The sequence below is a fragment of the Oncorhynchus tshawytscha genome, linkage group LG08 (genome assembly GCF_018296145.1).
Source record: "Oncorhynchus tshawytscha isolate Ot180627B linkage group LG08, Otsh_v2.0, whole genome shotgun sequence".
Taxonomy (NCBI): Eukaryota; Metazoa; Chordata; class Actinopteri; order Salmoniformes; family Salmonidae; genus Oncorhynchus; species Oncorhynchus tshawytscha.
The window spans coordinates 29,156,352-29,300,530 of record NC_056436.1 but is presented as its reverse complement, the minus strand read 5'-3'; the positions used below and the strand labels follow the sequence as shown (position 1 = coordinate 29,300,530).

The 144,179-nt window shown below is 44.5% G+C and overlaps 1 protein-coding gene across 2 annotated transcripts; it reads right to left on the bottom strand.

Annotated features, from left to right (window-relative positions):
• Nucleotides 1-27,608: 27,608 nt before the first annotated feature.
• Nucleotides 27,609-88,440, bottom strand: LOC112256693 (steroid hormone receptor ERR2). Of its 2 annotated transcripts, XM_024430117.1 has the most exons (8): nucleotides 88,157-88,440; nucleotides 83,705-83,773; nucleotides 71,675-72,084; nucleotides 63,636-63,752; nucleotides 54,051-54,161; nucleotides 52,399-52,560; nucleotides 37,493-37,762; nucleotides 27,609-28,781 (listed from the first exon to the last, which is right to left on the bottom strand). In XM_024430117.1, exons 1-8 carry the CDS (start codon nucleotides 88,204-88,206, stop codon nucleotides 28,537-28,539), a joined length of 1,434 nt encoding a protein of 477 aa, XP_024285885.1. In that variant the 5' UTR covers nucleotides 88,207-88,440; the 3' UTR covers nucleotides 27,609-28,536. The 2 variants fall into 2 exon arrangements, with proteins under 2 accessions (XP_024285885.1, XP_024285886.1); XM_024430118.1 differs by lacking the exon at nucleotides 83,705-83,773.
• Nucleotides 88,441-144,179: the final 55,739 nt, after the last annotated feature.

Below are 144,179 nucleotides of genomic sequence, written 5' to 3'. Positions count from 1 at the left end.
TACACTAAATACATTTTTTAGAGTCTGAATTAAAAAAACACTATCGGTTGAAGAGGGATTATGTCTTAATTGTTTATTTTTCTGGACTGTCATCAGTTGTGTCAGTAGCCCACACACAGTCATGTTGCCAGGGGTGCTTCCTGCTCTCAGATGCCATAGTGATCAACACAAACAGAGTGTATACCTTCCAGCATCAGGCTCCAAATATGATAGAACACCTGGACAGACTGGATGCACAACAAACACGTTTATTTTCACAGCTTTCAAATGCTAAACCAACACACTCTGAAAGTAGGGCCAATTTCCACTGCTAGCCCAGTACAGGGCCAGGCAATCTAAACAGCCCAGGGTCCCTAGCACTCATACACGGGCCTGCCTGACAATGCTCCTAGCCAGCCTGTTTACCAGAGCATATGACAGACAACCTGATCCGGACAAACAAGGCATGGAGCTCACTGGCCAGTGACACACCTTGGAGGCCATCCATACTCCAGTAATGTTTCACAGTCTCATTTCAGAGAGTTGTGAAATGATCATGTACTTGCAATGTGGTGGAGAGTGGTACTGAATGGACAGCTCCTTTCCTCCTTCTCCAGCCTGGGCAAACAGAGGCTGATGAGTTGCGGATGGGTAGAAATCTCTCCTGTGGCTATTCCTCGCTGTTATCTCTTTGGCTTGGCTCTCTCAATTAACTTACCCAAAGGCCCTATGGATATTTTCCTTCAAGCCATAATACCTAAAGACATTTTATTGTATCATATTAATCTGAGTTAATATAATACTTTATTGTATTGTAAGATGACATACATGTATTTGTTCTACTTTACTTTACAGAATGAAACACCTTGAAAATGCATTTCGAACAAACCTGAACTAAAGTCCAATGAACTCTAAAAGTGTCAGGTGAAACAATCAACAAGTCAGTTCCATTTAGCAGCTGTCTTAATTGACTGGATGATGGGCTGGGCCTTCTCTGGAGAGGACTGTGTGCTTTGGCAAGTGTCTCATCTGGTTAAAAGGAAAAGATTGCATTTGAAAGGGAGGGAGAGCCACCAGCCAAAGGCACCACTTCTGTGAAACTCTCAAGGCAGACCAAATTCCCTGCTCTCTTTATTCTTGTCTGCCAGGTTGTAATGGAGTTAATTGTACAATAAAAGCTATTCTCTAAATCATTTCCTCTCTGTCCATACAAGATTGATCACGGAAACAATCCTTTCTACTGCTGTAATTTTCATATTTAATGAGCGTGACTCCAAAACTATTACACTAATTAGTCAAATCTCACATATCGTTAATGATGCTCGCAGTAATTAATATTGTATTTAATTAAAAAATGACCCATTTTAGTGGCTTGCAGGCAGGCGTCGCTGGCTGCTTTGCCTGGGGGTAGGAGGGAATGTTTGAGAGGAGGGGGATAAGGAGAGAGGATGGGGTTTGGGCAGTTGGACAACATGGTTGAGATGGATAGAAAGGGGGAGGATGTGGACAGAGGGGTGGGTAGGGTGTGTGTGAGACAGGTGTAGGTGCTGTGAGTGGCCCTTCTCTCACTGTGCCTGTGCAGATTCTGCTTTGTACAGCATATGTTTGTGTGGCTAGCATGTGCTCAGAACCCCCTCCCAGTGGAGGCAGCACACGACAGAGCGGCGGAGCTGGGTGATTTATGGAGTAGCCCCTGTTCCACAGTGCATATACTGGAAAATCTCCAGTTTACACAAGAATTGCCTGAAAAATGAGATCTGTGACTACATTCTTTTCATTAGCAGTTTATGCTAGTGTGGAGGCAGGGATGGAGGCGCTGAGCTCCTAATGACGCGAGCAGAGCGGAACGCGGGCCCACAGCCGCGGCAGGCAGCTGCTCTCCTCTTAGACTCCCTCATTACCACCAATATTCATGTCACAAACACTCATTTAATTTCGACAATAATAAAGGCGGAAAGCAAAGTTGGTTAACTTGTCCTGCTTGATGGGGGTTGGGTTTTGTGTAACACACAGTGGGTATGTAGACCTACACACACATGCATGTGCACCCCACAAATAAAATGATTGAAATAAAATCACATTACTAGGTGAATCCTTTCATTTGGTCTACATTTCTCAAATCTAACTCTGATTAATAAATACAATGATAGATATGCTTTGCATGTGATCGGAATAGCTCCCTCTCTCTCTCTCCCTCTCTCTCTCTCTCTCTCCCTCTCTCTCTCTCTCTCTCTCTCTCTCTCTCTCTCTCTCTCCCTCTCTCTCTCTCTCTCTCTCTCTCTCTCCCTCTCTCTCTCTCTCTCCCTCTCTCTCTCTCTCTCACACACACACACACACACACACACACACACACACACACACACACACACACACAAGCAGACACAGGTAATTCAATCACATATGTTAAATAAAGCAAATGAACTCCAGTCACTGCCCCCAGAACCACCCTGCCATCTGTAACAAACACTGATGCTTGAGTCCCGGCTGGGCAGCAGTTCAGTTTTCTTATCTAAATAAGATTTAGACTTAATTTAAACCGGGCCTCCATCAGTTTGGAGAGATGGCAGAGGAATAGTCAGCAGGATGAGAGTCTTAGGGCACCTCATTTTATCTTTATTTATGTCTCTCCCTCACTCTTCCCAGCAGCAGGACTGGGTGTGCACGTGCTGCTGCCGAGACGCACTCAACAATGTAATTGGGGTGATGAAAAATTATCGTGATTGGGGCATTGATTCTCTCCCCTCCGCCCCCAGTCACACTCCTCCCACCCCCCCAGACCTGTAATAACATCTCCAGGCCCATCTGTCACCATCTAATGTGACAAAGTTTTTATCGCATGTATTAAGGCGGCCAGATTAAAAAGTAAATACAGCAATCTCACCAGGCCCCCGCGCTGGCAGGTTATGGCGCATTTCACGGTGGCCTGAGCACCTCATCAGTGTTCCGCCGCCTGTGCCCCTGGCAGGGAAACAAACAGGCCCCCGGGGAGAAGCGCCTAGGCGGGTGGGGTGGATGGCAGCGGGGTGGAGAGGGGTAGGGCTACGGGCTAGGGGGATTGGGGTTAAGCAGATGTTAAAGGATACCATTAATGTCTTCTTTCCCCAGAGGTAGACGGCCTGCAGCCGAACCTGTTTCTCTCCCTCCCTATCACCCCTTTGTTCTCTCCCTTTCCTCCCCCTGGTTAGTGAGGGTGGGATAGAGCTAGGAGATAACAGTGGTAGCGGGAGAGAAGAGCATGAGAGGGGCCAGGAGGTTTACCGGTGTATCTCTGTGGTGGACGTGTTACCCCCATCTGCTTACAATACCAACAATAGAGGTTGGGCAGCCAAATGAATCAATTCAATAATGTTAGGGTTAGTGTTGGGCGACTCTGTTAAAAGCTTGACCTTACCTGACCTTTCTCCAGTTGGTGTTGGCTGCTCTCTTCTTGTATCATCTCACTGCCTCTCCACAGTCCTCTTCCCTCTCCATTCAATCTATCTATGGTCAGTGGATGAGTCCCTGTAGGGCAGTGCTGTGTTCAGGAGAAACCTAGCAAGCGCCACCTAGAGACAGGGCTGGCAGATGGGGTGCTGAATGGATTGTGCCTCTCAGATTCTGGCTCATTTGGGCTCCTATGAGGAGATATTAGCACGTGTTCCGTACGTCTGTGTTCAGGTCTATTACAATACCAGGAGAATCCTTCATATACATACAGTCTGTAGGGTCTTAATTTGATCATCCATGCAGGACATTATCAATTTGTAGCGTATTTGAGGCTTAAAAAGGCTTCTGAAATTTTACCACTGACATTTTGACTTGATTTCCCTAACGAAAAATGTATCAAACCCTACAAAAATATCCATGAATTATAATCCACATAATAATTCACATTTCCTGTTTCTGCAGGATTATTTTCCTGCTGTAGCAAACTGCCTTAAATTAAGATCCTACATCTGTACTCCACTGAGGTGCAAGAATACTGAATAGGTCACACATCATTGAGCCCATGTGCTTTCAGTTCACAATGATTATTTATCATCTGTAACCCACAAGGTTCCATGATTCCTTAATATGTGTATAGGCTGTGGGCTCCTCCGACCCAGCTTACTCAGTAGCCACACAATAGTCACTTCCTGGTTTGAGTGAAATAGGTAGTGGGTGTGTCAGGAAGTGCAGAAGCCATCTTTATGTTGTGGTCAGAAGTGTTTGGTAACTAGGAAACTGCTTTAAAAGCATAGCTTTCTCACTCCAAACAAGTAAGAACTTTTTCAATTGTGTTGATCACCAACAGAAGTTACCATTGTGTGGACTATTGACTTCCAAGAACCAAAGTGTGAAAGGTTATTTCTAAGGCCTATAATACATGTGGAAGTTGTTTCTGTGGACTATTCAACTTTGGATTAGTATACAGACTAACAACTGAACTGGTCAAATCAATCCTTAGTTCACGTCTTGTGGCTGGGGGGAGATTGCTGGATTTCCTGAATCTATACATGTGAGTTGATTTTGGCAGAATTTTGGTATGGTTCTTGATTAGACTCTACCAGCTGATTCAATTGTGAATACACATTATTCTTTACATGAAAGTTCATGCCCTCCCTTATTTTTCAATTTTCCAACTAGGGTTTAGTTTTAACAACGACAGTCATGAAGTATGTAGCCTATGTTGTTTATCTGTGTCCCATGTCTCTTTGGTGTGTTGATAATGAACTGGCCACAGTGAGGCATTACAATGAAGTGTTAATGAATCCTTGCAGAAGGCTTGGCAGAGCAGGAGACAGCAAAGCAGGGTGGAGGTAATGGGAGGGAGAGAGGGATTGACACTGGTGCACCTGGGATAGGGCCCACTTGCTGGGCCTGGGCTGTGTTGTTGTCTGACAGGCTGTCTGCTGACAGGTTTGTCACAGTGTCTGCCTGGCCTGCTATCTGTGGTCTCATCCAGAGGGAGAGGGGAGAACATGTGTAGCTGTCTCTCTGCCTGTCATTAGGGGCTGCTTACCGAGAGGGGCCTGGCCAGCGCAGTCTAATTCGAAATGAACTGTGCAGGATGCTGGGTGTGACAGACAGTTGAGAGTGCAGGGTGGTGTTGGACCAATGGTGAAGACAGGGCCGCTGAGCTGCTCCCGGCTGCAGCAGATGCCAGTTCAGATGCCCAGGACCCGGGTGGCACTGACCAGCCCTCTCTCTCACCATGCTCCAGAAATGAGAGAATTTTTAAAAGATAGAAAGTAAATTACATTTAATTCCACAGAGTCAATCATTTTACAAATCACTGTGACAAATTGTCACAGGAATATACAGTATTTGTACAGACTTTATACACATGGTATAAGATCTTAAACATATTACAGTCAAAAGCAATGTTTCATGCAGTGTTTCTGTGAATTTCTGTATCTCCGTGTTGTGAGTAAAGCTACAGTGTATGTACTGTATCATGTGGATCTCTAGTCCAGCAGTGCTGTGTCTATGTGAGATGTGCTGACAGGCTGCTGATGTCTGCCAGGCAGGCCACACTGCAGATGGAGGACAGCATGGTGCTGAAAAGGCCAGGGCCAAACACTTAGGAGTCAATTCCACAGAAAGGATCCCGCAAAGAAAGGTCAAGTGGACACATCACGGCATTCAGGGAAGAAGACATCGGCTTTATAGGGCGGAAGAAATCAATTCATAAATTCCTAACTGAAGGTTTTTCTTTTCGTGTGTACTGGTGTGTGTATGCTGTGCCTCTCTATCGACTGTGTGTGTGTGTGTGTGTGTGTGTGTGTGTGTGTGTGTGTGTGTGTGTGTGTGTGTGTGTGTGTGTGTGTGTGTGTGTGTGTGTGTGTGTGTGTGTGTGTGTGTGTGTGTGTGTGTGTGATGAAAGTATTACTGAATGACCTATCACGTGTTTATAGAATTTACGTTACACACACAGGCACACTATCTCAGTCATTGGGTTCACCTTACCTCTCCAACTCAGTCAGCCCTGACTGCTAAGTATTGTACATGGAATCCAAATGGTATAGATTCGCACTCATGCTATGTTCATATAAAATATAACTTTCTGCACACTATTATACAGTAAGCAGACGATGTCAATCCAGTTTTTTTTAGCACCCTCGTAGTATTTCTGCTAATTGTTCATCCATTATTGATTAATGTAACCACTATGACCAGGTATGTAAATTACCTCTCATTAAGTCAAATGCAGAAGATGAATCAAGACCAAGGGGGTTCTTCAGGAGCACAGTGTGAGAGGTAGAGACATAAATACTGTAGAATGACTTGAGATGAGGAGGAGAGGGATGGAATGGCTTCTCTTCCTGAGGTAGTGGAGAATATGTATGATTTCAACCATACCAGATGAGGACACAAACCTATTGACATGGGGAGAAAACAACATCAGTTATTACCCTGGCCTATGTGAGAAAATCTCTTTGAACGAAGACTGACCAGTCTTAATCATCCACTATTTTCCTCTGCCTGTTCCTTGTATTCTGCATCCTGCCTATCCTGTCTGTATTATCCTGTCTGCTCCTGTCTGGACTACTGCTGTCTGGGCTCCCTGCTTGTGCCATCAAACCCCTGCAACTTATCCAGAATGCTGCAGCCCGCCTGGTGTTCAACCTTCCCAGGTTCTCCCACTAAATGGCAACTGGAAAATGTACACTTAGAACCATTCTGTCTGACTGCTGACTGGTCCATATTTTTCTCCTTCCTGTATCCTGTATTCCTCTGGTTTTGTGTAGACCGTCACCTGAGATCCCTCTCATTCAGCACTGCGGGGCTATTAACGAGTGAGACAAGGTCAAGAGCCACTGGCCCTCCCACCTATCCTGCCTCTCCTGCATGGCAATTAACGCCGAAGCAGTGGGAGGGAGAGAGCTGATTCCAGTAGCCAGTCAAAGGGCCAATCAGCTGTGATTTGTGGTTTGAGTCCCCCTGGTCTGGATGCTAGGGTGGAGGCTGGGTGAAGGGTAGCTGGTCTGTACACTGTGATGAGGTTAAAGGGAGACGAGGGTGACTGGGTGGTTCGAGTGGTTCTTATGTACACAGAACTCCTTGCACTTGTGTTGTTCACATTTTTGTTTAGCAAAATAGTATTTCTGATTGAATTAACATGTCAATGAACCATTATCTGCTAATAAGTGAAGAAAGCCAGTTGTAAGCAGCCAAACATTTGAAGGAGTTTTTATCATTATGGCAATGAGAGCAATCTTGTTACACAAATGATAATTAAGGTGTCATTAGCAGCACATACACACTGGGTTAATTAGAGAGCAGACACACAAACACTTTAGGAGGACTGATCAAAGTTCAGGTCTACCATCATTAAGGGTAATCCAATCTAACACAAACACATTGCTGTAATCAGTCCAATCAGCTACTGTACAGTAAATGTTACCAAAACATAATCTATTTATGAATACACAGAGAATCATCCATTATGGAATGTGTTTTATCAGGCTATCAGGTTTCTTCTTATCGTCTCAGATATTTCCCCCCGGCCCTCTTTATAAATGAAATATTCCTGTGGTAATCTGTAGCTGCTCAGAGTATCCCTGGCTGCTCCATCCAGACGGCGGACTCACACCTGAACTTTGATACTTTTTAGAATAATTGCATATCAGCACACAGCATCACCGCGGCTCACACCAAACAAGCTCTTATGCACATGGCAAAAACCTCACTGTTTGCATAAGCCTATTTATTATGAGTGATAGCGCTGCCTTCCCTGACATTTCCTAAACTGGAAGCGCCTAATCTTGTTTAGGCTTGATACTTATTAAAATACGAGAATAGTGAGGGAACAGATGCCCAAAGCAGCACTGCCCACATCCTGATAGGCGTTGTGTTTTTGGTTTAAAGTAAATATATTTGTCTTGTGGCTGGCAGCGTTGCCGTCCGCCCGCCATTGTGTCTGAGATGAGATGGGCTCAGTGGCTGCATGCCTGCCTCAGTCTCATGATTTATGATCCCAGTTGTACTGACTCTGGCTCTGAGACGTGGCTGGATATGAAAGAGTTCCTGAGGCAGGGCAGGGTGCTATTGTCTGGCTACCCAAACTCCTTGCACTGGCCAAACTCTACGCCACGCCCTCAGACCTTTCTTCTCCGCAATGAGTCTGGATCTGAGTACCTCCCCGACAAGTTCTAGAAAGGAAATTCTAGACCGTCTGATTGGTGCCAGAAACTGATGGGCTGGGCCAAAGCCATAACACACGTGGGTATAGCAACGGTTAGAACATTTGTCATTGGCTTTGATACTCTAATTAGTTAGAGAAGATCCAATCGCTGGTGACTTTGTTTTGTACAACACCCCTCATTTTGACATCACCACACAAACGACTCCAACGGTGACAGTCTGACTGAGGTATGTAGCGAACGTGGAGCAGCAGGAAGAATTCTGTTTCAGTCGTCAGGCAAAAGGTGCTGGTCAGAGAGCAGAGAGAAGGCTGTCCACTGTCCACACAAGCACAGCAGTCTGACTGTTCTGGACCTGAGATGCTGTCAATATCACGTGAGGATGATTACATGTGGGAGGCAGAGGATAAAGACCAGTGGAGGAGTGGAGGGGGGCTGGAGACAGGTGGGGGTAGTGTTGGCAAAATAATTGAATTCTACAATGGCTGGCAGATATCTGAATGTGACTTTGTGAGCTCCAATCCTTTATCCCTTCCTGGTCCGAGTATTGACAGCTAAAAACAACAGCCATTATCTGTTAATTACATTAACATTTTATCAGTGCTGGGTTGCTGGGGTGCGTGTCCCGCAGCTGGAAGATAACTGTCAGTCAGCAGCAGTGAGGTAGGGAGAGGGGTGGGAGAAGCAGACCCCGGAGGCCCAGCGCTCCAGGACCAAGGGTCTTCTCAGTGAGCTGGCCCTGCCTCGCAGGCCTGGCCCCTGCCCCCTCAGGGGCTAACAGGGACAGGGGACAGGCCTGACAGGAGGGTGCATTCCTCCACTTCAGCTGTTCTGTTCAAAGAGTAAAGGCTAAGATAAGTAATGACACCTGCCAAACTCTAGCACCCTGGGGTCAAGAACCATACTGAATCACAAAGCCGCGCCTGGACAACGGACTTGAGGACCCTGCACCTGTCTGTGGCTGTCCCTGCAGCTCTCTGGCTGTGTTGGCCCTGCAGTGGATCCTGCACCTGTCTGTGGCTGTCCCTGCAGCTCTCTGGCTGCGTTGGCCCTGCAGTGGACCCTGCACCTGTCTGTGGCTGTCCCTGCAGCTCTCTGGCTGTGTTGGCCCTGCAGTGGACCCTGCACCTGTCTGTGGCTGTCCCTGCAGCTCTCTGGCTGTGTTGGCCTGGCAGTGGACCCTGCACCTGTCTGTGGCTGTCCCTGCAGCTCTCTGGCTGTGTTGGCCTGGCAGCTTTGTCCTCATTACGGCTCTCATATGTTTTATTTATGCTGTCTGTAGAGTATCCAGCTCTGCCAGCAATAGGCTGGGCCTGGGCATGGCTGGCAATGCCAGGGAGAGGACAATAGGAGCAGGTGCCAGCATACTACAGAGAATTGGCCATGGACAGAGCGTTATGGTTCCAGTCAGTGAAGGGGGGCTCTGCCTGCAGGTCTTTGGGGTGATCCACAGTCCTCAATCGCATTACACCGGGCCACTGGAGCTGTTGCTGTGGGACCTGGCCTTGCCGCTCCCGGTCCATGCCCTGTTTATTGATTGGAAGCTGCCTTATAACTTAATATTTCACCTGCTTATTTCCCCTGCCGAAGCTGCTTCCTGTCAGAGGGCCGATGGGGGGATCAATGGGAACCTTGTCTGGGCAGGGAAAGGTCCTGACAGGGGTCGCTCAGTGACTGACAGGACCCCAGCCGCCAGCTGGCAGCAGGACAGGACAGCCCACGGTCAATGAGGGAAGCCATGTTGCTTAATTCTCATGTTGGACCGCTTCACAATTAACAGAATTACTGCTTTTAAAAATGTCATGCGGGGAAAAGCTAATTAAACACACAGCAGCTTCCAGACAGAGAAGGGTTGAGAACCAGCCCTGAGCTGCGCACAGAGCTCCTGAAACACGTTGCCTCAATACACAAAAAAATGCAAAGGACCACTGCTGACAAAGAAAGAGTAAGAAAGAAAGAGATATCAAGTGTAGTAATCAAAATGAAAAATGGGTCTCTGGCTGCTTTAAACAAGAGCTAATTTATCACCAGAAAGTACGGATAAGTAGCCGAGTTGTTGCCGTTCAGTAAGTACCCGTTCTGCACCAAATTATTCCACCCCTGCCTGCGTACAACCATAAATCATACACTTCCACACATCTTTTCCTATTAGCTGCTGTGCTAGGCATGGGAGCGTGCTCAGCTACCAAACACAGACTAATAGGCTACAACTTTTAATTTTGAGAATGTCCCCCTCCCCCAATCCTTAATTTTCTACCCTCAACACAATATTCACATATCACATAGGAGCATTACTCAATTATGTTTATCACAAACCAGCATCCATTCAGGTCTGTGAAGAAGTGTTATTCCTACCCTGTTGTTCTCTGCTATGGTATGGCTAGGGGGCTACACCCCACAGAGGGGATCTCACCCTCTATACTGATAGAGCTGATCTCTTACCTTGGGACATTGAGGGGTCAGTCAGCTATCACAAAGCTCCCCCAGATGGATTGTCCACAAGTCAATTAAAATCATTGGATGCACTGTATGTCACACATGTTCTTACAGCTCTTACTAAAGTTAAAAATGCAATAAAATAACATTCTTGTATTTGGAAACATTTTATGTAATAAAACAATTGATTCAAGATAGTTATCCCATTTTTTTGTCCCCACAATGAAATCGGGGAGGGGACTGTGGATTTGTCTCCATCAGTTAGTACATTAGTCACATGATATCTCAGACATCCCTGGCCCGATTTTGACTAAACTTGGGTGAATGATGAGTCTTGCCAAAAATATCTGGCATTTACAGAATGACACTGATTGGCCCAAGGCGGGAGCTATATTAATTAACTGAAAGTTGTTAGTCACATGAGATATATCTATTGGCCCAAGGGGGACGACGTTTACTGTTGCCTTGTTTCTTTGAGAACTTCTGGATGAATGAGGAATAAATTGGCCAGAGCTAGTCTGAATATGAGGCAAGCAAAGCAGCCGTGTTCTGCATGATTTGTCTGAATTAGGGAAACAGATATGATCTCAGTACTGGAAGAGGGACTCTGATGAGAGCAGCTTAAACCATCAAAACGATCTATCCAGATGTGTTTTGTTTCAGACCACAGCCAGCTATACACATACAGTACATTACACCCAGCACTCCTCTCCCCCCTGCCTGCCTTCAACCTCAATGGAATAACAACAACTGCGAAACAATGGCCACACAAATGAATTAATCACAGAGGCTCTGGAGCTCTGGGAAATCCCAGGAAAGCCAGACAGACAGTGTGGTGAGGAGTGGAGAGGCGAGTCCAAGAAGTCAGATGTTGAGGACATGCAGTGTGATGGATGGAGTCTTTGACTTCCAGTAGAAGTGGCATGATGGCCTGGCATCTTTCTGAAGTGCTCCGCTCGCATTGTGACCAAATCCTGTTATGTTCCTGTTTCATTGTGGTGACAGCATGAGGAATGCTTGGTTTTGTTCTCCCCACTGTTGCTATCCATCATCAGAGGAGAGCACAGTCGTGCTCTCTTCACTCCCCTCCTCCCTCCCTCACTTTCCCTCTCATTCCCCTCTCTCTCCCTCTCTCTCCCTTTCTCTCTCTCTCTCTCTCTCTCTCTCTCTCTCCCTCTCTCAGCACTAAACCTTGTGTTTGCCACTGTAGGCCCTCCTGCTCGTCTGTAGCACGTGTGCTGTTAAATGAGCTGCACTGTTTTTCACATACCCCACACTCCATTCCAGAGGATCTGTCTTTATGGGGCATGTGAGAGGACAGAGGGGAGCAATGTGTGGTGCTTTATTCAGAAACACTTAGGTCATAAAGACAGGCTTTTCTTTCAGATCAATCTTGTACTTAGAAGCGGATGTAATTTGATCCCAGTCAATGTCCTCAACGTTGAAAGCATCCTGTCTGGGTTTTCCTAACCGGGAAGAAAAATAACGAATATGTCCAGTCATCTCATTAATGTCCAAGTCTCACTTGATCATATTCTGGGCGGTCAATGAGTGGGGATTAATAGTTTAATTATCACCCCTAAAGTGGTCAAAGCTAATATTTAATTAGAGAATAAACAAAAAACGGAGGCCCTCGTATCCAATCATGATCAATGAAGCAGAAAGAGGGGCTACAGCATTATGAGGGGGGAAACTCCCAGCATATAATATCGCCACGTAAAAGAATTATAATTAGTCAAACGTAATTAGCGGAACATTACAGAATTACTGGGCTGTTTTGGAATGCCTTTCATGCTTCTATAAGGAGAAAGCAATTCATCAATCTCAAGAGGCACATTCATTCTATAATGCTTATAGTGTAGTGTTTAAAATTGATGCATTCACATTTGCCAGGCAAGATTTCTACATATAGTATTTATGTCGTTTCAGACAATAAAATAAAAAATAATAATAAGAAAATGTATCTTGAAAATGGCATTGGTACGATAAAAAAAAAGTAGTGTCAAAGTATTTGTACGTTATCATTCAATTCCTCCTCCTTAGCGGAGGATATAGACTCTGCCACTCTATTGCCTAATAAGCATCTCAGTGCCTTTCAGCTGTTGCTGGGGTGGTGAGTGTCACTGTGTATGACGTTTGCTCAAGCATCGCGGTCTTATCTCATGAAGAGGCTTATAAATGTACAACTATCTCATGTCACATAAAGACGCGGAATGATTTCTTCATATTGATCAGCTGCCGGGGGCCGTGACAGCCTTGTAGCGAGAATCAACACCCAGCCTCTCACAGTCACACAGGAGATGGAGTCTGAATGCGTTGAGACTTATGAACAGGTGACGCCTGGAGAATTATACAGATTAAATAGAACATGATGCATGATGCATGACGCTTCGCTTGTAGGCAGCTCAGTGTTGAATGGGACTGCTTTTAACTGCTATAGACTGCTATAGACTGCTATAGACTGCAATAGACTGCTATAGACTGCTATAGACTGCTATAGACTGCTATAGACTGCAATAGGAGTTCAGCACACATAGACCTAACTAAAGATTCTCTCTACCTGAAAAGACCCAGCGTCTCTTACTTTGTTCAGTCTTCACAACAATCATTTGAAAGTTTATTCAAGGTTTTTTTTGTTGACATCATAGATGTCCAGCTCTGGACAGTCAGTGACCCTCAACCTGTTTCAGTATGGTGCCCCAGTGGTGTCATAAAACCTGGGCAGGGAGCTTTACCTGGGATGACAGAGTGCCAGGCGCTCTCCCACCAGGGCCTAATTTCCCCCTGTGAAAATGGATAGCACGTCCATGGCGTAGCTTAGTTTAAAATGCAAAATGTGGACATTATCTGGCACGGAGATTCAGCGGCATCCATCACGCTATGCTAATGCAGCCCAGTGGTTAAGATATTCTAATGTAAGCCACCCAGGAGATGTAGAGGAATTAACACAAACAGAGCAGGGCGGCGGGAACACAGAAGGGTCAGGAGATAGGAGGGGACAGGGGAGCCACTCAGGAGACAGGAGCTGCCAAACACACACACACACACACACACACACACACACACACACACACACACACACGCGCGCGCGTACCCATGCACGCACATACTGTACGGCACACACATGCGCTCGCACAGACACACATATATGCACATACGGGTGTACACACACACTCCCATAGGACTGATAGCAATTAAGTCCCTAAAGATTGTATGCCTTGCATACAATCACTACTCCAGAACTTCACCTTCAGTGTATATGATGTATTTCACTAGCCGTACAACGCACAGAGAGGACATACAGTGTGATCACCCAAAACTCTAAAATACATTACTTTATGTACTCTGAATGCAATCATTCAGCCATTCAACCAGCCATCTATGAATTCAGCACCAACATACCAGCAATAAAACACAGGTAAACCCCCCCAAAACGGGCCCCATTTTCAGCTTTAAGGCGGATTGGTTTGGCCTCCTTGAACCCATAGTGAGAGCTGTTTTGGGGCCAACAGTCTGGTGGGATGGGTCATCTCTCCTCTGTTTAGCAGGGCAGCAGACTCAGTGGAAGCCCAGTCCCAGGCCCCCTGCTCACCAGTGCTGCAAGGGAAGGCATTATTATCATTATATTAATGTGACATTAATTGCTTTTACTTTTTCACTCCATTAAGTGTTCTCTATCTCTTTGGGAGCCTGGCCAGATGGTTTATCACTCCCATGCTGTTGGTAGCACCATTAATGGGCAAAGACACTGGGCTATAAAATAATTGTGCCGCAGTGTTGGAAATGTTCATCGTGCTAATTGAAAAGTAATTGCAGAGGTATAGTGCAACTGTCACGCCATGAAAGGCCTGACATTGGAGACGAGGAGGAGTCTACTGTTAGACTGTATTGTTGGCAGGTTAACACCGTTTGAAGAACCTGGTTAGACAAAGGGAGAATCCGTCCTTCAGCAGAATGCTAACAGAACCAATGAGCCGTTGAGAAGATGCTTGTGTTTTTCTACTGTCTCAGTCTTTTGTGTACTGAATATACTATGGTTCTCCTGTATCAAATACTGGACACATTTCCTCAATTATCATTCATGCACCCAGAGTGTGAATCTTCCAATGAAATCATAGCTACTCCTATTTAGTAACAGCAGAAACAATGCCGTTTCTGTCCCCTAACACTAGAGGAAGCATGCAGCACTGGTGACTGTATGGTACTGTATCAAGAATGTTTGGCCGAGAGGGCAGCAATAGTCGTCTGCATGGTTTCAGCATGCACTGTGGGTCTCTTGTGGCCACATTGAAATACATCGAGATATGATTGGTTGGTTATGGGGACAAGGGATTGAGCAGACCAGACAAGCAGCAGAGTGAATCAATGCTTGTGGAGAGCAAAACATTTATTTGGATTTCAGTTTGTACTGTGCCGTCTCTAGTGTACAGTATAGTCTGTGTGTGTGTGTGTGTGTGTGTGTGTGTGTGTGTGTGTGTGTGTGTGTGCGTGTGTGCATGTGTGTGTGTGTGTGTGTGTGTGTGTGTGTGTGTGCGTGTGTGCGTGTGTGTGTGTGTGTGTGTGTGTGTGTGTGTGTGTGTGTGTGTGTGTGTGTGTGTGTGTGTGTGTGTGTGTGTGTGTGTGTGTGTGTGTGTGCGTGTGTGTGTCTGAGTGTGTGTGTTTGTGTGCATGACTGTGTGTCCAAAATAAAGTCAAAGCACCACTATTTTTTCCAAACTTACTGTCTTATTGAGTAGATCATACTTACAACAAATGTAATGACTGCTGCACCGTCAGCAGTAAGATATGATTCATTTCTAATGAACTTTGGATATTGCAGTGCAGAACCAAGAGTATTAAATCGTGTTAATGTAACATTATAAAATATCATTAACCTAGCAATTAATCAGCGTGAAAAAAAATAAAATAAACTATTTTACAGCCCCAAATTCTATACATTTTTACCCTCTTCATTCCACTGAGTGTTGCAGGATAAATCCCTGCAGATTCTTCTGTAGTACTACTCCCACTTGGGATTTCCGCTCAGCACCATTTTTAACAGAATCCTACAAACATTCCTTTGAGGATGCCTCATATCCCATAACCATCATAAACTACAGAATAATTTTTAAAAAAAACTGAAAGCCATGCAGTATCTTATCCATCACCTCCATTGTATAGTCTTTAGAGTTGAAAAACGCATTATTTTCCCAATACAGTTTGCTCTGTGGACATGCAGAATGCCTGATCGAACACAGGGATCAGGGTTTGTGTCGAGCAGCCCTTTGTTGATGCTCCGTTATGTTTGAGGTGTTGCTGCAGGTTAAAGGAAAGGGCAGGGGCATTCGTTTAAGCCGTCATTACTAAAACAAAGCAGCCTCTTGCTTATCAGCACCTCATCGACTCCCATTCCAGCCTCTGTCGCTGAGCCAATCCACAATATTGACACCCATTGACTGGGGCCTGAGAGAGAACAGGATGGTGAACTTGTCTAACATAGATTGGGGTCATGGCGAGGGACATTGGGAAGGGGTGAGCGTAAGACCCCCATATTCTGGGCCATGGACTCCTGAAATTGGAGTGATTGATTCCAGCAGTTATGATGCCATGTTCATTGACGCTTTTTGATTTGTGTGACTTGCCTTTCGATTTCTCCTCTGACTTCCTGTGTGTGAGCAACATGTGTGAGATGTCCGTGTGTAGGCTCAGACTGGCCACATGCAGGCATGTTGTACTGTATGAGGGGGTGGCTTCTCTGTAGGTCAACTAACCTGTGCATATTCTCTACCTAGAGAGCCACCTCTACCCCAGCCCTCACCCAACCCCCACTCCAATACTCGCCCCTTTCCAAGGTCAATATCTTCAACAATGAGTCTGAGGAGGAGGAAGGGAATTTTAAGCATGGTCGCACCCTCTCCAAATGCCCCCTCAAGGGCTTCGGGGGGCAGCGACAGTGTCAGAGCAAAATGAAAAGTGTACCCATTCCCTCTTTATGTCTCCATTTGCCACCTTCATTAGGACCATTCAGGAACACTTACCCTGCACCTCCCCACATCAACCTCTTCCAGGCCGCTCTCTCCTGAAAGCACCTTCCCCAATCAAATAACTACCATTACAAAGCATGCAGGAGACAGAGAGCGATGGAGAGCAGGGAGAGAGAGGGGGAGGGCAGAGAGGGAGATAGATAGTAGAATACATATAGCCCGATTTCACTAATGTACTGTAATATTGATCACTCCCAGACAGTCACCATGGCACCAGGACAATAGCTCGGGCCCCTGGCCACTGGTCAGTCCTCTCTTCTCCTATCCTCTGGTAGCCTGTAGGGAGGCTCTCTGCTCTCCATGGAGCTTCTCCCTCGCTCCCTCCCCCACTAGCCTGTCGCTAAAGGATCCATACATCTGTAGACAAAAAAATGGCTGGGAATGATCACGACTGCTTCATCTTAAAAAGTAGCCACGCTCTCTTCTCTCTGTGTAGCTCTGGGAGAGCACTGCACTGGGAGTCAAATTCACAGGACAAAATCTAAATGTATTCACAAACCCCTCCCCAAAGTGGCAGATTCACACTTGTACATCTCCCGCTCATCCTCTCTCCCCCCTTCTCTCTCTCGCTACTGGCTTGTCTGGCCTCAGAGGTATAAGAAAGGAAAACAAACACGGAGAAAGCGGACTAGAGGAAGATGAGTGTAAAAATCCAGAGCGGTGAAGTGAGTGTTGATCTCATTCTCAGAGCAAGGTCCCCTGTGTGTTACAGTCCAGAGCAGTGCAGTGCAGTAGAATCACAAGGAAAACTCAAGACAAATAAAAACAGGGATAGAAAAACAGTATCAGTTCCTGATTCTTTTCTCCCCACAAAGCTCCAACGTTACAGTAGTCTACACATAACAGCTCCTCTCCTCCGCCTGTTCTGAGCCGACCGCGGCCAACACAAAGGGCACACGGCCACAGTGGAGACGTGAGGTCATGAATTCCTTATGGCTGAGGCAGGCACCAGTTTCTTCAGTCATTTGTAGCCGACCACAGCTGTCCCTTCTTCCCTCTATCTTCCTGTGAGGGCATTTGCTGCCTCTAATTCGAGGGGTTAAGAGGAACAAAGTTAAAGGAGAGACTTAGTTTGACAAATGAGGTGGAGATATTTCTGTAGGCTGCAATTAACTCCACCAAAGCAGTAACATGTTGGAACAGGAAGACACAGTATACTTCCCTTGGTTAAATGGACAGCTCTCTGCTCTGCTTACACCAGCACTACACCACTGGATTTGGGAAAACACAATAAAGAATGATATGTTTGTATGAATAGCAGCCCTGTTCACAGAATGACTAATTTCCTTCCTAAACAAAAGGGATGCCAGAAGACACTTCCACCACCACTTTTGTGGAGATAGGGAGAGAAGTCAGTGATTTGCATAGAAAAGTTCATAAGCTTGGGACATAAGAATATGGCCATAAAAAAGAGCAATAAAATGTTTAACTATGACAGAATATTAAGAGGCAGTACATTTAAGGTAGGCTGCAGGAATGACCCCTGTAGAGTGCCGTGTAGTGTGTTGTTCCGCGGTTCGGACTGCTAATCTCACCGTGTGATGGGTTAGCTTACTGTCCACAGAGTAGAAACATCTTCTGCCCAACCTTGACAGATATGGCTGTCTCTCACACAACGACTTTCACGTTGATCCGTTTTCCCTGCCGACATTGAATCCCGCATTACTGGGGCTGCTGCCTGTCAGACACTGGCAGTGAAAGAGTTGAATGTCTCGCACATACTCATTTCCCGATGTCAGGAAGAAATTGTTCGTAACATCGGCTCCTCACACTTGTCTCAATTCATTTATTTCAGCCAAGGTCTTCGGATATAAATAAAAGGAAATGTTACTTGAGCATTTTAACTGGGTGCCAGCCTTGAGGCCCGGCCTTGAGGCCCAGCCCGGCCTTGAGGCCCGGCCTTGAGGCCCAGTGATGTAACCACATATCATCTAAAGTGCTGAATCTCCCTTCGTCACCTGGCGTGACATGCAATTCCTCCAAATTTATTCATGTTTGTTCTGATTCACAGAAATAAATAATAATAACAGCTACTGTCTGACCTCCAACATACTTCAAGCCGACTATAATTTATACTCAGAGAAACTGGACAATAGGAATACTGTACTGTACAAGCATTTTATTTGAGATATTGTTCAATTTAATTCCAAGCTGTAGAAACAGGACATGATCGAGCTCCTTTCAAGCTGCTCTGTTATTAAACGCAGTTCAACAGGTGGTCCATAGATGGAGCTCTTCTCATTAGAATACATTACGTTAGGTTAAAAGCCTGTCCTCATATTACTGTGTCCTTGTCCTTCATCTCGCATGGAGTGTCGGTCAGAGCCAAAAAGAGGAGAAAGCTACCTTTACCTGTCCCTGAGCAGCACAAACTGGTTAAAAACATATGATCCACCCCTAACTGGGGGGCCTAAAATGATTTCTTCCTTAAATGGATATTGTTGTATTCCTTTTTCTTACTTAACAGACTGGACCCCTTGTGAGTGTCAAACCACAAACCACTGTGTTCCCTGGAGCAGTATGACTTCATTTAGCTATCATGGGAAATATAATTACTGTAATGATCAGAGGATTTTGTAATACTTCCTCTGTTTTACCTTAACCCCCTCCCCCTCACACACACACACACACACACGCACACGCACGCACGCACTCGCACTCGCACACGCACGCACGCACGCACACACACACACACACACACACACACACACACGGAAGGGAAACAGTAACAAAAATAGAGCGTTTCATTGGAGGGTTTTAATCATGGTTTATGGGCCAGTAAAGTTTTTAAAAGCAGTCAGTTTGTCTCCATGTCTGGGGCCAAATGTCGGCATAACCATCTCTACCATCTTAGAGCATGGAGCTAGCTGAAGGAGAAATAATTATATTACTGGAATGACTTTGTGTTGTTGTTTTTTCCTTCATTTTACACTGGGGCAATCCTCATTCACTAGCTCTCCAGTATGATGATGCATGTATCATGTAGCGCAGCTGTGCCGTCCTCCTAGCCATATCACCACAGAACAGTTACTGAGTCAATCAGGGCTATCCAAACATGACCATGCACATTACACATCGCCGCTGCAGACAGAGACTAAGGACAAGGTACATACACCTAGTAAATCCATTATTGGGATTTCCTCAATAATCTATTCTCTGACCATTCTCATTAGCTGTGTAGTGACAGTGTTAATTCCAATGAAAAGTGTCCCAAAATACCTGCCGATATATGAGCTTTAACTACACAAAGACAATAGTCCGGCCCTGCAGCTTTAGCTTGATGGTATTGATGGATGTCAGGAACTGACATAGGCATCTTTTGTGTATCACATGGTATATTCTAGATTGACAATGGAAAAGACACATTGTACAATGTCTTGTTATAAATATATATATATATATATATATATATATATATATATATATATATATATATCTGAAGAGGACTGTGACATATTTTTCCCTTTAACACTAAGAAAACATTGAGGCAAAGAGAACGTGGTTTCTTATTCCTGAATTAATGAATTTAGAACTCATACTTTTTTTAAAGGATATTTTACATACAAACATACTGCATTGAACCCTTTCTTTAGAGTACTAATTAAATATTAGTCATAGGCAAATACTGTACACTTTTTGATCGGAAGAGACTCATCATTGTGTAGGATTTGTCTACATGTAATTCCACTTTAAATAGTCTTGAAAAGGCTTCCTAAATGGCTTAAGTTCCATAACACATCAATGGGAGCATCTGTGCATGTGTGTGTGTGTGTATGTATGTGTATGTGTGTATGTGTGTGCAGTGTTTGTGTGTGCATCTGTGCGTGCATGTGTGCATGTCTGTGTGTGTTTATTAGGTCTCTGTGTGATTGAGAGCAAGGTCAAAGAGACATAAGGGGGGTTGGGGTGGGGTGGGGGGTGGGGGAGCTAAGGGGGGGTTGCTACCATACCGTACCATGCTCAAGACCATACCCACACATACGGACACCATATTGAAATGATCAAATGGACTGCATAGTGTTGCTTGCTGCCCCATTTGCGGTCCCCTTCTCTCTTTGTGATATACAGACATGCACTGTGAAGGAGGGCGGGGGACGTCTAACCTCCCCCTGTTCTAAAATGAAATGAATCGACTCTTATTTATTTACTGCATGTTTTGCACTCATTCCATAACACTGTAAATTACCTGCATGGTCAAGGCTCCTTTCTCAGGCAAGGAGAGAAGGGAGGAAAGGACATCAAATATGTCATCTATATGGTATTTCATTCAGGAATCACATATGATCTGTCAATTTCCATATATCATGGTTTATAAGTCATATTTTAAATACAAAATCCTGTTTATGAATATAAATGTTTGAATTAGGAGCGGACATATGTGCTCTAAGAGGTACAATATGCCTGTAGGCTCCAGACAATGTACCATGCCAATATTTATACGATTTCTATGTCTCGTAAGAGGATAAGGAACGGGTGATTTCCATCCTATATTTTAGGCAGTTGATCACGATCATCTATTTCATCTTAGTTCAAATGTATTCTTATCCTCTCCTTACATGTTTGACACTTAAACCTCCTCAAATACAAATGGAGAAATGTAAGTAAATATATTCTAAGATACTATACTTTTTGACTTTGACATGCAATATTTTCACCCTCCTTTTTGTACACAAAGGAAATCTGAGCAGCAGCACACAGTACTTTTATTTAGCTAAAAACGCCTTCAAATGTTTTGTTTGATATCAGAAACAAAAAGGCATTGGGAAGAGGGGAGGGGGACCAGAGAGAATGAGACTGAGCGGGTTAAGGGAAAGGGAGGATAGAGAGTATGTATGTGTGTTTGCAGAAAGAATTCCACAGCAGCCAGGGCTATTCTCCTGGGATTGAACCTGGTCTCTCCCTGTTCGCCAGAATAAGCAGGGGCCTCCTCCATTATGGCATACAAGTGCCTTTCCTTTAAGGCCAGGGGAGATTTCTAACCTTTGGTTGACATGCAGAGAAGGTCACGTTCATCCTGGCTTCTCCCCGTAATTTACTCCTAACCATTTTACTCTCTGGCTGGGGCTCTGAGGGAGGCTGAACTCTGCCTGCAAGTCCCACTGAAACTGAAGACACTAAAACCCCCACAACTGCCACTGAGAGAGTCATATGGTCACAACAAACACATGCATGAGCAGGTGATATTCTGTATATCTCAAAAATAAATATATGAGAACAATGCAAAGATCTTGCTGAGTAATGTTTGGTTCTAATTTGCTTAATTAAAATGTGTTTATATATAGGGTCTATACACAAAGCATGTAATTGAGTACGATATTTCATTTAAACAAACCCCAAAATATGAAGACATGTTTAATTTGGGTTTTGGGTAATGGTGAAAATATTATAATTCATTTTCATCTGAAAATACAATGGAAGAGATAAAAAATATTGTTAAAAATATTGTATTACAAGGAAAACACGAATGACAATACTATACTACAATTAGCATGTAATATGCTCAAGTGTGCTTGCACACATTCATCAAACTAATGTCTTTATCTAGCTGTAAGTGTACACATTTACAGTAGTGGTCTTTAATGCCAGGGTGATTGTGTTCAATTCCTGTGAAGTGAGCACACACTCTGTGTAACTGAGTTTTTCTCCATTTGATGGACTGATTCATGTTTATCTGATCTCCTTATCTACCATCATTATTTCCAAACCAGTGGCTAAATTGGAAAAGCCCATAAGAACGTGTGAATACATGGCAGAGGCAATAAAATAGAACAGAAGGAGGAGAAGGCCCACCACACAGGAGAGCTTTGCTTTGGCAGTAGCAGATAGACTACACAGATAGCAGGGATATTTCTACTCCCCCACAGCACCATTGAACCACACAAATAAAGATGCAGCCAGCCATATAAATCTCAAAGGAAAGATCAACACTTCAGGTGGGGTTATCTGGTGTGTGTTTGTGTGTGTGTGCGTGTGTGTATGTGTGTTTGCGCCTCAATTGTTATTGTTTTAGATAATAAATAATAAAAGGTGCATTTTTATGCAGTGATTTTGTGCTGTGCACTTCCGTTTTAGTGGGCCAGTGGAGTCCCTGTTATATGGACATGTGTGGTAGCCTACTTCTCTCTTCTGAGGCCTGTTTCCCCCTCTGTCTGCTCCCCGAGGACCATTGCTCAGGGGATTTTTAGGGATCACTTCATTTCTGTGGTATTGATCAGCTCAAATGACAGGGCCATTCAGGCAGCTCTCTCCAATTGGTGTGAATGACCTCAGTGAACGCTCTATCCAGAAACCATATCAGCTCACAGGATGCACTCGACTGGTGTGGCACTTTTGAAATACAGGCTCCAGAATGGGCTATGTTTTCAATTGAGTGTAGTCACACGCACACCGTCTGCGTGTGTGTGTGTGTGTGTGTGTATGCAGCTGTGTGTGTATGTGTGTGTGTTTGTCTGTGACACCTGAGTGGATATTCAGGAACACAGTCCTGGATGCTGGTTCATTGAGGGACATGAGGTATGCACAACAGCTTGACCCCCCTGCTTCCCGTGCATTAAATGGAGAGCAGAGTAGATGTGTAACCTGATAAATGCACTTAAAACAGTGAAGATGGACAGAGAGTGGAGGAAATCTCAGACGGGCTGTAGCCCAGTCTGCCTGCTAGGCAGTTAGAGGCTATTGATTAGCCACACAGAGTCCAAAGGAGGGCCAGAGGTGTTGGCTTCGTGGATCGTCTTATGCTTGAGTAACAGGTATAGCGATTCACCAAAATGAACGATTCAACCAAAATGAGCGATTCACCAAAATGAACGATTCACCAAAATCTTGATTTTGTATCTCTTGTATCTTTTTTAGGTTAGATATTATTTGATGTATTCCACTGCAGTATATGAGATGAATCAGATACAAGGTACACCTGAGGGGCTCTGTATAGCATGTGTACAGCATATTGGGCTACAAATGGGTGATGGTGGAGCAAGTGTTTATTCAGGCACAGTGGATGGAGCCATGCCAGACCAAAAGGGCAGGGGGATCTAGTGGACCAGGACTGGTCAATCTTGATGGTGAGCTTTTTCCCTGAAAAGAGGATGCTATATTTAACACAATACTACAGTAGTTGACCCTACTTTACGAGGTACATTTTGCAGTGACGTAACAGTTCTCTGTACATTGTGCTGTCGGAGACACTAATACCCTCAGGTTGTGAAATATGTCCCACTCCTGTTATCACAAATGGAGCAATAAATAAACACACAAAAACCAGTCTGACAGTAAGATCAACCGTATCCTACAGAGCAGCTGAGGACTCATATGAAGAGTAAGAGGAAGCGAGAGGAATAAAGAACATTAGACAGGGTGAGGGGAGACTGAGAGAGTGAAAGAAAGAGGGAGAGGGAGGAGGGGAGAGGAAGAGAGGGAGAGAGAGAGAGCGAGAGATGGTGGCCCATGCTCTATATCTGTGCCACAAGTTCTCCTGGGTATTTGCGTGCTCCGTTTTCATCCTAAGTGTAATTTGAGCCTTTGGTTGATGCAAAGTGTGTGCAGCAGGTCTGTTCAAATCCAATCACTCACACTGACGTGTAATCCTTTCCCTCCCCATCATCAGTATTGTAATGAATAATGAAACACACTTAAGCAATATACAGCCGTCATACACCTGCGATGGAGATTGCATTCTGATGAGATGCGTGGTAGACCTAATGAAAGGTGTTTTTACTTGTCAATGGCTGGCTGGATGTAAAGCTGACTGTTATCAGTTGAGAGGGAACCGTACAGCTTGGGATATCTGGAGAGCCTGGAGGATCCTCATGTAGCATGAAAATACCATTACTCTTAATGTACCCATTACATCTCAGATATGTACACAGTATGTGTAGGAGCTACCAGACCCCATGGCAACAGAGAGAATACACCCCCTTCTTTTCTTTCCATTCTTCCTTCAGTCAACCTAAAGCCACCATCACAACCGGCACTGTCTGGTGTCTTCTAACACTGTAGTTTCAACATGGAGGATTATTACAATTAATTGGTTAGCGAGACATTATTTCAAAAAAGGAAATTGCCTCTTATAATTATATAGAGCAGGGAATACTCAAGTCCCAGGAATCTCAGCTTCCTGAAATGATGGATCCATCTCCCACCCCGCCTCCCATTCCAGCCCCCCCCAGTGGTGCTAGCGTGTCTGCCAGTTTTCTGTGACGGATGCATTCTCTATGGTTCACATCCACAGCTCCTGGTCTGGCTCAGTGGAGGCTGGGGCTGTTAGCTCATCTGCCCGTCGCCGGTGGCCTGTCCGGTGTCTGCTGGGACTGCTGCTCTCTGCTCTCACGCTCTTCAACTCACAGCATTAAGTCAATCACAATCCGAGTGTCTGTAAACCCTGTGGACGAGCAGCATGCTAGTGTCTCTGCAGATGGGGTAAATACACTGAGGGGAGGATGGAGTTAGGGTTAAGGTTACAAACTGAATGAGTAAGTAGCCTAGACGTGACAGAGTAAAACATGGATGAAGACCAAATGTCATACAGCACATGGTTGATACATAGAAATAAATTTATTCTGTCTGATCCTCTTTCTGAGTCTAATGATATTATTAATAAAGATGAGCCCTCATCTTCACAAATGTGACTTTATAAATGCACTATTTCTCAATACTACTATGTGATTATTATGATATATATATTTTTACCTTTATTTAACTAGGCAAGTCAGTTAAGAACAAATTCTTATTTCAACGACGGCCTGCCCCGGCCAAACCCGGGCGACACTTGGCCAATTTTGCGCCGCCCTATGGGACTCCAAATTACAGCCGGATGAGATACAGCCTGGATTCAATCCCGGGGCTGTAGTGACACCTCTTGCACTGAGATGCAGTGCCTTAGACAGCTGCGCCACTCTGGAGGTTTGCTTGGGATCTTTTAACATCACAACATAATCACCAGTGTAGTGGGATAAGAAATGAATCACAGACTTCTGGGAGTTATTTAATTATTTGTTCCTTTTAGGAAATCAAAACATAAAAGTTACACAGATATTGATGATTTAACAATCTGAGATAACAATGTACACTGTTGCCAAATGATATAATTCACACCATAAATATTTATATGTAGGAGCAGGAAATAATTTAAAGTACCTGTTCCTTACTGCAATTTTATCATCAAGGGACCAATTCTGACACACTTATGTTAATAAAAACATGTACCCGCTTCATAACCAAAATGGGTGTCACACCCATTAATGGCCAACTCATGTGGTCAACTTTAAGCATGCTGTACCTTTACAAACAGATATATAGATGGTAAGAGACAACTGGTGACTACAATTACAAATATCTTGGCAGGAGCATTTCTAGACAATAAATCTTTGATAGAAACATGGACGGCTCAGGTATGTTTCAATACAGTCTTGATGATGATGATGAAGAGTAAGTCGTGAAATCAAAAGTATCGACAATAGTGGTGAGGTAGTAGTCAGCAGGACGCTGCATACCGTACTTTATTTTGAACTGTTGTAACTCGGCAACCTACTGTATAGGCTACTGTCCAGTAACTATTGACATTCAGATATATACACATTATATAGAACCAGGGTTTGAATGTAAGACGTGAAGCATTGAGAGGAAGTGCCTGGAGTTTACGTTGCATCGTGTTGGGTGTGAATTTTGCATCGTTACAAAAAGTTTTTAGGCTAAACTGTTTGATGTGTGTAATCTGTACTTGTCCATTAAAACACTTGTATTTTACAGCCGAGCAAAGAAAATATAGTTGTGATATTTATTTTTGATTAGAGGTATTTTGAGTAATATTGAAAAGATAATCAAATTGTCCCAAATCTTAGTAAAAGCATGCTTTCAGCATGTTTTCAGCATGCTTTCAGCATGGTTTCAGTCAGAATTGGTCCTTGTATTGCACAACAGTAAAATAACTCACGTTACATTGTCCCCCACTAAAGTGGAGCCTGTTAAGTAGACAGCGGCTAGTTCAAGTTGGATGATTAGGTGCTGGGGTGTGTAGTCAACCTCCATTAAGTGGCCAATCAGGCTGCAGTAAAAGAGGGTGCTGCTGGATTAACACTGGCCAATGATATTACAAGCAGAGTGGCGACCATCCCGTCTGCAATGTGAGGGATTCATTTGATCACAGTATCATATTGTGACGGTACCACAATTTATCACTTCACATAAATCACATCAGTACTATAATCATCCACCTCCCACCACATTCTCTCCCTTTTACAAAGAGCAGCATGAGTCTACAGTACTGAACTACAGGTCCCAGCATACACCATGGAGGACAACCTGCCTACACACAGAGAGAATGGAGCCCCTCTACTCACTTTCCCACCAGAGATCACACCTTGTATAGACACACTGTGGGACTGGTGCTACCCTTTGAAACGTGCTGACACTTTGTAGTCTGCATGGCTTCTCACAAGAGGAGCACCTTGGGGGAGGGGGGAGGGTGAATTGCTGTCTTTAAGAATGCCTGTCTGTCTCCTGGCCTATTGGGAGGTGTTAGACCACAGCTACTGTGTGAACATGGAGTCAAGCAGCGCTCCACGTGTCTACTGTACTCCTGGAGGGAGGCAGAGCAGCACAGCAGAGAGCAGGCAGACAGCTACAGCAATAACCTCCTTCTGGGTTAAAAATACCCCCAGTCAGTGTGAAGCTCTAGCTACCAACACATCACTGCATTGCACCTGCCATTCACCTCTGTTTGGATGGAGAGCCACAAAGGCAGCCCCAGCTATAAAAAGACCGGCAGCTTCTAAAATGGTGATAGCAGATGCTGGGTACCTTGCGCCCTGTGTGTGGGAGGATTCTGCCATGGGCTTAAAGGACCCTAAATAGAGCGTTTGACATATGGGCCTCTGATTGTTTGAACATGGAATCTCCTGGACTTCTGCCACTCAGCATAAATCCTTTGATACCTCCGCCCCAAACCCACTCATCATCTTTCACCCTGCCCAAATCAGGTCATTCGCTCAGTTGCCAAGAGGCAATTTCCATCGGCTTGAACAATGACCAAATGTGGGGTTTGAGATAGAGGACCATTGACAACAACATCTGCAGAGGAGAAACATCTACATTGCCGGGACACACACTCACACACATATGGGTCTTATAGTGACAGACAGACAGATAGACAGCAGCATTGTGAAGGAGAGGGTAGTGGAGGTTTAACATGGCTTGGCCACGGCACGGCTCCCTTTATTGCTGAGTTACTACAGAATAAGACGACTGACTACCTGCCTACGCTAGTTTGGTTAAACATGTCATGTGACCAGTTTGTCTTCTTCCTGTCTGAGACAGACCCATATCACACGGCTCACTGCTCTGAAGAGGTATATTCAAGGGCATTTAGATCAATAGAGCTCACATTTAGGTAACAGTTTTTATTCTTTCTTTCTTTTTTTTCCCCAAGAAAAAGAATGAGAGAAAATGGCCGTCGGGTTCACCAGAATTAACTGTACACTCAGTTTTCCATTATTAATAAATATATATACATGTCCTGGTCAAGTCCAGGAGGTGAAATAACTGTCTGACAAGTGAGGCTGTTCATAGTGGTTGCCATGTGTGTTGTCATCAGAACACATTTGGAGATGTCTTGAGGTTCTGACTAGAAACCATGTTAATTAAGAGCCTGCAATTACTCCTTCTGAAGATATAGAGAGAGGGGGAGATCCTTCACATACAGTATGACCACAGACCATAAACAAAACAAAATGATTACTGTACATAGTATTTCTTATATATTTTAAATGAATCTGCATCATTTTATATTTATACTTTTAACCAAGTTTAGCATTTGTTCTTCTTTATTTGTATTTGTTTTAATGTCTGGGGCCCGAGGGGGCGGAGAACAAGAGAGGTCAGTCTGTCTCCTGTCTCAGTCAGCAGGGTGTCCCTCTCCTGTCCTGAGTCCCTCCTGTCCATGTCTCTCTGTCTGCATTGCCCTGTCCCCATCGCCTTCACAGGGGGCACCTGCTCCTCCATCAGACCTTGGCCTCCAGCATCTCCAGGAAGAGTTTGTGCATGGGCACCTTGCCCTGCACTTTGATGCTGTAAAAGTGCTGCACGGCCTTGGTGGCGGTCTGGCGCAGCAGGGGCAGGGTCATGAGCAGCTTGCCTGCCCGCCGGGGGTCCTCCTGGTGTTGGCTGCTTTCGTAGTCCTGAAGAGCCTCGTGGAGCGCATCCTGGAGCTTCTGCACTGCCTCCACGTCCTCTATATGCATGGAGTCTGGAGAGGAGAGGGAGGGACAGGGTCAGTGAGAGAGGGCTCTTCAACATGAGTCTTATGTTTATATCTTCAGAGATATAATGACAACACAAACCATTGCTCGATATATTGAAATGTAAAATAGTTCTGTAAACAGTAACACATCATCTCAATTGTATTTTTACTAAAGTAAAACATGGCTGGGCTGGGACTACTGATCTTTCAGTGGAGTCAGCTATGGGACACGTAATCAGCATAATTAACACTGTGACAAGATAAACAACAGAATGTAAAGAAAAACACAAAGCTTAATGTCTTTTTTTTGCCTGGCGCCCTGGGTTTGATTTTCATATGGCCTTTGACCAATGAGACTGAAAATCAATGTAATCCTGCTGATTCCTGGAGCACGCAATGGAATGAATAGCAGCCAAACCCCAGTGAATGATCACACATTAAACACCTCCCTGTTCCAAAGGACAGCTCCGGAATAGACTGTTTTCTTATAAACACTCTGGGAATTGGACGGTGTAAACTAGCTTCAGTAAAGAAATGATACTTCCTTCACATTTTGATTAATGTCCTCCCTCCTCTCTCACAGAAACATCTAGATCAAATAATGAGTGGAATGAAAGTATATACTATTGTACATTTGATTACATTATCATAGGACTGTCAGTGCTTAAGCTAGCTAGAAACCATATTTTGACTGATTGATTACCATACAAAATGTATTCTATCAATTCTGATCCAACCTGTGTAACTAAATGTATGTATGTAGGCCTACTGTAACAGTGAAACTGAATCAACAACAACCACCATGTGTCTCATATGGACTCTGTAGCGCACATCCTCCCTGACCTTCTTTCAGTCTCAGAGGCGGGTTCTCTCCCTGACCTTCTTTCAGTCTCAGAGGTGGGTTCTTTCCCTGACCTTCTTTCAGTCTCAAAGGCGGGTTCTCTCCATGACCTTCTTTCAGTCTCAGAGGCGGGTTCTCTCCCTGACCTTCTTTCAGTCTCAGAGGCGTGTTCTCTCCCTGACCTTCTTTCAGTCTCAGAGGCGGGTTCTCTCCCTGAACTTCTTTCAGTCTCAGAGACAGGTTCTCTCCCTGACCTTCTTTCAGTCTCAGAGGCGGGTTCTCTCTCTGACTCATTGCAGTCACTCTCTCTCTCTCTCTGGTGTGCCGTGGTGTACTGCATTGTTCACGACTACTTTTACTGCATGTGTAGAATGTTTCAACACTTTTAATTTCTCTCTCTCTCCCTCTCTGCCTCCCACTCTCTCTTTGCCTCACCCCTCTCTCTCTCCCTCTCTGCCTCCCACTCTCTCTTTGCCTCACCCCTCTCCCTCTCTCTCTCTGCCTCCCACTCTCTCTTTGCCTCACCCCTCTCCCTCTCTCTCTGCCTCCCACTCTCTCTTTGCCTCACCCCTCTCTCTCTCTCTCTCTTTGCCTCACCCCTCTCTCTCTCTCTCTCTGCCTCCCACTCTCTCTTTGCCTCACCCCTCTCTCTCTCTCTCTCTCTGCCTCCCACTCTCTCTTTGCCTCACCCCTCTCTCTCTCTCTGCCTCCCACTCTCTCTTTGCCTCACCCCTCTCTCTCTGTCTCTCTCTCTCTCTCTCTCTCAGGGATAGACTGGGGTTGTGGTTATCTCAGTGGTTAACCAGTGTCTGGTACTCGTGAGACAGCGTGTCATTGGTCGCCTGACTCATCTCACCTTGGTGGTGCATATTTCACCACACGGGACAATAAAAGGCAAACAGATTTCAGACTTCATCCTAAATTCATTGACTGGAACAACTGTAAGCCCAAGACCTTGAGACATTTCTCACCCTGACGCTTTCCAATCCACAGCGGTAAAAGGAAGTAGGTCGTGAATGGGGGGGGGGGCAGAATAGATGAACAAAAGGGAAAATCACCAGGAACTCAGAGAGCTAACTGACTACTGTATCTCCTGTTTGTGTCAAACAGGATCAGTCAGTGATAAACAGGATATTAGGAAATATAGACAAGTCAATGCACTGACAAATTATTAGCAATTAAATGCATTTTAATTACAGTGATAAATCATAGAACTAATACATGTATTAGAGACATTAGTGTGTGTGTGTGTGTGTTTGATATTTGAGCCATTACAGTGATCTGATCCCAAGAGTGAGTGAGCATAGGGGACACAGGTCAGAGTGAGTGAGCATAGGGGATACAGGTCAGAGTGAGTGAGCATAGGGGACACAGGTCAGAGTGAGTGAGTATAGGGGACACAGGTCAGAGTGAGTGAGCATAGGGGACACAGGTCAGAGTGAGTGAGCATAGGGGACACAGATCAGAGTGAGTGAGCATAGGGGACACAGGTCAGAGTGAGTGAGCATAGGGGACACAGGTCAGAGTGAGTGAGCATAGGGGACAAAGGTCTCAGGGTGAAGTGCAGGCAAGAAGGGAAGCAAAAGAGAACAATAGAGAGAGAGAGGGGTAGATAGAGAGTGAGAGAGATATAGAGAGAGGGATATATATATATATATATATATAGAGAGAGAGATTGATAGAGATAGAGAGGGATAGAGTGAGATAGATATTGAGAGAGAGAGAGAGAGAGAGGGGTAGATAGAGAGTGAGAGAGAGATAGAGAGAGGGATATATATATATATATATATATAGAGAGAGAGATTGATAGAGAGAGGAAGAGAGGGAGAGAGGGAGAGAGAGAGAAGGGGAGAGGGAGAGAGAGAGAGATAGAGAGGGATTGAGATAGAGAGATAGAGAGGGATTGAGATAGAGAGAGAGAGAGAGAGAGAGAGAGAGCAAGCATGTAGGCTTTGGAGGAAGGGATGGTTTTAAAAAAACAACTTTGAAGAAACAATTTCCTTGCAATCCATCAGAGAGCCCACGTCGATCCCATTGATAAACTGCTAATTACAAAATCAATCGCTATGAATTTTCACAGCTGTCAGACAGAGGGGCTCCCGGGAGAGGAATCTCACAGAGACCTTGCTCAAACGTTCCGGACGCCCCCTCCTCACCCTGACACAAGGCCTCACTCCCTCCCCCGCCTTCCACACCTCACCTGCCCCACCCCCCAACAAAGCTCTGCCGTGTGAAAGCAAAGCCCACCATCAGCATTTTCATTTGTCAGCCTGACAAAAAAAAGAGAGAGCACGCCCGTGGCCCAGCCAGGCATTGATCAGAGAGGGACAAGCCCTGCCTTCTCAAAAGCAGCCTGTCGATATGAGTGTACCGTCTTTGCATTGGAACAAACGAGACCCATCACTCCCTGATACTCATTCCGTTCGACTTAACACATTTTATTGACAGGCCTTGTGCTCTTAATGAAATGCTAAATGTATCTCCCATGGCTGGCGTGCCCTGCAGCTACTGTTATGGAGATAGAGAGGGACGGATGGAGAAATATCACAACATGGAAGGATTTCAATGAAAAGCTCAGTCCTTCCCTCCTCCCTCCTTCCCTATCTCTCTCACTCCAAACTAAAGGGTAAAGTCAACAACTACTTTAAACACTGACATGACATGTTGGTCATAGATATAGAAATGTAAACTTAACATATTAAATTCATATATATTAATGTACTGGAGAATATTAACAAATACAAATGATGAACAATTGTTATCATGAGTAAGATAATATTCCAATATGAAATTTTAAGCAGTTTTCTGGATTTGTGCAATGTAAATAGAATTTTAGTTTTTAAATTTAAAAGAACCCCATAAAGAACACTAAAATCATTTTTGATGTGTACAATAAAAAGTTTTTTTAAAGTCCCAATTATTATTACTGAGTACATGTGTATATTGCTTGTGATTACCCATTTTACAATATCCTATTTTCCATAAAATACTGAAAATTCATACTGTGATTTTCAAAACATATCTTTTGTTTGTTGCAAAAATACAATATCACCTTAAATTAGGAATTTTATATTTATATTTTTAATGATTTTGTTATTTTTGTACCTTTTATAACTACATTAGGCAAGTCAGTTAAGAACAAATTCTTATTTACAATGATGGCCTACCAAAATCAAAAGGCCTCCTGCGGGGTCAGGGGCTGGGATTTAAAAAATATAGGAAAAAACAAACATCCTGACAAATGAGACACCATAACACCACATAAAGTGAGACCTAAGACAACAACATAGAATGCAGAAACACATAACAACACAGCATGGTAGCAACACAACATGACAACAACATGGTAGCAACACAACATGGCAGCAGCACAGCATGGTAGCAGCACAAAACATGGCACAAACATTATTGGGCACAGACAACAGCACAAAGGGCAAGAAGGTAGAGACAACAATACATCACGCAACGAAGTCACAACTGTCAGGAATAGTGCAATGATTTAGTCTTTGAATGAAGAGACGGAGATAAGAGCTGTCCAGTTTGAGTGTTTTTTGCAGCTCGTTCCAGTCACTAGCTGCAGCGAACTGAAAAGAGGAGCGACCCAGGGATGTGTGCACTTTGGGGACCTTTAACAGAATGTGACTGGCAGAATGGGTGTTGTATGTGGAAGATGAGGGCTGCAGTAGGTTGCATACCAGAGAGAATACTTTAGACATCAAGACATCAAGAATGCCACTCAGTAGATTATTGACAAGTTTTTCCAACACTTTTGATAACAGGGCAAAATAGAAACTGGCCTATAATAGTTAGGATCAGCTTCATCTTGACCCTTTAAATAACGGACACTTCGTGACTGCCATCCAAGCAATGGGAACCTCCCCAGAGAGGAGGGACAGGTTAAAAAGGTTAGAGATAGGCTTGGAGATGATAGGGGCAGCAACCTTAAAGAAGAAAGGGTCTAAACCATCTGACCCAGATGTTTTTTTTTTGTTAAGTTTAAGGAGCTCCTTCAGCACATCGGAATCAGTAAAGAGGAAAAAGAGGGAGGAGCAAAGGGGCTTGTCGCATTAGAAGGCGTGGGAGATGGGGAAATGGCTGAGTTGAATAGGAATCATGACTTAATGAAGTGGTGATTAAAGAGCTCCTTGTCAGTAACAACTAGAAATGCGCAATATATCAGTGAACATATCAGAATTTCTATTAGCTAAAAAAGCCAACATCGGTATCGGCAGATATCTAGTTTAACGCCAAAGTTAAAAACCGATGTCAAAGTTACCATGCATAACTATATAACGTAGGTACATGACGTAATAACTACACATAAAATGTTGCGCTACACGTGCAACACAGCATTCCTAACCTAGCCCACACAATGTCTGCTGTGTGGATCAAGCAGTCATTTGAAAGAGTAAGACAATTTCAACGAGACAACTCAAAGGCGAAATCCATTAAAGCCAAGGTAATGGAATTCATTACACTTGACAATCAACCGTTCTCTATCGTGGGGGGGATGTTGGTTTTCGACGACTGGTCGAGCACCGGTACACACTACCAAGTGCTCTATTTTTCAGATGTTGCCCTACCGGAGTTACACAATAATAGCGTCACGGCTATTAGCTTCTCTACATACATGCTATGGAACGCCGTTTGTGTGTTTGCGTGTCAAAAAAGTATGCAGTAGCACTGTCAAAGCTGTACAAAAAAGTCTGCAAACAAGAAAACACCGGCCACAGACGATGTGTTTACAATACCGCATTGGTAGCTAGTTTTAGCTTGGCACCTAGCTAGCACCAATACAACCAACCTGAAAACAATGATCAGTATAAACTGCAGTCATTTTCATTATTCTTACAAATTATTTATGAATTCTTGTGAGTAAGTATTAGCTAGGTTCCCACTTGTTGTTCTCCTACTGAAATTGAACTTCAGTTCATGAAAATAAATAGCTAGCCAGCTACTTAACCCAGTTGCCCAAAGCTAACGTTATAAGCAGCCAGCTAGCGTCATTTAGCTAGTGATGCTCGACCAGACCGGGGTATGTGTTGTGAAGCTAGCCACAATAAGGATTAGGCACAATAGTGGAATATGTGGCTTGCCTTCAAAATAAAAGTATGTCATTGACAGTGATGCAAATTAATACAAATAGTAGAATTATGCCATACTTTTATTTTGAAGGCTAACCGCAAAGTCCACCGTTGTGGCTAATCCTTATTGTGGCTAGCTTCACATAGATGGGTCCGAGCACCATTAATCAAATAAGAACTGTTTTATAAATTAGGATTATTTTAGATGATGACGCCTAGCTATATACAGTTGAAGTCAGAGGTTTACATACACCTTAGCCAAATACATTTAAACTCAGTTTTTCACAATTCCTGATATTTAATCCTCATAACAAATTCCCTGTCTTAGGTCAGTTAGGATCACCACCTTATTTTAAGAATGTGAAATGTCAGAATAGTAGTAGAGAGAATGATTTATTTTAGCTTTAATTTCTTTCATCACATTCCCAGTGGGTCAGAAGTTTACATACACTCAATTAGTATTTGGTAGCATTTCCTTCACATTGTTTAACTTGGGTCAAATGTTTCGAGTAGCCTTCCACAAGCTTCCCACAATAAGTTGGGTGAATTTTGTCCCATTCCTCCTGACAGAGCTGGTGTAACTGAGTCAGGTTTGTAGGCCTCCTTGCTCGCACACACGTTTCAGTTCTGCCCACAAATTTTCTATAGGATTGAGGTCAGGGAATTGTGTTGGCCACTCCAATACCTTGACTTTGTTGTCCTTAAGCCATTTTGCCACAACTTTGGAAGTATGCTTGGGGTCATTGTCCATTCGGAAGACCCATTTGCGACCAAGCTTTAACTTCCTGACTGATGTCTTGAGATGTTAAGCCATTTTGCCACAACTTTGGAAGTATGCTTGGGGTCATTGTCCATTCGGAAGACCCATTTGCGACCAAGCTTTAACTTCCTGACTGATGTCTTGAGATGTTGCTTCAATATATCCACATCATTTTCCTACCTCATGATGCCATCTATTTTGTGAAGTGCACCAGTTCCTCCTGCAGCAAAGCACCTACACAACATGATGCTGCCACCACTGTGCTTCACGGTTGGGATGGTGTTCTTCGGCTTGCAAGCCTCCCCCTTTTTCCTCCAAACATTACGATGGTCATTATGGCCAAACAGTTCAATTTTTGCTTCATCAGACCAGAGGACATTTCTCCAAAAAGTATGATCTTTGTTCACATGTGCAGTTGCAAACCGTAGTCTGGCATATTTATGGCGGTTTTTGAGCAGTGGCTCCTTCCTTGCTGAGCGGACTTTCAGGTTATGTTGATATAGGACTCGTTTTACTGTGGATATAGATACGTTTGTACCTGTTTCCTCCAGCATCTTCACAAGGTCCTTTGCTGTTGTTCTGGGATTGATTTGCACTTTTCGCTCCAAAGTACGTTCATCTCTAGGAGACAGAATGCGTTTCCTTCCTGAACGGTATGACAGCTGCCTGGTCCCATGGTGTTTATACTTGCGTACTATTGTTGTACAGATCAATGTGATACCTTCAGGCATTTGAAAATTGCTCCCAAGGATGAACCAGACTTGTGAAGGTCTACAATTTTTTTCTGAGGTCTTGGCTGATTTCTTTTGATTTTCCCATGATGTCAAGAGGCACTGAGGCACTGAGTTTGAAGGTAGGCCTTGAAATACATCCACAGGTACACCTCCAATTGACTCAAATTATGTTAATTAGCCTATCAGAAGCTTCTAAAGCCATGACATTATTTTCTGGAATTTTCCAAGCTGTTTAAAGGCACAGTCAACTTAGTGTATGTAAACTTCTGACCCACTGGAATTGTGATACAGTGAATTATAAGTGAAATAATGTGCCTGTAAACAATTGTGGTAAAAAATTGTTTGTGTCAAGCACAAAGTAGATGCGACTTGCCAAAACTATAGTTTGTTAACAAGAAATTTGTGGAGTGGTTGAAAAACATTAATGACTCCAACCTATGTAAACTTCCGACTTCAACTGTACATCATCAACATTAAGGGACATGGGCAGCTGTGGGAAGGAGGGTTTATTCTCCAGGTCTTTTCCAGAAGTTCCTGGGGTTAGATCCACAGAGAGAGAACTGCTCCTTAAAGTAACTAACTTTGGCCTTCCGGATAGCCTGAGTGCACTTGAGTATGCATGTGCCGAGCCTTTCGGCAAATGCAATTCTTGAGGTGGAGTAACTCTGCCAGATCAGGGGCTGAACCTGTTTTTAATTTAAAATGTTTTATGGGGGCGTGTTTGTTAACAATACCACTGAAAATTAAAAAAAATAAGGTCCAAGTGTCTTCGATAGAGGTGATCAAGCTGATTCTATATAAATTTACAGAGGCCAGGTCATGAAGGAAGGCTTGCTCATGAAATATTTTTTAGCAAGCGTCTATGACAAATCAGTACAGGTTGTTTCACTGAGCAGCCATTACGAACACAGGCTGTAAAACAGTGATCACTAAGGTCATTACAGAAAACCCCAAATGGATAACTATCAGGATTATTTGTGAGGATGACATCAAGGAGAGCAGCCGTTTCTGGGTGTTTGGAGTCATACCTTGTGGGATTGGTAATAATCTGAGAAATATTTAGGGAGTCCCATTGCTTTAGGACTTGGTCAGGTGGTTTAAGCATGTCCCAGTTTAGGTCACCTAGCAGGACAAATTCAGACTTAGTGTAAGGGGCATTCATTGTTTACATGAATTGTTCTTTCAATATTGCATCAATTACAAATCCTTGTACAGAATATAATATCCAGATATTCACCTATCATCCCTGTTTGCCACTTTATTTACGCTCTATACTGAGGTGGTGTATATTGTCCTACCTGAGTTGGCGAGAGCGATGGCCTTGAGGGTAACAAACTCCTCCTTCTCCACCTTCAGCTTCTTGTACTTGCGAACGAGCTGCAGGATAGACACGTAGAGGTCGAGCAGGCCCGTGAGCCGCGAGTGCTCCTCGTCCATGATGTAGTCCTCTGCATACACCAGCTCGTCCTCGTAGGGCAGCGAGCGGAACACGATGCTCAGGATCAGGATCTCCATCCAGGCGCTCTGCAGTAGGCTCATCTGGTCTGCCAGGGACAGTGTGGAGAAGCCTGAGGAGACAGAAGAGAATAGTTACCTGCACTACAATGCACTGGCACTCATATCATTTTGTGTTTGTATGTGTGTGTGTTTTATTGTGTTTTTGTATGTGTGTGTGTGCATGCGTGCGTGCATGTGTGTGTGAAAGAGTGGGTGTTTCCAGCTCCTGCTTTGCCCTTAAGATGAAATAGAAAACAGCGAAAAAGAATAGAACGGGCTCTTTATATTCACACTTTGTCAATAGATCAACGCAATTATCTCAAATAAAGGGTGACCTATTAAAAGAACATCAACAAGTTAACAACGCCACTCTGATTATTTTAATCAAAACACTGTGAAGCCGAAGATGTACTGTCCACTTTCAAGGTCTTTTCTCATGGACAGATCTGATCAGTAACCAAAACATGAGTTGTTGGTTTCACCCCGGCTGACTACACTACATGCCACGGCACATGTTAGCAGGAGAGGTGTTTAATTTTAAATGCACTCTGGAAGGTCCTCTCTGAAATGGGTGTCACAGCACTCCAGTGGGCTTTACTGTAAGTGAAGACAGTAAATCGGTGCAAAGGTCTTCGAGACACAAAGCCGTCTGGTCAGCCCTTGTTTCCTGTCACACTGCTATTGGTGGGATTAGCACTGAGACAGATCCTCATTGGAAGGGTCGAGGACGTGACACACACTCAGTGCCGCGCTGGGTAATGAAAACATACACACAACACACACATGCACACACGCACACACACACACACACACACACATAGCGAGGGGTCATGGGAGCCACCCTGCCCTAAAGGCCTGCTTTAAAAAAAATAAGAAAATACTGATGTTTTATTGTCACATACACCGGATAGGTGAAGAAATCCTGTCCCCGTTCCTGACAGCAGCTAGATTAAATGAAATGGTCTGGATTACTGCAATTTCCTATTCTAACATAGCAGCACCCCTTGAAAAATCTCAAAAACAAATATATATATATTGATATAGATATTATATAAAAATAACAAAAATTCGCAAAAGTAGTGCACTGGGCCTTTAATAGCCTTGTATTAGCAGACTGATATAGCCGATATACCCACCTACTCCCCCCCCAAATATATATATATACTGATATACAACCGCAAAACAAATCGCAGCACCCCCACTTCAAACACACATGATGCTACCTCTACATATGGACAAAGAAACAATCATCCACACAGATTCTCTGAAGATGAGGTGAGAGAATTCAGACAAATTAAAAGGAGAAAGAGGACCTGAACAGAAGAGAGGAACAGATAGCCATCTCATCTCTTTTTCCCCTTACTACCCTTCAGTGGTCAATAAACTGGGCACATCCCCTCCTCCCCCACAATCCCTCCTGTCCTGGTCTAGCGGGCCCACGGCGCCCCATTCTGAATACATTTTAGCCCTCTCCGACGTCGCCTGATTAAAATGATTGCTTTTACAAGTTTACTGTTGCAATACTATCTTCTCCCAGGTGATTAAGAGGTGATAGATTACAGTATTGACCAGGCCGCTCACCACACCTCCTCCAGATGTTTTCTCTTAAATATAAATGATCTCATTGGGACAGAGTCACAGGGTGATGTTTATCTCCCCAGCCCTGACACTGTGGTGGACACACACACACATATGGGTGAGAAAGAGAGAGAGAGGGAGAGAGAGATAGAAACAGAAGGGGGAGAAACAGATAGAATAAAGTAGAGAGAGAGAGAGAGAGAGAGGGAGGAAAGGGGCTACCTGAGAGTTCAATTTCCCTTATCGTGGTGATGACCACAGCAGGGGAGAGCTGGAGGATACATTCATTAACAGATTGCGATCGTAATGTGAGGGCCTTCACAATGTGAAGGGGAATCAATAGTCAGTAGAATGGAGGCTGATCAAACAGAGACAGAGACAGGTGCAGGGCCCAGGGCAGGGCAGGGCAGGGCAGGGCAGGGCAGGGCAGGGCAGGGCAGGGCAGGGCAGGGCAGGGCAGGGCAGGGCAGGGCAACCCGGGAACCATGAGAACCACAGACAGGACCAGCAAAATATAGACACTTTACCAAATCTGCTAGGAGCACATATTCATATCATTGTAGGAGGAAGCCACAAGTCCAGGTTAGTGCAGGTTCCTGTGCAACCACACCTCAAAATGCATTATAAATCCCTGTCTGCACTGGAGTAGGCGTACCTTGCCATTAGTGAGACAGAATCTGGACTGACCGCAAGGAAATTGTCACGCAAGTGTAGACAAGGTGCAGCCTGATTGCTGCGTCAGGTTGGCATTGCAATCATAGCCCAAGCTTTGTGCACACTTTTAATGCCAAGGAGGACTCAAGCGGAACAAACACCTTGCCCTCAATGTGACAGCACAGGGAAAGAACTTGTTCTAGATTTGTACGAGAGAATGCAGAATCCCTCTGTTATACCAGACACCTCTCAGCAATATGCACACACTGAACACAGCAGCCTGCAATTACGTTTGACGCTAAAAGTCCTTGAATTGAATCTGGTGTTGTGAGATGGAGAAAAGGTGTTTTCCCCCTGCTCTGTCTCTCTTCAGGGCCTAAATTATGGCTCCAAATGGAATCTCGTGTCGTTGCCTTGCCGTTTTCCACTCAATTTAATGGAGTAATGAAGTGACTTGTCGACTCCGCAGGTCACATGGCACTCTGGCCGCCACGCTCCAAAGGCGGCCCGGTTAAGTGCCGTCGGAGTGGGTGATTTCCTCTAATGAAATATCAATATTTACATCTTCATTTCCACACCAGTGCCTTGGTGGGATTTGACCAAACATGATGCAATATTGACCAAATCTGAAAGACCTGTCTGTGTGGTTGAAGGCCCTTTTCCACTCGGCTGCTGAGTCCACTGGGTGAGTAAGCTAGCAGAGGGCAAGAAAGGCATTTCTGAGATCTTTATTTTTTAAATTGATTTTGATTTAAGGAAGCTTTCATATAGGGAATTGTGAAGTTATGAGAGAATCGTGCTTTAACATTATAACGTTTTAATTACATTTATAATGTAGTATTTATTTTATCCACTAAACATAAGGGAACTTCAACATACAGTTGGTTTTAGTGAATCATCTATGCTGTATCACAATTTAACCACAATGTACCTTCTCCTTACATGTGGACAAGAGGTCCCCAGGATAAATGTCTCTCCCTGGGATTACAGATGGTGACAGACAGACATGTGGTGGCTGTGAACAGGGAACATGTTCTCTTCTCGCCTCTTGTCCAGACACTGAAGACCATGACTGATTTCAACAGTAGACTAATTCACTTCATGCCGCAGCTGCGTTCTTATAAGGAGCCCTGTCCTTGGCTTGGCACAGTATAAAATCACACCAGTTTGTTGCTTGTGTTTATGGAGCTCAATAAACACGGCCACTTGAAATGGTTTCAACAACATTGACAAGCTTGGCCGGTCTCTCTAGCTGATAAAGGCAAATCTAGAATAGGGTTTCACTGCCATATTTTGTATAAATCACATATGAGAGTCATAAGACAGGAATAAATCTGTTTTCTTTGACAGATCATTTCCCTCAGCTTGTCCTGATCTGCTCCCTCACATTTGGCCTGACTTATCTATACTGAATTTACATACTCAAACAATATCCCTGTCAAAACAGTCCTGTTACAGTCTCATTCCTCTGTCCTCTAAGCTCTCATCTGTTAATCCTATAGAGACGAACACATGTCGAAATATGTTTTGGTTTATCTTATGATTCTTAGCTTGTTATTGTGGATACAACTGTAAAGAGCCAGTTGGGGGGAGACAAAATCCACAACCGACATATCTCTACATTATCTCTGACATATCTCTGACATATCTCCGACATATCTCTAACATATCTCCGACATATCTCTGACATATCTCCGACATATCTCTGACATATCTCTAACATATCTCTGACATATCTCCGACATATCTCTGACATATCTCCGATATATCTCCGACATATCTCTGACATATCTCTGACATATCTCTGACATATCTCTAACATATCTCTGACATATCTCTGACATATCTCCGGCAGACCAGGCAGGCCACCCCGCGCCGGCTGCCTCTGGGTCCACCACTCGTCAGATTAATCAGGGTGGCATTTCATCTGCCAGAGCAGAGGACGGCCCAAAATTAAATGCTGAAGATTTCTGTTGAGCGGGAGTTCATATTCTATTAATTTATTATTGTTTCCCTCTCCCAGAGGGCCATTAGTACGGGTCATAAAAAGAGATGTAATTACGAGGCATGGTGGCCCCCTCCAGCTGCAGCCCCCTCGTATTTCACCCTCAATCAAACTACTGAACAGACCGACAGAGAGAGAGAGACAGAGAGAGAGAGGCATGGAGAGAGATGGAGATTGAGGGAGAAGGGATGAAAGGAAAGAGATGGAGGGAGGGATGGGGAACGAGAGAGAGAGAGAGAGAGGAATAGAGAGATGGAGAGGAATAGAGAGAGAGAGAGGGATGGAGGGAAAGGAAGAGAGAGAAAGATAGAAAGAGGAAGAGAGAGATGGAGAGGAATAGAGAGAGAGAGAGAGAGGGATGGAGGGAAAGGAAGAGAGAGAAAGATAGAGAGAGGAAGAGAGAGATGGAGAGGAATAGAGAGAGAGAGAGGGATGGAGGGAAAGGAAGAGAGAGAAAGACAGAGAGAGGAAGAGAGAGGTATAGAGAGAGCGAGGGATGGAGGGAAAGGAAGAGAGAGAAAGATAGAGAGAGATGGAGAGGAATAGAGAGAGAGAGAGAGGGATGGAGGGAAAGGAAGAGAGAGGAAGAGAGAGATGGAGAGGAATAGAGAGAGAGAGGGATGGAGGGAAAGGAAGAGAGAGAAAGATAGAGAGAGGAAGAGAGAGATGGAGAGGAATAGAGAGAGAGAGGGATGGAGGGAAAGGAAGAGAGAGAAAGATAGAGAGAGGAAGAGAGAGATGGAGAGGAATAGAGAGAGAGAGGGATGGAGGGAAAGGAAGAAAGAGAAAGATAGAGAGAGGAAGAGAGAGATGGAGAGGAATAGAGAGAGAGAGAGTAATTCTCGCTGGACAGGGGCTGATCTATCATGGCTAGCTATCAGAAGGACAAGCCAGCCCTGAAGACTTTTGCCCAACAGCAATCTCACCTCAGCCCAGTCTAGTGCTCTCCAGGCTCCAGTTCAATACTAGCCCTAAAAAATCACAGAGGTCCAGCTAGCTCATCAAAGCTTTTATTTCAGAAACAGTCTTTTAAAACATCCCCAAATCTACTACTTTTATTTCAGAGACAGATACATTCTTATTTAAATCATCTCAACAATGTTATTACAAGAAGCTGTGCTGTTAATGATATGTCCTGATATGTCCTGATACATTGGTCTTAAGGTTGATAAAACTACATTTATTTGATACCAAACAGACTGGAGCAGAAGCAAAGCCATGTGGTCATTTTGATTCTAATGTGTGTGCAAGCCTGTGTATGTGTGTATCTATGTGAGTATTTGCGTCTGTGTGTGTGGCCATGTTAGTGGCCTTGTGTGTTTGTGCATGTTTGTGCGCAAGTGTGTATTGGCGTGCTTGTGTGTGTGTGTGTGTGTGTGTGTGTGTGTAAGCTGCAGCTGACGGCAATGATTCTTCCTGAATTTACATGACAGCGCCAGGGGGACCCAATCAATAGCTGCTTGGTAATAAATTGCTGTGCTTGACATAAATAATTTACCCTGAGCCTCGGCCACACGTTCAACACACAGCTCAAGTCAGCCTGCTGCAAGCCTTCACTGGATACACAGTGCCCCACACATCACACAAACTACCCTGTCATATATGATGTTACAAATACAATTCAGTACATCTTGAATTTCAGCAGTGGAAATCGGTTTGAAAAGTCACATATAGCTGGATGATAGACAATTAATTAATTCAATTCTGTTTTGCAGGTTAAAACTATGACTAAACGGTTCAGTGCTCTCACTTTTCTGAAGAGCCAGCTATCTCTACTTTTAAGATGATAACCAGACCATTATCCCATTGTAAGTAGCTGGGAATGGGTGATTTGACCAGCGGCCTGTGAACGTTATGAGGTTGTATAACGTTAAATACAGTAATCCCCTTGTCTTAATCTGCACCCCCTGACCCCGTGACCCCGGCTCGGGAGTATTTAGCCGTCCCAAGGGTCCCACAGCCCTCGTTTGGCGTTATATATCTCTGTTTAGCCCAAAGACCAGGAGGAATCTGACTTTAATCATTCACATAATTACACATCATTTATCTCTGCTGCCAACCAGCAACACGCCTTAATGAGGGACGGACAGCTAGCTGACAATGTCTAAAGGCACATCATCAGCTCTCTGAAGGACTTCCTCACTGCAAATTACTAATACTATTTATACCCTGCTGACGTTAATGATGTATATCAAAATATAAAATGCGTTTGATGCTCTGTTTGCTGGTAACTACTCATACAAACGGGTGACATTTTGTAGCATGGCAACAAAACAAAGGAATCCCCCTTCTCTGTTCCTGGTAGATGTCCCTTTCCTACCTTTAAACACCCCTGCCTGCCTCCCTGCCTCTCTCCCTGCCAGCCTCCCTGCCTCTCTCCCTGCTTCTCTCCCTGCCTGCCTCCGTGCCTCTCTCCCTGCCTATCTCGCTGCCTGCCTCTCTCTCTCTTTCCCTGCCTGTCTCTCTCTCTCCCTCTCTGCCTGCCTCCCTGCCTCTCTCTCTGCTTCTCTCCCAGCCTGCCTCCCTGCCTCTCTCCCTGCCTCTCTCCCTGTCTCTCTCCCTGCCTCTCTCCCTGCCTCACTCCCTGCCTCCCCCTGCCTCCCCAGCCTGCCTCCCAGCCTGCCTCTCTCCCTGCCTCACTCCCTGCTTCTCTCCCAGCCTGCCTCCCTGCCTCTCTCCCTGCCCCTCTCCCTGTCTCTCCCTCCTCCCCTGCCTCTCTCCCTGCCTCTCTCCCTGCCTCTCCCAGCCTCCTCCCTGCCTCTCTCCCTGCTTCTCTCCCAGCCTGCCTCCTCCCTGCCTTCTCCCTGCCTCTCTCCCTGTCTCTCCTCCTCCCTGCCTGCCTCCCTGCCTCTCCCTCCTCTCCCTGCCTGCCTCCCTGCCTCTCTCCCTGCCTGCCTCCCTGCTTCTCTCCCTCCCAGCCTGCCTCCCTGCTTCTCTCCCTGCCTGCCTCCCTGCCTCTCTCCCTGCCTGCCTCCCTGCCTCTCCCTCCTGCCTCCCTGCTCTCTCCCTGCCTGCCTCCCTGCCTCTCTCCCTGCTTCCTCCCAGCCTGCCTCCATGCCTCTCTCCCTGCCTGCCTCCCTGCTTCTCTCCCTGCCTGCCTCCCTGCCTGCCTCCCTGCTTCTCTCTCTCCCTGCCTGCCTCCCTGCCTCCCCCTGCCTCTCTCCCTGCCTGCCTCCCTGCTTCTCTCCCTGCCTCTTTTCTTCCTCTCTCATTCCTCTCTCCCTTTCTCCCTCCCTGCCTCTCTACTTCTTCTCTCCTTCCTCTCTCCCTGTCTCCTTCCCTGCCTGGACTTATCTGATACACCCCCATCTCAATCTCCCAGCCCCCTCAGCATGGTGCTCCCTCGCCTGCCTGTCTGCCTGGGTTCAGGCCTCAGCATCCACCTGATTGCTCAATCTATCTTTATCTGGTGTGTTGAAGCCTACGTCAGAGGGTAAATTGAATATACTAAGAGCTGTCTGTTGGTGTCTATATTTAATAAAGTACACTGATGAGGTGCTGATGTATTGCCCGGCAGTATTCACACTCTATTACAAGAAGATTACGCAGCTTGAGTAGGATCAGCCTGGCAACACAGTAAGTAGATTTCACAATTTAATGGCAAAGCAACACAAAAAAAACCCAGAGGGGGCCGTGGGGGAGGAGGGGTGTGGGGGAGGAGGGGGCTGTGGGGGAGGGGGGGTGGGGGAGGGGGGTGGGGGAGGGGGGGTGGGAGTGTGTAGGGAGCTCACATATACCAGAGGCGTGATATCTCCTAAACATCACTGCCTTGTTCCCCGCTAACAACTAAACATAAGCTACATGACCAATGGAGTCTGTATACTGAGCTAACAGGCTGGAATTGAATCAAGTAGATTTTATTGATAATCCCCAAAGACCATTAATAAATAAGAACAAGAACCAGGCCAATTCATTAGGCTGTTTGGGTGTAACTGCAAAGCAAAAATCTACAACTGCATTTGATAAAAGACAATTGACATTCTGGGTGTTGTCTTAAACTGAACAATTTTGAAAAATATCGGTATTACATGAAATGTCTTACAAAATGTAAAATACTAGGATATGGAGTGTGTTCTACATTCCTATTGAAACATGCAAAAAGACAATGAACCCAACCAGGTGTAGGTCTGTAGACTAGACACAAACCGCAAGAGGAGACCAGCCAGCACTCAGTGAACCCACAGAATCACGCCACAGAATTCCCATCAGAAAACACTCCAACCCTGGAAACAGCAGGTGACAAACGTCTGCCTCTAACAATGAAACTCTCCTGCACAAGTGGCATGCATGGTTCCACATAGATCACACTGTTCCTGGATTAGGGGCTGGGGGTAGTTTTGGAGGGGTTGGGGGGGGGGGGTTCAGCAGTGCCCCCCCCTGCGACCATCACCACTCTAAAGGAGGGAAATATGTTAAGGAGACACAGAGGTCATAGCCATGTGGAGACCAGGCAGCCCAATTCTGATCTTATTGTCACTGATCAGAACAGCTCTGAAAAAAAGGTGAAAAGGTGAAAAGATCTGATGTGATTGGTCAAAAAAAACTATTAGTGAAAAAAAAAGAGAATTGGGCTGCCTAAGTTCCTCCTAAACCACTTGGACACAGAGAAATGCAGCTTGGGGGAGGGGGGGCAAGTCATCACTCATTGTCCCCAAACACTGGCCTTAATGACCGTGATCCAGCCACAGTCCCCGTCAGCCCACCGTCATATTTGCCTCCTCCCTCCCTCTGCTGCTGCTGGCTCTATCTGGAGCAGAGACGCTGGCATCCACAGCCTCATAATGATCACTAATTCATCAGTAACAGATTTAAAGTAAAGGCTGTCATTAGAGGACCGGGTCCTCAGAGCTGATAACAGCAAACTGGGCCAGGCATCTGCAACACCAACTTGCTTCCTGATAGGTCAACTCAGTCTACTGACAGTACACTGACTACAGTGTGAGGACTTATTGACTAACAATTATTAAGTCTAACTATGCATTGTGTTAGTCAAATCCTGTGGTTGAGATCCTCAGTGTGGCTACACCAAACTGTACAATTCTACTGTAGTATGTTAATTGAAGTGTATTTCTAGACCATACATTAGAGAGATAACACACCAAATTGATTTGGGATCTTGTGAGAGAATGATACCGTTCATGGAAGCTAATAGTACCACTTTGCTGTTCCTCAATCACCCTCCAATTAGACGAGGTTAGCTCTACTCCACGGCCAATTACAGCACTTTTAAAACACTTTTTCAAATGTTAGCCGAGAAAAGGGGCAATGAAAAATCAATTGGGAGAACTTAAGTGCCAATCTTCTTGACTTGTAAATGGTTACCTTTGGACTTTGGTCATTGCCCATCTGTCAATGTCCTAATCAATGTGGCCCACTTCATAATGAACTGTTAATCTTTTTAATTCCATTGCCAAAGGCCAGAGAATCTATCAAAATGCAATCAGCAGTTTTCTCCCTCTCTTTTCCTCCCAGAGAGAGTGGATGGGGAGAAAAACATGGTTCTCTGTGCCCTGTGTCTGTGCTAGACTGCCCTGTGTCAGTGCTAGACTGCCCTGTGTCTGTGCTAGACTGCCCTGTGTCTGTGCTAGACTGCCCTGTGTCTGTGCTAGACTGCCCTGTGTCTGTGCTAGACTGCCCTGGGGTGCCATTGGTGCATAGAGTATTAGTACATGGAGTCTGGGTCAGCCAGTGAACCATCTCTGATCAGGTTCAGCCATGTACAACTCAATTATGCAGCCATTTCATGGCTGGTGTAGAGGGAATGACCTAATACAGAGCTCACCACAGGGAGAACAGGGGAGCTTTGGAGTTACAGTTTCAGTCTCCCTTTTCATTCTAATTTGACGACTTTATGGCACATTTTGGGGTAGTCGAACAATCATAAAGGTTGTAAATTACATCATAGTACTGACACTGTGTTTTATTCATGATTTAAAAACAAAATGGATTTAGACTCTTTAATTGAAATGTATAAACTCCTGAATGCAATACGTTGATGTTGTTGTTGACTCCAGTAGTCAGGTAAATATAAACAATCGGTAAGAGATAAAAGTGGGTGTGAGTGCATGTGTGTGCATGCGTGTGTGTGCATGCATGTGTGTGCATGCATGTGTGTGCATGCGTGTGTGTGCATGCATGTGTGTGCATGCGTGTGTGTGCATGCATGTGTGTGCATGCGTGTGTGTGCATGCGTGTGTGTGTGCATGCATGTGTGTGCATGCGTGTGTGTGCATGCGTGTGTGTGCATGCATGTGTGTGCATGCGTGTGTACACAGGCAGATCAGAATAATCTACTTAGGTTTAATCATCTCGCTGCAGCTTGTGCAGTACTCCAGCAGTACTATGCAAAGCCAAGCATTTCCACACATTTAGAAATGTCACAGTCTGCCTTCCAGTTGGGTTTTGGGTTAAACAATCATTATGGAGTCATTCAGAATGATGGGCTTGTTGTCAGACAAGACATGGCAAATCCAATTAAGATTAGTCAACTATCCACTGTACAATGCAGGTTACGATAATTGTTTTAACGCAGCACTTAAAAGCTTTGGCATACAAAGCACTGTAGTTAGCGCACCATATTTACTGTCCTGTATGTCAACACAGGGAGGCAAGGGCTCTGACAACCTTACAGTTGGCAATAGAGTGTAGCCTACCTTACAGTTGACAATAGAGTGTAGCCTACCTTACAGTTGGCAATAGAGTGTAGCCTACCTTACAGTTGACAATAGAGTGTAGCCTACCTTACAGTTGGCAATAGAGTGTAGCCTACCTTACAGTTGGCAATAGAGTGTAGCCTACCTTACAGTTGGCAATAGAGTGTAGCCTACCTTACAGTTGACAATAGAGTGTAGCCTACCTTACAGTTGACAATAGAGTGTAGCCTACCTTACAGTTGACAATAGAGTGTAGCCTACCTTACAGTTGACAATAGAGTGTAGTCTACCTTACAGTTGACAATAGAGTGTAGCCTACCTTACAGTTGGCAATAGAGTGTAGCCTACCTTACAGTTGGCAATAGAGTGTATCCTACCTTACAGTTGGCAATAGAGTGTAGCCTACCTTACAGTTGACAATAGAGTGTAGCCTACCTTACAGTTGGCAATAGAGTGTAGCCTACCTTACAGTTGGCAATAGAGTGTAGCCTACCTTACAGTTGACAATAGAGTGTAGCCTACCTTACAGTTGACAATAGAGTGTAGCCTACCTTACAGTTGGCAATAGAGTGTAGCCTACCTTACAGTTGGCAATAGAGTGTAGCCTACCTTACAGTTGACAATAGAGTGTAGCCTACCTTACAGTTGACAATAGAGTGTAGCCTACCTTACAGTTGACAATAGAGTGTAGCCTACCTTACAGTTGACAATAGAGTGTAGCCTACCTTACAGTTGACAATAGAGTGTAGCCTACCTTACAGTTGGCAATAGAGTGTAGCCTACCTTACAGTTGGCAATAGAGTGTATCCTACCTTACAGTTGGCAATAGAGTGTAGCCTACCTTACAGTTGACAATAGAGTGTAGCCTACCTTACAGTTGGCAATAGAGTGTAGCCTACCTTACAGTTGGCAATAGAGTGTAGCCTACCTTACAGTTGACAATAGAGTGTAGCCTACCTTACAGTTGACAATAGAGTGTAGCCTACCTTACAGTTGACAATAGAGTGTAGCCTACCTTACAGTTGACAATAGAGTGTAGCCTACCTTACAGTTGGCAATAGAGTGTAGCCTACCTTACAGTTGGCAATAGAGTGTAGCCTACCTTACAGTTGACAATAGAGTGTAGCCTACCTTACAGTTGACAATAGAGTGTAGCCTACCTTACAGTTGGCAATAGAGTGTAGCCTTCCTTATAGTTGACAATACAGTGTAGCCTACCTTACAGTTGGCAATAGAGTGTAGCCTACCTTACAGTTGGCAATAGAGTGTAGCCTACCTTACAGTTGACAATAGAGTGTAGCCTACCTTACAGTTGGCAATAGAGTGTAGCCTACCTTACAGTTGACAATAGAGTGTAGCCTACCTTACAGTTGACAATAGAGTGTAGCCTACCTTACAGTTGACAATAGAGTGTAGCCTACCTTACAGTTGACAATAGAGTGTAGCCTACCTTACAGTTGGCAATAGAGTGTAGCCTACCTTACAGTTGACAATAGAGTGTAGCCTACCTTACAGTTGACAATAGAGTGTAGCCTACCTTACAGTTGGCAATAGAGTGTAGCCTACCTTACAGTTGACAATAGAGTGTAGCCTACCTTACAGTTGGCAATAGAGTGTAGCCTACCTTACAGTTGACAATAGAGTGTAGCCTACCTTACAGTTGACAATAGAGTGTAGCCTACCTTACAGTTGACAATAGAGTGTAGCCTACCTTACAGTTGACAATAGAGTGTAGCCTACCTTACAGTTGACAATAGAGTGTAGCCTACCTTACAGTTGACAATAGAGTGTAGCCTACCTTACAGTTGGCAATAGAGTGTAGCCTACCTTACAGTTGGCAATAGAGTGTAGCCTACCTTACAGTTGACAATAGAGTGTAGCCTACCTTACAGTTGACAATAGAGTGTAGCCTACCGGTAATCAAATGGATTCAACTCATCCTCATGTACTTTTATAGTTATTCAATAATTTGAACAGAATTCTATAATATCATCTGTAATAATACAGATCGTGTATGTATGGGGTAATAATACTACACCCCTGCAGATTGCCAGAGGTGAACAGTGGTGTTTTCTCTGTATATTCTAGCCAGAGGTAGTGTACCTGGCTGGCTGGTTTGGGCCAGGTAGATGGAAGGGACTGTGTTATTGGGTCAGTGTGATCCAGTCCTGGGTAAGCTCCTTGGCTAAACTCTCCCCCTGCTGACAATGCACTGCTGACAATGGGCAGTACCGAACAGTTTGGATGAGAAAGGGCTAATCTCCTTAATAGATCTGTAGCTGACTACTACACCTCTTCTCTTCTGATAAATAATGGAACACCTGTCTGTCCAGGTACAGAACAGTTGTCACACCTACATGTCCTGCACGCAAGGTGAGAACCAGGAGAGGCCCAGCTTAAACTACAGCAGGGGCTCTGCTGCTGCTGTCAGCTCAGACACACGTCTGGTATGCTCTGTTATACAGAGGCTACATAACAGAGGCTGCATAACAGAGGCTACACTGAGGGACACAGTCATTTAGTGTGTTACCTCTCAATATCTAGCATGCCATAAAGTTCTAGAGTTATGAGGGTCAACCTCAAGATCAGCCTGAATCTGCTCTGGTTGCAAAAAGAGTCACTAAGCAATGTGTTGACTGTCAGAATCAGGAGAAAACTCTAGAAGGGAGCAGAATCTCTGCTGACATAGAATGTGGCATCCTTAATACAACAGCATCTCATAACCTAACACCTTGTCTATCACACTTCCTATGGAGTAGAGAAACATGATTATGCTTATCAATAATTAAATTGAAGTGTGTGTGTGTGTGTGTGTGTGTGTATGAGTGATCAGTCTTGTTTCAGAGGGAGGGTCCTGTGGTTATGGTATATATTGACACTGGGGCTACAGTAGGGATTTTAGCTGGAGTCTATATATTTGATTATTTTAAAACGCTCTCCATTTTAGCCCTATCTCCATGCTAGCTTCTGACATTAATTATCTGCATTTGTATGCGTATTTGTGAGACTGTGCATGCATACGTGTGTGTGTGTGTGTGTGTGTGTGTGTGTGTGTGTGTGTGTGTGTGTGTGTACCCACTGGGAGCAAAGGGAGGGATGTGGATTATAAAGGACAGAGGATCATGAGGGTACCTAAGTGTTTTACTACTCTAAATGGAACTGACCAGGACCAATCGCGACGTCAGATTGCACCGGTCAAAATGAATGGCTGGTCCTGTATCTAAACTGCTATCATGTGTTGGTTTTAAAACTACACAGTATGTTATATGTGATCATGAGGTAATGGTGTTATGCATTGAATGTACGCCTGCTCTTTCCATGACCCAGTCTGACCAGGTGATCCCAGGTCAAAGCTATCATCCCTTATTATGTCACCTGTTAAATCCTCTTCAATCAGTGTAGATGAAAGGGAGGAGACAACTGAGACATGGATTGTGTATGTGTGCCATTCAGGGTGAATGGGCAAGACAAAAGATTGAAGTGCCTTTGAACGGGGTATGGTAGTGTCAAGAACTGCAATGCTGCTGGGTTTTTCACGCTCAACAATTTCCCGTGTGTATCAAGAATAGTCCACCACCCAAAGGACACCCAGCCAACTTGGCACAACTGTAGGAAGCATTGGAGTCAACATGGGCCAGCATCCCTGTGGAATGCTTTCAACAGCTTGTAGAGTCCATGCCCCGACGAAATGACGTTGTTCTGAATGCAAAAGGGGAAAAACTCAATAATAGGGAGGTGTCCTTAATGTTTTGTACACACGGTGTATATCGTTCTATGGTGTTCAGTTAGTGCAGGGGCTGTAGATGGGTGGGCATACCTGGGATATGCTTGGCCCAGCCAATGATGACCACCAGCTCCCGGTCAGCCAGGTCACACAGCGTGGTCAGGGCCTTGATGTCACTCTCAGGCATGGTGGGGTCAGGCATGGCATAGATCTTCTCTGGCTCGGCCACCAGAAGGTGGGACACTATCTTTGTGACTGAGGAGGAAGCAGAGGTGGTCAAAACAATAGTCAAAGGTCACAATACTGTGATGCACAAACAGGTACTGTACTCTTAGATACACACAGTACTTACATGGAAGAACACACAAGTACAATTATGACGTATTCTACATTCAACATTATGTGAGATGGTGTTACTGGGACTGCTATCTTGAAGAACTCAGTCACTGTTTAATATCGGTCATCCGCTCTGAGACCTGTCATAACTCAGCTGTGTCCAGAACAATGCCTGTCTGGCCTATATTCTCTAGTACTTCTCTCCCATGGAAATACACCTATACAGACAACAGAGAGTCTGGTCTGAATAAAATGAATGCTTTAACTGAATGTGGACTGGGAGAAGGCTTTGGGGAGGGGTTGGGCTGTGGGGAGGGGTTGGGCTGTGGGGAGGGGTTGGGCAGTGGGGAGGGGTTGGGCTTTGGGGAGGGGGGGCAGTGGGGAGGGGTTGGGCTGTGGGGAGGGGTTGGGCTGTGGGGAGGGGTTGGGCAGTGGGGAGGGTTGGGCTTTGGGGAGGGGTTGGGCAGTGGGGAGGGGTTGGGCTGTGGGGAGGGGTTGGGCTGTGGGGAGGGGGGTGGGCTGTGGGGAGGGGGTTGGGCAGTGGGCAGGGGTTGGGCTGTGGGGAGGGGTTGGGCAGTGGGGAGGGGTTGGGCAGTGGGGAGGGGTTGGGCTGTGGGGAGGGGTTGGGCTGTGGGGAGGGGTTGGGCAGTGGGGAGGGGTTGGGCTGTGGGGAGGGATTGGGCTGTGGGGAGGGGTTGAGCTGTGGGGAGGGGTTGGGCTGTGGGGAGGGGTTGGGCTGTGGGGAGGGGTTGAGCTGTGGGGAGGGGTTGAGCTGTGGGGAGGGGTTGGGCAGTGGGGAGAGGTTGGGCAGTGGGGAGGGATTGGGCTGTGGGGAGGGGTTGGGCAGTGGGGAGGGGTTGGGCTGTGGGGAGGGATTGGGCTGTGGGGAGGGGTTGAGCTGTGGGGAGGGGTTGGGCTGTGGGGAGGGGTTGGGCTGTGGGGAGGGGATGGGCTGTGGGGAGGGGATGGGTTGTGGGGAGGGGATGGACTGTGGGGAGGGGATGGGCTGTGGGGAGGGGTTGGGCTGTGGGGAGGGGTTGGGCTGTGGGGAGGGTTGGGCTGTGGGGAGGGGTTGGGCTGTGGGGAGGGATTGGGCTGTGGGGAGGGGATGGGCTGTGGGGAGGGGTTGGGCTGTGGGGAGGGGTTGGGTTGTGGGGAGAGGTTGGGCAGTGGGGAGGGGTTGGGCTGTGGGGAGGGGTTGGGCTGTGGGGAGGGGTTGGGCTGTGGGGAGGGGATGGGCTTTGGGGAGAGGTTGGGCTGTGGGGAGGGGTTGGGCTGTGGGGAGGGGTTGGGCTGTGGGGAGGGGTTGGGCTGTGGGGAGGGAATGGGCTGTGGGGAGGGAATGGGCTGTGGGGAGGGGATGGGTTGTGGGGAGAGGTTGGGCAGTGAGTTGACAAGGCTGTACTCACGGGGTTTTTTGGCAGGAGGGGGGAGGGTGAGGCCCAGGTATGCTGTGCTCTCTGCATCCATCCTCCTCTTGTACTTCTGTCTTCCCCCTCGCACGCGGTCCAGACGCACACCTGACACATGACAAGAAGCAAGGAGACCTTTGAGTAGGAAATACAATTTCACCAATCTGACAAATAAAATGAATCAATCAATTCTACAACATAGAATGTTTATAATGAAAACACAACAATTATGAAACCATTTAACGCAGGGTAAAGTAGTCCCACAATTAGTACATTGTTATTGGTAGAGAGTAACACTATAATAACAAACAAACATTCGAGTCTAATTCCCCCTCACACGCTCAGATACCCTCTTCTCAGATTGTTTTACATGATCAGTATCAAAAGTATTCCTCTTGTTATATGAAGAAGCATGAAAACTAGAAACTTGACCAAGCTACGGTGTGAGTGTCTGTCCAGAGGAATCGCTCTGTTCTGTCGTCTGCATGGTCAGAGTACAGTACAGGGAGTGTCAGAGAGACTGCTGGCTGGCGCTGCGTTCCCATATGTGGTCCATGCCTGGCTGGTCTACTGTGACACTGCCGAGCCTGAAGGAGCTCTAAACATATGAATATTTAACGCAGGGTCAATGATCTCACAGACTGGCCCTCTAATTATTTGGCTTTTTGTGTGAGGCAGACGGAATACTAATGAGCAACCAGGCTGGTACCTGTGAGCTCAGCTGTCAACAGGCCTCTGCATCTAGCCATGTAGCTACTGTAGGAGGAGTGAATCCAAGGTGTGGAGTCGAGTCACATGACTTGATGTGGTGACTTGAGACAACACTTGATAGAAAATAAAATAAATTGAGACTTGATTTGGACTTGGTGCCTCAAGACTCGGGACTTGACTTTGACTTGAGATGTGTGACTTAAATATCCGGCCAGGTTTTGTAAAGCTTTGTTACTCATTTTGTGGCACAGTGTCTTCATTGACACAAAATGATCCAGAGACAGTATTGCATTTGCAAACAAACGCACACTCAGCCTTCTGATTGGACCAGCAAACTGTCAGTCATCACAGGTTGGGTGAGCTAGTCCAGTGAGAAGACTATGGGGGATTACGAGTGTACGAGTGAGTCTGAATGAGATATAAAATGTTATACATGTTCTAATTGGCTACATATAGCCTATCGTTTGCATGTTATTCTTTTTTTTATAAAATATATATATATATATATTTCACCTTTATTTAACCAGTTAGGCTAGTTGAGAACAATTTCTCATTTATAACTGTGATCTGGCCAAGATAAAGCAAAGCAGTGTGACACAAACAACAACACAGAGTTACACATGGAATAAACAAGCGTACAGTCAATAACACAATAGAAAAAAAGAAAGTCTATATACAGTGTGTACAAATGGCGTGAGGAGGTAAGGCAATAAATAGGCCGTAGTAGCGAAGTAATTACAGTTTAGCAAATTAACACCGGAGTGATAGATGAGCAGATGATGATGTGCAAGTAGAAATACTGGTGTGCAAAAGAGCAGAAAAGTAAGTAGAGGTAGGTAGATTGGGTGGGCTATATTTCTACCTTTGCTTATTCGATCTGGTCACTAACATAGGCCTATGGCAGAGCACCCCATTTTTGTTCATAAAACATCTAATCTGTGTTTAAGAAGCCAAAGGTTTTAGTCTTGACTGTTGACCAATGACCAGTCATCAGCATTGGCACGCAGCGGCGGGTGCACATATCCAGATCAGTGACCTGAAAGCTCCTCTTTAATGTTCTCCGCTTTTGCCTGGCAAAACCACAGTACCTATGTTATTATGATCTTTTTCAGAACAATAGGCTACCTTGGGATTTCATTGATCATTTCCATAGTTCAGATAGGCCTAGATTGGGTGGGTATAATTACGTACCTCAGCGGTGCTGCACATGTCTAAAGACGTAACATCGCACGACCTTCACCATTTATGGGATGAAATTGCATGTGCGTCCGGGGGGAGGGGTCGAAAGCTTTGAACCACGCCTTTTTGGAGGTTGCGGCGCAAAATGTTTGAAAATCACAGCGCAAATGTGAAATTGCTGGGAGAGAGGATTGCCATAAATTAATTTGCAGCTCCAAAAATTGTTTGGTGTTCTAGAATCTGAACTGTCTACTTTGCAAGCTCACCAGCAACGAGGCATCAAGCAACAATTTGTGACTGGACTCGACTTAACTTGCTCATAGAATGCACGATTTTCCATCCATTCTACTGTATTTGCTGCTCGACTTGAGACTTGGACCTTGTGACTTGAGACTTGCTTGTGACTTGGTCCCACCTCTGGAGTGAATCCACAACCACATACATACACTGTCTGGCTGTGTACAGGAACAGTGCTATAGACACCCTGTGTTATTACACAGACAGATAGATAGAGGGTAGCTTTCCAATAAAACCTCCTTATTTCACCCCTCTTTCACGGGACAGGAGTGAGGCCTTATCACTCTCTGCCACTCATAGGGGACCAGGTCCTGCACTGATACTGTAAATGTCACCAACCTCATCATAACATCAGTTATTATCTCATTATTTGATAAGAATGTTTCCATTTGCATTGTCCTTTCTATTCTATTACTTTTCCACATAGTTAAAATATTTCATCTGTAGTGTTCCATTTATTTGATACAGCACGGCGTATGATGATTTTACTTAATAGTGTGCCAAACATTTATGTATATTGTGCAATACCCTATGTGGCCCCACAGGAACATTGTCCTTCACACAGCTGAATGTGCCTGATGTATCTTAACCCTGTATAGCAAATACCTATCCATTTATTCATTATGTATAACCTCAACCCTCTAAACAAATGGATGCTAAACTAGATTTGAGAGCACCTCCGATCAGAGGTATTATCCAGTATGTATATGGCCTAGCTGGTGGAGGAGAAGGAGGAGGAGAGGCAGGGGGAGGGGTTCATTTGTCAGCGCACCAAGTCCCCTCTGCTAAAATCACTTGCAGGGAGAGCACTTGCTTGATGATTTCATCACTTTATAACTGTAAAGATGGTGTCAGAGCTGGGCATTGTGTGGCCACTGCAAATGAGGCTAATACAATTTCCCCTCAGTCTGTACTCTTGTGGAGGATGGGTTTGGATGTCCCTATGTTCGCTGATTAGAGGTCGATACAGGGAACAGACAGTGGGGGTGTTTGGGGAGAAAAAAAGGAGATGACGTAGTATGTAAAGAATAGCCTTCATTCCATAGAAAGGGCTGAAACAATGGATTATGAAAACAGTAATTTTCAATTTCACCCCATCCACTGACAGAGCTGTACCCCCTTCTCCCCAAGCTAGACTGTACGCATGGGTGGCTACAGCAAACAGTATTATCTTGTAGGAGTAGAATAAGGAGATTTTATTCTACTTATATAAATTATTTGATTCCCTAGAAACACAAATCTGATTAGGATTGTCTTTCAATTTCCTGACTGACAACCCACTAACCTAATTACCCACAATTCCCAGCAGAGACCCATCATTCGCAGCAAATCACTACTTCCTCATTTCGCAATTTACATCCTTCACATGTAGCATGTAAAGAAAGTGTCAAGAAATATTTGACCAGTAAATCTATTCAGGGACGAGGCCTTGAGTATGAACTCATGACAAAACGGACTCCGATATCACCAAGTCAGTGCTTGCTAGGTTTAAGTGCTTAGGAGCGTTCCGATTCAGTTTCTGCTGGTGGTACTATAGGAGTGGAAAATTCCTAACGCTGATAACTGTGATGTCACCACATGCTACGGTTTCTCTGGGCCCTCTTGAGGAGCTCAGATACAGCCAGGTGGTATGGATGAACCCCATGAGCTGTCCCGTGGTGTTGGGCTGGGCTGGCTGGCTGGGCTGGGCTGGCTGGGCTGGCTGGGCTGGGCTCGGCTGGCTGGCTGGGCTGGGCTGGCTGGGCTGGCTGGGCTGGCTGGGCTGGGCTGGGCTGGGCTGGCTGGGCTGGCTGGGCTGGGCTGGCTGGGCTGGCTGGCTGTGCTGGGCTGGCTGGGCTGGGCTGGGCTGGCTGGCTGGGCTGGGCTGGGCTGGGCAGGCTGGGCTGGGCTGGGATGGGCTGGCTGGCTGGCTGGCTGGCTGGCTGGCTGGCTGGGCTGGGATGGGCTGGCTAGGCTGGGATGGGCTGGCTGGGCTGGGCTGGGCTGGCTGGGCTGGGCTGGCTAGGCTGGCTGGGATGGGCTGGGCTGGCTGGCTGGCTGGCTGGCTGGGCTGGCTGGGCAGGGCTGGCTGGGCTGGGCTGGCTGGGCTGGGATGGGATGGCTGGCTAGGCTGGCTGGGCTGGGATGGGCTGGCTGGGCTGCTGGGCTGGGATGGGCTGGCTGGGCTGGGATGGCTGGGCTGGCTGGGCTGGGCTGGCTAGGCTGGCTGGGATGGGCTGGCTGGGCTGGGATGGGATGGCTGGCTGGGCTGGCTGGGCTGTTAGTCATGTGGCTGTGTATGTCAGCCAGCATAAAGCCACGGTGACGAGGAGTCCGAGGTACATGGGTGCCTCTTTTAATTAGAACAGTCCCGGCCATAATTAACAGATGCTGACAGGAATTAAAGCTTGGCACTAACCTGTCTCATTTTACAGTCAAACAGGGCCATACAGGGAGGAAGGGAGGACGGGTGGAGACAGTGAGACAAAGAGCAAGAAGTAGAGCAGTTCATTCCATGTGTCTGACTCCTCTTGGAGAAACTCCCATATACCATTGCCAAGCCCACTTTGGTGAGCCATGGACCAAGCTTTGGATTGTTTGTTTGTGGCCAGTGTGTCTGTATTGTATGAGTATGTGTGAATGTGAATGTGTCTGTGTGAATGCGTCTGTGTGAATGTGTCTGTGTGAATGTGAATGTGTCTGTGTGAATGTGTCTGTGTGATTGTGAATGTGTGTGTGTGAATGTGCCTGTGTGATTGTGTCTGTGTGACTGTGAATGTGTGTGTGTGAATGTGTGTCAGTGAATGTGAAGGTGTCTGTGTGAATATGTCTGTGTGTCTGTGAATGTGTCTGTGTGAATGTGTCTGTGTGACTGGGAATGTGAATGTGTGTGTGTGTGTGTGTGTGAATGTGAATGTGTGTGTAAAAAGGGGTGAGTCCTGCCTCATCACCAGACACCACTGTGTTTTACGGCCGGCACCATCACCCGGTGGGTGGGTAAAGGGAGGGCGGTAGTGTGCGGTGAGCTCGGATGTCAGCTCTTCAAAGCAGGATGCAGGGTAGAGGGCTTCTGGCCAAGGCGGTTGGCATTTGCACACGGATTAGCGGCGGGCTAGGGGCGGGGGCTAGGGCCAGCTGACCCAAGGCTCCTCTTTCTCTCCAAAAACAATAATAATCCCCCTCAGAGCACACTCCTACAAAAGGGCCTGTCTTCACTCACTTTGTGTGGCCGGCCGAGGCAGGGGCCCTTATTTTGAGCCCCTCACCTGTTCTGGGTGTCTCTCCCTGGGGAAAGTGTCAGGATGTCTGGGATGGTTGGCAGTGCCAAGGGGGGCTTAAGCGGACCCTATTTTAGCTGGGAAAATCAGACGTCCACATGGCAAGGCATGGTGAACTGAACTCTGCCTTTCAAGGCAGCCGCCCCGCTAAACTACCGTCAGCACTATTTTAAAGGGCCCCTGTTGCCAGCTTTGCATGCTTGTAACGTGTTGCAGCATTTTTTACCGCGAGTGGTGATGAGCGAGGGCAGCGGAAAAATGGTCACACATTGTCCCCCCATCCCTATCTGCTGATTGGCCCCACAGTCTGCTGACCCCGAGGCCTACGTACGCTCTCACCACATGCTCCATCCACCTGCCCGTAGCGTGGTGGAGCCACCATACCACCTTGCAGTAGCATCATGCCGGCTTCACTCCCCACTCAAGATGCAGGCTCCATTTGAAGGCCAAATTACACGACGTGGAAAAACATTGGTCTGTTTGAAACCTCATTGCATGTTCATTCTTTGACTAGGGTTCTAATGGAACCAAACAATTGATTCCCCATCTCCACACAGTGGCTGTCAGTGTCTTACTAATGTGTTTGGCTTGAATCCACGTGTGGCTCGATATGTCTGGTATTGTGATGTTTATATGTGAGTGTAGTGTGGCGTGTGTGTACAGAATGTTCGTGTGAGGATAACAGGAGTGCTATAACGGGATGTGGTTGTTCTACCGTGTGTCTGTCGTATAATAAGAGTGATATACAGGGAGGTACACCGAGTATCAACCACTCCCCCCTCCTTTAAAACACATGTTCACGTCTGTTGTAATGCTCTCACCTGTCAGCCCACGGAACATAACAGGATCGTAGCCTATTACAGAGAGGTGACAGATTGCATACTGTAGTGTGTGTGGTAGGGCAGAGGACATCTGCCACTGACTGATGTCAATGTAATCTCTCAATAGTATCTGTTCCTCTTTCTCTCTCTCTCAGCTCTGATCCCCCTCCATTGATCAGAGGAGAAACCTGTAGCCTCTGACATTTGATTCTTCTATTGATCACTTCCTCTTTTATACAGTCGGGGGAAAGTAGAGCGATTCAACTCAAGTCTCTGGCAGATCCCCTTTAAGCGGACTGCTGATCTTTGGAGATCACTTCCCTTACACTTCCCTTAAGACGTCTACAGAGATAAACTGGAGCCTTTTCCAATGGACCAAATACATGCACTAATTCTTTACCTTGTACTCGCTTAATCAGTAGGGGAGGTAAAACCTTGAAATGCTTTGCGTTTCAAAGATATCAAGTAATAACTTTAACATGGGCACTTGAGGCCCAATACATCACTGGGGCCAAGCTTCCTGCCATCCAGGACCTACAGTATGTACTAGGCAGTGCCAGAGGAAGGCTGCAAAAAATGTCAAAGCCTCCAGTCACCCAAGTTATAGACTTCTCTCTGTTACCACACGGCAAGCGGTACCAGAGCGCCAAGTCTATGGCCAAAAGGCTCCTTAAAACAGCTTCTACACCCAAACCATAAGACTGCTGATCAGCTAATCAAATGGCCACCCGGACTATTTACATTGACCCCCCCCCCCTTTGTTTTTACACTGCTGCTACTCGCTGCTTATTATCTATGCATAGTCACTTTACCCCTACTTACGTGTACAAATGACCTCGACTAACCTGTACCCCTGCACTTTGACTCGGTACCGATACCCCCTTCATATAGCCTGGTTATTGTTATGTAATTTTATTGTGTTACTTTTTATTCTATTTTTTACTTTAGTTTATTTAGTAAATATATCCTTAACTCTATTTCTAGAACTGTGTTGCTGGTTAGGGGCTTGTAAGTAAGCATTTCACAGTAAAACACTTGTTGTGTTCGGCGCACGTTACAAAGAAAATTTGATTGGATTTTTAGGGAAAATTCCATTGCATTTCCAAGATCTCCCTGAATGTCTAGAAATTCAGACGTATCATAGAGAGGTTAGGAGTGTTGTGGTCCATTCAAACGTACTGTAGTTTCGTAGAGCGCCTGACGGTAGGAAACTGCATTGCACCTTTGCTGGAGCTGAGCAGTAAAGTTATAATTAGGTGTTTTTTCCATTGACTGGATGACCTTTCTGCAGCTTCAGTCACATGAGCGCAGACCATCTCCAGCCTCTGAACATGGCGTTGAGCCGATGTCTTCGTGGAGCTTGGACTCGAGTCTTCTCCTGTCCCCATAACCAGACTCATCGGTGTCACACACGCTTAGATGAATTTCAGATGTTTCTGTTCATTTGGGAAATGTATTTACTTGTTTTGATTGTGTTTTTTTTTTAAACACTGCTGGAGGTGGGAGAGAGGAGGGTGATCGGGGGACTGGGTTCCCGCAGGACTTCATATAGCCAGACGTAATCTCTACCTCTATTGTAAAAGGTGGCGAGACCCACTCCGTAAAAACGAGGGTCGTTTTCAATCTGTGGATATGCTGAATATACAGTATGCATTAGAATGCTGGGACAAGTCTCTCTCTGCATATTTGAGCTATACACTCTCTTTATACAATCTCTTACTTCCGCCTGAAACTGGCCATGCATTTATGGCCATCACTACCTATTTTGTGGTCTCTTATTCCTCCAGATCATATATTGGCAAACATTTTTCATCAGATAGTAATGCGACTCTGGCCCAGTCTCTTTATCTCACTGCATGCAGTGAGGAGATTCTGTTACGAAGCAGAGATCTATATAGGCTACTCTGTAGATGGAGACTTGAAATCACTACATCACTACATCCTAACGGGATAGGATCTACAATATACGTTCCAGTCTCTGGCGAATGAAGGGAGACAGGGTGGGGTAAAAGCTGGCTATACTGCATGTCATGTTGATGGGTAGGGATGAACAAAACAACATGAACTATTATTTACGTTTAGTTAACATATTTTAAGGTATGATAATTAGGCTATGGAGTATTCCGAGAGAGTATAAAATAACTAATCTTGTTGTGTTTTTCTGCCCCCATAATAGAGAACACCTCCTCCTGAGTCTTGTCTTGATGTCTATTCTTGTAGTACAGTGAAAGTGGATGGATAATCACGCTTCGTCAAACATAAGCACCCCTTGAACTATTTCAACAGCGCTCCCTCAAAAGCAAGACACAAAAAGTAGAGTATGCTTCCTTAAAGAGCTCTTCCCAGCGGCCAGCTAAATAAATATGACACCTCCTCTCCATTCCCCAGCCACACTGTTCTCATTATTCATGTGTTTTGGCTGTTTGGCGAGACCAACAAGTGAGGAGGGGAGGGGAATAAAGGAGCAGTAATGCATGGGGTTGGGGCCAGGTAGCTAGGGGCCTAGCGGGCTGTGGCCGTGGGCCGGGGCCTCCCCGGAAGGAGCAGCCCAGCCTGGGGTCTCACGGGGCCTGGCAGGGGGGAAGAAACCGAGCCAGAGAAATCCATCGGCAGCATGTTTAATTGTCATTGAATTCCCAGTTGGCGTGACTTTAAAAAACCATCCACAGGAAGAGAGCTGAGATGTTCGGAAAACATTTAGTGGATCAATATGCCGGGGAGAGCTGAGACTGGCCGGAGTGTGTGCTCAGGGACCCAGCAGAAGCCTTTCCAGTCGGAATACTGTTACATTTCTATTACTCAGACAGCAGGATCGACCTATTCAGCATATTTCTGTCCCCAGCTCAGCTGCACATGATTTACTGCTGTGTTGGTAGGGGGAGGACAGAACAGGCCAGGGGGCTCAGATCAGTTGTCTGGCTATGGCTGCAGGCACAGCAGGCTGCAGCCAACATCCCTCACCCTGGTCTGGACTGGCATGGGCCCACTCACTGCTGCTCGATCAGTCGGGAGCTTTGAGGAGACCACATCCTCTGAGGAGTCCTTTTCTGATTTATCCAGTCTTTACATCCTTTTTATTTGAATGGTGGCGTTCCATTGCGAATTTTGAGATAATTTTAATAATGTTGACATAATATCTAGAGAGTGATACAAGACAGACAGACAGACAGACAGACAGACAGACAGACAGACAGACAGACAGACAGACAGACAGACAGACAGACAGACAGACAGACAGACAGACAGACAGACAGACAGACAGACAGACAGACAGACAGACAGACAGACGCTTTCACAAGAAAAGGAGATCTCCTTACCTTCCTTGAGCATCCCCACTTTGAGACACTTCATAAAGCGGCAGGCTTGACATGACTTGCGTCTCCGTTTTGTGATCTCACACTCGTTTGTGGCGGGACAGCTGTATTCTATGTTGCCTGAAGAGAACAAGAGATGTGGTTAACCTTAGCCTGACCACGCTTTATAAGGCAGTGTATCTTCCTATTGACTCAGAGGCAAAGGAAGAGCAAAAGGTCAAATGTTCTGACCTTTTTCTCTCCTTTTTGTACATGAAGAATAAACGTAAACATATAAGTATTGATACGATAGACATGTTAGGGCATTGTCATTTACCTTTACATTGTACGAGTCACTGTGTAGATATAAAACCAGTGGAATAGTTACTGTATATCACACAGTATTCTAGAGTCTATAATCAGATTGTGCAAACCAGACATTGGGTATCAGCATTTGTTAATCATCTCCTATGCAACAATCAATTACAGTAGTGTGTCTGAGGTGAGGTGAGCCGGAGGGAGGGAGGGAGTCCTCCAGAACTCATCATGGAACCCTTTACAGACCCCACCCTGGCCCCCACTCTAAATTGGCCTCATTAATTCTGAGCGTGTCCCCTCTAGGCCCCTGGAGCAGCCAGCCATCCAGCCTGCATGCCCCTTCCCTTCTCTGTGTCCCTCTGCCTCAATAACAGGAAAGAGAGTCGGACACACGCCCCCCCCAGGCCACTTTACATAATACTCTGGCAGCCCCAAACCTGTTGTTACCACTGTTGCCATTGTTGACTACAGTGTACAGACAACAGGCCTTATGCATTATTCAAGTCCAGCAATACAGCGTCTGATTCCGGGACAACACAATGAAAAAGGGTTTCATTGCTACACAATAAAAGAGATGTTTCTGCCTGTACTGTAGCATTAGCAATAGAAAGGAAGGGCAGGATATACGATGGCATTCCCTACTTTTTACTGTAGTCAAGCTTTTCAATAAAGCGTTTCAGAATAATAGCTAGCTGCTCAAGGTCCTGAATTAGAATCATTCATTGTCCACCAAGAATGGAACAACTGAGAAACACATTTTGAGGCACACTGGAGACACAATACTGTTTTATCGTTGATGTTTTTTCTTACGTGTGTATTCTTAAACTTGGATGATGTTTTTTAATATCGACCACAAAGCCATGTTATCTATTCAACTGTTATCTCTTCAACTGTTTTCTCTTCAACTGTTATCTCTTCAACTGTTATCTATTCAACTGTTATCTATTCAACTGTTATCTCTTCAACTGTTATCTATTCAACTGTTATCTATTCAACGCTGTGTACAGCTCCTTCTACATTTAGAAAGATGAACCTAAATTACTTCAATATAATGACTTCAATACTAACATATTGTATTATCCTGTCTAACTGCATACAGACACAGTGGTTCAGCAGCTCTCCTGCCTATAGATAAACAGCCATACCCAGACACACTGGGAATCCATCCCGACACAACCAGCTTCTCTCTCTACTCTCACTCTCATTACGTGTTTTTTTTTTAAAGAGAGAGAGAGAGAAAGAGCTGTATAATATTCCAGTAGCGTTCCCCCTCCAACCCTCCAATCCCCTTTAACAACTTATGCAATTATGTTAACATTATTGGACATATCAAGCGGAGGGTCCCAAGATGTATTAAATAATTAGAAATGTCTCCTTTATATCTGGCTTAGAAATCATCATGCCAACTCCTCTCATCTCGTTGGAATTGGGGTAAATAAAGGTGTGAGGGAAGGGGAGCGATGAGGTATGATAGTCTCTGTTCCTGTTGTCTCTGTTGTCATAGCACAACCAGACCATAATAATAAGCCCATCTATTTCCCATCTGTTCACAGGAGGCAATCAGAGTAGCCGTCTCTGGTATCTATAGGCTGTTACCCTGCTGTGGTTGCTTCTTTATGATACTGTCTCAACTGCAATACTTTGGCACCTTTATACAAACCCCTTATGCCCAGAGAACCTTAAGTTACATTTCATTTCATCCAATGCATTGTCCTAGAATCTGGGTTGTAGATTTATCACATGAATTAAACATCATGATATTGAACATTATGTAATTGGCAGATGTATATGGTATGCTGCCTGCCTGCCAGACAAACACTGCAGAGCTGACCCTGGTCCCTGGCTAACCCACAGGACACTCATGTTGACGGGGGAGACTTCTCCCTCCACTACACCCCTCCCTCCCCTGCTCTTCCCTCCACACCAGGAGCAGGGTTTGAACACCTGCACAAGGCACACCTGAAAGCTAACTGAGACCATGGACAAATAACACACACTCATACTCTCTCATTATACACTTAAATTACAGCATGCACAGGCCAACTCATGTGCTGCCTCAAAAAAATAAAAAATAAAAAATAACGGACTGGTTCACCTATAGTGACATTTATAGCTCAAGGGCTGATCCTCGGCGACAAATGTCTATTCATGTCTATTCATACAATCAGTCAGTCAAGCATTTGAGGGTTATATATAACCAGAACGCTGGGTTCATATTTGGTTTCAAAGGTTACCGTATGAAACAAATAACATAAAAAATATTTTCTTCTCTCAATTTATTTTATGGCTTTTCAGGACCTGTGCCAGGGCAGTGAGGGGAAAGTCAGGTCCTGTAAGTAAATTACAGTAAAATGGCAGGTATTTCTCATCAAAATCGAAACTGACTTTTACAGGCTTACTGTCAAGGTCTATTACTTCATATAAAAAAGAGGGCCACTGAGTTCAGTTGGTTTTCAAGCAATTTTACACTTGGGTTCAAAACGAGAGAAAAATAAGGTTCAATAAGAGATTTATGTTTTTGATTGGCGGGGCACGCGAGGTGCGGGACGGGACTATGATTAGGGAGCTATAAGAGCATGAGTATTTCCGGGATGGATGCTGATCTAGGTTGACGTTAATTTGGGCCTGGGCTTGACTAATGTATCTATCTCCATGTAAGAGTTCAGGGGGCTTTTCATTGGATGAATATGTGACAGAAGATGGATTTGCCATTCCTTCCTGTCTAAAAGGTAGGGGCATCAGGTCTCTTTTACAGCAGTGGAACGTAAGGAAGTAGAGAGAAGAGAAATGAAGCTAGGAACCCCAGGTTGAAAAACAGACATTTACGGAAAATATTCCGTGCGGACAAAGTCAACTGTGTGGTCACTATTGTCTCAAATTGTTCTCAGATGAAATGCATTTCATTGTGTGCTAAAGATGTCAAGGGAAAAATGTCCATTAGCTTTAGTGTTATTGCTTAGAAACAATATGATGAATGAGTGTGAAAGATACGTCTCCTGTGTTGTTCTCATTAAGGGATGTCGTCTCACACACTCCACCCTGGATAGACAGCCTCATTATTTCTTTAATTAATCAGGTCTCATCTACTGAAACCTCTTCTTCATCCAAGGGCTTTATGTCCCACTGTTTACTGCGCCCTCTTCCTCCTCTAGTCATCCTGTGTGGTTTTTATTATTTCAGAGGCTTTCGGCCCCCTCCTCCTCCCCCTCCTCCAACGTCCCATGGTCCTCCTCCCTGTCCTGTTCTGCCTGGATTGGGACCCCTGTCTGATTATTATGCCATTAAGCCTCTCCTCCTCTGAAAGAGCGCTCGGGTCCCTCTCCAATCTAAAGAAGTCCTCGTTTTTTTCTCTCCCTCCTTTCCCTGAAATTACCCGGCGTGCGATGCGTGCCTGAGTTTCTAATTGGCCCTGCTGTCCCTGGAGACAGCCCCCTCCCTTCCTCCTAATGAAAAGCCTCGGCCTTAATTACACTTTCCAAACGCTGATTGTTATTGACAAAACTCCTGTGGCTCGGACAAACGACGGCAGATTAGCTCCATTACAGGCAGCCCTCCAAGAGGAGAAAGAGAGGGATTTCAAATCGACAATGCAAAGTGAGGGAGGGAAAAAAAAGAGAGAACTTTCAATTTTTCTTTTCATGTACCTCTCTCTTAATCGTTTGGGCCATTGCTCCACTTAAGACGTCTCTTTCTTCCCAGATTGCTATTTTCTGTTCTATTGTGTGTCGCCGTCAATGTTTTGTAGCGGGGGGACAAAAGCATAGTTATGTTACTTGAGAGAAAATGTTCATCTTTTGTCAATAGACAGGATAGCTGATGGCAGCATGGGTAAACAGCAGGATTTGGCCTAATGCTTCTGTTTGCCTGCGAAGGTACATAGACTGTTTAAAGCTGATAGGATTTGGGATGTCCAAAATCAACACCTAGGCCTGCTAGACAGCCTCCACTCCATAACATGGGAGCAATAATGGCATTTTAAGGGGGGACATTTTTAAGAAGCTAAGGACCTCAATTGAGATGTACAGACTATTATATTTACAGAACATATATGAGACATGTACAATGCCAAACGTTTTTTATTTAACTAAGGCAAGTCAGTTAAGAACAAATTCCTATTTACAATGACGACCTAGGAACAGTTGTTTAACTGCCTTGTTCAGGGGCAGAACGTCAGCTTGTTAGCTTGGGGATTCAATCTAGCAACCTTTTGGTTACTGGCCCAACACTCTAACCACTAGGCTAGCTGCCGCCCGAAGGTATAAATATATAATAAATACATTTGACTCCTAAGTACAGTGCACTCCAAAAGTACTGGGACAGTGACAAGTGTGTTGTTGTTTTGGCTCTGTACTCCAGCACTTTGGATTTGAAATTCTACAATGACTATGATGTTACATTGCAGACTGACAGCTTTCATTTGAGGGTCTTTTAATCCATATCAGGTGAACCAATTAGAAATGGCAGCACTTATTGTATATAGTCCCCCCATTTTAGGGCAGCAGAAGTATTGGGACAAATTCACTTATATGTGTATTAAAATATTACATAGTTAAGTATTTGGTTCCATGTTCATAGCTCGCAATGACCACATCCAGCTTGTGACTCTACACTTTTCTTGGATGCATTTGCTGTTTAGGTTGTGTTTCAGATTATTTTCTGACCAATAGAAATGAATGTCAAATAATTTATTGGGTCATTTTGGAGTCACTTTTATTGTAAAAAATAATGTTTCTTAAAACACTTCTACATTAATGTGGATGCTACCATGATTAAGGATAATCCTGGATGAATCATCAATAATGACGAGTGAGAAAGTTAGAAGGATCATTATCATATCATAACCCCCCCCCCCCGAATAACCCCTTATTTTATTATTATTGTTTACACTCCCTGGACTCTAAACACACGCTCACACATACTACACTGACAGCAGGGTGTGTGAAGAATGTGAATGGTACTGTATGTGTGTGTATGTGTGTGTGTTTTGTATGTGTGTGTGTTAGAGTGTCACTCGGTACCGGTACCCCTTGTATATAGCTTTGTTGTTGTTATAGTTCTTTTGATTGTGTTACTATTTTTCCTTTAGTTTATTTACCACATTTTTCTTACTCACTTTTTTTGCATTGTTGGTTAAGGGCTCGTAAGTAAGTATTTCACGGTAAGGTCTACACATGTTGTATTTCACGGTAAGGTCTACACATGTTGTATTTCACGGTAAGGTCTACACATGTTGCATTTCACGGTAAGGTCTACACATGTTGTATTTCACGGTAAGGTCTACACATGTTGTATTTCACGGTAAGGTCTACACATGTTGTATTTCACGGTAAGGTCTACACATGTTGCATTTCACGGTAAGGTCTACACATGTTGTATTTCACGGTAAGGTCTACACATGTTGTATTTCACGGTAAGGTCTACACATGTTGTATTTCACGGTAAGGTCTACACATGTTGTATTTCACGGTAAGGTCTACACATGTTGTATTTCACGGTAAGGTCTACACATGTTGTATTTCACGGTAAGGTCTACACATGTTGCATTTCACGGTAAGGTCTACACATGTTGTATTTCATGGTAAGGTCTACACATGTTGTATTTCACGGTAAGGTCTACACATGTTGTATTTCACGGTAAGGTCTACACATGTTGCATTTCACGGTAAGGTCTACACATGTTGTATTTCACGGTAAGGTCTACACATGTTGTATTTCACGGTAAGGTCTACACATGTTGCATTTCACGGTAAGGTCTACACATGTTGTATTTCACGGTAAGGTCTACACATGTTGTATTTCACGGTAAGGTCTACACATGTTGCATTTCACGGTAAGGTCTATACATGTTGCATTTCACGGTAAGGTCTACACATGTTGCATTTCACGGTAAGGTCTACACATGTTGCATTTCACGGTAAGGTCTACATATGTTGTATTTCACGGTAAGGTCTACACATGTTGCATTTCACGGTAAGGTCTACACATGTTGCATTTCACGGTAAGGTCTACACATGTTGCATTTCACGGTAAGGTCTGCATCTGTTGTATTTGGCACATATGACACAAAATTTGATTTGATTGGAAAACGCTAGCCTCCCGTTATTGTAAGTAAGGTATTTGTGCGTCTGTAACTTTCTCACTTGTCATTATTCAGGATTCATTTAGGATTATCCATAATCATGGTAGCGTCCACAAGAGTGTAGAAGTGTTTAGAAACATATTATATTCTTATTTACTATAAAAGTGTCTCAAAAATGGCAAAATGCATTATTTACTATTCATTTCTAATTGGCATAAAATAATATAGTCTCCTTATTTTATTGTGATACTATATCCTTTTTATTTAGCAAATATTTGTCTTACTGTTTTAACTCTGCATTGTTGGGAATGGGTTCGTAAGTAAACATTTCACTCTAGTCTACACCTGTTGTATTCGGCACATGTGAACTCTACAATTTTATTTTATATTATTTTAATTTGAAACACAACCAAAACATACAGCAAATGCATCCTTCAAGTTTGTAGAGTCACAGGCTGGATGTGGTCATTGTGTGCTAAGAATATGGTACCAAATACTACACATTTGACTACTTTAATACACATATAAGTGAATTTGTCCCAATACTTTTGTTCCCCTAAAATGGGGGGGGACTATGTACAAAAAATGCTGTAATTTCTAAACGGTTCCCTCAAATTAAAGCTGACAGCCTTTAACAGCCTTTCATAGTCTTGCATAGTCATTATATCATTTCAAATCCAAAGTGCTAGAGTACAGAGCTAAAACAAACAAGAATATAATCGCTGTCCCATTACTTTTGGAGCTCACTGTATGTTCACCTTAATGCATGACACTAAATATAAAAATATTAGTTTTCATTTGAATTTCTCCCATTCTCACGCAGACTGTCTGAGCTTAGGCAGGGACAGCTGTGCATGTTGAGCAGTGATTTTCCCTGGCTCAATAATATCTCCCTCCGTACCATAGGTCCCACTGATTAATGTAGGACAGAGCACACAGAGAGACACACAGTGGGGGGCCTGTCATTGCCTCTCTAATGGGAACCTGTGATACATCATACCATGCAGATCTGCACTCACACCCTATTCCTCAGGCACTCACTCACACACACACACATGCAGCACAGACACACACACACACACACACACACACACACACACACACACACACACACACACACAGGACAGGACAGGACAGGACACAAGCACCTGCTGATGATAACCCCTGATGATGATGTCACGACCACTGCCCCTTACCTACCCACCCAGCAGATGACGTCATCGCAAGCGACGGGCTAGTGGCCTATCCTGTGTGTGGCTGTCAACTTTGTATTCAGCCCCTGTGGACATGTGTTGTCTCATACTGTGCTGCACTGCATGTGATTCCCCTCACTATTAATGAAGGTGTCCTGGGTGTCATAGCAATACAGGCCATTGATAGCAGCACAACTGGAGGCACCAGCGTTTCAAACATATACCTTTTCCCAGGGAGATAAAGGGAGATGATGTAGGTCAACAGCTACATTACAAGGTGGTAGTTCAGGGCAGTAGGTGATTGTGTTCAGACCACAGAGAGATACAGTACATCTTCTAGTGTGTGTTTTATGCTGGAGGAGGAGGAGACGTGAAACACTGTATGGAGTGTATTGTTGTGTCTGAAAGGGGGGCAGATCCCTTGTACTGAGTGTGTTTGTGTGTCTGTGGAGGGGGGGGCATCAGGGAAATACCTTGTATTGTCCTTTTAAAGAAGGCTTTGCAGGCCTCACATGAGGCCACGCCGTAGTGATACCCAGAGGCTATATCTCCACAGACCAGGCACAGCCTCTTGGGGATGGAGTTCAACATGTATTCGCACTTAATGGGTGAGTCCTCCATGATGTTGCTAGAGCAGTCGTCGTAGCGCTTGCGGCAGGCGCCGGGGCCTAGCCCGCCGGGCGTGAACATGGGCGGAGAGTCCAGGCCGTTGGAGTGGCTGTTCATGGCGCTGACATAGCCGCCGCTGGCATCCGAGTTGCCGCTGGGGCTGTGGTGGCTGACCGTGTCGATGACTGAGGAGGGGCTGGACGGCTCCGTCTTGATGTAGGACCCACAGCTGGAGGGAAGGTGCCGGTCATCGGCAGCCATTCTATTCAGCAGCCTGGAGAAGGGGGGAAAGGAGAGGGGAGGGTAATTTGCACGGTTTGTCTGACTACAGACATGAACAGCTTCAGATCGACTGGTGCTACCCACAAAACAAAAATCTATACACATTATCTAACGACACAATGACAGCTACAGAGAGAGAACGCATTTTTGCACAATTTGACTGTGGGAAAACTCTGTAGGCTACTGTTCACACAGATCAAGTCCCTTCACACTCCCACACTCCAAAGAGGACTTACTACATTATCAGCTGTTCTCTTTTATTCTGACCCCCCCGACATTTATGTTAGCCTAACCATCACCATTAACCAGCCAACCAGGTGGGAGGATCCTAAGCGCCTCATTAACCCCACACTCCACCAGCCGTGAGAGAGAGAGAACACACAGGTGCAATAAACACGCTCAACACTGACCACACTCCTTCTGCTTTAACACAGAAACACAACCACAGCTGACACTGGATGGCACCATGCCTGGGACACATATTTAAGACTAGGTTAAAGGAAGCCAGAGCACAGAGAACTTATCTGGAGCGGTCTCCTTGAGTCAGCAGTCAGGCAAAAAGAAACATGATGGCAAAAGGATATTGACTTTGTTCACTGTCTGGTTGATAACAGAATTTCTGAATTTTCTGATGTTGTGCCTGCCTTGAGTGAAATAAAGTGCAGCCAGTTGACACAACGCAGCTTCAAAAACCCCAAAACAGCTCATTGTCCATTCGATTTGATTTATGTTTCCTTCCACCACATGTAAAGTGGACTGGGAGAACAGATAAAACAGTACTGCTCTCTTGTAATATGGACTTTTCCTGGGTCAACAGAGTGAACAGAGTGAACTGAGGAGATGGAGTGCTATAAGAGAGGGATAACCTCTAAGTATTCTAAAGGTGGTGTGGACACAATGACGTCAGGGTCGTGGCGGGGTCACACACACACCTCTGCACTAGGCACCCCTGACAAGGTGAAAGGTTGTCTGCACTCATCCACATTCATGAAATTGAGCCTTGCGTGACTTATGCAAATGCAAACACCGGGGTTCCTGGTTGAGTGGCAGCTAGTCAGCCCAGGTTCTACCTTAACACGTTAGTTATATTAGTATATTGCCAAATAATGGTAATGTTTACATAGTTCCCATGTCAGTTTGCCATCGGCAGGGAAGAGAAAGGGTAGACACTCTCTACCAGTATGCCTAACGTCTCTATCAGGATTTATCCATGACTGGACGTCTCAGACTGCTACAGAGTGCAGAGAGGGAAAGGGAAAGGCCTTTCCATACACCATCGGCCAGCCGGAGAAGGGCCAGCCAGGATAGCTGTCTCTCTCTCTGGCTGATTTAATTGTAAGGGTGGGTGATGGTAGGGTTCAGGCCCAGGGTCAGTGGGTCAACCTTATTTTCTCACCCTGGCTTCCTGGGCCCGTGGAGATGGGGGTCAGTGTGTCAAATTAAATCTCATTCCCAGGTTTTCCCATGTATATTCATTGGAACTCCAGGTGCCCACCACCTCTGAAAATTCACAAAAAGGTTAACTGCTAAAATAAATATTAAAAAATGCCCCCTGTTAAAACCGTTGACCTTGTGGAATAAGCCCTTTGTCTGAACACTCCTGGAACTTTTTTCAATATAGAACGTACACAATATAAAACCGATAACCACCTTTTATACTAGGGATCATGGCACTCAATTTACAGTATTTCTCACAGTAACTATAAAAACAAGTTGGACAATACCTATAAAAAACATTGAGAAGGTCAAAGTAAAGCCAAGGAAGTTTGAAGGTTTTTTTCTCCCCGTGTTTGAAGGAATATTTAGTATTTCAGATAGATTACTCTATGTACTCTTAAAAAGTAAGAGCAAAATAAAACTATTTGCAAGATAATGAAATAAAATAGCTCCATCTCCTTGATGCTTTTTTAACATACATGTAATGTCTTCGTTTAAATAACTTGTGGGTTCCATCCACATAAATGAATGAAAGGAGTCTCTATTCATCCGCTTTATGTTCTCTACTTCAGACAGCTCTGTGCACCTGTGTGATAGGACACCTGCACTCGGCTTCTTAAAGGCTCTATATTAAAATGGCAGCACGCCGTTAGATGGCTCTATTTAGCTTTTATTCACAAATTCAGAGTAAGCTTAACCCCAGTTCAAAGGTCACCTCCAGGGTGACACTTAGCATAATTGCATAAGTGTCTAAACTGTTTCCCCTCCAGCTCTATGTGGTCATATATAATACATGTTCTGGCTACAATTCCCTTAACTCATTCTGCAATGACACATTATGCTACTGCTCTGCTTATGTTTTTAACAAGGCTGGTTATATTGATTAATGACATTGAATGAATACTAACCATTTTAACCTAGTGTACATTAATCAAATATTTTCTTAAATTTACAGAAATATTATTTTTCTCAAATGGGGCAGGTTCAAATAAAATCTATAAACACTATTAATAATGTGGCAAATATAATATGAACATAAATAATTTGACAGCAGGAATTGTGTTAATAAAAACACAACATATTGACCAGGTGCTAATTATGATGTATCCCAGACAGGACATAAAATTAAGAGGTCCACTGAACTGATCAAGACCCAGGTATGTTGTGAAATCCATAGTTATGTCTTCCTCTCAAGTACAGGAAGTGTCCTTCCCGTTCTGCTGCTCAGCTGCATACTGGAGGATTGCACGTCAAAGATATATCTCTCTCTCGCCCTTTTCCTCCTCCTTTCTTTCTCTTTGTACCGATCAAAATGCATGCTGAGTGGTGGGTTATGGGCCCACAAAAGCACACTGCGCAGTTTGGTTTTAATCTGATTCCAGCTGGTCCTCCTAACAGCATTTCAGATCAGTAATATCATTCCACTGCTGCTGCTGTGACCAGGATTAGCTGCCCTAATGATCTCCTCTCCAGCTCCTCTATCGCTCTCTGCTCCGCTTCTTCAGGAGGAGAGGGAACTGAGGAGCACCCGTCCTCATGTCTCAGCCATTCACTTCTTTGCCTGGGCCTCCGGCAGCATTCTGAACACGGCCTGAACATTCTGAACACTGTCACAGGAAGACGACAGAGCCTGGAGAAACTAATTGGGCCAATTTGTAGGTATTCCTACTGTGAGCTGTATGCTGACTTCTGTAGCGTGCTAATGTCTGTACTGTACTGAAGTGTTAAACACATACACGGACAGACACTCAGACGTTCTGTCTCTCTGACTCACATTAGCATTTCCTCTTTCTATGAGCACATTACACAACTCGAGTGCTTATATTAAAAGCTCAACTCAAAAAGGGAGAAAATGTAAAATGTGTACTCAAACGATTCGTCCTGCGCCTGAGTTTTATGGCATGATGAGATAATTTAGAATGTACTTTTCACTCTCTGAGCTGTGGGATGCCAAAAACCTGGTTTGATAGTGTTGGCTAACCTCATCCCAGCCCCCAACCCCTCACCCTAAGCAGATGGAGGGGGGGGGGGTGATATCAGATGCCCCAGTAGGGGCAGAGGAGGCCCCTGGGCGATGTCCCTGATAAGCTACTGGCCCCAGAGTCAGCGCAGGAGGAGGAACTCAATTAGCTCCTGACAGACCGTCTCAGCCTCCAGCCACCACCAGAGCCCACTGGCAGCTGCCATGGTGACCTCTCCTCCAGTGGCCACCGCCACCTCTTACCACTCAGCCGACCGCACGGCTGCATGGAGGACGACTCATTTAGGGAGATGGGAACGAGGGCTGACTGACTGAAACCAGATCACAGGCTGACTGGCTACAATCACTGGAATACACATGTCTCCAAACATCATCTTTAGGACGGGACGTTTCTGGAGGGTTTCTGTATTCACATGGGGCCATGGAAATGAAATGGGATAGGGGGTCAGGGCTTGGGGGGAGGGGGGTGTAGGGGGAACCATGTGAAATATGGAGAATGCCTTTCTATATAACTGGGTCCAGGTTAATAACCCTCGGAGGAATGGGGACAAAAGACGTCTGGGACAATTTTGAGTGTGTGTGTGTGTGTGTGTGTGTGTGTGCGCGTGCGCGCGTGCGTGTGTGTGTGTGTGTGTGTGTGAGAGAAAGTGAGGAGGGGGAGATGGATCTGAGTAAATGTGAAAGGAGGCAGGGGTTGGTATAGAGGCTAGAGGCACTCCCTGCACCTCATAGGGACCCATTTCATCTGGGAGAAACTCCTCATTTGGGATTTTCTCATTCATTAGTCCTGCTCTAAACAGATAGAGGAAGGGGCAGCGTGGGTGTGGAGGGGTGGGAGGGAGAGGCCTCTTTGTTAACGAACACGTTGCCTGACAGAGATGTATGATGTGCTGTTCTATAGAAGAACACAATAGAGGAATAAGATAGCAGACAGAAAATCAGAAATCCAAAAAGAGGGGGAGATGCAGAGCTACAGAGAGAGAGAGAGAGAGAGAGAGAGAGAGAGAGAGAGAGAGAAAGAAAGAAAGAAAGAGAGGAGAGAGAGGAATGGATGTTTATGCATGCTTATGGAGAGCAGCGCGGGCCCCAGATCAATAGTCCGTAGGCCAGGGGATGGGTGTACATGGAGCTGGGTGGTGCAGGGTTACCACTGGGGGGACCATGCTGCTCCGTTGCCCGGCCAATTAACTTCTTCAGTCTCCAGCAGAGGATTAAATTTAGCTGCTCCACAGCGATGTCACTGTAGTCTTTATAAAGCCATGAGCTCACTCACTACGACAACATGAGCCACACGCACCAACAGGCCAGCCACAAGATAGTGCTGGCTGCCCAAGAAGACACAGATCACATCTATTGATCCCCCCCCACCCCTTTCCTTCCTGTTGGAAAGATGCTGGCAGGAAAAACAGGCCCTCTTATGATACAGGCACTGCTGTTTGTCTGACGTAAACTGTCTGAGTGACACTGGAGAGATCCTATTCTGAAAAGGGCTAAGGATCCTCAGAAAACAAATGGAGGTAGGAAAGATCGGATGAAGATGCCAGAACCCTGTTAGGGAATGGGTTACCAGTTTAAACATTCTTCTACGGCAGTAGAAGAGTTAACACACTACTCTGCATACCCAGCAGAGAAGCTCCCTGTAGAGTAGGACAGCTCATCATCACATGGAACAAAAAGTAGATCAGTACAGCCCTGGCTTGGCACACATTAGGATCCTATAGTGCATCATTTCATCTCAATGTAGGAAGAAAGTCTAATGGTGCTCGTTCAGAAAAAGAATCAGCAACCATCAAATCTGTCATCAAGAGCATTAATCGTTGGCAGTGGATGCCTAATGCCTAATCATAAAGAATTGTGTAAGACATATCCAACAGACATTGTCTAACAGCTTTAACAAGTTTTCCATTTCCTGGCCTAAACCAGAGACGCAGAGACCTGGCTCCAGCTGTCCCACCACACAACACTGTTCTGGAACCAGCACAGACACACCACCCTGTCTACCAGGCCAAAGGGCAACTATAACCAGCAAGGGAACAATATGTGTAATATCAAACTGGTCCACACATACATTTCTGGAAATATAGCTAATGCACAGGGCGCATGTCTAGGGTAAAAGACACTGCATTGACTCTGCAGTGTGTGTGTATAGACTACAAACAGAGGGAAATATTATTGTAAAGGGTTAAGCCTGTTTAAAGCAGACCAATGTAAATCACAGGTTTAGACACAGTGAGAGTACAGGGGGACAGAGGCAAGGAGCCATGCATGAAATTACTTCATTAATCTTCCTCTGATAGACTGTCTTGTTTAGGGGGGAACTCTACCTGCTTCAAACAAAGAGCCCGTCCTGCCACTACCATAAATTATCCTCTTCATCAGAGGAAGGGACAAACACACACACAGACAAATATACTAGGTTAAATTAACCGGGGCAAAATTAGTGAGTTTATCAGTTGTCCAGAACAATTTAACTGCAATCAAATGTGTAAATGTTTATACAGGCTCACACATAAACAGCACATATACACACGGTTGAGATCCAAATATGTTGTCAAATATGTAACACTGAAACGATGTGAAATGTTGAACATATATAGTTTGCTGATAATCGACACTGATAAAGAAATGAGAAAGAACAAAATACATTTAATATTGTTAATTTCACTAAATGGGTTGTTTGTTTGTGGCATCTTTGAGTCAAACACAAGTACATTTTTGTCTCTCATTTAACGATCAACAATCAACAATGTAATATATGGCGCCACCAACTGCTGGTCTTCTTCCAGGGCTACTGTATGTGGTGGTGTGGTAAAATTGAACAAAAATTCTCGAGGTGGTGTGGTATATGGCCAATATATCATGGCTAAGGGCTGTTCTTACGCACGACGCAACGCTGAGTTCCTGGATACAGCCCTGTGGTATATTGGCTATATTCCACAAACCCCTGTGGTGCCTTATTGCTATTATAAACTGGTTACCAACGTAATTAGAGAAGTAAAAATAAATGTTTGTCATACCTGTGGTATACGGTCTGATATATCACGGCTATCAGACAATCAGCATTCAGAACTCTAACCACCAAGTTTATAAGTTCCTTTAGACCATTATAGAGCCAGGGCCGCTCTCCCAGGTCTCTGCCCGGTCTCTCCCTGGTCTCTACCTGGTCTCTCCCTGGTCTCTCCCAGGTCTCTCCCCGGTCTCTCCCTGGTCTCTCCCTGGTCTCTCCCTGGTCTCTCCCAGGTCTCTCCCTGGTCTCTCCCCGGTCTCTCCCTGGTCTCTCCCGGTCTCTCGCCGGTCTCTCCTGGTCTCTCCCTGGTCTCTCCCAGGTCTCTCCCGGTCTCTCCCCGGTCTCTCCCGGTCTCTCCCTGGTCTCTCCCAGGTCTCTCCCGGTCTCTCCCGGTGGTCTCTCCCTGGTCTCTCCCTGGTCTCTCCCAGGTCTCTCCCGGTCTCTCCCCGGTCCCCCTGGTCTCTCCCGGGTCTCTCCCGGTCTCTACCTGGTCTCTCCCTGGTCTCTCCCAGGTCTCTCCCGGTCTCTCCCGGTCTCCCTCCCCGGTCTCTCCCTGGTCTCTCCCCAGTCTCTCCCAGGTCTCTCCCGGTCTCTCCCTGGTCTCTCCCCGGTCTCTACCTGGTCTCTCCCAGGTCTCTCCCAGGTCTCCCGGTCTCTACCTGGTCTCTCCCGGTCTCTCCCCGGTCTCTCCTGGTCTCTACCCGGTCTCTCCCGGTCTCTCCCGGTCTCTCCCCCGGTCTCTCCCGGTCTCTCCCTGGTCTCTCCCTGGTCTCTCCCAGGTCTCTCCCTGGTCTCTCCCTGGTCTCTCCCTGTCTCTCCCAGGTCTCTACCTGGTCTCTCCCTGGTCTCTGCCTGGTCTCTCCATGGTCTCTCCCTGGTCTCTCCCTGTCTCTCCCAGGTCTCTACCTGGTCTCTCCCTGGTCTCTGCCTGGTCTCTCCCAGGTCTCTCCATGGTCTCTCCCTGGTCTCTCCCTGGAACCTTCCTGGTCTCTCCCTGGTCTCTACCTGGTCTCTCCCTGGAACCTCCCTGGTCTCTACCTGGTCTCTCCCTGGTCTCTACCTGGTCTCTCCCACCTCTTTACAGGCTGATCTCCCAAACCCTCCTCTCATTCCCCATAAATAGTGGGGATAATATAGGCGGGAAGGTTGGCTGAGTTACACACTGGCGTCCAACATACGCCATTCAGGAATAGTGAAGGGAGGGTACATTTTTGGGCACTGGATACACACATATAAAAGGGCAAGCACACACACATACTGTATACACAAACACACACACACATACACACACACACACACACACACACACACACACACACACACACACACACACACACACACACACACACACACACATACTGTATAGACAAACAGAAACACACACACTCACATATACTGTATAGACAAACAGAAACACACACACACATACTATACACACAAACAGAAACACACAGACACATACTGTACACACACACACACACACACATTCTGTATACACACACACACACACACACACACATACTGTATACTTAAACATAAACACACACACACACACACACACACACACACACACACACACACACACACACACTGTATAGACAAACAGAAACACACACACACACATACTGTATAGACAAACAGGAACACACACACACTCATACTATACACACAAACAGAAACACAGACACATACTGTACACACACACACACACGCACACACACACACACGCACACACACACGCACACGCACACGCACACACCACACACACACACATACTGTATACACAAACAGATACACACACACACTGTATACACAAACAGAAACACACACACATACTGTATACTTAAACATAAACACACACACACACACACACACACACACACACACACACACACACATACTGTATAGACAAACAGAAACACACACACACACATGCTGTAAACAAACAGGAACACACACACACTCATAATACACACAAACAGAAACACAGACACATACTGTACACACACACACACACACACACACACACACACGCACACGCACACGCACACGCACACGCACACACACACACACACACACACATACTGTATACACAAACAGATACACACAAACACTGTATACACAAACAGAAACACACACACATACTGTATACACAAACAGAAACACACACACATACTGTATACACAAACAGAAATACACACACATACTGTATACACAAACAGAAACACACACACATACTGTATACACAAACAGAAACACACACACATACTGTATACACAAACAGAAACACACACACATACTGTATACACAAACAGAAACACACACACATACTGTGTACACAAACAGAAACACACACACACACGTACTGTGTACACAAACAGAAACACACACACACGTACTGTGTACACAAACAGAAACACACACACACATATGCACGGACGCACAACAACATTTACAATTGAAAAACTGTCAGATACTGTATTATGCCATAAGCATATAAAAACACAACATAAAGTATGACTAGCTTACACCTTCCATAACATATGCAGTAGCCCTTGCCAAGCCATCCATCCTCCCTCTACGTACCCCCTACAGCATCATGTACGTCCATACCTCTGCTATGACATTCTAGAAATGAAAGCAGAGAGGCTTCTCTCAGGCAGAGAGCGTGATGAATAAAGATTTACATTATAATGCGCTCTGGTTTACTGAGACACTCACAGGTCAGCACAGCACTGAGAGAGGGACAAAATGCCTATATAATGTACTTTGATTTACGTAGAGAAGATAGCACCTTGACATTGAATAAAAACAAAGAAATGAAATAGACGTGGTAAACCTTCCAAAAAGACAGAACCCAGAAAAAGATCAGTGTGAAAAATACACAATATCCAGAAATTTCATTACCCAATGTTTTAGCACTAATATTCTAAAACTCTAAGTTGACAATTTAACTGAAAACAAAAACAAAAATATTCCCATCCATTTTGCAAAACGACTGCAAAACATATTGACATGGGCCCTACGAAATAAACACATCAATAAATATCCCCAGTCACCACAGTGAAACTAGGCCCGCATACTGTGGCAGAGAGTGGCCAGTAGTCAGCCTGCATGCTAGGATGTTAATGGTTGGCGATCGGTCAGTCAGAAGTACCAGCCCCAGGGCAGGCAAACAGGGCAGTTCTCTCTCTCTCTCTCTCTGGGAGAGACAAATGCACAACGCAACAGCAGGGGTCTGACAAGTATGTATGTACGCACACTACATTTTCACACCCTTCATTTTAACTCCTGAACTTGTAACTTTAGTGTCGCTCCTCATCCAAGCTCATTTATGCTCTTGTTCAGACAGACCTACAACATATCATCAGAACCTCCAACAATACTCCATGCCATCAGTCTGCCTGGGTGGGAAGGACAGAACAGGGCAGAGTAGAGCAGAGTAGGGCAAAGAAAAACGATGAGGCAAATGGCTCTTAGTCTAACAGCTGTTATGGCTGCGATGCCTGGGAGAGCTGAGGCCGTGTACAGTCAGTCCGTCCATACTTGGTTAAGCTGTCAGTAAGAATCAGAGCTGCTATTGTGACGGACGGTTTCAATATTGATTTCATAAATAAACAGAGCTAACCATCGATCCTAATGTTATTTTGCATTTCAATTACTGCTCAGAAACATAACCTTCAAAGGACTGGCCGCTCAATACCAATAACATTCACTGATAAACGCCCGCGTAGCCACCCACTCCACGTCACGCTTTTAACCAAGTGTAAATTAGCGGACTTAGCATTTTCCCTCCATTACATTTAAGACAGAGCGTATCGAAAAGCTGCAGAATTATTGTTCAGTCTCGCGTCCATTGAGCGGCAAAAAGAGGCAAATACAGACAGAGAAAGGAATGAATGAAAACAGACAGATGACGAGATGAGTAACACGCCAAAGAAAGAGCTTCAATGATTCAACTTTAAATGGTTAATCACAATCTCACCATATATTTCATTGTAATAAACCTGTAGTTACAGCTGTTTGCCACATTGTGTCAGAAAGAAAAAAAACTAGTGTACCGATGCTCTGAAATCGTATATACATTTTCATGAGAACTAGTAAAGTGTGTATTATAATACTTATAATACTGGTATTATGTTTTTACAGTTTTTTCACATCGTCTCTGACAGTACTCCATCAGAACCTCCTTTTTGTGTGTGTGTGTGTGTGTGTGTGTGTGTGTGTGCGCGCGTGTAAATCAAGAGGAGCCTTTCCGTGTTGGAGCAACAGGAAGAAGTGCTGACGCACCGTGTCAGTGATAGCACTTCGCTGCCACAAGGGCGTGAGAGTAGCCCACGTAGCCAGGATAGCATTATCCTCCTAGACTAATGGACCTGGTTATTTTTAAACACATTCTCGCACTGCAGTGAAGGTGTCCAAGGTTACCGTGGCCAAAATTAGGAGGGACTTGTGGTGGCGTTTGGTGGTTTCAACGCCGGTGGATGTCGTGAAACGGTCAAAGTGACACGTGGCTCATCACAGAAAAGACTAGAAAGGCCAAACATGACATGAGCTCGTATGAGTCACGGTATCCAAAATAAAGCTGTAATGTTAGAGCGCTATCAAAGGGTGCTAAATACTAATGGGACAATTATCTAGGTGTTCTGAGAGAAACTACACAGACTTCAACCAAACAAATCAAAATGAAAATCGTCAAAGAAACATCACAGAAATGGAAGTCCACCTACTTCAGATAAATTGTATGAACTTGTACATTTTCGTTATGTATTTTACAAGCAATAAGAAGCATCTCCAGAGGCCCTAGTTTAGATCGGGTATATCAGATAAGGTGTAGCAGATGTGCGCAGTTCATTCTGTTTGAGTCTCAATACTCTGTGTCCTAATATTCTATCCTGCCTAGTTTTCTGGAAAATAAGGATGCATGAAGGACAAGAACGGGGAAGAGTGACACTGCATGTTAATGTGTAAGTGAAGGGGTGTGAAGAGCTTCCCTTAAAAAGCAGGTGCAAGTAGCCAACAATTACAAACACACAGAAAAACAAAATGGAGAACAGGGAGGGTAAATCCACTCTGCATCCCTAAACGCCCTGGGGGCCAGGGGCAGTACCCCCCACCCTCCCTTAACAGCCAGATCTGAGTGACAGGTTTACAGTGAAAGAAATGATACTCATATGCAGAGCTTACCAGAAATGAGAAGGCTCCAGTGTGGCCAGTGGACTGAGTAATCGCCCTAATGAATTGGACAACGAAGCCCTGTTGGTACAAGGAGATGCATTTAGAATTGTGTGACAAATGTAATTTAAAACATTAGGTTTTTCTTAAAAGACACGTTTCCCCCGACACCTCCCCTTAAGTGCAGAGGGAGAGAGGCAGGAGGAAGGTTGGAGCGGGCCGGGTGAACAGCGGTGGTCACCGGGGCTGGCTGGCTGTCTGCAGTGGCCACAGCGACCACAGGCTCCCAGCTCTTAGCGGGGTGGCTGTTCTCGGCCAGGAGCCTCTTCTGGTAATGTATTCTGAAACCAAATGACCGTAAACTGATCCCATCTGGATAGTGTCTGTGCAGGGCTGCTTTGGTTACCCGGCACTGCCTCTACCCCGCGATAGCATCTCCATGAAGACAGCAAAAATCTGATTAACCCAATAACACTGAAACACTTGGTCAAAGACCAAAGAGCTTTTAACTTAAGATACACTAATGCAATTCCCTCGCCTTGTTCTCTGAAACCTAATCAGAATAAAGAGAGAAGGGACAAGAAGGAATGTTAGAGATGGGTATTTTACTGAGCCTAATGGATCGGATTAATCGCTGTGTGGTAAGTTTTGCTTTTGTGAAAATTCATCCAAAAGATCTCATTCCCTAAATGGAAAATGGACATGTAGAATATGGCTGGGAGGAGCAGTGAGGGTGTTGATGGATCATTAAGGGAGGGAAAGGAGTCCTGTCTCAATCGGCTGCCTGCCGCTCAGAGTGATTTTGCTAGCGAGACCAGATGAACTCAAACTGACAATCCTCAGCATTGGCTGATTTCTGAGCGCCGCTGAAACAGCCAGAGCAATAGGAGAGCAACAATAAGCCTGTCTGACTGCCATATGTTACCTCCTGCTGTCTGAGCCAAGAGAGACTTCAACTTAAACGAATCAAGTGCTGTGAATTACGGCTTACTATCCACACCAATCTTGGTGTACGTAGCTTACTATGCATCCCAATCGAGAAGGGAGAATAAATATCGAGCAAACTTGAAGCTGTGGAGAGAGGTATCTTAAAGGACATACCACGTCATATCTACTATTGCTCTTTTTGAGGTCAAATGTATTTGGTTGACAAATTCAAACGAGCAGTAATACTAGGCTATACATACCTCTCCATATTGTCTGAAATACAAATCAGTCACTGTCTCAATCCTATTCCTACAGTAGTAGGCAGTCATTCGGGCACCCAGGTCAATCTATAGAGTAACATAATAATACACTGCTTCCACATCACTGCTCTGGTTCTGCTAATTACACGGTGCACAAACGTCCCAGTAATTCCAGCAACCAAGCACCGGAGACACACACCACGTCACACCACACCACAGCACGCTGGCGGCTGAAAATACTGCTGTCCACAGACCAAGCAGATGGACTACTAGTGAACAGATAACAACACACTGGAAGCTCAATGCAAATATGTCCTATAATGAACAACACTGCATTAGTTAGTATGAAAAGCAAAGACAACATTTGTGGCATTAGCAATAATTGTATAGATGTTGACCGAAGTTATTTTCATTAGAAAGTCTTGAATCTTTTGCACAATGCTTCTACTTTAGGATTAACTGCTATGTAAAATGAATATTTAAAAAAAAAAAAGTTATTTAAATGATTTAAAATCAAATCAATCAAATAAAACTTAAGAGGATGATAAATAGTGTTCGATAAATATCTAAATTAATTCAATGTGATTTATGAAAAAGATAGCTCCTGATTTATGCATAAAAAAATCTTAAACTGATTTATGTTTGAGATATTGCCAACCATGGCACGTCAAAACATCTACTGTCTGTAATTACCTCTACACACGACTAAAGCCCTAATAAGTGTTTTGTTTCCTAATATCATTTTTACATGCACCTATGTCTGACACTCATATCATAGAAAACAATAATTATGTCAAACCTAGAATTAAATATGGAGTTATATATTTCATTTACAGGCAGGACCTTTTCTATACCTATAGAAGATAAGGAAACACACGCTGTCTCTACTTCACATGTGATATAAAATAAAACCTGTAAAATACAGTCAGCATTTTGAATGCCAGCAACCCCTTGCAGTTATATTTTCTGTGTACATTTCTAATTATAATTGATTGTCTTAGAAATGTTACATGAATGAAAGAGTGTTAACACAACATTGAGAGAAATTAATATTTGTGTCTAGGAATCTTATTCGACTTAATGATATGTTTTATGTATACTGTGTGTATATGTTATATTACATGCAATAAATAAATGATTCTGCATAATCTACTTGTGTTATGAAAGCAAACTTGTGTTCACATTTCCAATAAAACCCTAAATCGTTATATTGCATGTTTCTGTTGAAATTACACTCTTGCTACAATGATCTTAAATTCAACTATCCCTATAGGAAATATGTCAGTCAACTGTAAATAGACTGCATTTAATCATTTCATTTATGCACCTCATATTGACTACAGTGCTTATAGTGAATCACCACCAAACTAGGTTAGATTGCCAGTTGTTAACAATGGGAAGAAAATCATAAAAATATATACATGACAGACACATTTTGAGTAGGAAAACGGCATTTTAAAGGTCTTTGAGTGTTAAAAACTCAGCAAACTGACTAGGTAAACGTCAATACAATTCAATTGATCTTACATATGTCTTAGTAGTTATTATATAGTTATTGTATATTATGATGAGCGTGTTTATGTTACTTTGACCCTTTTCGACTGAGGTGTATCTAGAAGGCAGAGTTGTATAAAACCTCTGTAAAAAAAGACGAGGTAAAACAAAGGAGTTGATAACAGTGTGTCTAAGGTGTTAACGAGTTTATCTAGGAAATGTGTCTTTTCTCTCTCTGAGCAGTCAATGGTTAAAACTCAAACTAGAGTTCCTGAGAACAAGTGAGCGAATCCTTAGGCGGTCAGAACAATTCAACCAATATCCTCTTTTGCATGACATCCCATTGAGAATGTCTGTGCTTGTATTGCTTTGAAATTCAATACATGAAAATCTACACTTCTCAACTACTTCAATGTATTAATCTCTATCGTATAAATCTTTCAGCAGGCATGCACGGTACCTTTAAAAAAATCATAATCCAGCTACAACAACAGACACATTTGGCTGATTAGATTGTTATGTGGAAAGAGTTATGGGTTGAAATAATGACTGTCTTGAATACTATATGAGGGTTTCACAGCAAGTAGAAATAATTTAATCAACAGCACATGATAATGCTTACAGACCTTACAAATTAAAAGATTGTCACCGCTGAATGAAATATTGGGCATTAAATGTATATTCGCAAAAGAAAATATCACAACTTCAAATAACAGACATCTGTCCTATAAATTGATATTAAAACACACACGTATAGATATCTAGCTGTTGTATTTTTACACTTTCTAAAGCAGATGAATAGGACTGGATATACTTTCCTTCATTTTTTTCAAGTAATAATAGCAGTCAGCTCCTCAAATGTACTGAACAGTACATGCTATAACATAAAACAACATCCTACATGTCAACAAGAAATTCATATATAAAAGCAGAACTGCATTTAGATATAACAGGTTACTTTGAGTAAACCCACAGCTAGAGAGGGCTTCTTAGACAGACAGCCTGGCATCCCGCTGCCTGGGTTGGAGCTGCCTGATCACTGGGGTTACAGGGTCCTTTCACATGTTTTCCCCCCAGATGTACAAATATTGCAGCGTGTTAACTCATCCTCCCAATTCCATGCATTCACTTGAATCTAATCACCTTAAATGTATTCTGATTCTGCCAGGGTGGCCGTCCGGCCAGGACAGGGACAGAGAACAAAGCCATCCTAGAACAAGCTGCTAACCCAACAGGACACGTTCCGTCTATTCTTTAGGAAAAACATACGCACGTTGCAATGAGCCACTCTTAACTGATCGGCCATGCTCTGAATGAAATGTGCACAGAGTAACACATGGCTAACAATGTGTAATCTCTCCCTATTGAACATAACCACAGACACCTGCCCTGTTGCTTTAGGATATCACTGGCAGGAGACAGTCCTGTATGAATTAACAGCCATTCTAAACATATATATATATAGAGAGAGAGAAAGAGTCAGATAGTGCATATTAGTGTGTATCTCTCTGTGTGTGTGTGTATGTGTGTGTGAGTTAGTGTGTGTGTGAGCAAGAGAGACAGGAAAAAGCGCAGTGCATCTTTACTATAGCAGTAAAAAGTTCAGCGCCACGATTGGCAGGACCTTTGTAACGGAAACAAATGCAGGCACTTCTACAAGAAAACACAAAGAGAAAGAAGGAGAGAGGAGAAAGAAAGATTGCAAGAGGGGAAAAATGCTATATCCAATATCACAAAAGACGGGTATGTTAAAAGGAAGGTTGAAAGAAAGAAATGCACCTACTGGTTATGATAGCTGAGAGGGTCTGGCAGACACAGTTCTGAAATGTCCATCAGTCCAGTTTTAGCATTCCAGGAATGAGAAGAGGAAGAGGAAATAGGAAACAATTGAGACCCGCTTCTCTCCCAAAATGACAGCACAGCGCCCTCAGAGAGAACGGTGAAAAGCCCCTCCAGCACTACTCCCCCCAGTCTGCACAGGTATGCTCGCTTCTGATTGTGTGTGTGTGAGTTTGTGTGTAAGAGAGTGTGTGTCTCTGTCGGTATGTGTGTGTGGTTGTGTGTGTCAGTGCGTATATGAGAGAGAGAGAGAGGAGTGGAAGAGAGAGAGAGGGAGCGAGAGAGAGAGAGGTAAAGGGGGGTGAGAGAGAGGTAAAGGGGGGGGTGAGAGAGAGAGAGAGCGAGAGAAGCGCAGGCAGCGGCAGATGAGCGCTAAGATGGAGAGAGCATGAGAGAGGGAGCGAGAGGAATGACTCTTTCCATGGTCAGGATAGGGCTCTTTAAGACTCAAGGGCTTGATGAATATGGAACAGCTGCTGTTGGCTGGCTCCGAGGGGCAGGACTTAAAGCGACAGAGGGACCAGCAGAGCATGAGGGAGGAGGGAACCACACGCTCAATACCTAGCTCACTCAATCGTGCACTCCGCTACACACAAACACACAAACACAAACACACACACACACACACACATACACAAAGCCACTATCATTCAAACAGGCAGATAAATACACTTTACATTAGAACATGCATATGCAAATTAAAGAGCTCACACTACACACTAAAACAAGTAGAAAAATACACCAACAAAAATATGACTACTAAAATCTCACATTGTAGGGCATTAGAAAAACGTATTTTTATATATATTTTTAAAAATTATTAATGTAAATATTTTGTGAACGTGTGAACGTTTGTGAAATACTGTGTGAACGTTTAAAATAAAGAATAAATAAATGAGTGTCTGGACAAGCCCTATTGATGTTGAAATATCAAATCAAATCAACAAAAACATTGTCACATGCTCCGAATACAACAGGTACCTGGTACAGAGTCAATGTACAGAGTCAAAATAAAGCACATATCCATACAAAGTCAAGAAAATTATTTCCCCCTTGAGCCCACTGAATCTCAATTAGTTAGGGAAAAAGCTAAACATACAGTTTATTGTAGAACAAACATCATTATTATTGATTCAATTCAACCTTTACTTTTCAGCTTCACAAAAATAAAGCTTTTATAAAAAGTTGAATAGCTAACAATTCTCTTTTTTTCTTTGCAAAAAGGTGGTATCATAATTATTATGTATATTCTTTTGAATGTGCTGAAACTTCACAGGGACTATTTATGACCATACAGTATATATATTTTTAACCCTCAAAAATTGCACAACAATGACAAGAGTCCATCAGCAATTTTTTGTTTTGTTTACATACAACCACAATAAAGCAATGCAGCAACACAATGCTGCACAATGCAGCAACACAAATTACTCACTAAACAATCTTATTTAAAACTAACAGCAGTAGTGGCTTTTAAGTTTACGAGAGACATTTCTGCAGAAGTATAACAAAATCAGATGTGTTTTGATTCAGAACAAGTCAAAAAGCGCACTAACAGAAAACTGAAACTACAGCACAGACACAACCGGGAACTGATGTATTTCTTTACTTGCAATAGAAAACAACTTTGGAACCATTGAGGAAATCAAATCCATGTATTGAGCGGTGCATGGCCATTTGCACTTGGTGTTACATGTGAAGGACTATTGTGGACCTTTCACCAGCTGTAAGAGATGATCTCAAGCCCTAACTCAAAACTCTGAGAGCGCATCAGCATCTAAAGCAGCGGAAAATCCAGCCCTGTCTTCTCTGACCTCCGTTTAAAACCGCCTGTATTTCACTGTTGGTCAAGCCAAGGAAGAATGTGGAGAATGCAGATAGCATTTCACAGTCAATGACGGGCTCCATGTTACTGTATCCCCATATTATAAGAGCACAGCTTAACATGGCATCTTAAAGGAGAAAAGAGCCGTCTGACAATGGCTGACACTGCTGGGATAACGGAAATAGAAAGAGTAGAACTCACTCCTATTTCACGAGCTCTTCTTGAATATAGAAAGTTCAACGATGGTGGCCAGTGGCTTTACTTTTCATAGTTGCTTTAATCATTTGATAATTGAAGAGTCGACCACTTGGGGAAGTGCGTACAATGTCTACCAATAGGGTACAGAACGAGAGCAGATGGGAAACGTATCTCTCCCTACTGTGGTACAGTAACAGTATATCTCTAATAAAATAGGACTGCCCACACAACGACATGATGGTATTCCAGCTTGACAAATAATCCAGTTCTATTCATCGGCTCTTTACCGTAATCGATGCAAAAACATCACACGATCGCTATTGATCAACACAGGACTTGATCAACACTAGCATATTTCAAGCATCATGTCCAAATCATACGAAAGTATCTAGAATTGACTGCTTAACAAAGTCACTTATCGATGATTTGAACATGATGCACAAACAATGCTAATATTGGTCCCATGACTTGAATGGGATTTGTGCCACAAATGCTAAAATGTTAGCATGTGGAAACAGTACCAGGAAACTAAACCAAAGCATGGATCGCTGTCACTCCTTGTCCATATACTGCTTACAGGGTAAGGAAACCAATGTGTGATTGTGTAATTTGGGGGAGCTATCCCCGGGCTCTGGAGTGGCGCTGTGTTCTAAGGCACAGTCTCTCTGCAAGAAGTGTCACAGCAGTACCTGGTTCAAATCCAGGCTTCATCACATCTGGCTGTGATTGGGATTCCTGTCAGCTGGGGTAAGCCGTCATTTTAAATAGGAATTTGTTCTTAACTGACTTGCCTTGTTTAACAAATAAATAAAGCAGCACACATTAAAACATATAGTCTTTCTTAAAGACACAAAATGACTAACAGTACACCAAATAACTCTATTTTCACATCTAAGCTAATGATTGACATGGCAGCTACTATTAGACACAATATACAATCCAAAATTGAACTAGTGTGAATTAATGATAAAACCTTACATGTTTGCTGAAGTTGCAACAAATCTGACTGAATATTCCAATGGAATAATGAGGAATATCCAGAGCAAATCAGGACTACATGTTTTCTTCAAAACAAAGTGCACCCAATTTCCTTGACCCAGACACAACCCTGCAGAAACATGGTGCAAATCACAGACAATGCTGACAAGGGATTTCATGAATAAGCATATGTAAAAAAGGACTATATATTATCAAAGAGCTGTAAACTACTGTAAGCTACAGCCGTAAGCTGCTAGCTACTACAAGAAAATGCTTTGGCATGTGCTAAAGGCATCAATATCGAGCATTGTATTCAATGGATGATTGATGTCTTAGATATTCTGAAACAGATTTTTTTTGATCCATCTGATTTGGTTAAAGGGATGGGAGAAATCCCTTTGGAATGCATATGAAATGGGTCAGTGCTGGTTTTAGTGACTGGGATCATTTACAGGGTTACATATTCATGTTCATATGCCAAGATCATCCTTATTCATTGCGTGTCTACCACAGTTGATAATGCCAACATTTACAAGCTGCATGCATATCAGAGAAGGAGATGATGTAATATAATAGAGAAATATTACACTTCCCTTCCAGTGCTTACTGGATGACATTGGCCAGACTGTTGTAGTGTAAACTCAGTTATAAAAGTTATGTTGTTCATAATGCCCTCTTATCAGGTGTGTTATGAAACCTTCCCTTATCGCAGTGGCAGCTGATTTAACAGGGAGAACCGGATGCAAAAAAGAGAAGAGACCTGCTCGATGCATTGAACACACTTGATCACTCTTAGGAGAGCAAATGTGGAAGCAGAGTTATGACAAAAAGTAATACAGCACACACAATTCCTGTCATACAAGACTTTGGGCTCGTGTTACACTCACAGAGCTCCCTTATTTCATTACACACCGAGAACCAAGGAGGAATTGGTACTCTGCAAGTCTGATATAGAGGCTTAGACAATAAATACATATTCAATAAGAATAACAACATGTTGAAGCAGTGTGTGTGTGTGTATGTGCATTTGCATGTGTGTGTTGGTGTGTGTGTGTGCGTGTGTGTATGTATGTGTGTGTGTGTGCTTGCGTGCATGTGTTTGTGTCACCACACAATTATGAAGTACTAAAATATGCATTGTGTCCATTTCATCTAACATGACCTGTTTTGACCCAACAAGTAGCCTAGGCTTCTGGTTTCAAAGTAGCAACAATTTGAGTTTCTCAACGATTTCATCTGTCTCAAAATTATGGATACAGGGACTGTTATATGAATGAAAGAATAGGCCACACCGCATAGGCCCAAATGTTTGGAATTTCAAAAAGGCAATAAATAACAATAGTAGCTAACTTGGTCCCCAGGCTAAGCTTGGGCCTAAGTTTTTAGTCAAATTTGACCAATAGTAGCCTAGAAAACATTCAGTAAAGTATTATGGTCTTACACATCTGATATTCAAGATGGTAACAAGAGAGCAGTGCAGTAAACGTGGGAGCAAAGTAGAAAGGCCCTTGCTTCCCGAGATTCGCAGGCGCTGGCACGAGAATTTTGAGAATTATTTACTGGTCAATTGCACACATGGTCCAACCAAAATTTCACCTCCACATTAAACCCAACAATCAGAAAGACACACAGGATTTGGAGAGATGTGGGGGGAGGTTAAGTGCCTGTTCAAGGAATCAACGGCAGGCAATGGTATCACTCCAGTTGCCAGCTCACTTCCCACCAGATTTTTTTCCCGGGACCCAGGATTCGAAGTTAAGGTTACCGATGAATAGCTACGACATGGGACAGCAATTGTGTTGACCGTTTGGCTTTAGCGGAAGTCCTCCCCTCTCTCTAGCTCTCTCTCACATCATGTTTCTGTTTTTCATTTTGCCTATGAGACGCGTGCGACGCACTTCAAGTTGATTTACATTTCAGCTCCATTGATTAACAGTCCTTCATTAAAACAGGCAGCCATCATCACGTCTCTCTGATTCAGAGCCACAATCAATACAAAAGAAAATCACTAAGAAAAAAAAAAACGAATAAAAGAGTGCATGTTGAACTTGTCCATAGTTATGAAACATTGAATATAGCGGGGGTGATTATTAAAACGTTGCGTAGGGTTTGAGGCTGCTATTTTGCAAGTTGGCAAACTACATGGATAAGAGTTGCCAACCGGGACAGAAGTAAACTACAGCCTAATCAATAACAGCAGCACTTCACATCAGTAACATAGTGAAATATGCACTTTTAAAAAGTTGCATGAAATAACAGACACACACTAACTCCCATCAAAATACAAAACGTAATTTGTGACCATCTTTCATTCAAAATATTTTAATCAACCTTTAACTCAATGGCTAATAATGAAGTTTTACAAACTGCCAACTTGTAAATAGCTTCAGAAAAGTGGGCCCATGATAATAAATGGAAGAGAAAAGTGGTTGAGAATACTCTACCTTACACAGACAGGTCATATCAAGTCCCCCAGGTGCTACTGCGTAGGAGTGCTGTCTTCAATAGCGTAATAGCGGCTCTTTCCCTATGATTGTGAATGTGCAGTTTTAGTCATGTAGGCAGCTATCAACTCCTCCTCCAGCCTTTGCCCTCTCAGTCCATCCCCTGCGGCGACACCAAAATCGTTGCAGAGACCTAGGTGCCTATACAGCTGTTTGAAGCCACTACTGACCTTTACTGCTACAGTTACGGAGAAAAAGTCGGGGATAATTTGGATAACTGCCATAGAATATTTGCCCTCTCTCTCTCCTCCCCCTCGGGGTCCATAACAGCAACGTGTGCCCCTGGGTTCGTGTACATCTTCACCAAGAAAACAGCAGTGACAGTTGACACTCGGTGCAAATCTTGAATACCACAGTAGTTCTGGAAAAGGTCGATTGGATTCCACTGTTGATGAATAAATAACAAGACAATAGTAGCGTAGCGTCTGCAGCAGAGTGAGATCAGGGCGTCGCAACAGTATCGCATAGCTGCTAACACTGTGACAGACCCTCAGGAAGTTTGAGACGGTGCATATGGGGGCCAGATGTGTATGCAAATGATCAGGAACCCCCTTCTTCACAATGACCTCAGTTCAGTTATTGTATGAAAACTTGTAGCCTAATTAGTTTTGCCTCTTGGAAATATGCAGTTGCATCGAGTTGCTGCAATTAGTGTCGTGGACTGTAGGCCACTGATGGTGTCAGTATTGAATTTACTATAGCAGAAAAGTAATGTGCAATGTTTGATATACTTGTTATCAAATCCATTGTTTCATAGGTTTCTGTGGGCAATTATGTCAAATAGAAAGTAAAAAATAGAGACATCTAATGAGTTGTCTGTCATCAAGTAGCATACCTTTAAAGACAACATTATGGGATAATAATTCAAAAACTCTTCCATTTAACGCTGACCCTAAGCTGAGATGACCCCTCATTCCTGAATACACTTGCTTTGAAGGCGTATGCAGTTTGTGTAGGGACTACCAAGCGCGCCAATTCCATTATCTCCGCTAGAGGGAGTGGTATTTCACCAGACCACCCAGGACAAGGGAGGCATTTTTATTGTACAATAACACATTGCAATTCAGGAACTGAACTAATGGCAGGAGCCTGCCAGCAACAACATGTACTATGTTTGTATAATTAACGCATTCATTCAATTCATAGGCTAAATATACACGTTTAGGGTCCATGTTGATAGGCTATTGAGAAATACATTTGAAAGAGAACATTAAGTTACATTCAAATGATAAAATAGTCAGTCACATAAAAAATATCAATATATTTGAATGCGATTAAGTGCATGTGAAAATGTATTCCAATTGAGGTGCACCAGGGGGTTGGAAAGATCACTTGTGTTTCATGGTAGAAATATAAATTAAGAGATCAGATTATCCCTTCAAAGGGAAAATCTATAAATGCAATTTGTTAAAGGCACAGCATCCATCAGGTCTGAGGAATTACAACAGTGGCCCTGTTTAGTTCCCAATGAAAAGACTCTTCCTCAGATGGTTACATTTCAAGGTGATTATTGCCTCACTTAGTAAGCAGGTCAATGAAACCAGTGTGTTTCCATGCATGCATGGAGTTATTATCAGTGCCTTGGTGGGATGAATGAATAGACTGATTTCTGCTCAAACTACAGTACACTCATGCTTTTCAGGGTTGGCATACATTATAATGGTATTATTCTCTTAATATTCTCATCTCTCTGTAGATGTGAGGAGAGAGTTGGATAGAGACTGTAAGGTAAGCTCCGTGGATGATTGTTTTCCTACTGCCCTACACTGTTCCACTAACCCAATCATGATGATGTTGTAAACCCAGTGAAGTAACTCCCATGTCAAACAGGCAGAGAGATGAGCTAAGAAACATCAACCATCAGACAGAACCGCCATTAGTGATGTCCCGGGATCAAACAAACCAGGCATTAATCTCAACTCCCTCTCAAAAACGTTGCATAATTCAAAGAAAGACAAACATTTTTCTTTCCCATGGTTCAAACCAAATCAGAGGGCAGCTTCACTAACTCCACCTGCTGTCAGCTCGCCTCCATCCACCATCCTCCAAATTTCATTTGGAAGACATCTCTCTCCCTTTTCCCCCTTGTCCTATCTCTCTCCCTTCTCTTCCCCTCTCTCTAAATTCAGTGCACCTCACCCCGTAGATTTACTTGCTTAACAAATATGGGCAGGAGTCCTAAGTGGTATTTGAAATCTTTGAATGGACTTTGGAGTGCCTGTACTGTGCTGAGCTGTGCTGGCTGGCTGCAGGGCTGTTCTTTCTGCTCCCCCGGATTCCCTGGTTGGGAGATGGCAGTGCTGGGTGGAGAGGCAGTCTGGAAATGAGATAAGGATGTTTGATTCATAGGATCTGACAGGAAATCTATACTCTGCAATGTTTATAATCCAGCCATTACTACACGGCCAAATGAAATAACAATAATCCAATAATTGACTCCATATTTACCTGAGGCAGATTCTCGGCTTTAACGGTGAAGTGCTCAGTGTGGTGGTGGGGGTTGTCAAACAGCTGATGGAGAGTAGACAGACGTGTTCCAGAGTTGCAGAGTGTAGCAGAGCATGGAGCTCCATGCTCCCAAGGATGCAGGGAGAATGGGCTGGGAAGCAGCATTCTGAACATTGGGGTTCACGGTGCCTGATGGTCTACCTGTATGGTCCTCAGGGTCAGAGCTCAGGGGTCGGTCACCACTGGTCATTAAAATAGCATATATGCAGGAGGAACTGACAGCTGAACTATGGAAAACACCCAAAATACTGTCCCAACACCAGCAAAACTGGCAACACTTGGACATAGTGTTAGGAGAGATTAATGGGTGGTAGTGTCCAATTACGTGTAAAATCACTGGTCCTAATTCAGGTTCTTGTTTTTTCAGGCTACATGAGATCAAATGTCTTCAGCTCCATAGATAACTTTACATAGTCTACCATAGAATACTTGGGGGAATGCCTGCCTCCATAAGCATACATTGATTTCCAAGTAGAGAGTTACTAATCATAAAGTCTTTAATGGACAGTAGGAGCAGTTCCTCTTTGTGTAAGGGGTGGGGGAGGTGTATCTTATTTGGGAAAGTGAAGGGGGCCATATCTGTCAATAAACAGTAATTAGATGTTGTGGCCGATAGCGTTGATTGGTTTCTAATCTAGCTGTCACCCTGGACGTGTGTAATTAAAATCTTGATTGATAAAGGGGCAGAAGCCCGCCCACGCCACCACTTACCTGACCCTACCCCCGACCCCTCTGCAGCACATACAGGAGGTAGAGATATGAAGGAAGGCCTAGGGAGAAAACTGCACTTCCAATTGATCAGTCCTATCTACCTTCCTATCAATGCCCTTTTTTCACAATAGAGTGGCCAGTACAATGGTTTCATTTGCACATGTCATATGTAAAAATGATCTTAAACAAAAATATTTATCTTACAACCAAAAATATAGCTACTCTATACGATTCAAATCTAATCGTAACCCTCTTCATCTTCCATGTCCATCACGACTTAAATCTAAGTAAAAAAATGGGCATGTGTAGCCAAAAAAATGCCCTACAATAATTGTGTGTGTGCATGCCGGCGTGTGTGGCCTCAGATCAGCCATGTGAAATAAGGAGTTGAAACATAGTTGCCACTAATGAGGGGAAGGTTGCTGTGAATGTAATGCAATCAACGGAAGACACCCCTGAGGCCGTGGAGAGGATGAAACAAGAGCAATACACCTTGATCTAGTCCATGGAGAACAAGAGCACCTCCTCTCAGCTGCCCACTGCACTGAGGCTAGGTAACACTGTCACCACCGATAAATCCACGATAATCGAGAATTTCAACAAGCATTTCTCTACAGCTGGCCATGCTTTCCTGCTGGCTACCCCAACCCCTGCCAACAGCTCCGCACTCCCTGCAGCTACTTGCCCAAGCTTCCCCAGCTTCTCCTTCATCCAAATCCAGAATGCAGATGTTCTGAAAGAGCTGCAAAACCTGGAACCGTACAAAACAGCTGGGCTAGACAATCTGGACCCTCTCTTTCTAAATGTATCTGCCGCCATTGTTGCAACCACTATTACCAGTCTGTTCAACCTCTCTTTTGTATCATCCGAGATCCCTAAAGATTGGAAAGCTGCTGCGGTCATCCCCCTCTTCAAAGGGGGTGATTCTCTAGACCAAACTGTTATAGACCTATATACATCCTGCCCTGCCTTTCTAAAGACTTCGAAAGCCAAATTAATAAACAGATCACTAACCATTTCGAATCCCACCGTACCTTCTCCGCTGGGCAATCCGGTTTCCGAGCTGGTCACGGGTGCACCTCAGCCACGCTCAAGGTACTAAACGATATCATAACCGCAATTGAGGGTTGGTTGGGTTGTGTATCGGAGGATGCATGACTTTCAACCTTTGTCTCTCCCGAGCCCGTACGGGAGTTGTAGCGATGAGACAAGATAGTAGCTACTAAAACAATTGGATACCACGAAATTGGGGTAAAATAAAAAATACTCTGTCAATCACCGTATTCTTATCGGCAGACTCAACAGCCTTGGTTTCTCAAATGACTGACTCGCCTGGTTCACCAGCTACTTCTCAGACATAGTTCAGTGTGTCAAATCCTGTTGTCTGGACCTCTGGCAGTTTCTATGGGGTACCACATGGTTCCATTCTCGGGCCGACTATTTTCTCTGTATATATCAACGATGTCGCTCTTGCTGATTCCCTGATCCACCTCTACGCAGACGACACCATTCTGGATACTGTACATCGAGCCTTTCTTTGGACACTGTGTTAACTAACCTCCAGACGTACCTTCCGTGGCCTCCAACTGCTCTTAAACGCTAGAAAAACTAAATGCATGCTTTTCAACCATTTGCTGCTCGCACCCGCCCGCCCGACTAGCATCACTACTCTGGACGGTTCTGACTTAGAATATGTGGACAACTACAAATACCTAGGTGTCTGGCTAGACTGTAAACTCTCCTTCCAGACTCATATTAAACATCTCCAATCCAAAATTAAATCTAGAATCGGCTTTCTATTCTGCAACAAAGCCTCCTTCACTCACGCCGCCAAACATACCCTCGTAAAACTGACTATCCTACCGATCCTCGGCTTCGGCCATGTCATTTACAAAATAGCCTCCAACACTCTACTCAGCAAACTGGATGCAGTCTATCACAGTGCCATCCGTTTTGTCACCAAAGCCCCATATACCACCCACCACTGCGACCTGTATGCTCTAGTCGGCTGGCCCTCGCTACATATTCGCCGCCTGACCCACTGGCTCCAGGTCATCTATAAGTCTTTGCTAGGTAAAGCTGCGCCTTATCTCAGCTCACTGGTCACGATAACAACACCCACCCGTAGCATGCGCTCCAGCAGGTATATCTCACTGGTCATCCCATCCATTCTCTCTTACGTTGTGGTTGAGAATTTCTCCTCTCCCCATCTTCCTTTCTCTACCAGTGTTGTTACAACTGCCTTATATACATAGACTTGATATCACTGGCCACTTTAATAATGTTTTCATACTGCTTTACTCATCTCATATGTATATACTCTATTCTATTCTACTGGATTGTAGTCAATGCCACTCCGACATGCTTGATCAAATATTTATATATTTCTAAATTCCATTATTTTACTTTTAGATTTGTGTGTATTGTTGTGAATTGAAGCATACTGAAGCCTGTATATCCAGCTGTTGCTGGCATTATTTGGAGAGTCTACATTTCAGTATGTCTTGTGAGGATATGAGATGTGCACAATGCTTTCATATTGAGTCAAGGTCTGTGTCTATGGTTTTCTACATCAGTAAACGGGTAGAGAGCACAGACTGCAGGCCTGTGACCTTTCCTGTCTGACACTGGTCACCTGCTGCCACGTGCTGCAAGGGCTGGCCCACAGGAATGAATGATGGCTGCACACTCTCCCTCACCCCCCTCTGTGACACACAATTGCGCTCGTGCGCAAACACACACACACACACACACACGCACGCACACACACACACACACACACACACACACACACACACACACACACACACACACACACACACACACACACACACACACACACACAGACACGCACAGACATGCACAAACGCACAGACATGCACAAACGCACACACCATTGTGCAGTGGAACAACCACCTCTCACTCAACAGCATGCCAATCTGGGCTACCTTCACGAGAACATAATAAATCACAAATTAAAAGTGTGTGCGTAGGTGGGTGCATGTGTTTATGTGTGCACATCGTGGTGGAGATGATGCTGTTGGTGGTGGGGGGAGCAGTTAAAAGTGACTCTCAGAAAGCAGTGGTCCAGCACTTAATTTGATTCTTAATGGAAGGCAAAATTTCCTAAGGAAAACTTCCATTGAGCACAAAATTACTTTCCTTAGTTTTCAATTTAGGAGGCTGTGAGTGGGATTGAGATTGATCAAGGCTGGCAGAAGCAGCCCTGCATGCTCTACCTCATTCAGCTGATCAGTGTAATTTCCACACTAAACATTGTGATTTATATGTTATCATCTAAACAAATGAAACATAGATTGTATAATAAATCTCACTCTAGATAATATTTCACTCATTGACCATGAACCAAACGGTTATCTTACAAAACATCTAATTTCATATCATGACTTGATTACTTTGTAGAAATGCATTGGAATTTAGTTTTATTGTTTTAAAGAATTATGTTTCCAACAAAGCAGTGATTCTCTCTTACGTTGTGGTTGAGAATTTCTCCTCTCCCCATCTTCCTTTCTCTACCAGTGTTGTTACAACTGCCTTATATACATAGACTTGATATCACTGGCCACTTTAATAATGTTTTCATACTGCTTTACTCATCTCATATGTATATACTCTATTCTATTCTACTGGATTCTAGTCAATGCCACTCCGACATTGCTCGATCAAATATTTATATATTTCTTAATTCCATTATTTTACTTATAGATTTGTGTGTATTGTTATGAATATTTAAATACTACTGCACTGTTGGAGCTCGGAACACAAGCATTTCACTACACCCGCAACAACATCAGCTAAATATGAGTATGTGACGAATAAAATGTGATTTGATTTGATTTTGAACAGCAGCTGTGTGACCTGGTGACCAGGGTGCCATGTGGCGCTATTGGAGACCCAGGGGTAGACCTAGGGAGGGGGGATCATCATAGCCCCCTTACAGCACCAAGGAGGACCATGCCAGGGCATCTCCAATCTCCAGGCTCTGGAGAACATGACTCCAATTAAGAGGGAGAGCCCAGGTCCACACACCGCTGCCTGAGTCCAGCAGTCTTACTGTACATGTAGAGTGGAGTGTGCCCAGGGAGCTGATGGAGCTAGGAGCTAGGAGCTAGGAGACAGGAGACAGCCACACAGAGAGGAAAGGAGATAATGGCTCAGGAACAAGTCTTCCTCATGGAGATATAGGACCTAAATGGAATTTAATTTGGGATAAATTGGTAACCTGGGCTGGATATGCCTGCAGAAATTAATATTTGAATAGTATGGATATGGGTACAGTAATAGCATAAAAACATTTAAGTGTGATATTGTAAGATCAGTACAATAACATAAAAATTCCACTATTTTGTCCTTATCATATTGATGCCTTTATTGGTATTTTAATAAAAATGTGCACAGAAAGTGCTATATAAGTGTATTAGTTTAGACTGTTATGAGAGTCCCAGAGTATTTGTGGAGTGGTAAGCACACAGTAATAGATGACAGACCCCTCGTTTCCCCCCTGTGATTAAAAATGTATGTTGCCACACGCAGGCTCTGGTGTGGAACTGCCTGGCAAAGGAGCTCGTTAATATTCAGGCCCATGTCTAGCTAATGTCTTAAAGTGATAAATAGGAGGGGGGAGCTGCTGTTTGATTGTTCTTCACAGGCGGTCAGGGAGCTGGCTGCACAGCGCAGGGAGATTTAAGGTGGAGGAATCCTTTCAAAGCTCTTCATTCCGTCCCTCAGAAATGCTGGGCCCATTAATTGGCCCTGTCTACATGACTTCAGTGTTCTGAAGGCTAGTGGCAGCCAGCTACTGCACTGGATGTGGTATTTCAAAGAATCCTGGCCCCTATAAAAGCCATTCAAATTACATGGAATTTCATTCATGTCAAGCCTGGGAGGCACATATACACCGCAACAGAACGTCTTTATTCATGCACGGCCTATCTGCATGACTGTATAATCTTTCTCTTGGGGTAAAAAAAATCATGACACAAAAGGGTAAAGATTTACAATCACGGTTTGAAAATGTTTGTTTCTAGATAAGATGTTTATTTCTAAATAAACATAGGGATTGGACAACAATGAGTAGCAAAATATATGTTGAGGAAATTCATGATTTACTTCATTGTTTTGAAGAAACATATATCTCTCCTAATAGAATTCAGTAATGTAAAACACCTAGGAGTAACTTTGACTATTATAATGGATAATGAATATATCTAAGGCAGTCATGTAGCAGAGGATGTAAGAACCCGTAGAAAAATATAGAAATGATACATAGGGAGTCATATCAGTGTTATTACACCAAATAAAGAGTGAATAAACCAAGGGACTGCATAAGTTAGCGCCATACAGTTGGTAACATGTAAAATACCAGTAGCAGACACATCTGCATATCTTCAACTTACCAGTCGCTCAAATGCCAGTTAGTGCATTTATTTTAAGCAAATACAGCAAGCAATTTCATAGAGAACCACTTAAAAGAATGCCATGTGTGTTAGCCATTCATTTTGGCATAGTCTTCAGGTTTTGACAAGGCATTGCTAAACTCTATAAGTATATCTACACAGGACAAGGTGAGTCCAGACTTGAAAACTTTCTGAAACTTACCGATGTGGAGTTGGAAGGTGAAAGCAGAATGTGGCCAAATTTGGTTCATGGTGTCAAGCATGTGACACTTTAGTATTTATAACCATTAAGAGGTGGATTTATGTCATAAAGTACAGCAGGACTTTTTTTCAGGGTTGCCTTTGCCCTACTTCACTTGTCACCCTTCCTTGCCCGACTTTCTTTATAAGCCAGAACTGATGGCCCACTCAACTTCAGGAGAGGATAGATTTAACCCTTAGTGGACTTGGAAAGAAGATGGCCTGAGCGTATTTACACCGGATAGCCAGCCAATTGTTAGTAACTGAGTGTAAGGCCTGGAATAAAAGTAATCCACTTTGTGACGACACTACATAAACATTGCAGTCCCAGTTGTCAGTGTCATTGTCAGACTCAGACTGCTCAATCACAGTGCCAGAGTTGGTGACAGTATACAGCATGTCTAACACACTGTGGAGAGCAGGGTTGAGCTGTTTGAGGATGACTATGACAACCAGTCAGGCCACACAAGCACACACACGCTCCCAGAAAGCTCTGCCTCGCAGAGAGCACAGCACAGTTTGTTTCCACAGGGGCCTCTCACACAGAGCTAACAATCAGGGCCACCAGGACTGTCTGCTCTCTCTCACTCACTGTCACTCTCTTTTCTTGTCTGCTGCCTTTCTTTATGCTCTCTCCTAACCCCCTCCCCCTTTCTTTATGCTCTCTCCTAACCCCCTCCCCTTTCTTTATGCTCTCTCCTAACCCCCTCCCCTTTCTTTATGCTCTCTCCTAACCCCCTCCCCTTTCTTTATGCTCTCTCCTAACCCCCTCCCCCTCTCCTAACCCCCTCCCCCTTTCTTTATGCTCTCTCCTAACCCCCTCCCCCTTTCTTTATGCTCTCTCCTAACCCCCTCCCCTTTCTTTATGCTCTCTCCTAACCCCCTCCCCTTTCTTTATGCTCTCTCCTAACCCCTCCCCTTTCTTTATGCTCTCTCCTAACCCCCTCCCCTTTCTTTATGCTCTCTCCTATCCCCCTCCCCCTTTCTTTATGCCCTCCTAACCCCCTCCCCTTTCTTTATGCTCTCTCCTAACCCCCTCCCCCTTTCTTTATGCTCTCTCCTAACCCCCTCCCCCTTTCTTTATTTCCCTCTAATTTCCTCTCCTGCTCTTCTCTTTCCTCTCACTCTCTTTATTTGTCTCATTCTCTCCCTCTTTCCCTAATTCTGTATCCTTCCATTTCTCTCTCTCTTTCTCCCTCTCTTCTGGTAGTGGCAGTAGTGTTGTGGCTGTGGCTGTGGGAAGGCAACCCGCAGCGGGAGAGATCCTAATTAACAGCCTATTCATTTGCGTGGAACGGAGGGCTCCTACTTTCTGAGCACTTGTTTTATCGTGGCGCAGGGGAGCCCTGTCCGGGGATTTGGAGAGGGATAATTGCCTTTGCCGCAGGCTGCAGTAATCTGGTCGGCTAATTCATTATTTTAATAAGTTAGCTTCTCCTCGGGGGTGCACTAGCTGCGCCGTGTCTCAAACCTTGGTGGTGCACCTCGTTATTGTGGCACTCTTTTACGCCGCCGCCCGCGCGGGGTTAATAACTGTTATTAGCCTCTCTCCTCAGCCTGTAATTTCTCATTTAACTGGGGCGATTCGAACTAAACCTTTGCGAGCAACTAATAATCAACCTCTCCCGAACCAGGGGTAATCCCTGTGAAGGGGTTTATATAGTGGAGAGGGGTAATGAATGCAATCGCCTGAGTGCCTCTGCCTCTGCTCCATTTCATTATGGGCCCTGATGTTGTTTTGGTTGTTGTTGTTGTTGTTGTTGTTTTTATTTAATGTGTCCAAATTCATTTGAAGAGAGAAATATTTGCCTAAAGCAGGGGAAATTGATCAGATTTATATACACAAATAGGATGATCATTAGGTTTGCGTAACTAATGACTTCATTTAGAACATAATCTTCCATCTCTCTAATAGGCTGTGCAGACAGTGTGTGTGGGTGGGGGTTTAATGACTGCAGTTCAGTCAGACATTTTGCGCATTGGCTGATTAAAAAGCATGTCATTTAAACAGGATGGGAATACAGAGAGGTCTCAGCGAATAGAAGTATTGGAAAAATCCAATATTGGAGATTGGTGACTGCTGGGTGTACGATTGGATCTGCAGTTAAAATCCAATTATGAATACAACTCAAAGTGGTTAAATGGTTTTAAAGACGCCCCTTAGATACATTATTTCACTTTGTGGAAGACAGAGATACTCTAATTCACTTTTGGAGGATATCAAATGGAAATACAATGTAGCAATTGGCTATCCTATGTCTGTCTAGATATTACTGCTTAGCATCTGACAATGACCCTCACAGCCATTCCCTGTGTCTGTGACTGAGATCCTAAATGGAATTGATATAGAATTTATGTTGACAGCATTTATCAAACAAACAAAAAGTTCTGGATGGTGTCCACCCACAGCCGTACCCTGTCTGAATGAGAATTATATTCCCTCGGTCTGACACAAAATGCTATGTCAAGAGCAGTTTTACATTTTTCCTCCTACATAGATAACATGGCTTAGCTGATCGCAGACAGCATATACTGAAGCCACACAATGTATCCAATGCAACAGGTATAGTAGTTGCCTCTCCATTGAACTCCACTGAGTTGAGAATGTAAGAGCCAGGCGTCCTCAGGCTGAGCAGGCCCATGTGGGGTCATGCTCTCCCCTGTAGGTTGGCTTGTCTAGCTGTCATCGTACCACTCTCTGCCAGCCATTGTGGACAGAGAGCTGGTGGATATTAAAGGGATATCTTTCCATCTGAGTTCAGCCCTGACTGACACATCACATGGCTATGGTACGGCAAGGCAGGGAGGCTGGCCATGATTAAAGAGCTCTATTATGGGTGACCAGAACCAAGGCTACATTCAAAGTCTCTGGTCCAGAGTGTGTACAGTACAGAAAATAACAAATATCACTAATTTACTGGTGAACTGAGTTAACTCATGTTGAGCACTCAGTCATAAGACCAACATAAATGTTTTTTTATTCTGAAATAGTTTTCTACTGAGAATTTCATCAATCATAGCCATAGCCATTAAGCACCTACTGCATTGCACAATGTTTGTCCAAGTCTGTTAGAGTCTGTAATGGGTTTTTATAATATATTATTGGCAGTGATTATGTGCAGTGTAAAAGTTAAACCTTGTGTACACAGGCAGGCTGGTGGATGTGGCCCATAAACTTACACATGTGATACTAATGACCTGGTTCACTATTAACTACTATTACCCACTTAATGTCCTTCCTGACTGGCCACATGTGGAGAGGAGGCTCAGTGCTGGCCCCTGGGGCTGCCTGGGGCTCGTTCAGGGCGATCGCTTTTCAGACTCCACCATGCCATCTGTTAGTGCTGCCGCTCCCCTTCACAGGACAGCCATTGGTGGGGCCGCTACGTCCTGCCTCCACACCCAGGTGTTTTCTTAGGCTTCATGCATATGGATATCTATAGTTTTCTAGTCCATATGTGTGAGCTGAGTGTGCAAGTCTCATCAAATGTACAGACATGTGGACAGGAAGTTATGGTTATCACTAAAGGGGAACTACTGTAAGTCATGTAATTGTAAGGTATAGTCGCTCCATCTATAATCTTGGTGCAAAGATCTCTGATATGTGAGGTCTGATATGTGAGAAGCTTTCTTGATTGATTTGGCCTTTTTTAAGGCATCAGATGGCTTCCAAAGACTGCCTCATATAGAGCAGCTTTCATCTCTGAAATGACCAGTGGGATTGAAACAAAGTGGTTGATCTTTTCCTAAGAATGCGGGCCTAGCCCAGTTGAGCCCAGCTCAGCTCAGCCTGACTGGATGCTAATGAGTGGTCCCCCCTCTCATCACACTCTCCCCAGTCCCGCCTGCATTCATCAATTCTCATTAGGGAAAATCATTATGTGTAATGCAAACTTTTGGCCAAATATTCATCACTGTCAGCCCTGATCCACGCAGGCCCAATGACAGATGCAGGCGTTGTGAGTGCCTGAGCACTGATTTAGCTCTTTTATTCCCTAATCTCTCCTCTTAAAGTGGAACCCAACCACTGCACTGCACGGCACACACTCCCTGACAGCAATTACTTTATGCAAAAAGAGTGGAGGAGAGTTCAGAGAGTGGCGTGAGTGAGGATAAGCTGGGTGGAAACACTGGCTGTTGGCGCTGCTCTGGTCACAGCATGCCAATAATCACCTCCCATGAGTACCACAGGGCAGAGGGGGATGTTTCCCCAAAACACTGACATCATGCCCGTTGTGTGAGTGCCAACATGCCATTTTGCTTATCTGTTCGGCCAATGGTTTCTTGTCTGGTTCATGTAACACAGAGAACTTAGGCCATTACATATTTGGAGGCTCGTCCGGGATCAAAGGCTACTATAAGGGTGGCAGGTGGACATCATCAGCAACCACTAGAGCCCATGTGGGCCTTTGTGGACTCAGCTTAGTGGGCAGTCATCTTGCACCTATGTTAAATCCTGGTGATCCACAATAAATCATGCCCTGTGAATATGACCTAGACACAGCTTGGCAATGTCAAGGGATCTGACGGAGCAAATTCCTCCCCTATTTATTTAAGCACGACTCCTAATGTTGCTGAAGTAAAATAGTCATCAATACGCTGGCTCTCTGTCCAGTGATGATATCTTCACCAGAACCAGTCAGCAATGGATCCACTGGTATCACTGTTACACAGTGTGCATTAGTTACAATGTGTGATATGTAGCCTTTATGACAAGGGTTTATGTATCCTTTAGTAAAGTGTATATATTCTGTAGCTACTCCTCATAGACATTGTGTCACGATCGCTGTCGTCGTGGAAATGACCGGACCAAGGTGCAGCATGGTGGGCGTACATTTCTTTTATTGATAAATGTCGGCAACAAAACAAAGAACAAGGAAACGACCGTGAAGCTCACTTAGGCTATAATGCCACTAACAAAGACAACTACCCACAAATACAGAAGGAAAAAAGGCTGTCTAAGTATGATTCCCAATCAGAGACAACGATAGACAGCTGTCCCTGATTGAGAACCATACCCAGCCAAAACATAGAAACAAAGAACATAGAGTTTCCCACCCGAGTCACACCCTGACCAACCAAACATAGAGAATAAAAAGATCTCTACGGTCAGGGCGTGACACATTGTGTCCCATCCACTTTTTGAAGAGCTTATCTACGTCACAATCATAATGCTCTCGCCAGCAGTGTGTTCCCCCCTATACAGAAATAGCTTGTGCGTGTCATTCTCATAAAGGCTGTGGGATCGATACCTTCATTCCCATTTCAGCTCATCTGCCCCCTTCTGCCCACCCACACCCAAGAATAGACCAGCTTGCAAAACGGAGCAGCAATGTCAGCTAATCACAGCCCTATTGCTTCAGTCATCCATGCCCAGGCCACATGGGCTGCCAACCACAGAGAGATTTACCCAGAGGTCAATGGATGGCTGCACCGCCTCCCTCCTGCCAACCTGATCACAGGGAGGGTACCAGCTCACCTCTCTGCAGAGAAAATGAGATCACAAGAGAACCATGGGAGGGCTGTCTTTGAAGGACCTTCATTCCAGGCTGGAGGATAATAGTGAAAAACCATTTGCATCAAGCAGGGGAACATTATAATAAATCAGACGCAGTCATAAATTATCTTAATGCTTACCTCTAACAGGACGTTAACAACTGACTTTCAACTATTGTCGTTCAACTCTCGCTACAGAGCTGTGTAAGAACGAGTACATTTGCCTCTAATTGACTTCAATGATGTAGCTGCAGGGAGTTTATCAAGTGGTGTGTTGTCTTTCAAGACAGACCTATTCAGATAAAATGCATGTGGCTGTTGAAGAGCTAACATAAGGGTCCTGCGATCCAAGAAGATTTGTATTAGTTTTTGGATGAATTCACTGACATATCACAATGTGGCCCAACTCCACATTGTTAGTGGTTTACCGTGTTGCTGTATTTTCCATTTCTCGATCTTCACATGCTAGCATGTGCTGTCTTTATTCTATCATATTCTATTTCTATAGCCAGTTATGAAATACAGCAACTGCCACACAATGAACTGTACTGACAATCCATCCAGTCTTATCCCCTCTGGCAGATATTATTTAGCTGTGGCTGTCTTGTGATTGTGAATCATCCGTGGTATACACATGCATGTAGTCTCCTGCATCTACTGAGGATATCCTGAGAAACAACACATCAGGGCTGAATGAGCCAGGGAGAACGAGGTGTATGATCCCCGAGCAGCACTCTTCCACACAGTAGGGAGCATCATCGCACTGTTGTGACACACACACACACACACACACACACACACACACACACACACACACACACACACACACACACACACACACACACACACACACACACACACACACACACACACACACACACACACACACACACACACACACACACACATACACACACCCCATTGAATGCAGATTGGAGCTGAAAGGGAGCCTTGGAGTGTAACATATGATGGCCTGAGGCTGTGGCTGTGTGGTAGAGGCTTCACTCACTCCCCTGAAGACTGCTACTGAAAACATAAACAAACTGGATTGCCACTCTGGGAGGATGGGAGTGCAAAGGTGAAAACTACTGGTGTAGACTATGCATGGCGTTGGTTAAGCGTGATTTACTTACTGTATGTTAAATATGCGTATGTCAGTCAGATACGGCAGATACATTTTTTAGGTGACGTGGTGAAATTCAAACCAGTTTGATAGGGGAGGCCGACAGGCAGTTTACATTTATAGATCACTGAAATATTTATGAGTGGCCAGGAATGAGAAATGGGTCAAGCATGATCCTGAACTCACATTCCTGAACAGAGTGAGGTAATATCAAGCGGTTTTTAGTGATGAGGAACCAAGAACACCCAGTCCTTCTTGAACCTAAACCTTCAGCCCAGGTCTCCTACCCATGGCCTTGCAGGAACTCAGTGAGGTGACCATAAAGTGATGGGGGAATAAATCCCAAATGATGGTGGGAGCTCAGCAGGGTCTCTTTCTTTCTCACTCTGTCTCTCTCTCTCTCTTATTCACTCTCTCTCCTTCTCTCTCTCTCTCTCTCTTTGCGAGGATGTCTGCAGCGGTGGCTGTCATAACACAGCCTGTAAATCAGAGACACACGCTCTCACACACAGCACATTTCCTTTGTCTCCCAGTGATATAGAGCGCCTGAACTTTTTCTCTGGCTGATTCATGGATGGCAGGAAGTCCCCTCAGGGCCCGGTGATTAAACAGGAAGTAGAGTATGTCAGTCCAGAGCGCCAGTGATACAATGACCCCCCCCTTCCTCCCCCCACTCACTGATCTGCTGGGATAGAGAGCGGAGGAGAGAAAGAGAGAGGTGGAGAGGAAAGAAGAGAGGGAGACATGGATTATCAATTGAGTCAATATGGAGTTGAATTCCATCTAACCTCTAACCTAAGCATGGTATCTAAGTCTGATTACTCATATCGCACATTACCCAATGATGCAGCAAGTGCCGCTATTAGAGAGGAGCTTTGTAATTCATCTGTATTCAACAGCTGGATGTTTTGATTTTATCTAAGTTCTTATCAGAAACATGGATTATGTTATGATTAAAAGGGTTGAAATTCATAACCTGCCTTTAAAGCATATTGACAGTATAATCATAATTTACAAGCTTGTGAAATCTAGAATTTTTGTAATACAGAATACAATTGCTTTAGAATTATTTAATTAATTACAATATTTTCATACATAATTATAATTCCATAAATCATTGTCTCCTTGATTTAAAGTTTGAAATCGTAAACACTACTAAAACATGTAGCAGAAATGCAAATGTGTTGTTGTTTTTTTTATCAAGGACTGCTCTTTCTTTCAGCAGCATGATGATTCAAGTCACTCAGTACTTTTCAATATATACCACTGTCAGATACGTACAGAACCATTTCAGAACTGGAACTCCACTGCCTGTCTCTGAATTGGCACTTTAATTCATCTCAAGCATTCCACGTTACATTTTTAGCCTGGCTTGCCCACAGGGACTTGAACTCTTTCTGCTGTCTAATTTTAATCGGATGCTTTTTGTTAAATGTTTAACTTAAATTGGGACCCTCATAAATATTCCAAATCACTCGCTCTGTGTTTGAAGAGGAAATGAGACTCCTACCCACCGCGATTCCCCAGGCTACAGAGGAAAAGAATCCCTACAACTTACTCTTAGAGCCAGCCCTGTGCGGCTCCCTAACAGCCTACATTAGTGTGCAGCAATAATGATGATATCAAATTTTGGTAGGGGTAATCATTACTATCGTTTGTTCTGTCATCACCAGCTAAAAAGCGTCTTCAGTGTCGTAAAGAGATGACAGTTTGCACCAAATATGAACCTAAAATCAAACAGTATGATAACATAGTACATACATGCATGATAGAAGAGTCATGTGCTTAATGTCTTCATATCCGGAATGACCTGATGTGGACACAATTATCTTCCTGTTGACCATTCCCACGGTCCAGTTTCTCTGTGAGACCTATGGTGCTAGATATAGTAGACATGGTGCTCCACAAGGTGGATAAACAGGCCTGACCTCTAGGTTAGCCAGGTAGGTCAGGGCTAGCCAGGGCCCTGTCGTTTTACAGGGCATGGCTTTTTTATGGGAGAACTGCTTTCTCCTAGCAGGTCCAGCATAGTGGTCATTAATCTTCCACACAAGCGATGAAGATGCTGACCCCCTGCTCCACTTCCTCTATTAACACCATGACAACTCAACTACCAAACCCAAGCCCCATCCTTCTTCAGCTAACTACCAAACCTTAGCCCCATCCCATTTCAGCTAACTACCAAACCCTAGCCCCATCCCATTTCAGCTAACTACCAAACCCTAGCCTTGTCCCTCTTTAGCTAACTACCAAACCCTAGCCCCATCCCTCTTCAGCTAACTACCAAACCCTAGCCTTGTCCCTCTTTAGCTAACTACCAAACCCTAGCCCCATCCCTCTTCAGCTAACTACCAAACCCTAGCGCTGTCCCTCTTGAACTAAATACCAAACCCTAGCCCCGTCCCTCTTGAACTAACTATCAAACCATAGCCATGTCCCTCTTCAGCTAACTACCAAACGCTAGCCCCGCCCCCATTCAGCTAATTACCAAACCCTAGCCCCATCCCTTTTCAGCTAGTTACCAAACCCTAGCCCTGTCCCTGTTTAGCTAGTTACCAAACCCTAGCCCCGTCCCCATTCAGCAAACTACCAAACCCTAGTCCCATCCCATTTCAGCTAGTTACCTAACCTTATCCCAGTCCCTGTTTAGCTAATTATCAAACCCGACCCCATCCCTCTTTAGCTACCTACCAAACCCTAGCTGTATCCATCTTCAGCTAACTACCAAACCCTAGCCTAGTCCCTCCTGAACTAATTACCAAACCATAGCCTTGTCCCTCTTCAGCTAACTATCAAACCCTACCCCATCCCTGTTCAGCTAACTACCAAACATAAGCCCCATCCCTCTTCAGCTAATTACCAAACCCTACCACCATCCTTCTTTCAGCTAAAGACAAAACCTAGCCACATCCCATTTCAGCTAACTACCAAAACCTATCCCAATCCTTCTTCAGCTAACTACCAAACGCTAAATTTGTCCCTCTTCAGCTATCTACCAAACCCTAGCCCCCTCCCATTTCAGCTAACTATCAAACCCTACCAACATCCCTATTTCAGCTAATGACCAAACCTAGCCCCATCCCATTTCAGCTAACTACCAAACCCTAGCCCTGTCCCTCTTTAGCTACATACCAAACATAGCTGCATGAATCTTCAGCTAACGGCCAAACCCTAGAACCCATTGCTCTTCAGCTAACTAAAAAACCCTACCCCATCCCTTTTCAGGTAACTACCAAACCCTAGCCCGTCCCTCTTTTTTATTTATTTTATTTTTTATTTCACCTTTATTTAACCAGGTAGGCTAGTTGAGAACAAGCTCTCATTTACAACTGTGACCTGGCCAAGATAAAGCATAGCAGTCTGAACAGACAGCAACACAGAGTTACACATGGAGTAAACAATAAACAAGTCAATAACACAGTAGAAAAAAAAGAAAAAAAATAGTCTATATACATTGTGTGCAAAAGGCATGAGGAGGTAGGCGAATAATTACAATTTAGCAGATTAACACTGGAGTGATACATGATCAGATGGTCATGTGCAGATAGAGATACTGTTGTGAAAAGAGCAGAAAAGTAAATAAATAAAAACAGTATGGGTATGAGGTAGGTAAATTGGTGGGCTATTTACCGATGGACTATGTACAGCTGCAGCGATTGGTTAGCTGCTCAGATAGCAGATGTTTAAAGTTGGTGAGGGACATAAAAGTCTCCAACTTCAACGATTTTTGCAATTCGTTCCAGTCACAGGCAGCAGAGAACTGGAAGGAAAGGCGGCCAAATGAGGTGTTGGCTTTAGGGATGATCAGTGAGATACACCTGCTGGAGCGCGTGCTACGGGTGGGTGTTGCCATCGTGATCAGTGAACTGAGATAAGGCGGAGCTTTACCTAGCATGGACTTGTAGACGACCTGTAGCCAGTGGGTCTGGCGAAGAATATGTAGCGAGGGCCAGCCGACTAGAGCATACAGGTCGCAGTGGTGGGTGGTATGAGGTGCTTTAGTAACAAAGCGGATGGCACTGTGATAAACTGCATCCAGTTTGATGAGTAGAGTATTGGAAGCCATTTTGTAGATGACATCGCCAAAGTCGAGGATCGGTAGGATAGTCAGTTTTACTAGGGTAAGTTTGGCGGCGTGAGTGAAGAAGGCTTTGTTGCAAATTAGAAAGACGATTCTAGATTTGATTTAGGGATTGGAGATGTTTGATATGAGTCTGGAAGGAGAGTTTACAGTCTAGCCAGACACCTAGGTACTTATAGATGTCCACATATTCTAGTTCGGAACCCTCCAGGGTGGTGATGCTAGTCGGGCGTGCAGGTGCAGGCAGCGAACGGTTGAAAAGCATGCATTTGGTTTTACTAGCGTTTAAGAGCAGTTGGAGGCCGCGGAAGGAGTGTTGTATGGCATTGAAGCTCGTTTGGAGGTTAGATAGCACAGTGTCCAAGGAAGGGCCAGAAGTATACAGAATGGTGTCTTCGGCTAACTACCAAACCCTAGCCCATCCCTATTGAACTAACTACCAAACCCTATCCCTGTCCCATTTCAGCTACCTAACAAACCCTTGCCCTTTCCATCTTCAGCTGACTACCAAACCCTAGCCCCATCCCTCTTTAGCCACCTACCAAACCCTAGCCCATCCCTATTGAACTAACTACCAAACCCTATCCCTGTCCCATTTCAGCTACCTAACAAACCCTTGCCCTTTCCATCTTCAGCTAACTACCAAACCCTAGCCCCATCCATTACAGCTACCTATCAAACCCTACCTCATCAGTCTTCAGCTAACTACCAAGCCTAGCCCCATCCTATTTCAGCAAAATACCAAACCCAAGCCCCATCCTTCTTCAGCTACCTAAAAAACCCTAGCTGCTTTCATGTTCAGCTAACTTCCAAACCCTATCCCCGTCCCTCTTCAGCTATCTTCCAAACCCTAGCCCTTTCCATTTTGAACTAACTACTTAACCCTAGCACTGTCCCTCTTCAGCTAACTACCAAACCCTATCCCTGTCCCTATTCAGCTAACTTCAAAACCCTAGCCACATCCCTCTTCAATTAACTATCAAACCCTAACCCATCCCTTTTCAGGTAACTACCAAACCCTAGCCCTGTCCCTCTTCAGGTAACTACCAAACCCGAGCCTGTCCCTCTTGAACTAACTACCAAACCCAAGCCCTATCCCTCTTTATTTAATTACCAAACCCTAGCCTCATCCCTCTTCAGCTAATTACCAAACCCTAGCCCATCCCTCTTTAGCTAACTACCAAAACCTAGCCACGTCCCTCTTCAGCTAACTACCAAACACTAACTTCGTCCCTCTTCAGCTAACTACCAGACCCTAGCCCCATCCCATTTCAGCTACCTACCAAACACTAGCCTAACCCCATTTCAGCTACCTACCAATACCTAGCCCCATCCCATTTCAGCTAACTACCAAACTCTAGCCCCATTCCATTTCAGCTAACTACCAAACCCTAGCCCCATCCCATTTCAGCTAACTACCAAACTCTAGCCCCATTCCATTTCAGCTAACTACCAAACCCTAGCCCCATCCCATTTCAGCTAACTACCAAAACCTATCTCAATCCTTCTTCAGCTAACTACCAAACACTAACTTCGTCCCTCTTCAGCTAACTACCAAACTCTAGCCCCACCCCATTTCAGCTAACTACCAAACCCTAGCCCCATTCCATTTCAGCTAACTACCAAACCCTAGCCCAATCCCATTTCAGCTAACTACCAAACCCTAGCCCCATCCCATTTCAGCTAACTACCAAAACCTATCCCAATCCTTCTTCAGCTAACTCCCAGACACTAACTTCGTACCTCTTCAGCTAACTACCAAAACCTAGCCCCATCCCATTTCAGCTAACTACCAAACCCTAGCACTGTCCCTCTTCAGGTAACTGTCAACCCTTCCCCCGTCCCTCTTCAACTAATTACCAAACCCTTGCCGCCTCTTTCTTTAGCTACCTACCAAACCTAGCCCCATCCCTCTTCAGCTCACTACCAAAACCTAGCCCCATCCCATTTCAGCTAACTACCAAATCCTAGCCCCGTCCCTCTTCAGCTAACTACCAAACCCTAGCCCATCCCTCTTGAACTAACTACCAAACCCTAGCCCTGTCCCATTTCAGCTACCTACCAAAACCTTGCCCTTTCCATCTTCAGCTAACTACCAAACCCTAGCCCCATCCCTCTTTAGCCACCTACCAAACCATAGCCCCGTCCCTCTTGAACTAACTACCAAACCCTAGCACTGTCCCTCTTCAGCTAACTACCAAACACAAGCCCCATCCCTCTTCTGCTAATTACCAAACCCTAGCCCTGTCCCTCTTTAGCTAACTACCAAAACCTAACCCCATCCCTCTTCAGCTAACTACCAAACCTAGCCCCATCCCATTTCAGCAAACTATCAAACCCAAGCCCCATCCTTCTTCAGCTAACTATCAAACCCTACCACAATCCCTCTTTCAGCCAATGACCAAACCTAGCCCCATCCCATTTCAGCTAACTACAGAAACCTAGCCCCATCCCATTTCAGCTAACTACCAACCCCTAGCTATGTTCCTCTTCAGCTACCTACCAAACCTAAATGCATCCCTCTTCAGCTAACTATCAAACCCTACCCCATCAATTTTCAGGTAACTACCAAACCCTAGCCCTGTCCCTCTTCAGCTAAGTACCAAACCCTAGCCCATCCCTCTTGAACTAACTACCAAACCCTAGCCCTGTCCCATTTCAGCTACCTACCAAACCCTTGCCCTTTCCATCTTCAGCTGACTACCAAACCCTAGCACCATCCCTCTTTAGCTAACTACCAATCCTTAGCCCTGTCCCTCTTTAGCCACCTACCAAACCCTAGCCCCATCCCTCTTGAACTAACTACCAAACCCTAGCCCTGTTCCTCTTCAGCTAACTACCAAACATAAGCCCCATCCCTCTTCAGCTAATTACCAAACCCTAGCCCCATCCCATTTCAGCTAAATACCAAACCCTTGCCCTGTCCATCTTCAGATGACTACCAAATCCTATCTTCTTCCATCTTCAGCTAACTACCAAACACCAGCCAGGTCCTACTTGAACTAACTACCAAACCTTAGCCCTCTTCAGCTCACAACCAAACCCTAGCCCTGTCCCTCTTGAACTGTCAAACCCTAGCCGCCTCCCTCTTCAGCTATCGATCAAACCCTACCCCCATCCCTCTTCAGCTATCTACCAAACCATATGCCCATCCCTCTTCAGCTAACTATCAATCCCTAAACCAATCACTCTTGAACTAACTACCAAAACCTAGCCCTGTCCCTCTTCAGCAAACGATCAAACCCTACCCCCATCCGTCTTTAGCTACCTACCAAACCCTTGCCCCACCCCTCTTCAGTTAACTACCAAACCCTAGCCCCATCCCACTTCAGTTAACTACCAAACCCTTCCCCCATCCCTCTTCAGCTAATTACCAATCTATAGCCCTGTCCCTCTTTCGCTAACAAACAAACCTTAGGCGCGTCCCTCTTCATCTAATTACCAAACCCTAGCCCCATCCCTCTTCAGCTAACTAACACACCATAGCCCTGTCCCTCTTGAACTAACTACCAAACCCTAGCCCTGTCCCTCTTCAGCAAACAATCAAACCCTACCCCCAATCTTATTCAACTAACTACCAAACCCTAGCCGCCTTCCTCTTCAGCTATTGATCCATCCCTAGCCCCGTCGCTCTTCAGCCTCCTACCAAACCCTAGCCGCATCCATCTTCCACTAACTACCAAACTCTAGCCCCATCCCTCTTCAGTTAACTACAAAAACCTAGCCGGCTCTCTGTTCAGCTATCTACCAAACCCTAGACCTGTCGCTCTTCAGCTTCCTACCAAACCCTAGCCGCATCCATCTTCCGCTAACTACCAAACCATAGCCCCACCCCTCTTCAGCTAACTACCAAAAACGAGCCCCGTTCCTCTTCAGATAACGATCAAACCCTACCCCTAATCTTCTTCAGCTAACTACCAAACCCTATTCCCGTCCCTCTTCAGCTACCTACGAAAACCTAGCCGCATCCATCTTCAGATAACTTCCAAACTCTAGCCCTATCCCTCTTCAGTTAATTACCAAACTGTAGAATCCCTTTTCGGCTAGCTGTAGAATCCCCCATCCCTGATTATCTAACTACCAAATTTTAGCCCCATTCCTCTTCAGCTAACTACTAAACACTAGCCCCACCCCTCTTCAGCTAACTACCAAAAATGAGCCCCGTTCCTCTTCAGATAACGATCAAACCCTACCCCTAATCTTCTTCAGCTAACTACCAGCTAACTACCTATTCCCGTCCCTCTTCAGCTACCTACGAAAACCTAGCCACATCCATCTTCCGCTAACTACCAAACCCTAGCCCCAACCCTCTTCAGCTAACTACCAAACCCTAGCCCCGTCCCTCTTGAACTAACTAAAAAACACTAGCCGCATCCATCTTCAGCTAACTACCAAAAACTAGCCCCGTCACTCTTCAGCTAATTTTCCAATCCATAGCCCTATCCCTCTTTAGCTAACTACCAAACCCTAGCCGCGTCTCTCTTGAACTAACTACCGAACTGTTAAGGGAATTTTTACCTATAATGACTAATTATGTATACATTTCAATCAGGCCTGACGAGTCAGAATACTATTATGTTACTGTATATGTACTAATCAGAATACTATTATGTTACTGTATATGTACTAATCAGAATACTATTATGTTACTGTATATGTACTAATAAGAATACTATTATGTTACTCTACATGTATGAATTTTCTTTCTTGATCCCAGTACTGAATATAATGTGGTGAATGTGGTCAAGAGTTTAGAACAATGACGGTCTGTTCCTTGGTACAAATGAATGAACTATATCTCCAGACTGACTAGAATGCTTATCTACACTGGCTGACCTTGGCTCTAGGCGAGGAGGGAAGGCTTGTCCCTCTTTAGCTTACTACCAAACCCTAACCCCGTCCCTCTTCTGCTAACTACCAACCCCTAGCTGCATCATCTTCAGCTAACTGTCAAACCTTATGCACATCGCTCTTCAGCTAACTACAAAACCCTAGCCCCATCCCTCTTCAGCCCCATTCCTCTTCAGCTAATGATCAAACCCTACCCCCATCTTCTTCAGCTAACTACCAAACCCTATTCCCTTCACTCTTCAGCTACCTACCAAACCCCAGCCCCGTCTCTCTTGAACTACCTAAAAAAACCTAGCCCTCTCCCTCTTCAGCTACCTACCAAACCCTAGCCGCGTCTCTCTTGAAATAACTATCAAACCCTAACCCTGTCCCTCTTCAGCTAACTATCATTCCCTAACCCATCCCTCTTTGGCTAACTACCAAACCCTAGCCCCACCCCTCTTCAGCTAACTACCAAACCCTAACTCCGTCCCTCTTGAACTACCTAAAAAACCCTAGCCCTGTCCCTCTTCAGCTACCTACCAAATCCTAGCCCTTTCCCTCTTTAGCTTATTACCAAACCCTAACCCCGTCCCTCTTCTGCTAACTACCAACCCCTAGCTGCATCATCTTCAGCTAACTGTCAAACCTTATGCACATCGCTCTTCAGCTAACTACAAAACCCTAGCCCCATCCCTCTTCAGCCCCATTCCTCTTCAGCTAACGATCAAACCCTACCCCCATCTTCTTCAGCTAACTACCAAACCCTATTCCCTTCACTCTTCAGCTACCTACCAAACCCCAGCCCCGTCTCTCTTGAACTACCTAAAAAAACCTAGCCCTGTCCCTCTTCAGCTACCTACCAAACCCTAGCCGCGTCTCTCTTGAAATAACTATCAAACCCTAACCCTGTCCCTCTTCAGCTAACTATCATTCCCTAACCCATCCCTCTTTGGCTAACTACCAAACCCTAGCCCCACCCCTCTTCAGCTAACTACCAAACCCTAACTCCGTCCCTCTTGAACTACCTAAAAAACCCTAGCCCTGTCCCTCTTCAGCTACCTACCAAATCCTAGCCCTTTCCCTCTTTAGCTTATTACCAAACCCTAACCCCGTCCCTCTTCTGCTAACTACCAACCCCTAGCTGCATCATCTTCAGGTAACTGCCAAACCTTATGTACGTCCCTCTTCAGCTACCTACCATACCCTAGCCACATCCATCTTCAGCAAACTACCCAACCCTAGACCCTTCCCTCTTGAACTAACTACCAAACCCTAGCCCTGTCCCTCTTTAGCAACTATGAAACCCTAACCCCGTCCCTCTTTAGGTAACTACCAAACCCTAACCCCATCCCTCTTGAACTACCTAAAAAACCCTAGCCCTGTCCCTCTTCAGCTAACTACCAAACCCTAGCCCTTTCCCTCTTCATCTAAATACCAAACCCTAGCCCAGTCCCTCATCAGCTAACTAAGAAACCCTAGCCCAATCCCTCTTCAGCTACCTACCAACCCCTAGCCCTGTCCCTCTTTAGCTTACTACCAAACCCTAACCCTGTCCCTCTTCAGCTAACTACTAAACCCTTGCCCCACCACTCTTCAGCTAACTACCAAACCCTAGCCCCATCCCTCTTGAACTAACTTCCAAACCCTAGCCCCTCTTTAGCTAACAACCGAACCCTAGCCCAGTCCCTCTTGAACTAACTACCAAACCCTAGCCCCGTCCCTCTTTAGCAAACCTTCCAAAGCCTAGCCCTGTCCCTCTTCAGCAACGTAGCAATCCCTAGCCCCATCCCCTTTCAGCTAATTTCCAAACTCTATCCCTGTCCCTCCTTTGCTAACTACCAAACCCTAGCACAGTCCCTCTTTAGCTAACTGCCAAACACTTGCCCTGTCCTTCTTTAGCTAACTACGAGACCCTAGCACTTTCCCTCTTCATCTAAATACCAAACCCTAGCCCAGTCCCCCTTCAGCTAACTACCAATCCCTATCCTAGTCTCTCTTGAACGAACTACCCTAACCCTAACCCTGTCCCTCTTCAGCTAACTATCACTCCCTACCCCATCTCTCTTCAGCTAACTTCCAAACCCTAGCCTAGTCCCTCTAGCTAACTACCAAACCCTAACCCTGTTCCTCTTGAACTAACTACCAAACCCTATCCCTGTCCCTCTTCAGGTAACTACTAAACCCTTGCCCCACCACTCTTCAGATAACTACCAAACCCTAGCCCCATCTCTCTTGAACTAACTTCCAAACCCTAGCCCCTCTTTAGCTAACAACCAAACCCTAGCCCAATGCCTCTTGAACTAACTACCAAACCCTAGCCCCGTCCCTCTTTAGCAAACCTTCCAAAGCCTAGCCCTGTCTCTCCTTTGCTAACTACCAAACCCTAGCACAGTCCCTCTTTAGCTAACTGCCAAACCCTATCCCTGTCCCTTATTAGCTAACTACCAAACCCTAGCCCCGTCCCTCTTCAGCTAATTCCCAATCAAATAGCCCTGTCTCTCTTTAGCTAACTACCAAACCCTAGCCCTGTCACTCTTTGCTAACTACCAAAAACTAGCACTGTCCCTCTTCAGCTAACTACCAATCCCTATTCTAGTCTCTTGAACTAACTACCCTAACCCTAACCCCGTCCCTCTTCAGCTAACTACCAAACCCTAACCCATCCCCCTTTGTACTAACTACCAAACCCAAGCACAGTCCCTCTTTAGCTAACTGCCAAACCCTATCCCTGTCCCTCTTTAGCTAACTACCAAACCCTAGCCCCGTCCCTCATCAGCTAATTCCCAATCCATAGCCCTGTCCCTCTTTAGCTAACTACCAAACCCTATCCCTGTCCCTCTTAAGCTAACTACCAAAACTTAGCACCGTCCCTCTTCAGCTAACTACCAAACCCTATCCTAGTCTCTCTTGAACTAACTACCCTAACCCTAACCCTGACCCTCTTCAGCTAACTATCACTCCCTTCCCCATCCCTCTTTAGCTAACTACCAAACCCTAGCCCCACCCCTCTTCAGCTAACTACCAAATCCCTAGCTGCGTCCATCTTCAGCTAACTGCCAAACCCTATCCCCATCCCTCTTCAGCTAATTACCAAACCCTTTCCCCGACCCTCTTTAGCTAATTACCAAACCCTTGCCCCGGCCCTCTTTAGCTAACTACCAAACCCTAGCCCCGTCCCTCTTCAGCTCACTACCAAACCCTCGCCCCGTCCCTCTTGAACTAAGTACCAATCCCTAGCCCCGTCCCTCTTCAGCTATCTACCAAACCCTAGCCCTGTCACTCTTCAGCTTCCTACCAATCCCTAGCTACATCGATTTTCTGCTAACTACGAAAGCCTATCCCCATCCCTCTTCAGCTAATTACAAAACCCTTGCCCCGTCCCTCTTTATCTAACTACCGAACCCTAGCCCGTCACTCTTCAGCTAAATACCAAACCCTAGCCCTGTCTCTCTTGAACGAACTACCAAACCATAGCCCTATCCCTTATCAGCTAACGATCATACCCTACCCCATCCCTCTTTAGTAAACTTCCAAACCCTAGCCGACCCCTCATCAGCTAACTACCAAACCCTAGCCCATCCCCTTTGAACTAACTACCAAACCCTAGTACAGTCCATCTTTAGCTACCTGCCAAACCCTATCCCTGTCCATCTTTAGCTAACTACCAAACCCTATCCCCGTCCCTCTTCAGCTTATTCCCAATCCATAGCCCTGTCCCTCTTTAGCTAACTACCAAACCCTATCCCTGTCCCTCTTTAGCTAATTACCAAAAACTAGCACCGTCCCTCTTCAACTAACTACCAATCCCTATCCTAGTCTCTCTTGAACGAACTTCCCTAACCCTAAACCTGTCCCTCTTCAGCTAACTATCACTCCCTACCCCATCTCTCTTTAGCTAACTACCAAACCCTAGCCTCACCCCTCTTCAGCTAACTACCAAATCCTAGCTGCGTCCATCTTCAGCTAACTGCCAAACCCTAGCCCATCCCTCTTCAGCTAATTACCAAGCACTTTCCCCGCCCCTCTTCAGCTCACTACCAAACCCCCGTCCCTCTTGAACTAAGTACCAAACCCTAGTCCTGTCCCTCTTCAGCTAATGATCAAACCCTAACTTCATCCATCTTCAGCTACCTACCAAACCCTAGCCAAGTCCCTCTTCAGCTAACTACCAAACCCTAGCCCCGTTCCTATTGAACTAACTACCAATCCCTTGTCCCATCCTTCTTCAGTCAATTCCCAATCTATAGCCCTGTCCCTCTTCAGCTAACTATGCTAACTACCGATCCCTATCCTAGTTTCTCTGAGACTAACTACCAAACCCTAACCCTGTCCCTCATAAGCTAACTATCATTCTCTACCCCATCCCTCTTCAGCTAACTACCAAAAAACATACCCGTCCCTCTTCAGCTAACTACCAAACCCTAGCCCATCCCCCTTGAACTAACTACCAAACCCTAGCACAGTCCCTCTTTAGCTAACTGCCAAACCCTATCCCTGTCCCTCTATAGCTAACTACCAAACCCTAGCCCCGTCCCTCTTCAGCTAATTCCCAATCCATAGCCCTGTCCCTCTTTAGCTAACTACCAAACCCTATCCCTGTCCCTCTTTAGCTAACTACCAAAAACTAGCACCGTCCCTCTTCAGCTCACTACCAAACCCTAGCCATGTCACTCGTCAGCTACCTACCAATTCCTAGCTACATCCATTTTCTGCTAACTACCAAAGCCTATCCCCATCCTCTTCAGCTAATTACCAAACCCTTGCCCCGTCCCTCTTTAGCTAACTACCAAACCCTTGCCCCGTCCCTCTTTAGCTAACTACCAAACCCTAGCTCCGTCCCTCTTCAGTTCTCTACCAAATCCTAGCCCCATTCCTTCTTCAGTTAATTACCATTCCATAGCCCTGTCCCTCTTTAGCTAACTACAAAACGCAAGCCACGCCCCGCTTCAGCTAGCTTCCAAACCCTAGCCCCGTCCCTCTTCAGCTACCTTCCAAACCCTAGCCTCATCCATCTTCAGCTAACTACCAAACCTTATCCCATCCCTCTTCAGCTAACTACCAACCCCTTGCCCTGTCCCTCTTGAAATATCTACCAAACCCTAGCCCTGTCCCTCTTCAGCTAGCTACCAAACTGTAGCTCCATCCTTATACAGCTAACTACCAAACTGGCAAACTCCAATTTGCCTGGATCATAAAGTTTTCTGTCATTTTGTTTACTGGGTTGGATGTTGAAGGAGATTTTTGATAAACATGATGATCTACTGATTTAAAAAAATAATCTTGACGATATCCGATCATTTTCAATGTCTTTTTTACAAAAACAAAACAAAACTGTCTTTCAGTGATCAGTGTCACAATGATCTCAAATATTACAATAGTTTTTGAGAAAAAGACCCACTCTTTTAAAAACAGAGGTAGAAAATAGCAACATGTGTTTTCATCCATCTCTCTCCAAACAGTCACTTTGGAAATATTTCTTGATCAGCCATTCTCATCAGTTCTCAGACAGAGTTGTGAATTTGTGCCATGTTCTGGGGTCATGACCTCTCTGCTGCTGCCTCCACCAGAGTATCTCCGTTTCACACGGGAGGAAGCTTTCACTCAACAGCTGGGCTGTCTTTCTTCTCTCCTCATGTACAGAACACAGACAGACGCTGTTATTGCATTCTGCATCTCTGCATCCTCTCTTCCTCACCAGCCACCATACGCCAGGGACCTGCAGGGCGCAGGGAAATACAAATGTCACTCAGGATGGAGAAAGGATACGGGGAAGCCGAGAGCAAGACACAGTTAATTTGTTCCCCAGGGTTGAAGGAGTAAACTAGTAGAGGGATCTGGCTTTCCGAACTCCAAGTAGTGAGACTGTGTACTTCCAAAATAAAGAGCTGCACACACCTTTGAGACAGAGAGAGACTGTACTAAAACTGTCTGATACAGAACAACAATACATACATTACATTTCTGCATTATTGTCACGTTCGTCATGATGAGACCAAGGCGCAGCGTGAGTAGAGTCCACATAATTTTAATAAATCGAAACTTACTGAACAAAACAACAAACAACCAAACAAAACGTGACGCTACTGATGTGCACTAAGGCAACTAAACATAGTCAAGATCCCACAACACAAATGAGGAAAATGGCTACCTAAATATGATCCCCAATCAGAGACAACGATAAACAGCTGTCTCTGATTGGGAACCATATGAGGCCAACATAGACATTAAAAAAACCTAGATATACAAAAACCCTAGACATACAAAATCTAGAGTACCCACCCTAGTCACACCCTGACCTAACCAAATAATATAGAAAAACGTAGATATCTAAGGTCAGGGCATGACAATTATTCTGTATTGATTTCATTTTTAATGCCCTTTTGAATGTTGACTATTGCAATTAATACAATTTAATTCATACAAGATTACTGTAGTCTTCAGTTAAACGTTTATGATGGATAAATTCTATGTTTATTAAATGCTTGCGTGCAATGTACACATATATAGATACAAATAGGAGACATCAATTGCATGTTTAAATTCTACAATCTATCAATCATTAGCCTTCAACTTCCTAAGGTCCTGCCATGTTGAGAACTTCTAGATGTCACCATGATGGTGGTCCTAGACTCTCTTTCTGTCTATCTGTCTGTCCTCTCACTGAATCGCTGACTTTCAGTGTGTCTCTCTCTCCCATCTCACCGAGGTCACCCCGTTGGTATCGCAAGCACAGCAGTCACATTGTGCTTCAATGCAGACAGATTGCTTATAATAACCATAAGGGACCTTTCATTTTTCATTGTCAGCGATTTGCGGGATAATTTTGGCACCCTTTAAGGATCCAACTCCCCTAATAAGAGGATAAAAATAAACAAGCTAGTTGTGAAAGCACTATATCGGGATGGCATAATCCTATTTACAAGTCTGAACGCGCTCTGGGCAATGAGATCAAACCACTGCAACACGGTTATAGGTGGCAATTTTCACTATTTTTAAAACAAGAAACTACCATGCCTAAGGCCTTAGAGTGCCAGGTTTACTAAGTGGATAAAACGTCACTCTCTAAATTTCATTACAAAACGCCAACTAAGAAAAATGCTCAGTCAATCTATGTCATATACTCAATATTAGACATAATAGAAGAACATGTATTTTGGGGGGCAGGTATCGACTAGTACATTTGATAATTGATTCATTTGTAAATCTATTTTAATTAGCCATTTAAGCATTAATGAACCAGTTTCAAATATTACAGTTCTGGAAAGTATAGATTTTTTTAATAAGATGCAGAATTTCTGCCTCTACTGTATAAGACATCTGTACAGTACAGTGTGTCTCTCCTGATGGGATGGCTGTGGGAAGAAGGTTCTGTTTTGACTCTGTATCAGATCAGGCTCTTGTGACCAACAACTAGTGTCTGAAAACTCATTTCTGACATGTCTAGGGGGTTTGGTGGATATATTATACTGCAAGGGGTGAGGGTTGTAAGGGAGGGGTGAATTTACAAGAAAGAATAAGTTACAGGGAAAGGGAGAGGAAGTGTGACATGGAGGAATGGTTTGATTGGGTAAAATCAAGGAGCTAGTCAAAGGTTAGGGTACACAGAAGATAGTTGTGGGAGAGGAAAGCAAGTGGAATATAGAAGGAGAAAGTGGGGTGGGAGAAAAAAAGAATGCAAAGTACTGTTGTAAAAGGGAGAGGGAGAGGAATTGATCGAGGGAGGCTGAGGGACAGACAGGGGTTGAAGGAGCAAGTTGATTTAACAGCTTCTGTGCTGAGTGAGATAGACATTTAAAAACATAGCATTAGATCGATACAGGAGCCTGTTTCTTATGATAAGATCAAATCCATTACTGTCTTCAAACTTCAACACAATGAATTCTACCTGCTGTGTAAAACAATAGTAAAATAGTTATAGTCATTGCTCTATCAAAACATTAAATTCTGCTCCATGGGTAATATTTCTTAACAAATGAAATGTGTTACCAATGTAAATGAAGCTGCCTCTTTCTACTGGAAACCAGGATTACCATATCCACAAAATGTTCAATATTTCAGGTTTACTATTTAAAGTGTTTACATAAACCTATCAAGTGGTGTATTGAAAATGCTTGGGGTTCACCCCGGTGCAAACTGAAAATAAAACCATGTGACGTTCATTATCAGCTTCTATTTACCCCTTTCCTGCACTCTCTTTATGTATCTAATATTTCAAATTTACCACCGTCCAGGAAAAGTGACACAAGAAACCATAAATTCCCTTCTAATTCCAAATAATTCCGATTACATGGACGAGTAGTTTTCAATCAGAAAGATAATCTGGATGATAGATGGTGGGATAATTGGCTGTCTCTGCCACGTAAATATTGTGTCGTTCTATTAATCTTGCCGAATGAGGTGTCACTCTGTCACTCATTCGTCAAACTGAATTAGGAAATATAACGAATAAATAAATGTATGTGGGTGGAGGCTGTGTATGTGTGTGTGTGTGTGTGTGTGTGTGTGTGTGTGTGTGTGTGTGTGTGTGTGTGTGTGTGTGTGTGCGTGCGTGCGTGTGATGCAATGAAATGGAAGGAATTTGCGGGTGCTATAGTTACTATCCTACCCGTATGAAAAAGTAAGAATGCAGGGTATAGTTTCCAGGGAAAACATTGTATTATACAGTTATACCTACTTCAGTAGAGGTTGAAATAAAACCATATGTATGCACTATTACGCATCTTTGAACATTACATTGTAACCATACCCCATGCTAAATCTTGAAACAGGCATTTTTATCAGTAAATATACCCCTTGGTACAGTACTGTATTTTCTATTTCAGGATCCATTTCTCTCGCATGTTAAATCACTCAGAGGCAGCTCTTCCAGACAGGGAATATTTTCCTCCCCCATCAGGTGACTTGGATGTAGCTGGGAAGAGACAGTTTATTGCCACACCAAGAAGGTCCATCCTTTTAGATTTACATTGAACCCTAAACAATATGTTAGACATATTTGCAATGACAGGCTTTTTCCCTCAGATAATATTTAGCATTGTTGTTATTGTACTGGCATTCATTTAATGAATTCCCTTGTAAAGCTTTTGATATCGTCCTAATGTACAGACTCATCCGGAAACAGAACCTACTTTTCCCTAGCTAATATGTCAGCTAGTCTCTTAACCTGTGTGGGAGGAAGATTTTAAAAAAACAACCAGTGACATCTTCCTAATTTAATTTATAAAGATCATAATTAATGACCTGCAGGCAGCTTGAGACCCCATCTCAGAGCGGAGACAAAAAAGGCCCCAGCCGTAAGAATAAAAATGAAGTTTTCATTGAATTCTGAATTAAATCTCAAATATCAGTAATTTAAAAGAAAAGGTCAGCTCTAATGGAGTCCCTCCCTGCTTTTTAATATCTCATAATTCTCTTTAAGGAGCCTACCTGGCGTGACATGGTCTGCTAATTCAACTCTATTAATTAATAGAAGCATCAGGTGTTTGTAAAGGCAAACAAATCACTACAGTGCTGGTTTGGCCTGTGGGCAGGTGAACTGATCTCCCTGCATGAGGTGTGACAGATTATATCTGCTCAGGAGACGGGCCACTGGTTTATCTGCCTGATAAAGTCAGATCCTCGCTCCATTTTCAATCATCAGAAAGGAAATTAGATTAAAAATATCTCAAACTTTGCAACATGAAAGACAAAAAACACAGATAGGCCAAAATGTAATAAACCGAAGTAATTTTTAGATCAATCACTAAACAGAAAGTGTTGCAACATTAACAATGCTGCACTTCCGGTAAATCCAGTCATTCATTCTATTTTAATTTAGTCTCGGAAACCCCAGACCTTGGAGCAAAAATAAACTAGGCAACAACAGCACAAGGTCTGGGTAGGATGTCGGATTCTCTTGGGAAGAACATTTCTGCGGAGGCTCTTCTTCGGACAGACAGTTCTCCCAAAAAAATCATGGGTCTGGGTAGGCGGCGGCGAGGTTTAAAATGCGGTGCTCATGTTTAGCTAGGGTAACAAGGGGATATGGCAGTGACGTCACCGGTGACTCGTGTCTCATTTCCGACTCCTCCTCTCTGTCCCAACTTACTCCAGAACTTCTACAGACGTGTAAACCGGAACATTGGAACGTTGAGTGAGGTAACCCGTCTGTCTAGAGAGACTACTTTTAATTCAGGCTATATCAGGTCATTGTTCAATGGATTTAATGGATATTCCTACCCACCTTCTGTTACACATTGTATTGTCTGTATTGCATGTCAATCATGTGTGTAACCTGCAGGTCAGGATTGCAGAGATGGTCTCCAGAGGAAGCCCTGATAAAGGAGTGTGTTAGAGACAGGGGAGGTAACTTTAGGCATTGAGAGGGACCAGCTGGGGGCTCCACTGTCTGCGGAGAACAGGTGGGCTGTTTAAAAGGCAAGCTCTCTGCATGACGCGTGACAGATATCTGCTCAGAGGATGAGCGGCCGATTTATCTGACTGATGAAGTCAGAGCCTCAGTCCATTTTCAATCATCAGAAAGGAAATTAGATTAACAAGATCGTGGTATAAGCAGACAAATATAAACCCCATATTTCCTTCATGCCACTGTAGATTCCAGAACACAGCTTGAATTATAAAAAGGAAGAATCTTATTTGCTAATATTTGATCTAAATATCATTTGCAATTTTTCAGAAAAAGGGAACTTTCAGTTGTTCAAATAGAAGCCCCTCTATCTATTCTCTGCCTCTTCTCCTGTCCCAGTTAAATCACAAAGCACAGTGTGTGTCCATAGGGCAAAGGTATGGGGACGGGACAAGTCTGTCATTTCATTTCTGTGGGCGAACAGGCTCCATACCTCAGTCAGTCATAAATTTACAGTACCCCTGCTCTCCCCTGGTGGGTCAGCCCCTCCCCTGCCTTTCCGGGCCTGACACGCATAGCAAGCATCCCAGGCCTCGTAAAGCTGACATCTTCACTAAACTATGCTAACAAGACCATGGTGATTTGTATATGCACAGTTCCCTGGCACGTGGCAGTAAGGAGCACAGGAAGAGAAAGAGCCCAGGGGGAATGAGGGGATCAGGGGTGGAATCTACAGGCCTGTTGATGGGCAGCCCCCTCAAAGTTCCACCTTTGAGGGGGCTGCCCATCAACAGGCCTGTAGATTCCACCCCTGATCCCCTCATTCCCCCTGGGCTCTCACACATGGCCAACAGGACAGCAGGGGTGGCAGGGAAGCAGGACGGGGGACAGGCGACCCCAGGGATGTCATGGCCAGGACATGGAAAATTCCTCCTGTGATTCTCCACAGCGGTGGGATTTATAGACCTCTGGGTGAATGGTTGGTGCAGGTGCAGAGCAACTTGCCTCTCTCTGCTGATGCAATATATTACAAAGCAACTAACATGGCTTAGGGTGTCACCACAAACAACACAGTTATTATTTAAGTTTATTTTCTTTTTAAGGTGACGACATTGAACAGCAAAGGCTGGATAAAATCACATTGGATTTAAGGTTTGGAAAATCATGTGTATAGATGAGTGAAATGTGGGGTCAAATTAATCCAACTGTATATGTTTTGGCTCCTCTGATAGATTAAGGTAAAAATAGAACAAAGTCCGATTTTATGTTCCATCTGAATGGCCTTAACATGTTATTTAATTTACAACAGGTACCCAGGTTATTAACAGTGTTCATTCCAAATATATAGCAAATCACATGGATAAGACAGAACGACAGCAGCCTAAAACTATATCTGTGTCGATGTATCTGGTTAGGCATGGTTTCACTAGAACCTTCCTCCTCTCTATTAATACCTGCCTCCGGGCTTGGGGACAGTGAGTTGTCCACTGCTCACTACAGGGTGATTGAGGGCCTGCATGCTCTTTTACGACCCGACAGGTGAGGCTTATTTGAGGGCATTGATAAGAGCCTCACCCCTGTCATGACCCAGCCACGCTAATTTGAGAGACTCCCAGTTAAAATTATAATACACTTCATTAAAGACACTCGTTTGTTTTTTTTCTCCAGAGGAATGACATTCAGAGGATTAGATAAGATCCAGTTCAGCGCAAAAGATCTCGAACTTTGCAACATGAAAGACAAAAACCAAAGATAGGCCAAAATGTAATAAACCCAAGCCATTTTTAGATCAATCACTAAACAGAAAGTGTTGCAACATTAACAATGCTGCACTTCCAGTAAATCCAGTCATTCATTCTATTTTAGTTTAGTCTCGGAAACCCCAGACCTTGGAGCAATGTAAGCCAGGCAACAACAACACAAGGTTCTGGGAAGGATGTCAGATTCTCTTGAATTTTTTTTGGGGGGAAGGGTCCTCTCCCAACAAATCATGGGTCTGGGTAGGCGGCTGCGAGGCTTAAAATGCGGTGCTCATGTTTAGCTAGGGTAACAAGCGGATACGTTACCTGCAGGTCATTATTGCAGAGATGGTCTCCAGAGGAAGCCATGATAAAGGAGTGTGTTTGGGACAGGGGAGGTAACTTGGGGCATTGAGAAGAGGCCACCTGGGGGCTCCACTGTCTGGGGAGAACAGGAGGGCTGTTTAGAAGACAAGCACTAAACCCACACACAGATCATCACTGTATACAGAATAAATATGATTGGAATGAATCCAGACAGTTCAGTAGGATTAAATGAAAAAGAAAAGAGAAACCACAACATTGACAGCACAAAGGATAAACCATGGATACAAAAAGAGAATAAACAGTACATTGACATGATTCTGTTGGAAGCAGAGGAACAATGGTTGAGTTACACAGAGGGAGAAGGACAGGGGCCATGTAGATAGAGCTGTGTAGAGCCCAACACTTCCTCCTGTACAGTATCTCTACCTCCTGCCACACCTGTCCCCGAGTTCATCCCATCCACCGTTTGAAGTTCCAACTTATCTCTCCCTTCTATCTTTGGGCCCATTTCACATCACTGACTGTTTTCTTCTCTCTGTGCTTCTGCTACATCCTCTCCCTCTCTAACTCTTTATCTCTCTGCCCCCCTCATCCTCTCTCTCTCTCTCTCTCTCACTCTCTCATTCTCTCTCTGGTTTGGACACCAGGGCCAACCAGGGGGATGAAGGGGTAGGAGTGAATGAGAGTGCCCCCACTGATCTGCTTTCTTCAGGCTGTCAGCGTGCCCTGGAGTGGGCCGTGTGGACCCGCTGTCGGAGGGTGTCATGTTTCCAGGGCTGACACTGTGGCCCCTCTGTCCTGCCTGTGGCCCGGACTCAATGGGGCCTTTGATGGGACACCCGAGGCCTTTCATCGTGCACCCTGCCCTGGAGCACGGAGCCGGGAGGGGGGGGGGGCTCACAGCCCAAAACACCTGGCAGGTACCGAGGACCATGTGCCTTGGCCAAAACAAAAGCCACTCTGTCAAGTCATTTATTGCAAATTAATTTCCTCTCCCGATCTTTTTGCATTCATAAAACGCAGGGGGGAAGTGAGGGAGGGAGAGACAGGGTGCTTACAGTGAGCCACTCAGCAGGTACAGATGAACTGTCAGCTGCAGGAAGTAGGTTTATTTACACAGGCAGATTAAGGAGATCAATATTAAAATAAAATAACAATTGGGAAATCATCAGGCTCTTTAGTAAACTGGATAACAGCTAATCTGCTGAATACAATTTGCACATCATACATTTTTCAGAAGTACACATCACCCTGAAAGCATTAAATACTCCTTGATATCTTTTTGTTGTTATCCATTTCATGGTTTTATTCATTGTTAAGCTTTATGTTGTGTATGGATATAGTTGATTCATAAGTACACTTCCACCTACAATGGGGCCTATCTCGCTTGGCCCTTTAATGCACGCCTTGAGGCACACCTGCCCCCTCCTGTGTCGCCCTCTTACCCCCTTCCCCCAAACACTGTTACATCCCTGGACTCATCCTCTTCCTTCCTTATCTGCAGTTCAAAGCCTGATGACTGAATTATCTCTGGATGGTCAGAGAGAAAGGAAACAACTGTCTGCAGCTCTCAGCGTGGTGGGGATGCTGTTCTCCCACAACCGCCGGGTTAACTCTGCCTCCCTTCTTAATCCCAATGAAGAGAGAAGGAGAGAGGGAAATACAGGAGAGAGAGAGAGCGAGAGAGCAGTGTGAGGGCACATCAAGGCCATTGCTGGTCTGTCTGCAGGGGTGGAAGTAACAAATTAAAAATACTATACTGTAATTGAGCAGCTTTTCCAAGTATTTGTATTTTTGAGTATTGTACTTCACTACCTTTTTATTAACATCCGTTACAGAGTACGATTTTGTAGGCTATCCATAATCGTAGATCGTGAGGGCACGGAAACTTTGCAAGAGCCCCTCGGAGCCAGAAAAAAAATGCTCATCGTTGTTTTGTCAGTGAACAATCAAATTAAATTTCACGCATTGCGCCAATACAGGCCAATCAGATCAAGCTGTGCATACAAACTGAACAATGACAGACAACGACAAAGCTAAAACATGTTTTTAGAAATGTTTGCACATTTATTGAAAATGAAACTCATTAACTTAAGTACCCTGAGTCAATACTTTGTAGATGAACCTGTGGCGGTGATTACACCTGTGAGTCTCTAAGAATTTTTCTCAACTGGATTGTACAATATCTGCCCATTATTCTTAAAGAAATTCTTCAAGCTCTGTCAAGTTGATTGTTAATCATTTCTAGACAACCATTTTCAAATTTTGCCATAGATTTTAAAGCCAATTTAAGTCAAATTAGGCCACTCTGGAACATTCAATGTTGTCTTGGTAAGCAACTCCAGTGTAGATTCAGCCTTATTTTTTCGGTTATTGTCCTGCTGAAAGGTGAATTCATCTCTCAGTGTTTGTTGGAAAGCAGACTGAACCAGGTTTTCCTCTAAGATTTTGCCTGTGCGTATCGCTGTATTCCTTTTCTTTTTTTATCCTAAAAACTCCCTAGTCCTTGTCGATGACAAGCATACCCATAACATGATGCAGCCACCACCATGCTTGAAAATATGAAGAGTGGTACAAATTGATGTGTTGCTTTGGATTTTCTTTGTATTCAGGACAAAGAGTAAATTTGATTGCCACATTTTTTGCAGTATTACTTAGTCTACCTTATTGCAAACAGGTTTTTAATTCTGTACAGGCTTCCTTCTTTTCACTCTGTCATTTAGGTTAGTATTGCGGAGTAACTACAATGTTGTTGAGCCATCCTTAGTTTTCTTATATGAGTTTCCATCCTCTGGAAGTTAGGAAGGATGCCTATAGTGACTGGGTGTATTGATACACCATCCAAAGTGTAATTAATAACTTCACCATGCCCAAAGGGATATTCAGCATTTGCTTTTTAATTTTTTACACATCTACCAATCGGTGCCTTTCTTTGCGAGGCAAATCTTATAAGCATAATAATAAAATCTGTCTGTTTATGCTAGAGATATCTGCATGGGCTTCGTCTCGATCCACCTCATCCACTGATATCTGCGGTGAAAGGTGGCAAAGCTACAGCTGTGTTTGTCAGACAATAAGACATCCAGAAAATCGCCCACAAGCCTCACAAGACACGTCTGAAGGTCCCCGGTACCAGTTTAAAAAATGAATGGAAGTTGTTCACACTGAGTATACAAAACATTAAAAACACCTGCTCTTTCCATGACATACACTGACCATTTGAATCCAGGTGAAAGCTATGATCCCTTTTTGGTGTCTTGTTAAATCCACTTCAATCAGTGTAGATGAAGGGGAGGAGACAGGTTAAAGAAGGATTTTTAAGCCTTGAGACAATTTAGACATGGATTGTGTATGTGTGCCATTCAGAGGGGGGGTTGGCACCCCCCCCTTGGGTTGTGCCGTGGCGGAGATCTTTGTGGGCTATACTCGGCCTTGTCTCAAGATGGTAAGTTGGTGGTTGAAGACAAGTGGTGTGGGGGCTGTGCTTTGGCAAAGTGGGTGGGGTAATATCCTGCCTGTTTGGCCCTGTCAGGGGGTATCATTGGATGGGGCCACAGTGTCTCCTGACCCCTCCTGTCTCAGCCTCCAGTATTTATGCTGCAGTAGTTTATGTGTCGGGGGTCTAGGGTCAGTCTGTTATTTCTGGAGTACTTCTGTCTTATCCGGTGTCCTTTGTGAATTTAAGTATGCTCTCTCTAATTCTCTCTTTCTTTCTCTCTCTTGGAGGACCTGAGCCCTAGGACCATGCCTCAGGACTACCTGGCATGACGACTCCTTGCTGTCCCCAGTCCACCTGGCCCTGCTGCTGCTCCAGTTTAAACTGTTCTGCCTGCGGCTATGGAACCCTGACCTGTTCACCGGACATGCTACCTGTCCCAGACCTGCTGTTTTCAACTCTCTAGTGACTGCAGGAGCGGTAGAGATACTCTTAATGATCGGCTATGAAAAGCCAACTGACATTTACTCCTGAGGTGCTGACTTGCTGCACCCTCGACAACTACTGTGATTATTATTATTTGACCATGCTGGTCATTTATGAACATTTGAACATCTTGGCCATAAACTCCACCCGGCACAGCCAGAAGAGGACTGGCCACCCCTCATAGCCTGGTTCTTCTCTAGGTTTCGTCCTAGGTTTTGGCCTTTCTAGGGAGTTTTTCCTAGCCAACGTGCTTCTACACCTGCATTGCTTGCTATTTGGGGTTTTAGGCTGGGTTTCTGTACAGCACTTTGAGATATCAGCTGATGTAAGAAGGGCTATATAAATAAATTATATTAAAATGGACAAGACAAAAAAATGTAAGTGCATTTGAACTGGGTATGGTGGTAGGTGGCAGGCGCATCGGTTTGTGTCCAGAACTGCAACACTGCTGGGTTTTTCTCGCTCAACAGTTTCCCTTGTTTATCAAGAATGGTCCACTACCCAATTTGACAGGCCAATTTGACACAACTGTGGGAAGCATGGAAGTCAACATGGGCCAGCATCCCTGTGGAATGCTTTCAACATTTTGTAGAGTCCATGCCCCGACGAATTCAGGCTGTTAAGAGGGCAAAAGGGGGTGCAACTCAGTATTGGGAAGGTGTTCCTAATGGTTGGTTTACTCAGTGTATATGGAAGTGGTTTAAGTGCCGCAAAAGAAGAGGTTAAATATGTTAATAACAATGTAAATAATTTCCTGATCTTTCTTTTAGCTCTCAGATATAGGACAGACACGTCCAATGAACCAATTTCAATCAAAATTGGCACAAGGAAGAAAATTATGATTATTTTAGGCCAAGGCCATAGTGGTTGAACATATTCATTAGGTCCCATACAGTATATACCCTTAAATATGTATTTACAGCAGCTCAAATGGCATTTTCTAAGATTTAAAAAATGTATGTGAAGTAATTATTTACAAGGGTTGTCTTAAATATGTAAAATGGTATGGCCTAGGACCCACTAAAACATTAAATAATTGATAACCGTGAACACATTTCTGAGTTGAATAAGTGGTTATTTATCTCAGCATTTACAGAAACTATTTCAAACACATTTGGCACAAATAAGCAATGACATTGGACCGACAAAAAAATATACTTCCCAGATGGTTAAGGTCACAGTGACTGGAAATCTATATTCGAGGTAATAACCTAGAGTCATTATATACAGTATGGCCTGACCATCACGTTTATTGAAAAATGATGTGTTACAATAAACACACATCTGATCTATTATTGATGATCCTTATTTATTCATTCATGCAACAGTGGATCAACTCACCAAAAGTCCTGTGTACATCAAGTGTATCAAAAATATATGCTATGTTTAGTGCTTGACTTGGCCAGGAGTTCATTGGGGCCGAGTACTGGAACCTCAAATTTTCTACTGCTTAAGCTCCTGTACCTCTATTAAATATTACATCAAAAGTATTGTGGAGCTGCAGCACATAAATAGTAAAAGTACCGGCACCCAAAATGACTGCCAGCGCCTATTTCTGTCCAAGTCAAGCACTGACTGTGTGAAATATTTGTTATCACATAACATAACGTTTTTATAGACACGGTCCTGTGAACTAGCTAGCTAGTTAGCTAGATAAATTAGGATAACTTGAATCTAAAAGCCAGAGACTCACACCATACCCAAACCGGGTGCCCGAGTGCGTCCGCATGCGCCATCGTGCGTCTGCATGCGCCATCATGCGTCTTTTACCACCACGACCTCCGTTCATCTTTCAATCATCCACCCACGTGGGTATAACCAATGAGGAGATGGCACGTGGGCAAACGCTTCTAAAAGCCAATGAGGAGATGGGAGATGCAGGACTTGCAGCATGTTCTGCGCAAACAAATAGCAGTAATATAGATTTTAGCGCCTGGCAATGCAGACGCTCGTTGGCGGCGCGAGCAGTGTGGGTGCAATGATTGAATAACATGTATGTGTACATTTATTTTGCAACGCTCACACACACGGCGTAAGCATTGTGGTCAGCATGTAAGTAAGTCTAACTGTGCAAATAACTGTGAGTCTACACAATAAGTACAGCTAGACATGGACTCATCTCAACTTTTTAGGTCTGAGAACATTTCAGTTTCAGTATCTGAGAATAAGTATGGAATGTTTGTGTTTGGGCTATGGTGAGGTCAGTGATGTGATAAAATAAGATGCCACATAAAACAGAAGGTTCATAAATATTCCAAATATTTCTGTTGTGTATTTGCCTCTATACAGGTTTGGTCTACCTGAAGCATCATCTTGACATATTGACAGAGGATGAGAGAAAGCAACAGAGCCAGCATTCATCCGATGAAGAGGATTTCTTCTCATCACTAATGCCCAAAAGGTTACAAGGTACAAGATGGGTACCTTGCCTGTGTGTCAGACAAGATGGACTTGCTTCATTCCTTTCCATACATAAAGAAGCTGTCCCTCAAACTCAACACGGGCCTGCCTGCCCTGCCTTTATGTGAGCGATAGGCACGATTCACTTTGAAAATCAGCGCCTGCTGAAACTGAACAGAAAGTTCAGAGAGACGTGAAGGCATTAGTTTTTTTGCTCAAAGAACACTACATAACCTAATGTACTCTGTACATATAGTCTATGTAGAGTTTATCAACCCCGTCTCTATTCAGGGGGGGGTTGCTCAAACATCTTTATTTCCATGATGTTTTGATGTTGCCTCCAAAGGTAATTTGACATCAAATCCTTTAGGTATGTCCAGTGTGCCCTGGAACTCCCTATTTGGCCTTGTATGGGTGTGAGTGAATGAGTGAGTGAAGTGATAGTGATTGGGTGATTTTCTTTGTTTATGTACTTTATTTTGTGTTGCTTATAATTCATCAATACATTTTTATTGCTTTGAATGTTTGACAAGTCCTTTGTTTTTTTATATACAGCTGTGCCCTGTTGCAACTCAAACAATAAAGGAACTTACTTTATACTATACATTCATTTCCACTCTTTTTCAATTTCCTGCAGATAATGTGGAACAATGCTCAGGTAAACTTAGCGAAATTAACTATTTTTATTTTAAAAGTAACAATTACCCTTACTCTGAGTACTTTTTTAATTTTACTTGAGTAGTTTTTTTACACCAGCAGTTTTACTTCAACTTGAGTAAAATGTAACTAAAGTAACAGTACTTCTACTCGAGTAGGATATTTCAGTACTCTTTCCACCCATCTACACCCGTCCGTCCGTCTGTCCGTCTGTCTGTCTGTCTCTGTCTGTCTGTCTGTCGAAGTGCCAGGACAGGGAAGATGGCCTCTCTATTTCTTCTCCAGCAGTGGGATGTCATCGATAGTGGCTGTCAGCAGCGGAAGCTGGGGTCTCATGTTTGAGTGGCCACAGAGTGCGGTTGACTGAGGTGTTGAGAGGGGAGGTGTGGTGGCCAAACCCACAGGAGAGAAAGAGAGGGGGGGAAGAGAGAGAAAGATGGGGGGTACAGAATGAGAGGGACCCATTCAATCTAGAACACCTGTGCCCTCTGATCACAGGAAATGTATGTGTGTATATATCAGTCGTCTAGTTTCTATAATCACAGAGACATAACAGGGGGTATTCTCCTTGATACCAAGAATTATGGACTTGCTGTACGGTTTCAAGTTTCAAAGTTGATTCACAATGTGCACAGGATACAGGTGTAAAACAGTACAGTGAAATTCTTACCTTGAGAGCTCTTTCCCAACAATGTAGTGATAACAATAACATAGATAATAATAGAAAATATTATAAAATATATAAATAAAAACCACACAAGAACTACGAAGTGAGTTCAATAAACACGACTGTGCAAGTATATACAGGTCAGTGGCAGTATCTTATTCAATGTGCAGTGTTTATCACAATTGCTCTGAACATTTACGATAAACCACAGAACCTACCACAATCTCACAATTAAATGTTACCTACTGTAGATGTAAAGTAGCCCCCCATACCCATATAGATCTCCATCCTGGCCTGGCCTCCTCGTTGATCTTATCTCTGGCACACAAGGTCATCCCCCAGCCAGTCACCACACTCCAATTAAGGATACTAATGGACAGAGCTAATTGGGAGGATTTATAACCTCCTTTTACTATGCTTTATGAGGAAGGCAAGTGGAGGGCATGACCATTTATAGGCCCTGGGCTCCATCCGGGATCACCGGGATCACTCATCCGGGATCACCGGGTGTTACTGTCCAACCTGCCACGCAGACCCAGGAAAAAGAGAGTCCTGACAGTAGTGACTGCAACTGCCACCTCTACAAAACGCTTCCATCAGCTTCTACGTCCCTCGTCCTTTTCTTTCTATAGTTTCCGACATAGACAGAGAGGAAAGAAACTACATCTTACAGCAAAAAGAAACAAAATAAAAGGGTGAGAAATAGAATGATTTACACAGAGCAAAAGAGACACAGAGAGAAAGAAAGAGACCGGCAGAGAAAAAGAGAGAAGAGACAGAAGAGAGACAGTGAGACTGAGGGTGAGACAGAGGCAGAGACAGAGGTAGGCTCCACAGAGCAGGCAGGCAGGCCCCAGCCAGTAATGAGTGTGTGGTTATTGATTGTATTGTCAGGGTGGCTGACCAGGGTCCCGTGTGCTATGGGCCCCAGTCCATCTGTGGACAATGCAGTCAGTTACAGCTCACTGCCCCGTCTAATAAAGAACAGGCAGATTGATGACACGAGTATGGGTGAACTCTGCCTAACACTCACCAGCCCAGCACCCCTCAGCACTTTCAGCTGACCAAGGAGGGGTGAGAGGGTACTTTAGTGCTCCCATGTAGGAGCTGCTTGTCTAGGACTGAGGATCCATCCCATCGAGGGGATTTCTAAGATGAGAGCGTGATTATAGAGGGATTCTTTGTGTGATCTAGATTCTTCTTTTATTTATGCTGGGCTAGAAATCAATTTCATACCAATGTCATGCAACTCTGCTCACATACTGCTTTTATTGCACATTTTAATTTACCATTTGGGCATTGCTGTTGCATCTGAGAATTTACATTAACCTGTTTCCCAGAACACAAAGACACAGATACAGATGTAAAAAAACAAAATCAAAAAAACACACACACAAGTAATGTGCAACCTGTTTGTTTCAAGTAGAGCCTGAAGATGCCGTCTGTCAGAGACCTCAGTGTCTCCCCTGAGGGAGAAGAACTCCCCTCTATCAGTCAAGCACAGGAAGAACAGACCGTCTTCATCAGCTCCAAACATGTCTATACACATGTCTATCTCTACAAATGTCTGTCATAAAAAAAAACACAACATTACCACAGAACTCAAGGTGTGGTATTGTGTTCAGTTGGACAAGGCTAAATAGGCTAAAGTCTGTATAAGACAGGACATCAGGTGAGAGGAGGACTACAGTCATATTGAGCTACCATGCTAAAGTATCTCACTTTGGATGGAAGTCTCAGTCCAGGGTCCCACCTTACGATTGGCTGTACCCCAGTCCCAGACCCAGGCCAACCGGTAGCTCCAGTGGCAGCAGAAGCACGAGTGATTACTCTGGTGCAGCCAGCCAAAACGCAAAAATCAATAAACAATCTCAACGTTTCTGAGGGCCTTTCGTCTGACCTAATAAATGTCTCAATTCACTGTTATGACTTCATTTCGCTTTAACGTCTTCTTCATGTGCATCTTTTGCCGATCAATTAGAGAATGGAGTGCCCCCTGTCACGACACCTGCCCTCGCTCTGCTACTACACACGTGTACGCACACACAGAATATTCCACTCTTGTGAGCACGGTAAACATATTTATTTTATCGGGATTTAGATATTATTGGCAATCCTTTCACCAAAATGACATATAAAATAGAAGCTGTTTATATGAAAAAAAGTAATACATGCTTGAATGGCATTCCATACATTTTCCTTTATTGGAAATGTTTTGGAGAAATGATTGCCGGTTTGATTGTTTTCCCTCACCATAGTGAGTGGACACTAGACTCTAGAGCTAGTAAATGATTGTAAGGCAAACATTTGTCTCCTGCTTGATTCTAGCCTGGTAGGAAGACATGTAAGTGTGCCAGAGAGGCTCCATTTCCATTCTGTCAGTGACAATGACAAGTACACAGCCTCTCTCCAGCCTGGTCCCCCTGTCACAGGCCCTAATCCGGGGAGGTGCAGGGATGACAGGTGAGCTGTGCCAGAGCCCCTGGTCTGTGACTGGGAGCTCGGGGAGAATCTCATACATGGGCCCCTCTCTTGTCTCCACTCGATTCTGCCAGTTCCCATTATTGTCAATCAGAGCAGCGGCGTCTCCGTGGGCGGAGAGGAAAGCAGAGGCAGGCAATCAGGCAGGAGGCAGGGCAGTGGGGTGCAGAGGAGTGAGGCCAGGGGGGAGACGCTGCTCCACGCCTGCCAGGCACCACGCCACCATTGGGCCACCAGGGGCCTCACTCTGGGGGCCACACTGGGCAGGATGCCACCACTCAGATGGGACATTTGCTCTACAACATGCAACACACACTCGTAGAGCGTAGCGGGATGAAACCTCTGGAGCTGACTTGCTATGCTTTCTGCCATGGCAATAAGAGCAGCTGAGACTGTGGTTCAAACATAGTTTCACAGGGGCTGTCAACAAGAAAACATTACTGTTCTCTCAGACGTGACTATCTTGTTAGAAAAATGACATAATAACAATGACAGGAGTGATGGAACAGAAGTGAGCCGCTGTTTTGCAGGATGAGGTGAGGTGGGAGGTACGCTCTCTGGGGCCAGGTCCATCAGAGGAGCCCAGATGGGTCCTGAGTGGGCCGCTCCCCTGGCGCCTCTTGACCCTGTGTGGGCCGGTGGTGTGCACGGCGAGCCGATGTTCTGGTTGGGTAATGCGACCATGTGGCAGCCATAAGCCCCGGAGATTGATTGGAGCGTCGTTCTCCCGCCCTGCGCTGTAAAAGATTATCCGCTCACCCGGTGGAAACAAAGCTGTGATGGAAATTCGTCTCGCATCATCAGCAACAAAATATCTACACGCCGAAGCGGGAGTCTCTCATTTTTCATGGGCTATATATTAAATAAAAAAGAGCATTAAAGAAAAAGAGAAGGGGGGTAGCCTGAGTGATAGCGCTAGTTAGTATTTTTTTTTAAATGGCCCACTTGAATCGGGGAGATTATAATGTTTTTATTGGCTGTCAGAAAACACAACTTTCTGCGTACTTCACCCGCTGGAGCTCGTAACGCTCTGATTAGAATGCCAGGAGAAATGAAAAGGAATGGTGCTGTTGTAAGACAACAGAGAGGGAGGCACGCAGGCCAGCAGGATGTCCTGGGATCTGCTCAGATACACACAGACACAGCAGGAATGTATCAGTTCAAATACTATCTCTATAAGCAAAAATATGGCCAATTGATGTATTGTATTATATTAGAATTTTCCATTATGGGAACCGCAAAGTGAAAAATGCCACTGATCCCTTCTTATTTTACACTACCACTGTGTAGAATGCTTCCGTGTTCAAGAGGTAAAGGAGTATTGTGGTGATAAGGATGGACTGATGGAAGCTACAGACAGCTGCTGTGTGGGTGGCTATCCTAGTGCAGGGAAACTGACTGATGTTAGTCAATCAAAGGGTCACCTCAGATGAAGTTGCCATGACAGTTTGCCACCCTCTAAACCAACCTTTACCAGCCTCCTACACACCCTGCTCCCTGGGGCATACCCCTCATGAACCAACACCACCCCAAATGAAGATTTCAGGGCAACCCAGCAAACAAATAGGAGAGATAGAAAATAGAGGATAGAAATGGGTAATTACCCAGCTAACAACAAACGTTCGCAAAACTTTAGATAACTTTCTCTTAAGAGTCTCATAGGTCATTAATTTACATTTTCATAGGAATGTTCTTGTGATGCGCAAGGTATGTTTCCAAGAGACCATTCCCTTAACTCAAATTGAACTTACCATGTTCTCAGAAGATAAGATATTTATGTTCAAGAGGTGTTCTGTGGGTTAGGAAAATATTCCAGCAACATCCCACCAAACATACAGAGTGTAGAAAACATTAGGAACACCTTCCTAATATTGAGATGCACATCAAAATCAAATGAAATGTATTTATATAGCCCTTTGTACATCAGCTGATATCTCAAAGTGCTGTACAGAAACCCAGCCTAAAACCCCAAACAGCAAGCAATGCAGGTGTAGAAGCACGGTGGCTAGGAAAAACTCCCTAGAAAGGCCAAAACCTAGGAAGAAACCTAGAGAGGAACCAGGCTATGAGGGGTGGCCAGTCCTCTTCTGGCTGTGCCGGGTGGAGATTATAACAGAACATGGCCAAGATGTTCAAATGTTCATAAATGACCTGCATGGTCAAATAATAATAATCACAGGCAGAACAGTTGAAACTGGAGCAGGAGCACGGCCAGGTGGACTGGGAACAGCAAGGAGTCATTGTGCCAGGTAGTCCTGAGGCATGGTCCTAGGGCTCAGGTCCTCCGAGAGAGAGAGAAAGAAAGAGAGAAAGAGAGAATTAGAGAGAGCATACTTAAATTCACACAGGACACCGGATAAGACAGGAGAAGTACTCCAGACATAACAAACTGACCCTAGACCCCCGACACATAAACTACTGCAGCATAAATACTGGAGGCTGAGACAGGAGGGGTCAGGAGACACTGTGGCCCCATCCGATGATACCCCCGGACAGGGCCAAACAGGAAGGATATAACCCCACCCACTTTGCCAAAGCACAGCCCCCACACCACCAGAGGGATATCTTCAACCCCCAACTTACCATCCTGAGACAAGGCAGAGTATAGCCCACAAAGATCTCCGCCACGGCACAACCCAAGGGGGGGCGCCAACCCAGACAGGAAGATCACATCAGTGACTCAACCCACTCAAGTGACGCACCCCTCCTAGGGAAGGCATGAAAGAGCACCAGTAAGCCAGTGACTCAGCCCCTGTAATAGGGTTAGAGGCAGAGAATCCCAGTGGAAAGAGGAGAACCGGCTAGGCAGGGACAGCAAGGGCGGTTCATTGCTTCAGAGCCTTTCCGTTCACCTTCACACTCCTGGGCCAGACTACACTTAATCATATGACCCACTGAAGAGATGAGTCTTCAGTAAAGACTTAAAAGGTTGACACAGAGTTTGCGTCTCTCACATGGGTAGGCAGACCATTCCATAAAAATGAAGCTCTATTGGAGAAAGCCCTGCCTCCAGTTGTTTCCTTATTTAACCTGTCTCCTCAACTTCATCTACACCAGTGGTTCACAAACTTTTTATAGTCCTGTACCCCTTCAAAATTTCTACCTCTGTCACACCCTGACCATAGTTTGCTTTGTATGTTTCTATGTTTTGGTTGGTCAGGGTGTGATCTGAGTGGGCATTCTATGTTGGATGTCTTGTTTGTCTATTTCTATGTCTGGCCTGATATGGTTCTCAATCAGAGGCTGGTGTTAGTCATTGTCTCTGATTGGGAACCATATTTAGGTAGCCTGGGTTTCACTGTGTGTGTGTGGTGATTGTTCCTGTCTCTGTGTTTTGCACCAGATAGGGCTGTTTTTGGTTTTCCACGTTTATTGTTTTGTAGTGTTTGTGTTTATCTGTTTTTATTAAACATGAATCAATATAACCACGCTGCGTTTTGGTCCGCTTCTACTTCACCCAGGAAAACCGTTACAGAATCACCCACCACAACAGGACCAAGCGGTGTGGTAACGAG

What these genes read in the sequence shown, in the direction of transcription:
- LOC112256693 (XM_024430117.1), bottom strand. Translation starts at nt 88,206, where the DNA reads ATGGACATTTCAGAACTGTGTCTGCCAGACCCTCTCAGCTATCATAAC. An exon ending in CCTCTCAGCTATCATAACCA is followed by an intron (nt 83,774 to 88,156) that starts GTAGGTGCATTT and finishes TTGTACCAACAG; the next exon opens with GGCTTCGTTGTCCAATTCAT. An exon ending in CTGGGCCAAGCATATCCCAG is followed by an intron (nt 37,763 to 52,398) that starts GTATGCCCACCC and finishes CTGTCTCCTCAG; the next exon opens with GCTTCTCCACACTGTCCCTG.